Here is a 144,179-nt window from a genome sequence, read left to right on the forward strand (position 1 = left end):
TTCAGTTTGTCAACTCTTTCAAGAACTTGGTGGGTTAGTCTAGTTTCTGGAAGCCTCTTAACATGTCCATAAAATTTTAGCCTTTTTTCCTGAGGTCTGCCGCAATATTAGATAATTTTTCTGTGGATTTCCGGGTTTGGAGGCGGTACCCTTCTCCCGTGTGTCTTGGTCCTAAAATTTTCCTCATGATTTTTCGCTCTTCTTTTAGGATATTTTCCAGTTCGCCCTTTCTATGAAGCGTTAGAGTTTCCCCTGCATATAAAGCCTCCGGTTTGATTACAGTATTGTAATGTTTAATCTTAACGTGGAGAGACATAAATTTTTTGTTGTAGATTTCTCTTTTTCTCCCATAAGCTCTTCTGAGTTTTTGGACACGGTTGTTTTGGGCTATTTTCTCTTGTCCGGTTGGTTCGAGGATTTCGCCCAGGTATTTGAAGTGAAGGACTCTGTTGATTTGTCCGTATTTTGTATTGAGACTATGGATGTCTAGTTTTGCACAGAAAAATTCAGTTTTCTGGAAGGAGATATGAAGTCCGACCTTTCTGGCACATTCTTGGAGAATTTCAACTTGCTTTATTGCTGTGACTTCATCGCTGGACAAAAGGGCCAGGTCATCCGCGAAGGCTAAGCATGGAATTTCAAGCTTGTTTTTTTGTGTCCCGATGTTTACTGGGTTCCAGCTATTTTGTGCTTTCAGTTCGTTTTCCCAATCCCTCATCACCTTATCTAGTACGAGGTTGAAGAGGAGGGGTGATAGTCCATCTCCTTGCCGGACACCAGTTTTTATCAGGAATTCGTCTGAGATTTCTCCCATGAATTTCACTCTTGACTTCGTGTCAGTGAGGGTCTGTTTGGTCAAGTTTAGCGTTTTGGAGTCTAGTCCCTGTTCTTTCAGGATGCTGAACAGAGATTGACGATCAACTGAATCATAAGCCTTCTTGAAATCTACAAAGGTACAGATGATTGGAAGGTTTCTGAGGGCCCTGAATTTTAGAGCGGTTTCGAGGTTGAAGATCTGTTCAGTGCATGATCTGTGAGGGCGGAACCCAGCTTGATATTCACCAATGTTATGCTCTAGTTGTTCTTGTATTCTTTTCAACAGGCATGCATAGAAAATTTTGTAGCCGACTTCAAGGAGGGAGATTCCCCTATAGTTGTTATTATTATTATTATTATTATTATTATTATTATTATTATTACTTAATTTTTTTTGAACTCACGGGATATTCGAAATAATTGCATTCACCACTACTACGTTATCACCTTCCTAACTGTAATCATATTACGTACTATCCACTTCATTCCGTATTGATATTGTAATCAAAATAACAATTAAGTAAAAGGTTCCACCCGATCGATACTTTTTATTATTTAGCCTTCGGCTAAATGTTTATGTCATTAAAAACTTACAGTACATGTTTCGATTGCTTCGAAATCGTCATCAGCTGTTTTACTTAAAGCTTAAGTGAAAAAGCATAAAACATTTCATAATTAAAATTAAAATGTGTTCGTAAGGGATACTTAATTGGTGAGGGAGGGTGGGGTGGGGAGGTTGTGTTTGTTAGTTATGATTAAAATTATACAAATTAAAAACTGTCTAGAAAAAGAAAGAACACTATACAATCAAGACAAGTGTTCAAGAGCTTAAGCGGAAAACTGTCGAACTTAATAAAGAACCAGTGAAGTGACAAAGAATGAAATCAAAGACGTTTAGGTTTAGAAATAGTTTTTAATTTGTATAATTTTAATCATAACTAACAAACACAATCCCCCCACCCTCCCTCACCAATTAGGTGTCCCTTACTAACACATTTTAATTTTCATTTTAATTATGAAATGTTTTATGCTTTTTCACCTAAGCTTTAAGTAAAACAGCTGATGATGATTGCTAAGCAATCGAAACATGTACTGTAAGTTTTAATGACATAAAATTTTAGCCGGAGGCTAAATAATAAAAAGTATCGGTCAGCTGGAACCTTTTACTTAATTGTTATTTTTAACTGTAATCAGTTTAAACAATATCTCAAAGAATTTTAACACATTATTGAAACTTGGCATTTTATAGTTTATCAAAGTGATTTTTACTGCCCTGAAGAGTTCCACACGACGACCAGAAATATAACACTTTCGCCTGATCATTATTGAATACTAATTTGACACACGCACTGGAAAACTTTATTGGGACAAACAAATTCTATCTACAGCATTAATACAAATATATAGACAGACCTGTAAGTAGTCATCTTGGAGATTCCGGCTACATTTTAGCCAGCTGACCTCAGATTCAGCCCCTCATATTTGCAGAATACATCATCTTCTTATAGATTACTTAAAAATACACAGATTTTACACTCGCTATTGATTAACAACACAAATAACGCACTTCCTTCCATTTTTAGCATGCGACGAACTTCCCTCTCCCTGCTGTCGACTGCGACTGTCTCCCAGGACTCGGTTCTCGTTCGCCCTAATAAGCGGCCGGGTGTTTCAAAACATTCCAGCAAGATATAGCAGATATCCTGGATTCAGGAGGTCAATTGGACTGTACCGCGATTGACCTGTCTAAGGCATTTGATAGGGTAGATCATGGGAAACTACTGGCAAAAATGAGTGCAATTGGACTTGACAAAAGAGTGACTGAATGGGTGGCTCTGTTTCTAGAAAATAGAACTCAGAGAATTAGAGTAGGTGAAGCATTATCTCTCCCTGTAAAAATTAAGAGGGGAATTCCTCAAGGCAGTATTATTGGACCTTTATGTTTTCTTATATATATCAATGATATGTGTAAAGAAGTTGAATCAGAGATAAGGCTTTTCGCAGATATTCTGTACAGAGTAATAGATAAGTTACAAGATTGTGAGCAACTGTAAAATGACCTCGATAATGTTGTGAGATGGACAGTAGGCAATGGTATGATGATAAACGAGGATAAAAGTCAGGTTGTGAGTTTCACAAATAGGAAAAGTCCTCACAGTTTTAATTACTGCATTGATGGGGTGAAAGTTCCCTTTGGGGATCATTGTAAATACCTAGGTATTAATATAAGGAAAGATCTTCACTGGGGTAATCACATAAATGGAATTGTAAATAAAGGGTACAGATCTCTGTACATGGTTATGAGAGTATTTAGGGGTTGTAGTGAGGATGTAAAGGAGAGAGCATATTTGTCTCTGGTGAGACCCCAACTGGAGTATGGTTCCAGTGTATGGGACCCTCACTAGGATTACTTGGTTCAAGAACTAGAAAAAAACAAAGAAAAGTTGCTCGATTTGTTCTGGGCGATTTCCGACAAAAGAGTAGGGTTACAAAAATGTTGCAAAGTTTGGGCTGGGAAGACCTGGAAGAAAGGAGACGAGCTGCTCGACTAAGTGATATGTTCCGAGCTATCAGTGGAGAGATGGCGTGGGAGAACATCAGTAGACGAATAAGTTTGGATGGTGTCTTTAAAAGTAGGAAATATCACAATATGAAGATAAAGATGGAATTCAAGAGGACAAATTGGGGCAAATATTCGTTTATAGGAAGGGGAGTTAGGGATTGGAATAAATTACCAAGGGAGATGTTCAATAAATTTCCAATTTCTTTGCAATCGTTTGGGAGAAGGCTGGGGAGACGACAGATAGGGAGTCTGCCACCTGGTCGACTGCCCTAAATGCAGATCAGTAGTGATAGATTGATAACAAAATAAGTCCAGTCTCTGAGTAGCCTCCAAACCTCCCTTGAAAATTTCAAACACACAGTGTAATAAAATGAAATCAGCTACGTATTTTAAGCAGATAGCTATGCCTTCACGGTTTTCATCGGCGGAAGCTCAGAAAAATTTATATCACCTTCAATTAAATACTCTACTTGAACCATCGGCACGAATATATAACTTATTTTTAAGAAATAAACCCCGCACTTTCTTCCAGACGAGAGACGTGGGTTTCACCACCCAGACCTTCAGATAGAATGTGTAAATGTAGGTGGAGGGGATTCCTTTTATACCCTCTGAGGGGACGCTCCCTGATTATGAAGCTTGGTGGTGCAATCTCCTAATTCCACATCCGCTGGTCCAAACTTCTTGAAATTTATTCCACGAATTCAGACAGAACTATAATTCATTATGGTGTTACTTTTATATTTTTCCCATACTTGCAACGGGCATAATAAATTTATTTCTGACATGTAGCTTCGCGGGCTTTCTTCAGAGATGACCTTGGCAGGTGTCGCAAACCCGCGAGTATGGATGCCAAATTTTCCCCAGGCTTAATTGCATTTAAATTCACCCTGTGGATTCTTTCTTCGTTTAATGTATATTAATAATTTCGATCCTTTATTCCTAGATTAACCATGTCGCCAAAATCTCTCGTTGTAAAGGTTTTTCCAAAATTGCTAAATTAGTCAGTACTCGACATGAACCGAAGTGTGCCGGCATTTTACGAGAGGGTGGCTCGCTCGTCAGGGTGTGTTCTGTTCCCACGGAGGGAGCGAGACTCTTGAAATTAAACATGGCTACACTCAAAAATGTTATTTGTAGCTGAAATAAATATCTGCAATTATATTTCACCGTAGAATTATGGGTTCAATACAGTTCGTTCTAAAACGGAGGCAATATTGTTCAAATTTAGCCTTCTCTGTCATCAATGCCACAGGGACGAACTTTACATGAAGTCGGGATGACTCCATCCATTTCGGTGTTTAGCCATAGGCACATGCATCTACTGTGGCTCTCTCAAAAGTACGCAATCCATAGACGTCAAAGTGCACAACTACACTCAATATGGTTTTTAAATAAATGCTATTACACCAGGGCGGATTCTGTTCAAATACCTTGTACGTAACATAGGAAGTGTAACGTTTATTCGTAAGATACATTCATGTTCATTTAAAATTTCCAATTACTTCTTAAATAATAATTATGACTGTCGACCCGGTGTAAGTTTTATTCATAAGATGAAATAAAATGCCCATTTAAAACTTTCTTTCACTTCCCGCACAGAAATTTCGACTCTGGAATGAATGAATGAATTTATTGAACTGAACATAACAGGCTTTCGCCCAGTTACAACGTTCCAATAAAATAAACACTCACAGACTGTTTATAGCTAGACACTAACTACTTACTACTTAACTACTTCTAAATCTACTTTGTAGCATCATGCACATGGGCGGATCGCCAGCTCCACATGCAGCACACCACCTAACTAAACTAACTACTTTACTACATGAATATACTACTTAACTACTTCTAAATCTACTTTGTAGCATCTTGCACATGGGCGGATCGCCAGCTCCACATGCAACACACCACCTAACTAAACTAACTACTTTACTACATGAATATATACTAAATCTATCCTAAATCTGTCTGGCCGCGACATCACCCCTGGTGAGGAACTGCTACCACCCTTCCCTGGGATGTCACGACCAGACATGTCTCATGAGGCTCGGAAACCGATACCTCATAGACCCTTTAAGCTGTCAATGTTATTTCCTCACCACTCCTTCCTGTAACAACCCACATGTGTGCGGATTGCCTAGCTCTACATGTAGGCTGTCACACCTATATTTCACTGCCGAGACGGATTCCATAACTCGGCTCATGTTTCACTGTCTCATTGACAACTTACTTCCTCTAACCTAACACTATTCACTACTTTACTCTACTTTACATGTGCAGACGTACCGAATCAACACTTTAGCTTGAGATAGGTCAGGCCTATCCCCGCCTCTTCCAACTCCACTGTACGTCATCAGCCAAAAGCAAATAAACTAAAAAACCCAAACTAAAATAAAACCAAAATAAAATAAAATAAAACGGGCAGACAAACAACCAACAATCTCATTAGAAGGTAGCCAAAACAAACTAACTAACAAAACCAAAGAAAATAAAACAGGCAGACAAACAACAATACCTAAGGAACAAGGGAACAAAACTGAACAGATATGAAAAACGAAAATAATACTAAACTTATAATTATTGTCGCCCTTAGTTATTAGTGAGTTAAACTCTATAATGTTCCATATCTGTGAATCAAAGTTGTTTTATGTACATACATGATTACAAAACTTCGTTATTATTAACCCATACAGAGATGATACTTCAGAGATAACTACTCTCCGTATGTTTTCTTCTACTGACTATAATCAATTTTAAACTTCTTATTCAGTGTACGGGTAACTGGTCGATTTGGAGTCTCCCTCTTCCAACTTCGGTCGTCCGAAGTAGGAGAGCCGAGACTTGGTTCATCCTGAAATACTAGCATGCATTCCTGTATGCGTAGCTTAAGTGTCCCATAATATCCTTTTAACCATGTGTACTCGTGCTAATTACGCTGTTTCATCATTTTTTTTTCAGCAGCATGTGCCCCTTCCCTCATGCACTAATTTCATTTTTTTCTCCCACAAGCTTTTTATAATTGTGAATAATTTTAATAGTTTCCCTGGCCTTCTCCATTCCCTGTTTATTAATTTGACAAGAGTATAGTACTCAGATTCTCTTTCTATTTTATTTATCTCTTCCGCTTCCAAGTATTTAACCCGTAATGCTCTTGTACTTTCACACTGTCTCAAGAAATGTGCATTTCCTAACTCCTTTTCACACAATAAACATGTATTTGCGACTTCTGTAAATGCCTTATTTTTATAAACTCCCATCAACCACCATATCATTCCCCTGTATTCCCTTTTGGTTAATTTATCATGTATTATTTTCATACCTGGGTATATATTCATGAATTCCTCCAGAGTTCTTCTATTATTACCCTCAGCTCTTAGCCTTTGTATTTCTATATCTGCTACCCTCTGTGCCACTCTCCCACAGACTTTTCTTTCTTCTAAATCGTTGTCCCAATAGTTCCCCATCCCAATTCCTTCTAATATTTTCTTTAAGTTGCCCGCCCAGTACCCATCCTCATACCTCATTTGGTGTCGGTAAGCTATATCTAGAATTTCTCCCCCTCCTCCCCTTTTTAACCTAAACCAATATTTTATTAATCTCTTAATTATATCCACTTTTATATTAATGTCAGTACACATTAATCTTGCTCCACTATTCGCTGTACATATTGGTAAGCCTGTAATTATTTTAATAAATCTACTAGTGACTGAATCGAGCATTACTATTTCCTTTTCTGTGCCCCATACTTCTGAACCGTATATCATTTTAGATTTAATCACAGCGTTGTATACATTTCTTTGTACCCTAAAATCAATATTAGGCATCCTGTTATCTAATATTCTTATACTAGCTAGGGCTGCTGTACCAATCAATTTTGCTCTCTTGACGTGTTCAGACCAATTTCCATTTCCTGATATGATAATTCCTAAATATTCTAACTTATTAACTACTTCCAGATTTACTCCTTCAAGATACCATTTTTCCTTTTTTGCTAATTTGTTCCCGTTTTTGCACACCATTACTCTAGTTTTCTGTGCGTTAATTTTCATATTCCACTCTTTACAGTACTTCTCGATACCATCAATACTTTTTTGCATTGCAACTGGCGTTAGTGTGAACAGGAGTATGTCGTCAGCAAAGACAAGACCAGGAATATCCTGATTTTCTAAACATGGCAGTGCTAATCTCTCCTCAACTTCAAATTCTAGTAAATCGTTAATGAACAATAAAAATAAAATCGGTGACAATTTACATCCCTGTTTCAAACCCATTTTAGAAATAATATTTCCTACTACTACTCCTTCTTTGACTCTCACAGTACACTTTACTTCAGCATATATCTTTTCTATAGCCCTTATCATTTTACATGACACTCCTACTTGTCTCAATCTAGTAACGACTGCCCCCCTGTTCACAGTATCGAATGCTTTTTCTAAATCTATTGATGTAATATACAGCTTTCCACGTTTTTTCTTTACATATTTGTCAATAAGAGTTCTCACAATAAAAACATTATCTGGTGTTGTTCTCCCTCTTCTGAAGCCACTTTGAAATTTCGAGAGGATTGAATGTCTCTCTGCCCAGTTCCTTAGTCTATTTGCTAGTATACCCGTATATACTTTCCCCAATGTGTCTAATAAGGTAATTCCCCTATAGTTTCCTGGATTTAATCTATCCCCTTTATTTTTGTATATAGGGCATATCATCCCCTCTTTCCAAGCTTTTGGAAATATCCCTTTCTCGAATATTTTATTGAATATCTTTGTCAAAATTTCCAACATGCCGCTTCGTTCTCCCACCTCTTTCCAAAATTCATATGTGATACCTGAAATTGCTCCTGATTTTCCCTTTTTGGCTCGTTGTAACAGATTCCTTATTTCATGAGTCGAAATAGCCTCATCTAATTCAGGCAGAGTGACACTCAAACCCCTCAAAACAGTAATCCCCTCATGCTGAGCTCTCCATGTGTCTTCTTTATTCAATAATTTCTCGAAATACTGGACCCATGTACTGTAACTTATATTGGTCCCCCCAGAGCCCGACTTCTTCTTGGTTATTTGATTTATTTTATCCCATACTTTCCTACTGTCATTGTCCTTGCACTTTTTATTTATATCTGCAGCCAACTTTTGTTGCCATTCCAACTTCGTCTTTCTTAACAATTCTCTGTATTCTTTCCTTTTTTTTACAAAATTCGTTTCTAGCTACTTGACCACCATCCACCCTGTATATCCTAAGTGCCTTCATAACTTGTGACTTTTTCTTTACACATTCTGTATTATACCATCCACCTCTTATCAGCGTTTTACTTAGATTTTGCCTCATACCTTTTCCTGCCATTCCTATTAAATTTTCTATCCTGGTTAGGGCTTCCTCCACTCTATTCTCTTCTATCAATTTTACAATACCTATTTTCCAAATCTCAAAATTTTCTCCATTGAAGTACTCTCTGAATTCATTTCCTAATTCTTCTCTCCAACGATACCTAGCTATTTTCCTCTCCTGTACGCTATCGTAAACGATCTCTTGCGCTCCTATCTCTTGAATAATTAATTTTATAGATACTGGCATATGATTTGCCTCTGCCCAATCCTTAATGCTTATCTCTTTGATAATTTGCAAACTATCCCTACAGCATACAACTAGGTCAATTGTACTGCCCCCATTTTCTACTATATAGGTTAGTTTTCGACTCTCATCTCCAAACCACCACCCATTCAATATATAAAGCTCCTCTACCGCGCATAACTCTAGTAGTTTTTCTCCATTTCTGTTACATTCTTTATCCTGGCTATTTCTATTAACTAGTAATACCCCGTCCTCAAGTCGACTATAAACTGGTTTCTTGTCCCCTATCCTCGCGTTAAGATCGCCCATAATAATAATGCTTGCCTGATCATACGTACTTCTCATTCGTCTAATTTCTGTCGCTAAATTCTCAAAAAAATCATTCTGCGCAAATGGAGAGCTCAAAGGTGGATTATATATAAAAGCTATACATATTTCATTCCTCCAATTAACCCTATCTAATATTCTTATCCAGATTAATTCCTTAAACTCAGATTCTAACCGCTGTATTCTATCTTTTAAGTTGTTTTTGATAACCACTGAAATTCCGCCCGATATCCTTCCTCTATTGGATCTCCTTGATCCATATTGACTCCATACGATACACCCTTCTATCTTTAAGTCTTTCTTGTAATCAGCCCAAGTTTCTACAAGCCCAAGGATGTCCATTTCTTCCAGTAGCTCTTTAAAGTCTTCGTTACCTATTTTGCTCCATACTCCTTCAATGTTAACACATGATACCTTTAACTCTAGTTATTTTTTACCTCTATGTTCTAAACTCCCTGACTTACTTCTAGTTATTCTAGATCTTTCCACTTCCATTATACTTCCCTCCGGAGAGCAAATAACGTCCTTCTCAGACAGTTCTTCTGTGAGTTTTAATCTACTACCTGAACCCATCCCCTTCTTCTGAAAAAAGTCTTTTAGGCTCACTGACCTACGCCTGGAAGTATCCTCAGCTCCTCCACGCTGCGCCGCTGTTGACATCCGGCTCGCCTCGTCGTTCCTCCCACTGTTATTTAACTCCGCTGGAAGATCTTTCCCAGCCAGAGTCTTGGTTCTGTCATCAGGTGTGGCGCTACTTGCTGGATTCGTGTCGACTCGACAGTCAGCTGTTTGTCCATCCTCCTCCACTAGGTGTTCGTCCCTCTGCCGTCTTCTGTTCCTCTGTAGAGTATGCAGATCGCTGTTGTCATCAGATTGTACGTTATCAGCCACTGTGCAGGCAGCTGACTGACACATTCCTTCCTCTACAGGCCGTTGCACTTCCTGGTGTGATGAACTCAACTGTCTATCCATTTCTCGTAGCTGTGCAATTGACCAGATACGCGACCAGTTACTGTCACCTACTATAAGACGTTTGCCTCTTATGTATGCTTTTAGTCCATAGTTCCTAGCTTTTACTAGGTGAAATCGCAAGACTCTCTGTTCCATAATTGTCTCTTTATCCATATCTCTTCTTACCCAAATCCTTTCTCCTTTCAAGTTCTTCCCATTGAGGATAATTTTGTTCGCCTTCAAAGCAGAAATCAACTTAACCTTAATAGGTCTTTTCCCTTTGATTCTCCCCAGCCTATATATTTCATCAATATCTTCTTCTTTACAATTTATCTTGATATGGTTATTTATAATATCCAACACTTTATTCGTTAGATCATTCGAATCCTCCTTTTCCTTCTCTGGAATGCCGTATATGAAAATATTTTTCCTCTTTGCGTCCTGGATAGTCATTTTCAGTTGCCACTTTAATTTATCAGTTTCTCCTTCAATCTCCTTCATATTCGACTTCAATAATTATATTTCCCTAGAGTTTTCCACCACCTTTTCTGTCATAATTCTTCTCTCTTCTTTTATGCAGTCTTTCATTTCTGTCATGTCATTTCTCAGCTCGCGAATTAACTCCCTCGTTTGCTCAAACTGACAAGCATCTCTGACTATTTCCCTAATCTTATCTATGTCCTCCCAGCTCAATGAACCCGTTGGTCCAGGGTTCATTTCTATGCCTCCTATTATCAGAAGAATTGCCACCACTGCTGCTACCATCATAGTTCCCTCAAGCCCAGATTTTCTTAAATGCACCTTATCACTTGGCGTACACACACACTTCACTCGCCCGTGCCATCGACCTATGGCCGCGCGATATTGCTCTAAAGCAATATTCATACTTCTCACTCAGCACTCACTGCACAATACAACCTCTCGCTTCGCTAGCTCGATTACATCTGGACTCTGGAAGATAGGTTTACGAACTAGTATACTACAGTATAATTAGCTTCCTATAACAATAATTTAAAGCGTAGAAATTCCATTGTTCACCTCTGTGGTGTAGTGGTTAGTGTAATTAGCTGCCACCCCCAGAGGCCCGAGTTCTATTCCCGGCTCTGCCACGAAATTTGAAAAGTGGTACGAGGGCTCGAACGGGGTTCACTCAGCCTCGTGAGGTCAACTCAGTAGAGGTGGGTTCGATTCCCACCTCAGCCATCCTGGAAGTGGCTTTCCGTGATTTCCCACTACTCCTCCAGGCAAATGCCGGGATGGTACCTAACTTAAGGCTACGGCCGCTTCCTTCCCTCTTCCTGTCTATCCCTTCCAATCTTCCCATCCCCCCGCAAGGCCCCTGTTCAGCATAGCAGGTGAGGCCGCCTGGGTGAGGTACTGGTCATCCCCCACAGTTGTATCCCCCGACCCAGTGTCTGAAGTCCAGGACACTGCCCTTGAGGCGGTAGAGGTGTGATCCCTCGCTGAGTCCGAGGGAAAAACCAACCCTTGAGGGTAAGCAGATTAAGAAATAAATAAAGAAATTCCATTATTAATTGATATACAGCATTTCGTTGACTGGGACGTGATACTTGCTGTGGCTTCGCCGGTGGCTTTCCACACAGGTGGTCAAGGTTCGAACTTCTATTGATTTTAGGGTGAAATTTTCATCTAAAACATCGCCAAGTGTCAACAAAGCAACCGTCCCAAAACAGAAAACAATCCACGGTTAGCAGTTCTAATACCACGCAACAAAAACGAGTAGTATACCTCCGGAATTCTATGGAACTGGGGGCATGATAGATCGGACGTGGGTTCGAACCCCACTGTCGGCAGCCCTGAAGATGGTTTTCCGCGGTTTCCCATTTTCACACCAAGCAAATGCTGGGGCTGTACCTTAATTAAGGCCACGGCCACTTTCTTCCCATTCCTAGGCCTTTCCTATCCCATCGTCGCCATAAGACATATGTGTGTCGGTGCGACGTAAAGCAAATAGCAAAAAAAAAAAAAAAAGTTCGGACGTGGACAACGTCCAACTGTGAGATGAGGCAGGTGTTTACAGGACTGGAAGTACATGGTTTTCATCATATTATTGACCTGCTACATGGCTAAGTGGTTAGCGTGCTGGCCTTTGGTCATAAGGGCCCCGGGTTCGATTCCCGGCAGGGTCGAGAATTTTAAGCATCATTGGTTTATTTCGCTGGCACGGGGTCTGGGTGTATCTGTCGTCTTCAACATCATTTCATCCTCATCACGATTTGCAGGTCCCCTACGGGAGTCAAACCAAAAGTCCTGCACGTGGCGAGCCGAAAATGTTCTCGGGATACTCCCGGCACTAAAAGCCATACGCCATTTCATTTTTACCATATTCTTTGTACCGACATGTCTTACCATGAACCAACAGAGACGTGTAAATGTAAACTGTGTGGACATAAGTATGAAAGCTACAACTTAGAACTCTGCAGCAAAAAAAAAAAAAAAAGAAAAAAAAAATTATGCCTATGCATACAAGGCGCAGGTGCGCAATTTTAGTGTATTCTACCTCTCTTTGTATAGCTATTTGGCTACAATAAATGTATGATTAATGAAATAACCCACGGTGGTCCCAGACACCCCTTTAAGTAAGCGGAAGGAAGGTGTAATTTATTATGTTGGTACTTAGGAATTCATCGGATATTGAATTCAATATTTTCCCGTTTTAGCATGGTGTATGTAACATACTTTCCATCTCAACTTTCCTTAATACGTAACTCCATCAAAGGAATGATAATGTTCATAGAAGACGCAATTTGTTCATTACACTTGGCTTTGATGTTGATAATAAGTGATTATATCGAGTCAATTTTGTGAGCAGAAAGCGTTAACTACGAGATGCTTCATTTCATGCATACAACACCATGTTGTATTCGCTTGATAATGATACAGTTATGTTAAAATCATTTAAACATAAAATGAATTGTACCAACAGCGTGCCATATAATTTCAAAACCTTCCTATTGTTATAATCCTTATTCTCAAAGCAAATTAACACGTTTAGAAACCATATATTTGCTTTCGAATTCAAGTGATAAGATGGTTTTAGGAGAGTAGGTCTAATGAAAGTCCGCCTCTGTGGTGTAGTAGTTAGTGTGATTAGCTGCCACCCCCGGAGGCCCGGGTTCGATTCCCGGCTCTGCCACGAAATTTGAAAAGAGGTACGAGGGCTGGAACAGGGTCCACTCAGCCTCGGGAGGTCAATTGAGTAGAGGTGGGTTCGATTCCCACCTCAATCATCCTGGAAGCGGTTTTCCGTGGTTTACCACTTCTCCTCCAGGCAAATGCCGGGATGGTACCTAACTTAAGGCCACGGCCGCTTCCTTCCCCCTTCCTTCTCTCCCCCTTCCAATCATCCCATTCCCCACCAAGGCCCCTGTTCAGCATAGCAGGTGAGGCCGCCTGGGCGAGGTACTGGTCATCCTGGCCAGTTGTATCCCCCGACCTAGAGTCTGAATCTCCAGGACACTGCCCTTAGGCGGTAGAAGTGGGATCCCTCGCTCAGTCCGAGGGAAAAGCCAACCCTGGAGGGTAAGCAGATTAAGAAGAAGAAGAAGAAGAAGGTCTAATGAAAGTGAATCTAAAAGTCAGTTCTACAAAAAAACCTAATTGAAAAGAGTTCTGTACAAATGAAACTGGCAAAAATAAATGTCTAAGGAAATAATTCCGATTTACTGCAACTTCTAATGTTAAAGTCGAAGTCCGACTTATTGGCTTAATGGTCAGCGTACTGGCGTGCTCTTCACAGGGTCCTGGGTTCGACAAAAGAGTAGCGTTACAAAAATTTTGCAAAGTTTGGGCTGGGAAGACTTGAGAGAAAGGAGACGAGCTGCTCGACTAAGTGATATGTTCCAAGCTGTCAGTGGAGAGATGGCGTGGAATGGCATCGGTAGACGAATATGTTTGAGTTATTTCTTTAAAAGTAGGAAAGATCACAATATGAAGATAAAGGTGGAATTCAAGAGGACAAATTGGGGCAAATTTTCGCTTATAGGCAGGGGAGTTAGGGATTGGAATAACGTAAAAAGGGGGATGTTCAATAAATTCCCAATTTCTTTGCGATCATTTAAGAAAAGGCTAGGAAAACAACAAATAAGTAATCTGCCACCTGGGCAGATCAGTAGTGATTGATTCATTCCCAGACGGGTCGGATAATTTAATCAGTTCGGGAACTGGTTGGTTGTGTTCGTCTTAGTACACATGCTCACTTACATACAACACATTGCAGTACAGTTCGGCTCCATGGCTAAATGGTTAGCGTGCTGGCCTTTGCTCAGATGGATCCCGGGTTCTATTCCCGGCAGGGTCGAGAGTTTTAACCATCATTGGTTAATTTCTCTGGCACGGGAGCTGGGTGTATGTGTCGTTTTCATCATCATTTCATCCGCATCACGACGCGCTGGTCACCCACGGGAGTCAAATCGAAAGACCTGCATCTGTCGACCCGAACATGTCCTCGGACACTCCCGGCACTAAAATCCATGCGCCATTTCATTTCATTTCATTACACTACAAACCTTCATCACTGAAACACCCAACAGTAGATACATCCCTCCAGGGCTGGCCTCAGAAAAGGCATTCAACCGTAAAACTGGATTGAATGCATTCATTCAAAGTGCCAACACCAGGTCACTGGGAAAGGTATAGGAAGGAGAATTAAGAAGAAATCTAATGTTAAGGCGAGTCATGACTGAAATTTTGAACTTATACAATTTATCACTTATCAAAACTAAATTTAAAATACAAGCATATATTAATAAGATATAGTACCACACAAATTTGGAGTTTATAAGTTAACTGGCTGCAAAGTTATTGACAAATAATTTTTATTTTATGTGTTGAATGGAAAATGCTCTATGGTATAATTTGGCCGACTGTCAAAATTAACCATATATTTAAAAACAATGTCGGCTTTTGCAGTCAGCTATAATCTAACGGAGATTTCATTTTTTTTCAATTTTTCATTATTCATTTCAAAGCAAAGCATAGTCTTCTCCGCACAGGCCATTCAAGACCTTGGAGTGGTGGAAGGTAAAGGCTTCCACTATCCGCAACCTCGGCACTTGATGGAGTAGAGTGGTTAGCTCTACGCCCGGCCGCCTTTGCCCCCAGGAATTAACCTGGTACTCATTTTTGGTGTAGGCTGAGTGAACCTCAGGGCCATATGCACCTCCGAAATTGGAAATCTCATTTCTTATATTTTACGACTTCCTGACGGGGAATCGAACCCACGTCCTTCCGGGCGAACCAAGCACGCCTTTACCGCCTCGACCAGACAGTCCCTTTTTTTCTTCATTTAACTGGCAAAAATCTAGTTTCGTGCTATTTTAGGAATAAAAATATGAAGATGATATTCAACTGATAATAAATGCAGAACTATTTTTAATTTTTTCAAACATTCTCTGAAAATTTCAGGTAAATCTGGTAACAACTGTGAGGCAAGGAGTCTTTTATACATGACAAAGAACTGAAAAAGTTTTAAGGTAGAAAATTGTAATTTAAAGTTTTAGAAACATACTTGCTTTAAAACTGCCCTGGTCTGTAAATCACTCCCTCAGATGTCTTTCTCCTCTTACGCACAACGTAGGCCTACTACAAGGTAAATATATTCCAGGGACATTATTGAAATAATAATAATAATAATAATAATAATAATAATAATAATAATAATAATAATTTCGTGCTGCTATTTATAGCAGGGTGCAGCCCTTGTAAGGCAGACTCTCCGAAGAGGGTGGACAGAATCTACTATGTGTAGGTAACTGCGTGTTGTTGTGGTGGAAGATAGTGTTAGGTGTGGTGTGTGAGTTGCAGGGATTTTGGGGACCGCACAAATACCCTGTCCCCGAGCCACTGGAATTAACCAATGAAGGTTAGTTCCCAGACCCACCCAGAAATCGAATCCGGGACACTCTGAACCGAAGGCCAGTACGCTGACCATTCAGCCAACGAGTCGGACATTGAAATGGTAGTCCGAAAGAACTTAAATGATGTTATTTGCTTTACATCCCACTAACTACTTTTACGGTTTTCGGAGATGCCGAGGTGCCGGAGTTTTGTCTACCGACATTAGGCTGCGTATTTGAGCACCTCCAAACACCACCACACTGAGCCAGAATCGAACCTGCCAAATTGGGGTCAGAAGGCCAGCGCTTCAACCTTCTGAACCACTCAATCCGGCCGAAAAAACTTTAAAGCTGATGTTGACTGACAGCGTGGGAGAAGAGGGCGTGTCCTTGCTCTATATACGCCGTACCGCTACCCATTAAATCCGGTTTAAAAATAGCGTTAGGGAAACGTTGATAACGGGATTTGTAAGAGGTTTGTTTTTTGTTTTTTTGCTAGTGGTATTACGTCGCACCGACACAGATAAGTCTTATGGCCACAATGGTATAGGAAAGGCCTAGGAGTTGGAAGGAAGCGGCCGTGGTCTTAATTAAGGTACAGTCCCAGCATTTTCCTGGTGTGAAAATGAGAAACCACGGAAACCATCTTCAGGCCTGCCGAAAGTGGGATTCGAACCCACTATCTCCCGGATGGAAGCTCACAACCGCGTGCCTCTAACCGCTCGGCCAATTCGTCCGTTATTTGAGAGAGGAATAATTGGGGGATTTTAAAGATTAAAATAGAACACACTAATTTTTGGTCAGAAAACCAAACCAAACCCCATAGCACTACAGCCCTTGAAGGGCCTTGGCCTACCAAGCAACCGCTGCTCAGCCCGAAGGCCTGCAGATTACGAGGTGTCATGTGGTCAGCACGACGAATCCTCTCGGCCGTTATTCTTGGCTTTCTAGACTGGGGCCGCCATCTCACCGTCAGATAGCTCCTCAATTCTAATCACGTAGGCTGAGTGGACCTCGAACCAGCCCTCAGGTCCAGGTAAAAATCCCTGACCTGGCCAGGAATCGAACCCGGGGCCTCCGGGTAAGAGGCAGGTACGCTTTCCCTACACCACGGGGCCGGCTAATTTTTGGTCAAACGTGGTAATATTTCAGTCATGTTCAATTAAATGTATACCGACAAAATTTTCTGTACCAGTAACGTCTAATGTAAATGAAGTCAAGTCAAATGGCTAACGAATTCTTGCAATTATTATTTCTCGTCTGTTAGGTGATTCAGTTTCAATTAGTTAAAAGTTTAAATTCACAATAGTTTAGGCCTACTTTGAATGCCACTTGAGACGCTCAAACCAAGATAAAAATCTACTGGAGACGCGCCGCCCGTGATATATGTCATGCCGCTTGTATTACCACACTGGATTTGAATAACATTGACATCCATAAAGAGGGACTGCATACGCACCAGGATAGATTGGCCGAAGTTGAAGTAAGGAGGATCAACGCAAATATAGTGCAACACGCCCAGCTGCTCCTAATGCACTACCAAATGCAATCCTTCAAGAAGCTGTTATCAGAGGTGATGAGGAAGTGGTAGTTGTCATGCCTGAGAGACAAACGCTCTTACGAAATGTAAACGTACATGTAAGTTACCTTCATTATGGTTTTGGACTACAGTGGCAGTGCTTAGAGGGGCGAAGGGTGGGGGTGGGGGGGCAGTTGCCACCCACTTTGTGGAGAAAAAGTAAATTTATATGCCATTTTAGCCACCTAAAATAGGAATTATTAATAATATGTACAAAACCTGTTGTCTTAATTATTAACTTTCATTTCTTTAAATGTTAAGAACATTACATAGTGGAAATACGCACAAAATATAATTCGATATAGCTAACCGATTCGTACAGCGCCGCACGCCACAGCGAGTAGTGGTGACATAGAATGTGCTGTCACAAAGGGTGGCAAGAGTATATTTTTTCCAAGGTCTAGGACAGGGCCTCTCAAACGCCCAAAATCTCACGCGCGTAAACTGAGGCGCAGAGTTCCTGCGCTCAATGCATCGGTCCCACTCGGCTCGGCTCGGACCAACGCGTCGTCTCTGTGCTACACAGCTAAGCTCGGCTCAACTCGGCTCGTATTTGGAGCGCTACGGAGCAAGTGAGGAAGAGGGAGACAGGCGGAGCGAGCGAGACAGGTGTGGGGAAAGAGAGAAACGGCGCTATTGCTCCAAATCGAGGAGTGGGGGTCTGCACTCTGGTCAACCAAGCGAAGTCGTCTTTTGCACCGTGCACAGTGCAATGCATGTTGCATGCACCCTGAGAGACCCTGGTCTAGGACACTGATGTATGATTCGCCCACTTGCCGCGTGGAGACGTCAGTCTGGCAGACTCACCCAGTCAATGTATTTATGCTTGCTTGTTGTTTAAAGGGGCCTAACATCAAAGGTCATCTGCCCAATGTATTTATGTCGATCTATCTAGTGTCTGTTACTTTCACAGTGTGTACTAAATTGCTTTGCATTGTATAATCACGCCGTACTTCTAATTGTAATACATGTCTAATTGTTCCTTTGGTGAAAGTGTTTTGTACAGTATTGAAACAAAATCTCAAAAAATTATTATTACCACAGTTAAGTTGGTATACTGTCAACCTTTACTTCTCTTTATAAATTCGCTCAGAGAGCATCAGAAACTTACCATATTGTAGCTCTTCCTTCAATGTTGTTGTCTAACACCCCCCCCCCGCCTCTCCATGCAATATATCCCCCAGAACTTCAGTACTTTTTCTTGTCTATAACAAATTTTTTCCTCCCCCCAATTCTAATTCCCAATCACCGCCACAGATGACGTGCTTTGCCTTTCTGCGTTCAGTCTACAAGCCTCTGTGAATTTACTAAAGCCACCACAATCCTCTATTTGTAACTAGTTCTGTGGTGTCGTTTAATTCTATGCCACTTTTCTTTCAATCATTAGAAAGTGAATCTAACCATCGTCGTCCTGGTCTCCCTCCACTTCTCTTACCGCCCATCACCGAGTCAGCTATTCTGATAGATAACTTATCCTCCTCCATTCTCCTCACATGACCTTACCACCCAAGCCAGTTTATACGTACAGCTTCATCAATCGAGTTCGTTCCTAACTTAGCCTTTATCGCCTCATTCCTGTCTTTGTTTCCACCTGTTTGTACGAGCGATCATGCTCGCTAATTTCATGTCTGTTACTTCTAACTTATATCAGTAAGATATCCTGATTTCACCAAGCTTTCACTCCCGCAAAGTGAAGTTAGTCTGAAGACAGGCCGGTGTAAAGATAGTTTCTTGCGGGAACTGACTTCCTTCTTGCAGAATACTGTTTATCGCGAACTCACTGCATTGGCTTTGCTGCATCTTGATTCAATCTCACTTACTATACTACCATCCTAGGAGATTGCACAACCTAAATACTTGAAATTATCTTCCTGTTTTAACTTTTTATTCCCAATCTCACATTCAGTTCTTTTAGGTTATTTACTTACTGACATCACTTTAGTCTTGGTGAGGATATTTTTTATATCATACTTATTGCGCCTATTTTCAAGTGCCGGCTTTCAGCACAATGTGCCATTAAGACCAAGTGGTCAACATAGGCCAAACTGCTTACTACATTTCCACCTAGCTAAATTTTTCTCTGTCAATTTATAGCTTTCAGTAGATTATCCATGTAAATCATGAACAAGAAAGGTGAAAGATTACAGCGTTGCTTAATCCTTGTAAAGATCTTGAACCAATAACTCATTCTACCATCAATTCTCGCCGTAGGCAATTGTCGACATAAATACCTTTGATTGTTTTTAATAATATATCCTTAATCCCAACTTCGGCGAACATCTTTTCCCTCGGTACTCTCTGATGCCTTCTTTAGATGTACGAAACATAAACACAACTGCCTATTCCTCTCGTAGCATTTTTCGTTTACCTGGCGCATGCTGAAAATCGGATCCTGACAGCTCCTCTGTGGTCTGAAATCACATTGGTTTTCATCTAAGTTACTCGCAACCACTGATTGCACCCTCCCTTCCAGAATGCCAGTGAACACCTTGCCTGGTATACGTATCAATGAAATACCTCGATAACTGTTGCAATTCTTCCTGTTTCCTTGCTTATAGATAGATGCAGTTACTGCTTTAGTCCAATCGGAAGGTAACTTACTGACATTCAATGCTAATCTTATTACTCTATGAAGCCATTTCATCCCTTCCTTCCCACTATGTTTCAACATTTCATTACTATTTCCATCCATTCCTGCTGCCTTATGATAATGGAGTTTATTTACCATTCTTTCCACTTGCTCAAGCTTAAATTCACCAGCATTGTTCTCCTCTCCATGATCTCGGTTGTTCGCCACGTGATCAGAAAATAGGATCCTTTTACGTTGAGAAGATTTTCAAAGTATTCCTTCCACCTGTCCAGTGATTCCCTGGGATCTGTTACGAGTTCACCTGATTTACCTAAAATATTATCCATTCCCTTTTCCCCCTCCCTTTCCCTGCCGCTTGAGCTGACCTTTCCAGCATATTATTAAAATCTTGCCATTACTACTTCTTAGATTCAACAACTACTTGTTTAGCACTGTTTCTTTCAACTACGTACAATTCCCTGTCTGAATGAGTCCTTGTTTAGAACTGTTTCTGACACGTCTTCCTTTTACGTTTCCAAGCTGCCCTCACTTCGTTCTTTCACCAAGACTGTTCACTTTTGCCCATCTATCCACACAGTTTTTTCTAGGCACTCCCTTGCCGTTTCTATTACAGCATCCTTGTATGCCATCCTTTCTCTTTCTACATCCTGAATCTGCTTATTTTCCATTGTTGGGAACTTTTCACAAATAATTTCCATATGCTTCTATTTCATTTCCTCGGCCTGGAGATATTCTACCCTCATCCGTTCGCTGACAAATTTCATTTTCTCTATCCTAGGCTTACAGATAGTTCACTACAGATCAGACAGCGATTAGTATCATCGAAAAATCTCGGGAATAGCGGCACATTCCTAACAGAGTTCCTGAAGCCGAAGTCGGTTATGGATCTGGTGTCCCTACCCTCCCATGTGATGATGATGCTTGTTGTTTAAAGGGGCCGACAATCCAATGTCATCGGGCCACCCTTCCATGTGTTGCGGTAGATAGCCTTATACTTGAAGAATGTATTCGTAACTGCTAATCCCATACCAGCACAGAAGTCCAGTAAATGTTTCCCATTCCTATCATCTTCCAAATATTCCCCACATTTACCTATCGTCTTCTCATACTCTTCAGTTCTATTTCCCACTCTCGCATTGAAATCGCCCATTAACCCTATCCTATACTTGCTGTTGACCCTGACAATAATGCCACTCAGTGCCTCATAATCTTATCAACTTCTTGTTCGTCTGCACCCTCACATGGTGAATAGACTGAGACAATTGTCGTCTTAATACCTCCAACTGCCTAATCTACCCACGTTATTCACTCATTTACGCACCTAACAGAAACTATGTTTTGTGCAATAGTATTCCTGTTAAACAGTCAGGCCTATCCCACACTCTACCCTGCCCTTTTTTACGATGTTAGGCCACTCTAAACAACAAGAAACAACAAATAAGCAATCTTTGTAACAGCCGTCAAGAGAACTTTATATTCTCCTGCCTCTTCCTCGTTATCGCCCCTTACCCGAACGTCATTAACTCCTAAAACATTCAGACGTATCCTCTTTGCTCACTCATCCAGGCCGACATCCTGCCTTCTATGAACTCCATTGATATTGATACTGTACAGGATTTTGGGCTTATTCTGTGTCAAGAAAATAAGGTGAAATTCTTTACGTTTTGCAGAGAACTGTGCTCTGCGTCCTCAGAAGAAATCTTGACTATCCACGATAAAGGCTTCTTAAACAATGACTTTTTAGACGTTATCATGGAAGTGGAAATGGTACGTTCATTCACCACCAGATGGCTTCATTAATATTCAAAGCTCCCCATAGAATTCCATTTTGTTAGCCAATTTGCTTCGAAGGAGTCCCTCGTCTATCAAATTGAAGTGGGACTCCGTTACTCCGTTACTCCCATGACTCAGAATATGTCTGAAATGCCCACTCCCATTCCATAGCTACCGGTATCCCGAATCTCAGGACCACTTAATTAGACCACTCAGCCGTTGCCCATTGCTCACGAATTAGGACGTGACAAGAATAATCCACACCATGAAGTGTTAATAGGCAACGAAGCCGTATGAGACCAACTTTGCCGCAGAGTTTACAAGTAGTTGAAATCATACATCGTTATGACGTCACCCTTAGTGGAGCATAGTTTTTGTGCTACAAATCAGGTTAAGAAAATTCCGAAAGAACTTTACGCAGTATAATGATAGTAAGTTATTACAAATGTGTGTTTGCAAATTGAATTACTTCTCGTACCTCTTCTTGGCACGTGTTAAATGTATTTACAGGAACAATAAATAAGTAAATAAATAAAAATAAATAAATAAATCAATAAAAAATAAATAAATAAATAGATGCCATTATTAGTTATATAACTGTAAGATCAATAATAATAATAATAATAATAATAATAATAATAATAATAATAATAATAATAATGTGATTATACGTAGACTCGTGTCCTAGTCGCGAGGTAGTGCAGCATTCTTAAGGCTCACCCCCAATGGAGGTGAGCAGCATTTAACATTTTAATCAAATATCAGCCCTCTTGTCATTCTTAAACCTCTGGCATACCGGAAATCGAACCTAGAATTCCAAGGACAACAGCTGTTATTGCTAACACTTACACTACAGATGCGGATTTTGTGATTATAATATTATTGTAAAAATAAATAATCGCTAGTTGTTCGAGGTAGATTAAGAATCTTGATGATACATGGTACTTAGAGATGAATGAAATAAATAAGGTGATGATGCTTGTAGTTTAATGGGGCGTATCATCTAGGACATCGGCCCCTATGAAATAAATAGATAAATAAATAAATAAATAAATAAATAAATAAATAAATAAAATACATATATAAATAATTTAATATTATAACAAAAATAAAAGAGCGATATCGTATTAATAACAACAGCAAAAGGTACATAACATTATGGTAATCCACCATTGAGACACTACTACTAAAATATTTCCATTCCTACCCTGAAGGGGGAGACGGGCCTCCTAGACGGTGGAGATTTGTTACGGTGAAGGAGATGCCCGGAGAAGGAGAGGGGGTTGGCGGCCGTAGCCTATACTAGGAACTGTCCCGACATTTGCTTTAGTGCAGGGGAATGGAAAACCACTGGAAACCATTCTCAGGACAGCCATCGGTTGGGGCCAGTCGTCAGGTCCAGCCCTGTTCCATCTCCCGAATGCAGAGGCGCAGAGCCACGGTAGAGCCGTGGCCACCCCTCCACTGTTCGGTTGGCCGGTCAGAGTGCAGAGATGTTGGACCGCGGACCAGCCGTGGCCACTTACGGGCCGATACTTGCTCTACATCTACCGACACCCCGACAAGCCTACTATGTAGTGCAATCCATTATCAGTGTACTAGAGGAAGGACGTAACCCCACTTACGAAATGCCTGCCTTTGGATTTTATATACAGAAGTAAGTTACCAGAAAGAAACTATAATTTCATTTCATCGATTGATATAAGACAAATGCAGGCATTTATACAAGAGCAGGTGCAAACTTCCCCTAGTGCACCGTCACTACATTGTCCTACATAGAAGGCTTGTAGTGGTGACTCGGCGGCACACCAGCCCGCCAGCGTCTTGGGAAGGTGTGGCAATAAAGTAACGACCCCACTGCCACACTGGAGTGAATGCTTGGTTATTACACGATTGAAAAGGCCTAAAAACGATGCATGTTTTAACAATAGTAATAATGATAATAATAATAATAATAATAATAATAATAATAATAATAATAATAATAATAATAATAATAATAATAATAATAATAATAATAATAATAATAATAATAATAATAATAATAATAACAATTGCACTGGAGGTACACCTTCTCCGTGCATTTGAACTGAGCGCCTTTTAGAAGGCCATCTGTGATATTAACCCTGAACTGTGTATTGGAAGAAGTTTTGAACTTTAATCTTCAGATGTCTATACTGTCGACTTATGTGCCCCCTCTGGTGAGATGACGAACAATTTATTTTCAAGGGGATGTTGCATTTCGATGTTTGTTAGCCTGAAGTGTATGTAAATTGTTTTTTATGTGTTGAAATTGTCAGCACTACGTAGCCTCCTTCTTCCTGAAATTACTAGCCAGTCAGAAATTATGGTATTTATTTTGTTAGCCATTCAAATTTTGGGGTATGCCATCGGCTTAGAGAGTTCTGGAACTGTCCCCTCCGCTATAATAGCAGGGAGCTTTTGGGTCATGTTGTCTTCTTCATCGCTCCAGTCTAGAGTGCATACGTAGTAGAGGCAGGGAAAAGCCTTGCCCGCCGTCGGAAGGCCCACCAGCTCAAGGTAATGGCAGACATCTTTTAAATATGTGATCCCTCCAGACAGCTGACTTGAGGGGAAGGTTTCAAAGCTCTTCCTTAATGCAAATTTCTAAAGTTTAACATCATTGTGTACATGTAAAATTTCAAGCAAGTCTAAGGACTTTATTCTAATCCATGCTGGGAAAGATGTAACTTAGGAAATAAAGAGTGTTCACATCCTTAATTCTCATTAAACTTGGTATGGGGTTGAGTATGATTTTCTAAACCTTATTTTGGAACTTAATATTTTCATCATCTAGTCACCCTCTGTAGCATAGGCTTAGCCTCTGTAATTTCGGGCGAAAAGCCCAGATAGGATTTTCAGCGTTTCCTAGTGCATTTCAAAAGGACTGCAAGTGTTTCGCCTCCTATCATTTTGTTGATGGCCGATTTCTTAAACTTTTTCTTTTGACCACTAAGGCCATTTAGAATGGGCACTTATTGCCTCTCTCTAATTTCTACTTACTCATAGTCTATTGTGGATCAAACTGTCGAGCATGAAAGATACTGAATTCCTCTTTCTAGGTTTATTTAGTGTTTGGAAATTATGCCTTGGAGAGGCTAGATTGCAGTAAGTTTTAGAGCTCAGTCTCCTAGAGTGTAAGTTGAGTGGAGCAAAGGCGCTTTTTGAAAATAGTGTAACTTTGAGCTACAAGCTCATTTTGTAACTAAAATTCTGACTGCAAGTAAATAGTGTGATCAGAGGTGACTAGCTCACCATTTGTCTGTTCAACTGTTATTTGTGATTTATCAAGTTTAAAGTCAGGAAAAAAGAAAGAAAAGAAATAAAATTTCAAACCTTAGTGTTTTAAATTCTCCATAGCTCAGACGGAAGCGCGTCGGCCTCTCACCCCTGGATACCGTGGTTCAAATCCCGGTCACTCCATGTGAGATTTGTGCTGGACAAAGCGGAGGTAGGACAGGTTTTTCTCCGGGTACTCCGGTTTTCCCTGTCATCTTTCATTCCAGCAACACTCTTCATTCTCATTTCATAGCATCTATCAGTCATTAATAAATCACTTTGGGAGTGGCGACCCCATCGTACTAATAGCCTATATCTGCTTCATTCATTACATCCCTGACGCGGTCAATGACCGGAAAACAGGTGGTAGGTTTTCATTTTCAGTGTTTTAAATTATGCTCTCATCTTTCTCCGCCCACCCATTCAAGCCCGCACCTTCGTACACCTCTGCGTTCTACAGAAACTCCGTAAAAACAATAATAATAATAATAATAATAATAATAATAATAATAATAATAATAATAATAATAATTCTTTTTTACAGATTTTTGGCTATCTGGAGGTATCGCGGTTGCGATCTGAGCACTGTATGTGGATCAGGCCCAATTTTGCAATCGGATACCTTTCCTGTCTCCAACTCTATATGTAGGGATATATTCACTATTGGGCTTTTCTGTGGTGGTTGGCAGTATGGTGTGTTGTGTGTGGATGAAGTGTATTAAGACTAACACACAGACTCAATCCCCAAGCCAGATGAATGAACCAAGCGCGGCTAAAATCACCGACCCGGCTGGGAATCGAACCAGGAACCCTCTGAATTGAAGGCCTCGGGATTTTTGCGTTTACGAACTTTTAAAGATGTTGAAATGCTGTAACAGGAATCGACCCCACGACTTTCAGTACATGAGGCAAGTGTCGATCGATTGATGATGATGATGATGATGATGATGCTTGTTGTTTTAAGGGGCCTAACATCGAAGGTCATCGGCATTCTATCGATCGATTATGCCACTCAGTACCTCCCTAAGACATCAACGCTAATGTCACTGGAAAGACAAGAAAGCAATTATAGATTATATTTTATCTAGGATAGTCTTTTTCTCAACCGAGGCTCATTTAGCATTGAAAAGAGTGCACTGCTTAGAGACACATTGTCATTGCGCCTATAAAAACCACTATGTGATCATATTTCAGCTTATAACTATGATCAGAAACGTTCTGTCATCTAAGGATCAGTATTGTATGAAATGTAGGCTATCAACGAATTTCCGTTCTGTGGTTCATGTGCTGCGGGTCAGTATTCCTCCCCTCAACATTGTCATATAGAGGTATTGCGAGGCGGAACGACGGTATATAGTCTCATTCCTGCGGTGAATAACGGACTTTAAGCCATATATTAAATACTTGATAGTGAAGTTCTGTCGGCCATTTGAAATAATTGTATTAAACGCCCCTTAACGTAAGCGTCCCTCAATTATTCTGGATTATTTATGATTACTTCAATATTATTATTATTATTATATTTATTTATTTATTTATTTATTTATTTATTTATTTATTTATTTATTTATTTATTTATTTATTTATTTTATTATTTATTGATTGTTTTGCCCAGAAGAGGCAGGAGAAGAATTTTCATTTTGTAAACCTACATTTGTAATACTATCATTGAGCTAGGTAACAAGAATATTGAAAATAAACGGGGGTAACAGGGGTTAACTAAGGTGGATGCCATGCGGGTGTTTTCTTGAGGATTTCCCTTAGGGTTGCGAGCGATCTCTGCACCAAAACTCAAAAATTCTTACCCTTTATGTATGTACAAACATAGTTCAAAAGTTCTTCAAAATCGATCACTAAAATACTTTCCTATCCTCCGGCCCAAGTGCCACTAGTTCGGCCAGCGACCCGCCTACCTCACTTAGGGATAGGAATTATATAACATTTCCTTGCTTGATTTCTTGTCTCGACGGTGCACTAGCCACCAGCGATTCGACAATCCAACTGACGAGCACACGGCTTCACTGGGACGAAGCTATGGTAATTTTACTATTTTTAAATTAATTTCTTGTAGCTATTTCTTTTTTTTTCTAGTTGCTTTACGTCGCATCGACACAGATAGGTCTTATGGCGACGATGGGACAGGGAAGGGCTGGGAGTGGGAGGGAAGCGGCCGTGGCCTTAATTAAGGTACAGCCCCAGCATTTGCCTGGTGTGAAAATGGGAAACCACGGAAAACCATCTTCAGGGCTGCCGACAGTAGAATTCCTAGCTATTTCTAGCCTGGTGCAGCCCTTGTAAGGCAGACCCTCCAATGAGGGTGAGCGGCATCCGCCATGTGTAGGTAAATGCGTGTTATTGTGGTGGAGGATAGTGCTGTGTATGGTGTGAGAGTTGCAGGAATGTTGGGAATAGTAAAAACATCCATGTCTCCGAGCCAGGGGAAATTACCATTTAAGGTTAAAACCTCCAACCCGGCCGGTAATCGACCTTAGGGCCGTCTGAACCGAAGGCGACTACGCTGACCTTTCAGCCAAGCAGCCGGACATTTCACTATCGAAAAGGCCTAAAATACTAGAATTTTTTAACATTTATTATCGAAGAAATTAAATTACGGTTTCCTTCTGGGGAAATGTTTTATGTCCTTATTATTATTATTATTATTATTATTATTATTATTATTATTATTATTATTATTATTATTATTATTATTATTATTATTATTATTATTATTGTACCGGTTGGTACACCTATACGCCGCACATTTGAATTTTCCGCCTTAAAGTACTCCTCTACAGCTGAAAATCTGAACTTTAAAACTGAATTAATTCAACCGTTTATCAGAAAATGTCACTGTGTTAATTTCGAATTGTTATTGTTTACTAATTATCTAGAAGTGTGGACATTCTCTCACAGATGTCTCTACCAAAAACTATGATCATGCACCCTGGTGCGGAGTGAAGGAACTTTTCTTGAAGATATTTTGTATTCATAAGTTTGTTCTTTACTGAATGTGGTTCTTTCATTTGTGGGTTGGCAATATTAATCCTTCTTTCCGCCAGTTTTGAAATTAGCCAATCGTAAAATTCTGTCATTAATTATCACCCAATGGCGTCTTTCTTCCCCAATGTTGATGTGTAACTGTAAGCTACCCAATAAACGACTGTGGGTGTGTCTTAATCATTCATGAAAGGTCTCGAATCTTCCCCGAGAGTATAAAAACTGCTGATTTTCCTGGCTCTCCGCCACTCGTACAACATCTAGCTTAGTGTATGGAAGTATAGCAGGAGGCGGGAAGCGAATCTTTTATCCGCCAGCAGTTCTCCTACAAGGTAATGGCCTTTTAACATCTTTATTTCTTGCTAGCTCAGCAGTTTAGCCCTCGGGGAAGGTCCGAAACATTTTCAATGTAACCTACCTTTCGAAAAATGTAACTTAGTGCCGGCTTATGTAAAATTTTCTTATTACTTTAACTGTAAATCGGGGATAGAGAGTGCCTTACCCTCTCGAGCTCCCCTTCATTTTGATTTGACGTGACTACGTTTTCATAACCGATTTTCTACTCTTAATGTATTAAAATCTTCTTATACGAGTCACCTCCCTAGTGTGTGATTAGCCCCTGTTAAATCGGCCTAGTGCCCCTTAGGTTTTATAAGGTTTCATGTAGGAGTGCAAGCAACGCCTCCATTCATCTTGGTATTTTGGGTCATTTAATTAACCTATTATTTTTCTTTTAATGCCCTGTAGGCTGGGTACGAGATACCCCTGTTTAATTCTTGTAAGTTGTGCCTCGGTGGCAAGTTATTGTAAAGTCTGGTATTGCCTTTAATAGGCTTGAAAAGTTGAGAGCGGGTCAGCTCTTTCTTGTGTTTTAAAAGTGCCTTTGGGAGGCTTGAGGTTAAAAGTTGGGAGCAAGTGCTCCTTGAATGAAGGGGTTTTCTGCCCTTTGAATAAAGGAGTTTACCTTGGTAATGTTGGGCTATTAGCTCAAGGATTGTGTAACTGAGGCTCGAAGCCAAAACTTGTAAAGACCCCGAAACTTGTGCTTTCGTTTGTAAAGTTATCAGTGTACCTGTGTTTTTTTAAATTGTTATTTCACCTAGTGAAAATTTGTTAAATCTTGTTGTCTATTGAAAATATAACCTTTATTGAAATTTTAATTCATCTTTCGGACTTGTAGTTAGACCCATTCCAGCCCGCACCTTCTTTCACCTCTGTAATCCACGCGTAACCCCGTAACAATTATTATTATTATTATTATTATTATTATTATTATTATTATTATTATTATTATTATTATTTCCCGGCTCAAGTAGACGTTAGCAGTCACCAGTTAGCAGTTTCACAATGAACCGCCAATGGTTAATAATTCAGCCGATGTTATGTCAGTAATCACCAAGAAACGAAGTGCGGACAGCAAGACATTGCGCAGAGCTGGATTTTCCGACCTTCAAGGAACCTCACGTCGCATGAAGGGAACTACTCCGTTCATTCGAATTTTTATGCACACAGTTGTACTTTGCAACAAAATTATTACCATATATAAAATGTATCACCATTCTTCATACAAAGAATATAATGACTATCGTAAATGTGTATTATACTCTATTTGTTTTAATCACCTGAAATGAAATGGCTTATGGCTTTTAGTGCCGGGAGTGTCCGAGGAAAAGTTTGGCTCGCCAGGCGTAGGTCTTTTGATTTGACACCCTTAGGTGACCTGCGTGTCGTGATGAGGATGAAATGATGATGAAGACGACACACACACGCAGCGCCCGTGTCAGCGAAATGAACCAATGGTGGTTAAAATTCCCGAGCCTGCTTGGAGTCGAACCCGGGATCCCTGTGATCAAGGGCCAGCAAGTTAACCATTTAGCCATGGAGTTTATTCACCTAACTACAGTATACGACCAATGTCTAGCTTCAGTCATAGCGGTGCTCTCTACAAATCTCTGCACCACCCTGAGTTTGTGTAAACAGCGCAATTTGTATAATACTTGGCGTAGATAACTTATACAATCGGTCTCCGAACTTTCATCCTTAGTGCTAACAATCGTATATTTTTCAACCATGGATTGAATTGCATACTCTTCCGGGTCCATTTCTACCCTGGACTATCGTTTTAAGAATGGCGTGTATCCATTAGTATGATGCAGTTTAGATGACTTCTCAAGCTTCCACGATGAGATTATATTCCAGTAACGGATGTATGCACGGTCATCGGGAATGCCATCTTGAGCATCAAGGTCTTCGAGGACGCTTTTCTGCACTATCGAACAATACTTGCGTCGGCGACTCTTTGTAGTTCGCAAGGTGGTGTTAAAGCTGGTGTTACATTGCCAAGGAAATGTATTTTTTAAAGATATTTCGTAAAATATTTCATGAAAGTTAACATTTATATATTATATTATATTATATTATATTATATTATATTATATTATATTATATTATATTATATTATATTATATTATATTATATTATATTATATTATATTATATTATATTATATTATATTATATTACTACACTATGAAATGAAATGGCGTATGGCTTTTAGTGCCGGGAGTGTCCGAAGACATGTTCGGCTCGCCAGGTGCAGGTCTTTCGAGTTGACGGACGTAGGCGACCTGCGCGTCGTGATGAGGATGAAATGATGATGAAGACAACACATACACCCAGCCCCCGTGCCATTGGAATTAACCAATTAAGGTTAAAATCCCCGACCCGGCCGGGAATCGAACTCGGGACCCTCTGAACTGAAGGGCAGTACGGCGACCGTTCAGCCAACGAGTCGGACTTACTACACTATATAACATATTGTATCTACTTGTTTACAATTTGTTTTACGTCGCACCGACGCAGATAGGTCTTATGGTGACGATGGGATAGGAAAGGCCTAAAAGTGGGAAGGATGCATACGTGGCCTTAATTAAGGTACAGCCCCAGCATTTGCCTGGTATGAAAATGGGAAACCACGGAAAACCATCTTTACGGCTGCCGAAAATGGGATTCGAAGCCACTCTCTCTCGATTGCAAGCTCACAGCTATGCGAACCTAACCGCATGGCCAACTCGCTCGGTGAATATTTTATCATAGTTCTCTAAAAATATGAATTAAAAATAATTCTGTGCTAGTTTAGCTATTACTAGTCCAATAGATACAATATGTGTACAGATAAAAAGAGAGACAAGAAAAGAGAAGTAAACGTCTATGGGTTAAGCCATAAATTTCAACACGTGACAGGAAAACATCCATCAAAACGAAAGAACTGTAATACGAGGAGCTGAATAGTTAGACAAATTATTTGAGAATTGATAAATATACTTGTAAGTTCATTGCATTCAAAATATCAACATTTTTTACTACAATACTCACCTGAGAAATTATTTCAGAGTTGAAGATTTACCTTATGTTACATCATGGTTTTTAGGAATGGGAGAAAATTATTGAAGTCTGCAAATACAGTACCCGAATTTCTCAACGTACTCCCTCTAGCATTATTCCAGAGACAAGCGGGGCTATTTACCAGTCAATGAAGGATGAATTGATAGTATATTTATTGCATTTGTTTTATTTTTCTCATTCTTAAATAGACAACTACAAAACCACGAATAATAGTTTCAAACGTGTTAGCCCCCAACCAAGCCTGCCCCGTGGTGTAGGGGTAGCGTGCCTGCCTCTTACCCGGAGGCCCCGGGTTCGATTCCCGGCCAGGTCAGGGATTTTTACCTACACCTGAGTGCTGGCTCGAGGTCCACTAAGCCTACGTGATTAGAATTGAGGAGCTATCTGACGGTGAGATGGCGGCCCCGGTCTAGAAAGCCAAGAATAACGGCCGAGAGGATTCGTCGCGCTGACCACACGACACCTCGTAATCTGCAGGCCTTCGGGCTGAGCAGCGGTCGCTTGGTATGCCAAGGCCCTTCAAGGGCTGTAGTGTTATGGGGTTTGGTTTGGTTTTTTAGTCCCCAACCACTAGACCTGTGTTACGTAGAGCACAATCTAATATGTAATACTCAACGATGACCAAACGCACATTTTAATTAACCGATGGTCTTATACATTGTGCTCCACAACATTTCATTTAATACTCTGAAATGAGCAATTTGATTATAGCAATATTCCAGCTGAACTTACGGTCAACCATTTTTGATTCAGAATCATCAGATATTTTACATAAGATAACATACCACACACACCTTTTCCGAAGAAAGTTTATAAATTATTCTTCCATTTACAGCACAGATATAATATATATTTCACGAAAGGTATTTGGAAAATTGCTTTTGATAGTGCAATAACAGCCTAAAGGTATGCTTATATGGCTAAGTGGTCAGCGTCTTTGGTTTCTGTCGTAGAGGTCTCGGGTTTAATTCCCGAACTTTTCGAAGTATTTTAATCTCAAACAGTTAATTCCTTTGGCTCGAAGATTGGCTGTTACTGTTCTGCGCACCTTTCCTGCAACTCGTCACCTCAAATAACATCCTCCATCGCGAAAGTACAGCGTTTGCCATACAGGACAGACGACACTCAACCTCGTCAAAGGGTCTGCCTTACAAGGACTAGTAATTATTATTATTATTATTATTATTATTATTATTATTATTATTATTATCATTATCATCATCAATATTACCCGCCTAAAGCAATTCAGGAAAAATGGCTCATAAAGGACTAGTTTCACAATTATTCGACTTCCTCATCACGATGTCTGTGTACCCTAAAATGAAATTCAAAGGGTGACTACAGAGCCAATTTCTTGAGCACACTGGTAATTTACTCCGAATCGATCGTACTTAATTCACCTCGTTAACTGCGTTGTATCACTTAGAGAGTGTATAACCCCATTCCATTTGTTCTGCTGACGTTGCTACAAGCACGATGTGCTTTTGCTGGTATGGAGACCACCACGTGCCGTAGGCTACAGTGCAATATATTCCCTGCACGTCATGCAACATCTCGAACCTATGTCAGCCCACCTGCAGGTTACAGTGTTTCTGCCACATGACGCTATAACATGTGAGGAGCTCAGTAAACATAATGCTTCTTAAATATCACCTACAGAACCTGCGTGCAAGTCTTCAACAACAACCACATAAGTGAGTAATATTCAATTCAATTCAATCCTTAGAGATTTCTTTTGCAGAATAAATTGTCGTTCAACATATTCATTTGCCACACAACCCCAGACAGCTACCCCATAGCTCAAGTGGGTGTATATTATTCCGTAGTACACTTTTAGTGATACATCTTTATCTACAATTTTTGATAGCCTACGTAATAAAAATATTCCAGATGTTAACTTTTTACAGACATATTTAACAAGATTTTTCCAACTATTTCATTTGATGGCACTCTTTTAATTTCTATAATATATATTTTATTTTACTTTGTTCGTAAACTTGGGATCATGAAGGAAATGCTAGTGAAAAAAGTGGAGAGGCGCCCTTGACCATCCACTATATATCCCTACCCTGTCACCTTGTCACTTAATTTGCTTAACAACACACACATTTCTGAATGGAAAACTTACTGCGGATTTTTCAAACCGAGTGGAATCTCCAGCTCATCCTAGCATTTTTATTTAATTTACGTACAGATGTTCTTTATGTTATTTTCTGACAGTTCACCATTCTGTTCCATTCAGCATAGCAAGTCTCAAGGTACGTTTGTGTAGTTGGCCTTTGATTCCCATTGGAACTCCCTACTAAGGAGTAAAATTAATTTGAATGGTATGAACTTGAGGAGGAATATATGCCGGGATTAGAATGAGCACCGACCCCGTGGTGTAGGGGTAGTGTGCCTGCCTCTTACCCGGAGGCCCCGGGTTCGATTCCCGGCCAGGTCGGGGATTTTTACCTGGACTTGAGGGCTGTTTTGAGGTCCACTCAGCCTACGTGATTAGAATTGAGGAGCTATCTGACGGTGAGATAGCGGCCCCGGTCTAGAAAGCCAAGGATAACGGCCGAGAGGATTCGTCGTGCTAACCACACGACAGCTCGTAATTTGCAGGCCTTCCGGCTGAGCAGCGGTCGCTTGGTAGGCCAAGGCCCTTCAATTTCTGTAGTGCCATGGGATAACAATAAGCAGTATATAGAAACAGAAGGACGGGGCAAGGAGAAACATGAAAACACGAAAGGACAATGACGAAGAAGAAGAAGAAGAAGGCGGCAAGCTTACTTTCATGTGTCTGCTGCTATCGTGATTATAGGCATAGGACCTCTAATCACTATGTGGAATCTGACACACAAGGACTATTATAATCACCTCGTGAAAGATTAGGCTTTTACGGGTGCAGAAGAAATCATTTTCTGGACCGTGGTTCGAATGGGGTTTGTAACTGTAAACTCTACCCAGCGTTCTCAAGGGGTCTGCTACTAACCAAATTCGACCATGGCCCACAAGTTCAATTTTTTCTTTATATTCACAAACTCCATGTCTTCATATACTACCATCTTCACGAACTGTGGTTCTTCCTTATAAATTTCTTCTCAGTCACCGACAAGCTCGTCTTTTCTCCCCAGCTGCAACAGTAGGACGGGTGTCAACATTCTTTGAGGGATTTTAATAGATCTTCCGTCTTGATCTAGGAAACGTAGGACAAAAGGAATGCTACATAAACTTACAAAAGAAGAAACAAAAAGCCGAGAAACTGAATTCAAGTGGAAAAGACTAGGAACACATTATAAACACACAAGAAGTAAAGGAGATGTACAGGATGGCATAAGTAATGAAAAGGAGTAAACACGTGAAGAATGAAGTGGATAGGTAGAAAGATAGGAACATAATAGGTAAAAATGTCCTCTCTTTTCATTCTTTATGTGAAAAGCCAGTCCGCCTCTGTAGTGTAGTGGTTAGCGTGATTAGCTGCCACCCCCGGAGGTCCGGGTTCGATTCCCGGCTCTGCCACGAAATTTGAAAAGTGGTAGGAGGGCTGGAACGGGGTCCACTCAGCCTCGGGAGGTCAACTGAGTAGAGGTGGGTTCGATTCCCCCCTCAGCCATCCTCGAAGTGGTTTTTCGTGGTTTCCCACTTCACCTCCAGGCGAATTCCGGGATGGTACCTAACTTAAGGCCACGGCCGCTTCCTTCTCTCTTCCTTGTCTATCCCTTCCAATCTTCCCCTCCCCCTACAATGCCCCTGTTCACCATAGCAGGTGAGGCCGCCTGGGCGAGGTACTAGTCATACTACCCAGTTGTATCCCCCGACCAAGAGTCTGAAGCTCCAGGACACTGCCCTTGAGGCGGTAGAGGTGGGATCCCTCGCTGAGTCCGAGGGAAAAGCCGAACCTGGAGGGTAAACAGATGATGATGATGATGTGAAAAGCCTAGGACGGACACAAATATATCAGTATAAAAACAGGAAAAGGGAAGAGACAGAAAGAACTGTCAAAATATCCCCTCAGTGAAGTAACTATGTCCGGCCGCACGGTTAGCGTGCTGGTCTTTGATCCAATGAGTCCCGGGTTCGATTCACGTCCAGATATGATTCTTTTAACTTCGTTGGTTTACATACTTCAATGTCTTTAGCCTTTGTGCAAATTAGTTACATACTATTAGTTATTAACTATCTCAGCTGTTAGATAAATAAATAATAATGTTATTGGCTTTTGCATCATTATTTTTACGGTTTTTGGAGACGTTGAGGTACCGCAAGTTTATCCCTCAGGAGTTGTTCAAAGTGCCAGGAAATCTACCGACACGAGTCCCACGTTTTTGAGCACTTTAAAATACCACTGGACAAAGCCAAGATCGAACCCGCGAACTTAAACTCAGAAGGCCAGGGCTCTACCGCCGGAGCTACCCAGCCCGTCAGATACATAAATATAAAATATCTGTATATTTATGATAGTCTAGTTAGAGAGAAGACCATCTGCCCGAAATCTTTTATTTTCTTCTTTCTTTCTTCTTAATCTGTTTATCCTCCAGGGTTGGTTTTTCCCTCGGACTCAGCTAGGGATCCTACCTCTACCGCCTCAAGGGCAGTGTCCTGGAGCGTGAGATTTTGGGTCGGGGGATAACACTGGGAAGGAGGACCAGTATCTCGTCCAGGTGGCCTCACCTGCTACGCTGAACAGGGGAATTTCTGAGGGGACGGAAAGAGTGAAAGGGATAGAGAGGTAAAAGGGAAGGAAGTAGCTGTGGCCTTTAGTTAGGTACCATCCCGGCATTTGCCTGGGGGAGAAGAGGGAGAAAACGGGAAACCACATCGAGAATGGCTGAGATGGGAGTTGAACCACCCTCTACTCAGTTGACCTCTCGTTCCAGTCCTCGTACTACTTTTAAAATTTCGTGGTAGAGCCGGGAACCGAACCCGGACCTCCGTGGGTGGCAGCTAATTACACTAACCATTACACCACAGAGGTGTACTTGTCCTTAATCTTCCCAGAATAAATAAATAAATAAATAAATAAATAAATAAATAAATAAATAAATAAATAAATAAATGAAGAAATAATCACCTTCGTGTTTCTCTTATTTATCCAGCACTGTCTTTATTATAGGGGTCACAACTTATCATATTCTTCTTTCAGTTGATGTCAGCAGAGGTTGATAATCCTATTCTTTCGTCACTTAAAGTTATAATCACTACTATCACCACCAAACAGGTGGAAGTCAACCTTAATCATGCCTAACATATAAGGTATATTAGGAGAATCAATAACCTACTCTTTCCGAACTCAATCATTTGTGTTTATTCGTGAAGGTAAAAAATATTTACGCGCAATATCCTACTGTAAGTGACTAGACTGGTCATCATACCTAATCCTCTCAAATCCGACGAAGGTTTAGAACTTTTTAAAAACTTCCTTTTATTCTCAACTTTTATTAATTCAGAGCACATCATAAATGATTGTTTCTTTTTTGTTGACGTATAACTTTAATAAATCCTTTGCTCATTCCCTGTAAGGCATGAGGACTTATCGATACTAATATACTCAGGGACTGGAGTTCCTGTCGGCCTGCGAGACACATTAAATAGAAACGAACAAAGCAAGCCTTCTTACCAGTCATATTTCAGGAGTTATTGACCCATATTGCAATCAGAGCTAGAAGGAGATTACATTAGCATAAAGAATGTCGCAGGGTTCCAATATTAAAGAAAAGAAAGAAATTGAAAGAATCGTGGTATATGAAGCATAGCTAATCCATGTCTTCTAGTGTTCTGTATCTAGAAATTGACGACGAACGGAAGGAAGTATACAGCGCATTCAGAGAATGAAACTACGAAGTAAAGTTGAATAATTCAGAATATATACATTTTTCTTCTTTGGGAGCTTGCCTGGTGAATGATACACTTCCTGATTACAAACAATGTTATATGAAGAAATACGTCTACTGAATGTATCGTGCTTCGACCGAATTGCGAAGAAAAGGTAGGGCTGTGACAGGGTGAATGATCCTAGTTGAGGAATTTATTGTAAATAAATAAATATTTACAAATAAATAAATAAACTAAATAAAATTAAAAGAACAATTCGGATGGTGAATCTAATACTCCACGTAATAGAGACGAGCTGAGTGTTTCTCACTGTTGAGCACCGACTTTCTGAGCCCAAGTTGGCGAGTTCGATTACGACATATGGATTTTGTAGGTGCTCAAAAAAGGGACTTCAATACCGCTGTCCTTGTATCCCCAGATTTATCGACACCTAAAAGAACTTAATGCGGAACAAACTCCCGGCGCCTCAGTGTCTCTGATCACGCAGCGCTCTTATGATTCACCTTTCTGGTCTTCCATATGGCTTTCATTTTTTATCCGTGGGCTGTCTTCCTTTTCTTCAGTCCTCCTGGTTCCTGGTCTCCTTGTAACTTCATTCTCTGGCTGTAATACCCATCTGTTTACTTTTTTACGGAAAAGATATCTGTAAAACATTTTTGATATATCTGTCTGGACTTCCTCCAGGTCGTTTGACTTCTTGGATCCATGGTAGACTCTTCAATTTTCTGCTGTATGTCATTATCTTGCGTGTAAACCTTGTTGTTGGGAGTCTTTGAACGTGCCCATTATTATTATTATTATTATTATTATTATTATTATTATTATTATTATTATTATTATTATTATTATTATTATTTTGATTGTACCGGAGGTACACCCACCCCGCTCATTTAAATTAAGAGCCTTGGAGAATGCTATCTGTAATATAAAACTTGCAACAACTAGCGCGAGAAGTTTGAACATTTCTCAACAGATGTCGCTACTGTAAAGTTATATTGTGCCCTCTGGTGTGAAGATGAACTATTGAAATTATGAAAGAAATTTGTATGTAAATGTTTCCTTAACTGGAATCTTAAGCGTTTGTTTTTTGATTTTCAAAAGTTATCAACACTTCTATCTTTTCCCGCCAACTCAAGGCGTTGGCCAATGAAAAATTGTGGACATTTATTTATTCACCAATGAGAAAATTTTGGTATTTATTTGATTATCCAATGAGAATTACGGGTGTGTCAGGGCCTCAGCCAAATTTTTTCTGGAACTTCCCCTCGGCTATAAAAGCTGGCACATTTTTGGATCATGTTATCGTCTAGCTTCGAGAGGTCCACCAGCTCAAGGTAATGGCAGTTCCAGCCTAACTATGTGATAGTCTTTGAAAGCTAGCTCGAGGGGAAAGTTTCAAATCTTTAGTTATGTAACTTTATTTTATAAAATGTAAACTTCAAATCTCAAATGTAAATTTCAAACAAGCCGAAAGAACTTAATCGAAATCAGAGAATAGAGAGTGAGATACCCTCTCGTATTCCCTCTCAACTTGATTTTGAGGTGCCTATGATGTTGTAACCTTTCCTATCTTGTAAATTTCTGTAACTTGATTTTTTTCTCCATTTAGTCACCTCAGTAGTATAGGCTTAGCCTCTGTAACGTCAGGCCATGAGCCCAAATAGGGTTTTATGCGTTTAATGTAAACTTTAAGGAGTGCAAGTCTTCACCTCCTCACCATTTTGGTTTTTGGGCCAGTAATGAAACCTTTTTGTTTTTACCGAAGGCCTTGTAGAATGGGTACTCGTTACTACTGTGAAACTCTATATTTCATTCGTTTAATCTTTAAGATATCAGACTGTTGAGCTTATAAGGCAGTTAACACTGTTTAATTTTGTTAAATGTAGGTTGTGCCTTTGATAGGCCTGGAAAGTGTAAATTTTAGATAATAGATTCCTAAGTGTAAATTTATAGAACAAAGACGCTCTTCCTATTAAGGTAGAGGTATTAATGTAAAGGTTGAATGGTGCCTTTATAAGGCTGGAAAGGTATAAGGTTTGGAGAGTAGTCTCCTAGATAATTTCCTGCAGCAAAGGTGCTCTTAGTCATTTATTATATTACTTTTATATCTCATTGTTGTGCCTAAAATCTTGTTATTCGCTTAGCGAATTGGTTTTTTAATTTAACATATTAAAAGAAGCACCCCTCCACCCCCCCCCCGAAAAGGAGAAAGAAATATAGCTCTAAAGTTTTAAATTAATATTCTGATTGTGTTATATCCACCCATTCATGCCCGCAACTTCTTTAACCTCTGCGCTCCACAGAATCCCCGGAACAGTTCTTATTATTATTATTATTATTATTATTATTATTATTATTATTATTATTATTATTATTATCAGCACAGTATTATTATTAACAGAATAGAATACGTTTCTTTGAAGGAACTACTTGGTCAAAAGTGGGACACAGACATAGCGCAATGTCATAGTTACCATTAAGCATTGTAAAGTATACCTTCAGGGTTTGAGAAATAAACCAATTTGTATATTACATGTTTCGTTAAACAGTTTGTAATTTTTTAAATATTAGGAAAAATAATAAGTGTATATTAGAGTAAAATATTAAATAATAATAATAATAATAATAATAATAATAATAATAATAATAATAATAATAATAATAATAATAATAATAATAATAATAATAATAATAAAACACATTTAAAGTAATTAAGCAATTTTAACCAAACAATAATGTTCCACAAGAACTCAGTGAGTAAAGTGGAATATTTTATGATATCTGAAGCCATTTATTTTCAGTTTCGACTCGGTTATTTTATGACTGTTAGGTTCTTCATTCTTCCGAAACTAAGAATAGAATAGAATACTCCCAACCCCTAGTTCCGGATCGCCTAGAACAGAGGAGAGAGTAATCATTTATTGCAATTCATATTGTATTTGATACATGCATGCGTTTTATTACTTTTAAATTTATCTACTATTGCCTTAAAATTACGCTTACACCTAATCTATAAATTGTACATTTTTTAAAAAAATATTAATTTTTGTTCTAGACAATAACAGTATTTTATAGTTTAGGACAACATGTACCTTACCCTTATTATTAATTAGTGCGAGTATTTGTTTTGTTACGCGTCCGTACAGATTTCTCCTTAGCTTACAATAGACATTGTGAATTAACTGAATGACGAATGGATGGATGAGCTGCTCATGCATACATTGATGAATAAACACTCCTCTCTCCCAGTCATGGATAGCCACCAACTGAGAAGGGAGCATTTATACTTAAATGAGTGACCGGATGATAGAATGAATTACATGCTCTCAGCCTACATCTACGGGGACCCAGCAGGTAAGGTCAGAAAACTCCAGTGCAGATGGATGAATGATGAATGAGTCCATGAATGAATACACGAGTGAGCTGAATTTAAAAGCCTATCCCCCAGTCACGGATAACCGCCAACTGGGGAAGGCTGTCAAAACTAATTTTTGAATGAATGAATTTATAATATACGTAAAACTTCAAACATATGGTAACAAAATTATATCTAAAAAAATAAGAAACAGCTTAATTAATTTTTATTAAGTTTTCCTTGTGTCTGACTTTAATTGTTTCTTGTTTATTTTCCAGCTATAATTCTGTTACCATATGTTTTCTTTTTCAGGTAGTTTATAAATATTATTTATTCAAAACTTAGTTTCTACAGACTGAAGAACCTAACAGTTATAAATTAAAGTGGATTAATAAAATATTAAAAATTAAATTTTTCACTAACATGGTTGTGCCATTTGTTATAAAAAGATGTATTCCACGATTGACATTTTACATGAACCCTGTTTATTTTTAATTTTTGACCGAGAGGTGTGAGCATCACACTGCTACTAGTTCGCTCAAAAGTTATCAACACCGCAATCAACATGGACCTCGGCATAAAGACATCTCATGGCACTGTTGCTGTTGAGGAATATAAATTTTCAGGATAAAGCAAAATTCTTCTCGATTGTGATGTGAACGACATGACAAGAGCTACGAAGTTTCCTCTTTCAAAATCAATCGATGTGCGCTACTCAGATCGAATCAACAAGGATGACTACCAGTTACTCACTTGTTATAATGTCCGACTCAATGGCTAAATGGTTAGCGTGCTGGCGTTTGGCCACAGGGGTCCCGGATTCGATTCCTGGCAGGGTCGTGAATTTTAACCCTCATTGGTTAATTTAGCTAGCTCGCGGGCTGGGTGTATGTGTCATCTTCATCATAATTTCATCCTCATCACGACGCGCAAGTCGCCTAAGGGATTCAAATCAAAAGACCTGCACCTGGCTAGCCGAACATGTCCTCAGACACTCCAGGCACTAAAAGCCATACGCCATTTCATTTTTTACTTATTATAATTACATTACAGTCAGGTGCTAAACTCGTGCATAACAGAGGCGTAATCCCTTACCCCTTTTGATAAGTTAGAAGACTTGAAGATAGGGTATTAGTTCCTATCTTATTTCTGCGTTTTTTGACGCCGTCTTTTACGCCCTGGACTTTGAAGACGGTATATTGTATTGAACCTGTATAATTATACTAGCTTAAGTACCGGGCTCCACTCGGGTACTTTTTTGAATGTCTACTTTTAGGACTTGTGTTACCTGTTTGAAGTGAACTTTTGCAGCTTTGTTTAATGTAACTTTGATTGATATTTTACGAACTCCTTTGTTGATTTAGAATTATTGTTATATATTTCATTTTTTACTTGTAGATGATTTAGTTTCGCGTTAAATTTTGTCCTTGTGGCTGCCCAGATTGTCTGGAAAGCAGTTGATCCCTTCAAATGCATAATAAATAGGCCTATGTATTTACGCGTCACGTTACCGATGTAAGGTACACGATTCCAACTGCCACTGCGATTGCCACAATTCAGCTTAGTGACCCCAAAAACTATGAATTCCGCACTAATATTGTTCATTTTCAATTATTTTTACATTTCATTCCCTCCCCTAGGGTGCTAAGGGTGTGTAACCCGCAATACTTTTCCTAGGTAATAAGTCATGTGTACCAAGCTTCGTTGAAAGCTTTGCTGGAACGTAGACTCATACATCCATAATGTAGGTTATTTTGGGCATTTTTTACTCTTTCTAATCCTCATCCCAACTGGGGATGAACTTCCACTTAAGCCACATCCAGAGTGTCACTACTCATCTCGAGACTATTTTAATTTTAGTTTGATATGTTCTCCCCTCCACACTCTCACCTCTAGGGATGCTAGGAGTATCTTGATCCCCACAGTATTTTTCGCCAGAAAGTAAATCATATGCGTACCAAGTTTGGTTGAAGTTTCTACAGTGGTTTAGAAGGAGATGTGGAACACACACACACACACACATTGTGTCTATATTGCACCCAGATTGACTTAGGTGATATGATGGAACATTTAATTCATTAATTTCTGAGTAGAAACGAAGCAGCATTCGACAATTCTAGCAAGGATTTCAGAACTTGCCACATCCCACCGACGTAGAAAATTTAATCCTCAATAGCAGAGTGAGAGCACGCTTGGTTGGGAGTTGTTAAGTAACAAGTCATAAATGCGAGTCGTCTGTGAGACAGTGAGCCGAGCGGATGTGCTGAGTGGAGCGCGGAGCAATGGGTATCACGTTGACACAATATAGGATAGCGATCGGCAGATGGAACTGTAAAAAGGGAAGTAGTATGGAAACAAGGATGGAGTTAAAGGGTGAAAAAAGGAGGATGGTGGCTACGTTACTGGTGGCGGCGGTGGTGATGGTGTTGCTGATAATAGGAGGAGTAGAGATTAACCCCGGCCCAGGTCCAGTAGGTTCCATTGGATGGGAAGAGTACGAGGCGATTAGAGAGATGATAAGAGAGGCTTGTCAGGCGGAGCAAATAAAAGAAATGTTCCGAGAGTTATCCACGGAATTTATGGACCTAACATTGAGTGTTAAGGAAGATGTAGAGAAGATATTGATGATGCTTGTTGTTTAAAGGGGCCTAACATCGAGGTCATCGGCCCCTAATGGTGCGAAATGAAACGACAAAGTAAAAGTTCAAAATTATCCACTGACCAAAATAAAAAATGCCATGAAGAATGAATGAACGAATGAATGAATTAATGAACATGAATTTAAAACAATCAGTGGGTCCGACTCAAAAAACTATCATAGTTAATAGTATTACTGACCAAGGGACCACTTCCAAAGCAAATCGAGGATGCATGGTGTCTAAACGGGTCCAAAATACAAGTCAAAGGCCCCTCAAAATGATACTTATCGCTAGTAATGTAGAACCATGGTATCTGTCCTGTTGCGGTACTAATCAATGGTAGCAAAGACTTGCGGTATTCCACACATTATTGTACTACTCAAAGCTTATGAAATTCGACATTAATACAGACCTATGTTTTTCTCACTCTGCGGCGCCATTCACAGGCAACGCAAACCTATGATGTTCATCACATAAGAGTACTAACCACAGGGACCTCTCCCTATCCCGTGGTGTTCCTCATATAGTGGGTACTAATCACAGGTAAGGCAGGTCCATGGTAGCTATTATCCCATGGTCCCGCTCATATGGTGGTACTAATCACAGGTACTGCAAAAGCCGACCGCGCGGTGCTCCTGTGTGCTACTAATCACAAACCTATTTCGTACCTAATATAGTGGTACTACGCACAAGTAAAAGCGACCCTTGGTGTTCTCCGCGTGGTGGTACTAATCACATGTAGTTGCATGGTTCGAATACAACCATCCCTTGGTCGCCCCTTTTAGTCGGCTCTCACGACAGGCAGGGGATACCGTGGGTGTATTATTCGTCTGCCTCCCCCACCCACAGAGGGTGTGTGTTTGGTCCGCGAGAGGTATTTTATTTCCCTCAAGTCCGCCGGCAAGCCGGTGAGGACCCCCCTATCCGCCACCTGGGACGCGCCACGTGGGAGTATCACCTCTCCCCCTGCTACGCCTGCGTAGCAGGTTCGTGGAGAAGATATTGAAAGAGGAAGGGTGTAATAAAGATGAATTAGACCTATTGAAGCAGAAGGTAAGAAGTCTGGAGTGGGACCTAAGAGAAACGAAGAGAGTAGTCGAGAAGAGTGTACAAGAAAGCGTAAGAAAAACATATCCTCATATGTGGTGTCCAAGAAGAGGAAAGAGAGTCTAAAGTTGAACTAGTGTACAAAGTGGTAGAAGTGATCCAGAACAGGATGAAGATGAACTTCAGTGAAGTTGATATTGACGATGTGCAGCGTGTGGGGAGAGTGAAAGGAAAGAGACCAATTAGAGTGAAATTATTATCGACACTGATGGCGGACATTGTAATAAGAAATTCGAGTAATCTAAAAGGAGAGAAGGTGTGGATAAAACGGGAGATGGACAGGGAAGCGAGAGAGAAGAACAAAATTCTGAATATACATTTAAGAGAGGCAAGAAAACAAGGTCTTAAGGCATATATTAGAGGGCAACAGCTGGTGGTTGGAAACGGAAGGTGGAATCGAGTATGGGGGTTGGGAAGGCTGAAAAAACTTGATGAAGAACACCAACAGCAGCAGAACGTGTCCTTGGCAACAGTGGAAGTAGCAAGGAAGGTCAGTGACGTAGAAAGGAGTGATATTACGGAAGTGAGCGAAGTCCACATCACATCAGGTGCGGGAAGTAGGGATGTGCTGAACAGCAGTGCCAGCAACCAGGTGGGCGGAAATGGAGAGTCCTTGAAGAGTCAGCACAACACAGAGAAGGAGGAAGCAAGTAATGTGCCACAACTGGTGAGGAGTGCAGTGAAAATCGCGAATGAAGGTAACAGTAGACAGGGTAAGAATGCATCCTCTCCGAGTAAAAGGAACACAGAAAATAAAATGGAAAAAAGACAGGCGCTAAATAAGGAAATATCATTAAGTATGAAAGATTTATGGGGAAAGAAAAAAGGCGTAGGTATGGAGAAGGGGAAGGAAGACGGGAGAAAAGAGGATGAGGAGGGATATGGAGAGGACGCACAGGGAAGAGTGACAAGGAGTAGAGGTGGAAGTGGAGAAGCACAGATGCAGAGACTGGGAGGGAATAAATAACTAGATGTGGCGATTGGGTTGTGGAATATTGAGGGGTTGATGGGGAAGATAGGTAATAAAGAATTGGAGAAAATAATAAAGGAGTATGAGATTATTGCTCTAGTAGAGACGTGGTTAGGGAAAGGGATAGAAATTGAATGGAATGGGTATAGAGTAGTCAACGTGATAAAGGAAAAAAGGGGGAAAATGGGAAGAAACCCGGGCGGGATAACAGTTTTAATAAAAAATGAGATAGTAGAGAGAGTAGAGAGAATACAGAATGAGGTAGAAGGGGTGGTGTGGCTGAGAATTAAAATGGGAAATGATGCGAAGGAGGCAATTTGCCTGGCTCTATTATACAACCATCCTAAAGACTCAACTTATGCGAATAAAACATTTTTTGAAGAAATGATTGAAGAAATAAACAAAATTAAAGGATTGTATGTGGAAGATGGAGTGATATTGCTAGGGGATTGGAATGCAAGAGTGAGTAATAGGGTACCTGAGTAAGGGAGAGAGGATAATGAAGTGAGAGAGTACAGAAGAAATAGTAAAGACAAAGATATAAATAGATATGGTGTAAGGCTATTAGAGTTATGTGCTATAGAAAAATTATATATTTTAAATGGATGGATGAAGGGAGATAGTAATGGGGAACTGACATTCATCACATCGAAGGGTGCGAGTGTAGTAGATATAGGAGTAAGCACGGAAATAGCTCTACAGAAAATAATAAGTTTTGAGGTGACAGAATGTGTGATAACAGAACATATGCCCATCAAGATAAAATTAAGAGGGGAGTATGATGGAGTGAAGAGAAGGGTAGGAAAAAGAGACAGATATAAGGAGGGTTGGAAGTACATTTGGAATGATACTACGATTGAGAGATTGAGAACAGAGTTAAAAGGGAGTGAAGAAACTATAAGGGTTGAAAGTGAAGGATGTTGGAAGTAGGGGATGTGAATGAAGTTTTAAAACTAATGGAACGCCCAGTATGGAAGGTGGGTAAGAAAGTGAGGATAAGGGAAGAGAAAGACAGAAACATAGGCACGGGGTGGTTTGATGAAGAGTGTAAGAGGAAACGAGAGGTTGTAATGTCAGCTCTAGCGGATTTTAAGAAAGGAGGGGAACAAGAGAAAAGAGAGGAATATTGTAAATTAAGAAGAGATTACAAGAAGTTACTAAATGAGAAAAAAATGTTGGAAAGAGGTGGAAGCTGAGAGAGTGAATAGATATTGTAAAGAGAAAAGATTTGATAGGGTTTGGGAAACAATAAATAAGATAAAGAGAACTAGATCGACAGGGGGAGGAACAATGATAGCAGAAAATGAGTGGATAGGATATTTTGCAGAGCTTTTGGGTGGGAGGGGAGAAGGACAGGGGGGTATGGAAAAGGCGTATATTGTAAAAGAAGTACAAATAGGTGTACAGTTACTAGATGAGGAGATAACAAGTCAGGAAATAGCCAGGGTGTTAAGTAAAATAAAAACCAAAACAGCGGGTGGGGCAAATGGTATTACCAACAGGATATGGAAGGAAGTAGAAGCAAATGAAGTAATGCTGAAAGTGATGGTGAAATTTTTTAACAAGATATGGGAAACGAATAAATTCCCTAGCGAGTGGAGAAAAGGAGTACTTTGTCCTATATACAAGAATAAAGGAAGTCGAAGTGATCCAAACAACTATAGAGGAATAACACTCCTGAACTCGCTGTCGAAGGTATATACAGGAATTCTAGCTAATAGGATTATAAATTGGGCAGAGAATTATGGAAGGATTTCGGACTATCAAAATGGGTTTCGAAAAGAGAAAAATACTGTGGATAATGTATGGATTCTGGATACTTTAATTACAAAGTATGTGAAAATAGCAGGGAAGAGATTATATATAGCAGCAATAGATTTAGAGAAAGCCTTCGATGCAGTGAATAGGGAGGCGTTATTTACTAGATTAAGAGAGGTTGGGTTATCGAAGAAAATGAGACTGGCAATAGAAGGAATATATGAGAAAGTATTGGTGATGATTAAACTACAAGGGGGTGGGTTGAGTAAGTGTATGGAATCGAAGAGGGGTGTGAGGCAGGGTTGTAAGCTGTCACCGATATTATTTCTATTGTTTATAAATAATATATTAGATAGACATGGAGGTGTGAGATGGCAATGCCCTTGAATTGGGAAGAGGGAGATACCGGGGCTGCTATTTGCAGACGATTTATTGATCTTGGCATTAACAGCAAAGGGATTGCAAGAAGGGCTAAATGAGGTAATGGAATATACTAGAAGATGGGCGCTCAAAATAAATGTACGGAAGACGCAGATAATGATATGTAGGAAGAGGAAAGCCAAAAAAGAAAAGAAATTCTGGACAGTCGAGCAGCAAGAAATCAGACCAGAAAAATGGAGTATTTAGGAGTTATAATTAGTAGTAACGGTTCGTGGGAAAATCAGTGCAGAATAGCCAAATATAAGGGGAGGGGAGCACTGGCATGAGTGGGGATATTAGAAAATAAATTCCCGGATATAAAGTACAAAATACAGAGATTGGTGTTCCAATCAATGGTTAAAGGAAAAATGTTATATGGGGTAGAAATATGGGGATTCGAGGAAAGTAGAAAAGAACTAAATCAGGTGGTGTCAAAATTTAGTAAGATTATTATGGGGGTCCCAAACTGTACTGCAAATATGGGGGCTAGATTAGTATGTAAAGAATCGATAGACATTACTATAGCCAACAGGGTGATGAAGTATTGGATGAGATTGGAAGAAGGGAAAGGAGGGAATTTAATTCAAGAGACGTATAGGTTCCAGAAAAATATGGAGAACGAGTGGTATTGGGTGAATAAGTGCAAAAATAAATTACGAAAACTAGGGTTAGGAGATATAGGATATGAGAGATGGAGTGAGAAGAAAGAATGGGTATGGAGAAGGGTTATAAGGAGAGTTTCCGATATAGAGAGACAGAGTTTAATAATGGAATGTGGGGAAAGAGCCTCACTATCAGTATTAAACAAATTGTTAGAAACCATGAACCCGAAAATCGAAGTTGAGGACAGGAAGGGCAAAAGAGGTCTATACTGGTGGATTTTTGGAATTCCAAGAAATAGAGGGTGAATAGGTAGAGAAAATGCGGGTAGATGTATTCTGTGTGGAGAAAGATGGTCGGACCTACATATATTTATCGAATGTAGGGAGTTAGAGGAGTTGAAAAAGGAAGTGTTGAGTAAAAAAGAGATAGAAAAAGTAGAAAAATTGAAAGGATGACGGTATGGCTAGCCAGAGAATGGGGAAGAGGAACAAATATTTCCAAATATTTAAATATGGTTAGAATTAGATTTATAAACAAATTAAGAGAATAAGGGGTAGAAGAGGGTTACAGAGGAAGGAGAGGAAAGAGGTAGACGAAACTGCTAGGTTATAAAAAACTTTTATTACATTAAGAGGAGTTTGGAATATAACTGAGGAGATTGTGTGATGAAAAGAAGATTTGTATATACTGGGAGAGGAGGCATACGTGAGAGAACGTAGGAGGCAGCTAATGTAGTTAGAAAAAAAAGGACGATAATAGTATAAAGTATCGAGTGGTAATAGCAGGAAAGGGTCGGGATGAGTTGATAACACAATAGAAGAAAAACTTTAAACATTAATTAAGATTCTAATAAGTAATGAGTGGCTGTGAGTAAGAGGAACTGTTGGACTGTTTAAAAACGGAAATAAGCTGAAGAAATGGGAGGAATAAGGAAAAGACAGGTTTGATTGTTGGCAATTCGATGGATTAATATGTAAGTTCAACTTTAAAAAAATGTAATTAGAGAGTAGTTTCTAGTTTTAGTCTAAATAAGGAGCTAGAGAATTGTCAACAAGCACATTTGTAAACAGTGTTTGAATATTAACTATAGGGTTAGTGGACAAGAAAAGGAGTTTGGAATATAAACAGATAAGATTGTATGATGAAAAGAAAATTTGTATATATTGGGAGAGGATTGCATATGTGAGAGAACGTTGGTGGCAGCTAAGGTAGTGATCAAAAGAAGAAAGGGAAGAAAATAGTATTAAGTTCCGAACTGGTAACAGCGCGAAAGAGTCGGGAAGAGTTGATAACATAATAGAGAAAACTTTAAACATTAACATTAAAATTTTAATAAGTAATGAGTGGCCGTGAGGAAGAGGAACTGTTGGACTGTTTAGAGATGTAAATGAGTGATAAGTGATGTGAGGAATAAGGAAAAGACAGATCTGATTTGTGGCAATTCGGTGATTAATATGTAAGTTCAACTAAAAAAAAGCTTTAGTCTAAGAGGCGGAAGAATAAGAAAGAAATGTGATGAATAAGGAACTGGTAAATTGTAAACAAGTACGTTTGTAAATAGTGTTTAAATATTGACTATAGGGTTTAGTAGATGATCATGTGTAAAAATTAGCGAATAAGTATTATAAGAGAGATAAACCGAGGTAAGGAAGAAGTGGGGAAGATTGGGGATGGAAGGGGGGAGGGGGGAGGAATATAAGAGCCAGACGGGTGGGATGGTACAGTCCCATCCCAAGGTGAAAGATGAAGCATGTCCGCTCACAGAATAACAAGTGAATCAAGATGGTGGCAGGAATGAAGTAAGACGACCTGGTTATAGGCGGAGCAGTAGATAAATGCGTGACGGATCGTATTGTACCCGATGCATTTACTGGACGTATTCAAAATGGCGCCTACGGAAGGTAGAGGCCAGCCAAGGCAAAGAAATGTACAATAAGAAATCGATATTGATGTATGCTAGGAGGCCATGACTAACTTAAACCTACCACTATGAAGGCGGTGTACAATGGTGTAGAATCGATAGAATTGTTTTTTAAAAAAATAAGAAGGATAAAATATATTATTACAAAAACTGACTTGAAAAATTGACGTGGTGAGAACAAGACGTTCCGAACTTCGCACTCTAAAATAAGCAATATTGGCAACATTTAGCGAGAAGTATTACGCTGAGAAGAAGGAAGTACTGAGCGAATTGAATAAATAAGCGTTAAAATATTGGAAGGAGCAAGTAAAATCCTGAAGCTTTGAATAATACGTCCACATACTCAGACGCAAAGCCGTTTGAAAATAGGAACTTGATTGAGACGAGAGAGATCGAGATTAAGCCACTGTTAGTGAAAATAATCACTAGGAAAACCAAATAAGGAAGCAATCACCATAAAAATATATATTCTACGCAGAACTATGATGAGCTTATATTTTTCAGAATCATCGCATTTTGTCTACTGTCTTGCTGAGCTTGCTAAATCGGCATAGACCAACCTGGAGGGAGATGTCGTCCTGGCCGTTAAAACCACCCGACCCGTGTGGAGGAGGTCATTCTACCTGACATACCACTGGTGGAAATCTTACCCAGTTCCCGATCCAAGGACTACAACCACACCGAGAAGCAACTGAGGCCCGAGATATTGAATGGCGAGCTAAGTAATAGTATTAAGTAATATAATTTCTTATGTGGAGTATTACCAGTATATACAGTAGATCTGAATAGCCTAAGCATGAGGTAATTAAGTGTGCTTGTAAATATAAGAAAGTGCAGTGTGAAATATTTAAGACGATATCTCGTTACGGAGTGATAACGTGTTACTACATTACTTTATCCAAGGATGAAGGAATACGATTTAAAAATACGACATAGTGCAACAGCTGTTTTCAAAGAATCCCGGTTAGTTAGGAAGGTCCATGTGTGATGTAGTAATAGTCAAACCCGGTTACGTCACAGAGGGACGCACATTGAATTGGTTAAGACTAGTTACCATACTCTTTGCTGTATGATTTTATTGAAAGGAAAGATACTGAGTTTGGGGTTATATACGGAATTGCAAAATTAAAAATGCGTTCTGAGGAACGAATTCTGCGCTATTGAAGGGATACATATCGTTGTATAATTAAATATTGGAGGTTAAACGCGCTAGTTGTGAATGCTCAATGAGTTAAATATGAATTGAATTGGAGGTTAATGATGAGATAATGGAAGTGTGTATAGTATTTGAAATGATATATTGCGCAGAGTAATAGGAAGTAAAGCGTATTTGATATGTTTAATATGTGATGTTGGAGCACATGCAGTGCCATTACAGAATATAAGTATGCCCCAGCGAGGAACTACAGCAAGGTACGAACAATAATATTACGTATATTTTAATGATGTGTGAAAGTGGTTTGACAGGAATAACAACCGGTGATGAATAAATGAATACATGATTATGTCATATACTGAATGAATGGATATTGCATGGAAGAATAAGCTTGTATGCAAGTAGTAACGTAATGTAGTGTCGAAATATCTTTGTGTTGGCATTAGCACACCTATATATGATAAATGCTTGCTGGCTGTATGTATATCGAGCTGGAATACGATACATAAGAAATTATTTAGCTAGAATAGGGAAATTATTTGACATTTACGTAGGATATCATCGATGTTTTGTTAATATGGAATATTATTAGAGTGAATACTTAGTTAGGAGCCGTAATTTAAATGGCAATAGGACCGAGGAACTTAGTGCGTCATTCAATATTTCATTTTCTTCACGCTAACCTGCACCAACGAACTCAGATACTTTTCATCATAACTTAGGTCACTGATATTTGTACTCAGGACATATTATTCAAATTCAATTCATTTTCGCAGAAACGTGAACAACGTGATGGTTGTATTTTCAATGAGGTATATAATTATACCATGACTGATGGAATAATTTGTTGATATAACGAATTTCGACCGTGGCCAAAAGACTGTGATGTAATATATTTAAGTAACCAAATGTAATTTTTAAAGGGAAGATAATTCATTTCAGGAATACGTTACTCAATGTATTAAGATGAAAGTTTAGTTTAGGAAATAGGCAGCGCTGACCTAACATATTTGATTCATTGATTAAAATATTAATTTATTAAGTTGATAATTGAAGATTATAAGTCATACCTGATATTAACCATTTCTTTTGCGAAACTTGACAATTTAATAAATATGTTTCTTGATTAGTTTCTTATATAATGAAGTGAGTTTTCATTCATATTGGTAGTTAATAGTTTTACTTAGTGTGTAAGATTCTCGTTGTGCGCATATATATATTTTTTCTAAAAGGATGACTGAAGTTTGCGTTCACGAAACAACTACTGAGCGTATGGTATCGTTACTTTCTCTGAACCGCGTATGGCATCGTTACTTTCTCTGAACTGCATATGGCACCGTTATTTCTCTTCGGACACACGTAAAACCAAACATAGAGAAACTAACCATTTCTCTGGAGGCATGGATACCCTGAGATATATTTAACTGACTAGTTGGGAATTACTGTGGTTACCCTGACCCGTAGGGTGCAGTATGATGGACTGGTAACCGCCTCTACGATTCGCCACGTAAAAGAGGAGAGAAGTACGAGTTGTAGGTGGGGGTAATATCTAACCCGGGAGGAGTGGCTGATAGCGGTGCTGGGTGGGAAGGTTCTCTCCTTACTAGGGTACCGCGTGCAGCCAATGTTTCTTTCTCTTTTTGTTTAGTTAGCTGTAGATAGTAGAATAGGTGTTAGTACATTAGAATTAAGGTTGGGGATGCCCTATCATGCGGTTGGTGTTCCTCGCATATCAGAGGCATCTCAAGAGTTTTAGACAAGGCTGGATTCCGCCGACACGGGCACCACTAATTAAAGTAGATAGTAAATAGTTTTAGTGTAGATAGTAAGAGTTGTACATGATATAATAGTATGTTAGTTTATATTGTTTTGTTTGGTTTTTGGTTTATGTGTATTTCATAGTCTTCATTGCCTGTAACCGATGGTGTAAACTAGGGTGGGCAATAAAAAGTTATCTATCTAAAAAAGTCATAAATGCTCTTAGCAAGAAGTTGCACTAGCTGCCACCTTCTGGGAAACGCAACTTTCTAAACTTTCCACGCATCTTTATTAGACAGGGAAACCTGAGATGAGCGACAAGGAAAGTGGGTAGCCGAAAACCTTTGAATTAGATGGCTAGACCCCGTAGAAAAATGCCTCAGCCAATCAAATTACTCCAATTTAAGCGCCGAAATTTCCCGCTGAGAATATTTAGTCTATGTCGGGAGCTCGTGAAATGTTGCAGGTCAACTGGGCTTCTGATGACTGTATCTGAGTGTATGTAATTTTGCTGCACTCATTTAAATTAATTACCACTTAACTGAAATACAATTAGCGTGTGCGACTGATCGCGTATTGATGGCGTGAATAGAAACGGAAGTCAGAAAGTGCCACCCATCAAACAAAACGCCTACTTTTTAATTTAATTGTACCCACGTCAAGTTAATTACACAAAACGGTACGATCGTATACCTACTTTCAGCTCCGTACCGTGATACCAGAAAAATGAGGAACAACGGACACCTGCTAATGATTGTCGAAGCCCTTGGATTAATTTGTGACGCTCCGTAATACACCGGAAGATTGGGTTTGAATCACGTAGTCGGACCGAAGGTTTATAACGGACAGGTGAACCGAACCGTCAGTCAGTGTACCTCAGTACGATAAACCGTGTGCGTGTTAAGTATTCCTTTATGTCCAACCGAGACCGACTATTCGTAACTTACATCAATATAATTTGGAAATGTAAGTGAATATTCATAAACTATATTCACTTTCAGTGGGGAGGATAGACTCTAAGCAGATGACTTTCTTAGCTTAATAACGCGCCATAGCCTAGGACAACGTACGATCTCATAAAACAAAGTGCAAAATACATAACCGAGATAAAAGTAGCCAGTTTTCTAAAGACAGATGAGTTGTAAAGGTAAAATATAGCAGAGAAGAGAGGAGCATTCATAACAAGTAGTAGATGGAACATTTTGGTAAATGACAACTTCTTATGTATTCACCAGCCTCCAAGTTCGCTAGCCTGTCCTTGATCTCATTAAGAACATTTCGTAAACCCGACAGGCAGAGGACAATGAACGAGAGGAGAAGATCGTAAACAATTGCTAGTAAGTCTTCTAGAACAGGTATCCCTATGACCGAGATTTTAAAGAAGAGTGTTACGCGTGTGCTAAAATGAGACGTGTGTTATCAGTGTATAAATAATGTGCCAATTTGGATACACACCTATCTTCACCACAAAAACATTCATATTTATCATGGCTTAAAATCCCACTGAAGTTGCCGATGGGACAGCATGGGATAGCCTGATGGCGCAGCTTGGATGATGTGAGTACCAGATCATAGAAATGTTGTTTTAGTTAATCTGTAAATAATTAACTTTATCTGTGACCACGCTGTCATCGGATAGATATAATTATGCCAATTGTTAATCTTAGGACAGCTAAAGTCATCTTAAATATTCAAAAATGTCACGTACCATAAGTTACGGGCATGTCGTGAATTAATGTGAGGGCTCGGTATTAAGCCATTATCTGCTTAACGTACACGATCTCATTATTTTCTGGTTTTGGGATATCTACTTGTCATTTAATAATCTAAAACTATATCTACCGTGCCCCTAATTTCTAAGTCATATGAAAATAACAATAATATGTTTCGTTGCTAATGAAAATTGGGTAGTGATGGATCATGACGATAATAAAAACTGCCAAATATTTCATGACATGATTAAAAATAATTATTTTTGAAATTTTGTGACGTCAGTTAATAATAATAATAAGGATAAGAATAAGAATAAGAATAAGAATAAGAATAATCTTGCGATTTGCATGCGTTATTTAGCCAACTCTAAGTTATGGGATTAACAGAGTTTCAACATAACGTCAGAATATGAGGATATTAATGTCCATTGAAGGATCTGTTGGGATTAATTGGGAACTTCTAAGGAGTCAATGATAAAGGTATAGGTTTTGTGTTGTTTACGTAAACAATGAGTTAATTGATACAGTGCCGACAAATGAAAAATATCGAGCAATAAGCAAATTTTGTCCCACAATGAGAAAGTTTGAGGAAAATGTTACGTTGAAGTGCCTGTGGAAAAATCCTGGATTAATAAGTAACATGTTAGGATCCATTAGGAGAGAAAATATCTACGGTAAGGATGGAAAGAATATAAATAAAGCTCCGATGAAGTAACAAGAGATAAATAGAAATTAGAATCAACGTTGAAATAAAGAAATGAAATAAATAGGGACAAGATGCTTTGTGATAAAGAAAGGGAGATGCCTGCTTATAATTGATCGGACCCAGGATATATAGATCGTCATAATCACAACACCCAGACGCACCGGGAATATTTAGTTGATTTCAGATTGTGTCCTCTGATATGAAGCAGAGTTAAACTGATACTCAATTATTTTATATTTCAACATATGACACCTGTGATATTAATAATAATACTAATCATAATATTAATAATCAAATTATAAATATCTGACACGGTCACATTTCGCTACGAAGGTTAAATAATAATACTTATGTCTGTGATTTTGCTTGACCTTTCGTTTGTAATTTTATCTAGAAAATAATTATAGGATATTTTACGAGGATCTTACAGCCGGATCTAATTTCGTGAAGTAACTTACATACCTATTTATTTCGATCTGACTCTTTTGATGATAAAGTTAACCGACATCCCAAACTAGTTTAAATTGTTATGGTGACCATGAAACGAGATAATTGGACTTGGCCACACACCGTCCATGGTGAGACATTACCATAGCCGCTGTGACGAGTGAAATGATCAGAACATTTAGTAATATTCAGTCATTTGAATGACGAGTGCGGTCAGCATCTTAGAAGTAAATAACAGTCATATTGGTACGTGACTGTATTGCTCTGCGTAAATAGTATAGGTTAGATATGATAGGGTGTCTTCTCTTTCAGGAGTGTATTTAGATGGTAAAATTAGGATAACAGAGGCTTAGCTGATTCTTTCTCGTGTCATTTAGTTTGTTTTATGGTCAGCGTGCGAGGTTTCACCCACACTGTAATGTAAATATGAGGTCAGTAACCTTAGGTAAGGAAGGCAGCTTGGTTACTCTTTTTAAAACATTTCGCTTACAGTATCCAAGAAAATTGCAACTATATAATTAAATCACTGAAAAGACCTTTGCAAAGTGTAAATAAATAAGACTGCAAATGTAAAACTTTAAACTTTAAGACATTTCCTTTGCAACTGGAGTAAAATATCTGCGAATCATGCCGACCCGATCGGGTTAAACATTTCAGTAGGCAAATGCTAATATGTAAATGCTTGGCAGGTCTGTTCGTCTGATATAAAGGAATAATTAAATATAAATTGACCCACAGAATCCACGCATAAAACACAGTGACCATAAGTGCACATAAGTGTTTAAAAAGGGCTCATATACAAATCATACAGGCTATTAATCGCTCGTATTCAGATAACATCCAACTCAGGTCGGTTATGTAATGTAATAAGTTGATGTGATTTTTTTTTGTATCCATCCGATACCAGGTCATGAAAGGCCAGTTGAGGCCATATGTATTTTCATGCTAGTTTAGATAACGGTGATACCGGGCGCCAGGGAATGTTCTCCGCAGTGCCTACGTGCTGCTGTGTGAGGTAGCATCGGCAGTTTAGTTGGCTGCACGGAGTCATAATTGTCAGGCTCACTCGCCGACAGGCCAAGGTCGACAGGATAGCAGCACTTGGAAGGCCACACGTGTGAGCTGTGGACTGTCGAAATCGCGTCAGTGTGTGTTGCAGTAAGCGAACGTTCAGATAGATTATTGGCATAGTGCAACAGGATACAGGTGGTAATATTTACTACTAAAGAGTTTTCTTCGTGGAATGCGTTTTTCGTGAAGGCGATTTGTTTACAGAACATGTACATCTAAAATTTTAGGCACGGTTTCCCAATTCAAAGTGCCCAAACTGCGATACCGTTCGGGATTTGATAAGTACATTTTGTGTGACTGGCTCAGTTCAGGATGTACCGGGAACAGGCAGGCCTACGTTTATAGCAGACGACAAACTTTATGAAATCTCCGATATAATGCTGCGAAGTCCAAGTAAATCAACACGTAAATTAACTCAAGGAACAGGAATCTCTAAATAGACAGCGCATAAATCTGTAAGAGACAGGCTTCGGTTGTTGCTTTACAAAGTTGCTGTGGTTCATTAATTACAAAAAACTGATTACGAAAAAGGAGTACTGTACTGTGAATGGTTCCAAAGATTCATAAATCGACATGTATTTGACGTTTTAAATAAAACGTCTTTTTCATATGAAGCATGATTTCACTTATCCGGCTATATACATTCCTAAAACTCACGAATTTGTTCTTCACACAATCCCAAAGCAGTAAGACAAACACTAATGCATTCGCAGAAATTAGCGTATGGGTTACCATATCACGAGCAAGCGTAATAGAGCCAATCATCTTTGACAGTTCAGTGAATTCAGATGTCTACTACTCAAAGATAATTTACAAGTTTATTATTACTCAGTTGAATGAAGACAAAATTAAATGTTCTTTCTTTCAAGAGGAAAATTGCTACAGCATATACGTCCCACCAATCGCTTCACCTTTTAAATCATTTTTATGGGGATAGGGTAATAACTAAAGTGAATGCCACCAAATGACAGAGAAAGCGGGAGTGAGAGAAGGCGAGAAATTTTAAAGAAAGATCATTCGCAAAATAATGGGTCCAAAGTTTGTGGATGGGCAGTATAGGTTGCGAGGAAGGGAATAACTTTACCGCGACAATGAAAGGCTAATTGAGTCCATGAGAAAACGGAGACTTAAATTCTGTGGGCATTTATTTAGAATGGATCAGAAGAGACTAACGAAAAGGATTTTCACAATACTAGACAGCTGATCTAAAGTGTCGGACAAATGGCTCAGGGAGGTGAGAAAGGATCTCAAACAGGTGGGACTAAATTCAGAAGACATCTCAAACCGAACAAAGTTTAGGTCAGTGATCGACAAATTCGAGGGATTCCATGACGAACCAAAACTTAACCGTGGTTAAACGGAAGAAAGACAGGCTGCCAGAGAAATAATGCTGAAGTTTTGGGCTGTGAAGAAGGCTTCCAGAAATATATAACTATTACCTAACGTGCTCTCTAATGGCCGAAAATGAAAATATATATAATAACTAAAGGTCTCCGTCCACCACGGTCTCCCGATTTAACCCCACTAGATTATTTCCTTTGGGGTGCGGAAAAATCTGAAGTGAACAAAACTAATCCAAAAACGATCAATGAACTTAAAATGAATATCATTAATTATAAGCAGTCCATTCCGTAAGAAACTTGAGTGACCGAGCTCAATAGCTGGAGTCGCTTAAGTGCGGCCAGTATCCGGTATTCGGGAGATAGTAGGTTCGAACCCCACTGTCGGTAGCCCTGAAGATGGTTTTCCGTGGTTTTCCATTTTCACATCAGGCAAATGATGTCGGTGCGACGTAAAGCAAATAGTAAGAAATAGAAACTTGAGTGAAAGTATTCGACAATATGTGCAGACGTGTTGAAGTTTGTCTTCGAATACAAGGACACCACTTCGAGCATCTTTTATGAATTGCTGTGGTGAGTACTAAGTTTACTGTTTACTGTTTGTTGTTTGTTTGTTTTGTTTTGATACAAGTGGCGGCAGCCGTGCTGCCATCTTAACTGTTGATGCTACCTTGCACAGCAGCACGTAGCCGCTGCGGAGAAAATTACCTGGCGACTTGTATAACAGCGAGCAGTAAACTCCTAAACTCCATAATTTATTGGAGCAGTTTTACTTCATATAATTTCAGTGTAACATAAATTTTGTTATTTTAATTTTGATCAAATGAATTAAAGGTAACTGCCGAGAGTTACCGTTACTGTATTTGGCATTTTAGAATGAAATATAACTAAGGTTACGTCAATCAGCTAATCTATATTGCACACCTTTGCTGTCATCAATTAATTTCAAAATAGTTAATCATTTCAACTGATGGTGATCTGGTAAGAGTATTTAGTTAAGTGATTTATGAAAAAATGTTGCTTATGGCGTAACTTAACTATTGGTTGTTGTTCTACAATTTAAGTAATTTTAATTATTTTGTTGTCCATTCAAACTTTTTGGAATTTGATTTCACGATTATAATAAATTAATTAGTTAAAATTTTGTCTGGCCCATTCTCATTTAGTAGCGATAGTACCCATAGTATTTAATTGCCTTATGTACGAAATTATGAAGGAGGATCCCCCGAACTGATCGCGTCCCAAGCAGATGAGACTCCGAGCGGTAAGTAATTTTATTACAGAGCGCTGTGGCAGAACCCAACAGCAGATTACCGCCGCTTCAAAGTTTCCAAGGGTACATAAAGATTGAGTGTTTTGTGGCGCGCCAACGTGGTGCACAATTTCTTCGTTGTTTATTTAAATGAACTAAATGTAGTAAGTATTTATAGTATGCCAGTGTGGACCGCCACATATGACAGGTAAATAGATTGTATGGTAAGCCGTCATAGTAGTAGTCAGGAGTGGACCAGACTAAAACCTGAGAACACACGTATTTTCCTTTTTAATATGAGCACTGTGTTAATTCATGTCTGAGCATGTACAATTTATTTATTTGTCATGGTAGAGTTATCTCAGTGGATGGATAACAAAGGGAGAATTGCAATTGCTGTAAATGTCAGATATATTTCTCATGTAGTCCCTAGATACCTATATTGTCTTTGTATTAAGTTATTATGGAAGTCACCGCTGAAATGTGGAATCAGGTGGTCAGTAGTATTAGTACCCTAACAACAGGTCAGAGTGCGTTAGCTACTGAACTAACGAATAAACCTGAAAGCAGTTATATAGAACCAACGGAAAACATTTGAAAACGGTCAGGAAAAATGCGAAAAGAGACAGGCTATATTCGCGACGAAACTTACGAAGGTCAAGGATCTACGGGCATTATTTAGGGCTGACCTAGCAGATCAAATGAGGAAATGCGAGGAAAGTATAGAGCGCAAATTCGCGTCCAGCCAGAAACAACTAAGACAAGAATTGTAGGACAGTCATCACGTACTCTTAGAACGCTGTAACAATAATAGAGTCTATGTGACAGGAATTGAATAAGATCGCTAAGGAACTCAACACACAGTTAGCCTCCTCGACACACTCCTTAAATAACAGCATGAAAGAGGCTACTAAAGCAATTGACGCACAAGGTGCTTAATTATCCGAGAAACAGGGTGAACACAGTGGAGAGAGGTCAACAAATGTCGCAATACTGTAACCACAAAGATAGGTGAAGACCTGAAGGCTATAGAAGACAGTCGCATCACGGATAAAAATATGATTAGTCAGGAGATTTACGAAATTAAGGCTGACACTAACGCCGTGAATGAATATATATCAGTCTTACGGCAGGAACTTTCCATGAGTTAGAAGCCGCCGAGAGAGAGAAAGCAATCGCAGTGAGGAAGGAATATGTGGACAGATTCAGGAAACCCTAGATAACGAATTAAGGAAATTTCTGACGCAGGGTGAAAATCTCTCAGTGTTAGTCAAATTCATAGCCGATGAGCAAAGGTCTATTAGGCAAGCCAATGCAAGCGTAGGAGACCGTGACCACTGCTCCACGGGAGTCGCATGAAAATGTTGAAAGTAACGTGCATCCGGGAAACACGGAAACAATTCAAATTGCCGGGGTTTCTCAAAATGTTATTAAGATTCTTAGAGTCCCAAATGAACAACCAAAGGCGTTTAACGATTCGAAATCCACGACGCCTAAGATGTTCCACCGTAATCTTAAAGCTCATTGTAAAGTGATGAGGATTCCGGGAGAGAAAAAATGTTGATAATGGTTGATAAATACCCCGAATCCAGTCAAAGGCTTTGGTTTAGGACTTTTCGCTATTTATTCGAGTTGTTTGAGGACTTTGAAAAGGCCTTTTGGAGAATTTTAGGAGCGTTGATTGTCAGCAAAATTCACTCCTAGAATTGTATTCGAGGAAGTACACACATACAATGCCCACGAAGTACAGTGAGTACTTCATTTCCCAGGATGTTAAATTTTGCGAATTGGATTGTCCCCCGTCACAAGTGGAACTTGTTTAGGCGTTCCAGTAACAATTCCCGCCTTATGTACAAAGAATGTTGATTACAGCAAAAGTTGAGACCCCGGAAGAAGCGGAAAATATCCATAAACAACTGGATAATACTGCGAACATCAATCCATCCAGATACAACAACAGGTAAAATAATGAGCAGCGAGCATACGTAGTGAATCCGCTATAGATAAACCTAACAATAAGAAGAAGAACAAACCAAAAGAAAGTACAGGCGCTATTCCACGTAATACTCAAGGAGGACGAAGGGATGACAACTGGTTACAAAAACGCAACCAGGAAGCCTGTAGATATGAAGAATCCAGGCCATATCCTAGGAGGAAGCTATATCAGGATAGGAGCAGGTACGAGGATAGAAGCCGAAATAGACTGTACTATCGTCACGGCCCAAGGAGACGTTGGAGTGACAGAGGAGGAAGTACCCATCCGTATCGCCAGGAGAAAGACGACCGGTGCCATAAGGGACGGCAGTATATAGACGACCTTCATAGGGAAAGGAATGAGCAGGATAAATGAAAAGAATCAATAGAAAGACAAGAGATGAACCCAAATATCCGGGGTGCAGAGAATCTTGAATACCAGCGCCCCAGATGACGAGAAACAGCACAAAACTCCGATTTCCAATTGATCCCTCCATCCGACAAAATGCCACCTATAAGAGGAGACGATAATTGTGAATGGATTATTGCCTAAGTCAGCTCACGGGTAGTGCAACCAGGCGATTTATTAGAAGACCCCGTGAAGAGAGTAACGCTCCAGATACGGAAGCAATGAGCAGTAAATTTTACAGTTCAAAGATCGGTTATAAGCTCCCTTATTGATATAGTTGCCAGCATCAGCATTATATCCCGCACCATACTTTATGATTTGAAAGTGGGGGTCAAGTTACCTGATATACCGGTTTCTACTATAAAAATAAGGGGAATTATACCCGACAAGATAACAACTTGTAAGTCACAGACTCTTCTGGACGTGCAGATACGCAACACGACCTACAAACACCCATTTATAATATTATGACCAGGGTAAACTATAACATCATTCAGGGATCAGATTTCTTACGAGAAACGAATGCTCTTGTCGATCCCGATAGAAACTTTGTCAAATTTAGAAAGAAATTAATCTTGTGGCCATTTATAGAAATGATGAACACGCACAAAAGAAAATATGAGGTGCTGGAGTTAGAGTTACCATACTCAAATATTATCGAAACATCTCAGTGAAACTACGACCAAACGACAAAATATCGCATGAGAAGGATGTTTTATTTCGAATGATCTTGCATTCCACAACGCGAGCAGAAGGCAGTAAACAAGTGCAAGAAACCAACAGAAGACCTGGGCATGGTATCTGTGGCCCGCGAGGTAAGACGCTGAACTCACTGCTCACTTCTCTCAGGCTGATGAGAGGTGGCTCGAGGCTAAAAATGTTATTTCAAAGCTCCTACTAATTGAGGTAAAACTAAGTTTGGGGAAATTCTGGAAGACTCTACTTTAACATTCTCAAGTTTAATGAAAAACGGATTACCAGTTTTGTGTTTCTGCCATTTAAAGAGAAAGGTAGACAGACATAATGACAGACAGACTGACAAACTATTCCAAAAAAATGTTATCGTCTCTGTATCTTGTATACAGTCAACCCACTCATAATAGTGGCAACAAAAATTACGAACGGACACAAAAGTACATCGTTTTACATTGGTAAAATCATGAATGAAATATATGACGACGTATGATAATGCAGTGGTGTTAAAACAAGCTTCACACCCTCAGAGCACCATGATGAATTTAAAAATAAGGAGAAGAAGAAGATCCAAACTATTTGACTGTTCCCGGTGTTACAATACACTTCATAAATATAGACAGAAATACGGATCAGATTCGCAAAATAAATATTTATTTATTTTATTTATTTATTACCGGGCGAGTTGGCCGTACGATTAGGGGCGCGCAGCTGTGAGCTTGCATTCTGAAGATAGTGGGTTCGAACGGCCGCTTCCTTCCCACTTCTAGGCCTCTCCTATCCCATCGTCGCCATAAGAACTGCTTCGTCGGTGTGACGTAAACCAAACTGAAAGAAATGCATGTATTTATTTAACTTATTTATTTTAACTATTAAACTTTTACTAATGTATTAATAGCATTTGAACAACGTTCTTATGAATTTACATTTTATATTAATTATCTTGTGTAAAATACTTAGTGTGTATAACGAGAACATTATTATGATTTAGTAGCAGGATTCACCGCATGTGAGATTATTATTATTATTATTATTATTATTATTATTATTATTATTATTATTATTATTATTATTATTATTATTATTATTATTAGACCTTATTCTCTGACAAGCGAGAAGAATGCTAGAATATTCTTGACACCACTCATGGTCCGTTTTGTCCATCAAAAGTGTGCCTTTGAACGCTCAACGCCAGAGAGATTTCCTGTGGGGATGAGCGGGCACCTATGAATATTTCATGAAAACCGCGGCAAAGAGGACACGGACGTAAAAGTGTAGTCGTTCAGAAAACATTCTACTGTCTGCTGAGAGAAAACTTAACAAACACTGTAGAGCGCATCTCGCTACTTGGCAAGCGCCGCACAGCGTTGAACACGATCGGGTAGCATACATGTAGGATGTGTAATGGTCGTTTATTTGTGAAGTCTTTGGACATGACCGGCTGTTTGCTGCTGCTCTGTAAGCGGTCGTTCGGTGCGAAAAGTCGAATCCTGGCATTGTCAGTCGACATTTTTAAATACTTAAGTGCATTTACTAAAACGATAAAGATGGCAGCAGAATAGTCTGCTTTCTGAATGGACATCTATCTTGTCGTTGTTGTTGTTATTGTTGATAATAATAATAATAATAATAATAATAATAATAATAATAATCCGGGTGAATTTGACGTGCGGTTAGGGGCGCACAGCTGTGAACTCGCATCCGGGAGATAGTGGGTTCGAAACCTACCGTCGGCAGCCCTGGAGATGGTTTTCCGTGGTTTCCCATTTTTACACCAGGCTATACATTAGTTATGGCCACGACCGCTTCCTTCCCACTCCTAGTCCTTTCCTATCCCGTCATTGCCATAACACCTATCTGTGTCAGTGCGACGTAAACCAAATTGCAAATATTATTATTATTAATAATAATAATAATAATAATAATAATAATAATAATAATAATCTCACCTCTTGGGCAAAATGTAAGCGTAGTAGCCTTCGGTTTGGGTCATGAATTCCATTTCCAGCTCGGAGACTGAATATTTGGATTCGTTTTAATACACACCCTCATTTACAAGCAACATATCACACTATCAAGTACCACAAAAACAGGCAATAGTGAATACATCTGCCCACTTGGGGTTGGCTTATTCTACCACATTTCCCACATCTGTGAAGTCGCGGGTGCAAACTGTGGCGCACATGTGTATTTGGCCCTGTTTTGCGGTCGGATGCCCTTGCTGTCGCCAAACCTATATGGAAGGATTTAGTCACTATTGCGTGTTTCTGTGGTGGTTGGTAGTGTAGTGCGTTGTCTGAATATGAAGAGGAAAGTGTAGTGACAAACACAAACACCTAGTCTCCAAGCCAGAAGAATATACGCGATTAAAATCCCCGACCCGGCCGGGAAACGAACCCTGGACCCTCTGAACCGAAGGCCTCAACGCTGATCATTCAGCCAATGAGTCGGATAATAATAATAATAATAATAATAATAATAATAATAATAATAATAATAATAATAATAATAATAAACTCTTATTTATTTAACGTCAGTTCGATTGTTACAAATGTTAAGATTCTCTGGAGGTGTTTTTGTATTGCGTCCCTCAGCAGTTCAACAATATGCTTGAAGCTACCGATTCGGAGTCGTTATTAAATACCATCACATTCCGCCGATATCAGCAAGGACGAAATCTGAAATCTTGTAAACAGAAAAATGACGACTAACCGAAACCGCCATTAACGATAACAAACTCATGTTCATAAATCAGAACACCTTGAAAGACTAGAGATAGGAAGTTCATATTCACAGGACATGTGCAATAGTATGTTTTGAAGAAATGATTAGCATTTGAAACATGTCGGCTCTCAGGTTCAAGGTCCACATCGATATTTAAGTGCAACACCACCGACTGAAAAAATGTGCCTACGGCTTTCGTTGTCGCTATAAACCGAAGATATAGGATCAGTGTGACTTGAGCGAGCAGGATGCCTCGCAGACGTATGCGAGAACCGTACCATCAAATGAGTTGTTGATGATGCTTGTTGTTTAAAGGGGCCTAACATCTAAAATGGTTCACAGAAGGCCGTAGAACACAAGATGGGCCTGGACGCACCACCCAGAACAACCCCCCCCCCCTCCCCCGAGAAGATCGACCTCATCCTATTGGCATTGCAGGACAGATCTGCGTCCTCCTTGGCTCTGGCGCAACAGTGGAATAGTGTAACACATCGCACACTATCACGAGTGACAGTCCGTCGCCGTTTATTACGGTCTGGGTTACCGGCGCGTCGTCCACTTCAACGCCTACCTTTCAGTAATGTGCATGAAATGAAATGGCGTATGGCTTTTAGTAACGGGAGTGTCCGAAGACATGTTCGGCTCGTCAGGTGCAGGTATTTTGATTTGACGTCCGTAGGAGACCTGCGCGTCGTAATGAGGATGAAATGAAGATGAAGACGACACATACACCCAGCCCCCGTGCCAGAGAAATTAACCAATGAAGGTTAATCCCTGTCGGGAATCGAACCCGGGACCCCTGTGACCAAAGACCAGCACGCTAACCATTCAGCAATGGAGCCGGACAGTAATGTGCATAAATGTGCTAGACTGCAATGGTGTATGGAACGACGTCACTGGTGACAGGAATGGCAGCATATAGTGTTTTCAGACGAATTCATCTTATGTTTGTTTGAAAATTATGGGCGTATTTTGGTTCGCCCCAGGCAGGATGAGAGGCATCAAATTGACTGCATTCGCACAAGACATACAGCGCAAACACAAGGCCTTATGATGTGGGGGTACTATTGGATACAACCACAAATCACAGCTGGTGCGTGTCCAGGGCACTGTGACTAGTTTGACCTACGTGAATGACACCCTGCGACCCTTTCTGCACGACATCCCAGACGCCATATTCCAGCAGAACAATGCGCCACATGTTGCTGCACGAACACGTGCCTTCTTGTTGTCACAGGATGTCAGACTGTTAACCTGGTCCGCCCGATCACCGGACTAATCGCCAATCGAAAATGTTTGGAATATGGTGAAACAATTTGTGCGGCGCTGTGACCCAATGCCAACCACCGAGGATGAACTGTGAAACCAGGTGAGTGCAGCATGAATGGCTGTACCCCAAAACTCCATTCGCATCTTATACACGTCGATGCCATCACGCATGGAACAAGTTAGCAATGTCTATGGAGAACCCAGTGCCTACTAAGCAACAAGACACATGCTGAACCTCCTATCTCTAGTCTTTCAAGGTGTTCTGTTTTTTTTTATGAACATGGGTGTATTTAATTTTGTTACGTTCGAAGTCAGAAGTAATAGTTTGCTGTACTCAAGCCACGTCCAAATGCAAGGTGGAACTGGTCACTATGTTATTCATTGCCTACTTTCATACATGTTCAATATAACAGGGTCAAAGTGACAGACTAATCGTTTTAAGAAGAATGACGAGTCTCTCAGAGGGCTACCGGCTGAAAAAATGGAATACCATCACACCGTGAAAATAAAAACAGCCCAGAATTCTAATTTTTGGGGGACGTAAGACAGTAAAGGCGAAGGGAGAGACGAATGAGAAGACGAAATAATGTCACACTCAGCTACGGCCATACCAATAACATACGTGTCTAAAAAAAAGATGAAAACCAAAGAGAAAGTGACACAGATCTTGAGAAAGTAGCAAAGAAAGCAGTTGCATGTTAATATAACCATTTCGTTATAATTAGGGTTCTTATGTTGAGGAAGAATCCCTTTTTTTCTCGAATGTCCGAAGACGAGGCCCAACATAATATATATTCAGTCTGGGACATTGTAGGCCAGAATATGGTGGGTTTTATTTGTCCTTTTTTGTCTTTTGTCCGCTTTTTATGGCTTAATGGTCCTTTTAAGCCTTTTTTAGGTCTTTACGGCTTTGTTGTTGCTACCTCACCTTCTTTCGACTACATTTTTACTGTCCATTCTCAATTCCAGTCATCATTAGTTCGTTCGTTATCTCTTAAGTTTCTTTCCTCTACATCTGACAAGAGAAAAAATGAAATGAATATTTAAAAAAAATGAATATTAAAATGATATGAAATGATAAATGAAGCTAGTGTTTGAAAAAATTAAGGGTATCAAATTATGTCCATGATAAGTGAAATATTGAAAGGAGAAAATATTGTAAAGAAAGTAAGTATGAACTCTTAACATCCATTGATGTGGACAGACGTTTCGCAACGTACTGTACGAAAACCGACGATTTTATACACCTAAGAACCTGGAGATGACACTTGTGATATACTGCAAAGCCAACTAAGGTAAGGTTTTCGAATTCCAATTTCTGTAACCCTAGTGTGGTTAAGCGAAATATGATTCCAGTTATACTAATTTCAATTTCTTTCTCCAGGATGTCCATTGCGGGTTCACTAAATTCATTCTAGGTAGAGAAAATATTTAATTCTAAATTCTGCAAGTACTTTTTTTAACAACAACTGAATTTCTTTTCCTAATTACCATATTTTTGCACTGTATGTTGCAAAACACCAGAAGCCTCCGTGGCTCAGGCGGCAGCGCACCGACCTCTCACCACTGGATACCGTGGTTCAAAACCGGTCACTCCATGTAAGATTTGTGCTGGACAAGGTGGAGGCGGAACAGGTTTTTCTACGGGTACTGGGGTTTTCCCTGTCATCTTTCATTCCAGCAATACTCTACAATATCATTTCATTTCGTCTGTCAGTCCTAAATTATTGCCCCCAGAAGAGTGCGACATGCCTTGGCAGCCGGCACAATTCCTATCCTCGCTATAATTTGGGGGGTGGTCATCATTCATCCCATCCCTAACCCGGTCATTGACTGGAAAACAGGTTGTAGGTTTTCATCAGGTTGTAAAACAGTAGAATTTTGCATTTTAATTATATTCCTTCACAAAATATGTCATTAAAAGTTATGAATGAATTTGGATGGCATTATTCCGTCCTTTTTTCTTATGTGTTTTTATAGGTCCTTTTCAGGCAAAGTAGAAGTGATCCATTCGATACTCTGAAATCGCTAGATACCTGAAGACAAATACAGAAGAGATAATCGAGGACAGTCTGTGAAATACCGAGGGACTGCGCTTTGAGCTCTATCTAGCGGTATCATTTGGGGTTACCTGTCATAAGACTTCCAATCACTAGTTATATTACACAGATTAAGCATTTAAAACTATCAAAACACATATGGTACTTTCTTATAAAGATAATTCTACAGAAACATTGAGGGATTATTGGAATAATTTAATATATCACCTGGCCGAACTATTCCCCCTACCTTTTTCTTAGTTTCATCGCATTTCCGGATGCTCTCCTTGTCACCAACGCTATGTAGAGAGATCTATTCACCATTGCGCGTTTCTATGCTGCTTGATAGTGTGATGTGTTGTAAAGAAAGATCTATGTAATAAAAATAACATGAACAATCAGCTCACGATCCCCAGGAATTAACCCAGAGCCTTCCGAACCGAAGCCCGGTACCCTGACCATGAAGTATTAGTATTAATTATTTTCTTTCAATCAAGCGTATCTAACTTCTCCCTTGCCCATTTATATTGAAGTTTTGAGGTCCACTTTCCTAACTAAACACACCATTGCTGCTCGCTAAGGGCCATTCAGATCATTTGTCATTTTCATTTTTACTGCAGTGCGGCAGTTTCATGGGGTAAAGCAGACATTTCCGTTCTCGATATAAAAGAAAGCGATGCCGAGATTAGTAGCACGTGTTCGTTGCAAAGTGTTGCACGAAGAATTAGAGGTGATAAACTTTCTTATGTCGAGGTTTACATCAGGGACTAAGAATTCACATCATTACTGCTCGTAACAATTTCAATTTATAGTTAGGGAAACAAATAATTGAAAATTTGTAACTGATTTTATTACATTTCTATTAATCTTCTTCCTGGTCTTCTTTTCAGTTTATTGAGATCGGCAGTTAATGTGGGCTTGACGTAATTTTACGGTCGGATGTTCTTCCTGACGCCACCTAATGTAGAGGGATGTACAGTGTTCACTATTGAGTGATGGTTGGCAGATGAAGAGAAGTATATTAAGACGAACACAAAACACGAGTCCCCAACTGAAAGAAATTGATCACGTATCTCTCCGCAGCATGAACGGGAAGTTGGTGTTACGAAAAATCAGTCTGTCTATCAGGCTGTTTCTGGCAAAGTAGAAGTGATACATTCGATACTCTGAAATCGCTAGATACCTGAAAACAAATACAGACGAGATAATCGAGGACAGTCTGTGAAATACCGAGGGACTGCGATTTGAGCTCTATCTAGCGGTACAATTTGGGGTTACCTGTCATAAGAGCGCGTGCTTTATTTGGTGAAATGTTTGGTGTTATTTATGCAGTTGGAGTAAATTAAAATCAGTAATTGCGTGCGTCAACTACTTGGATCTCCTCTCAAGATAAGTGGAAAGATATATGCTGTGTTTGGCTGGAATAATTATGAAGTACAGAAGAATTCGTGGTCTTTCTTCCGTTTCCCTCGTGACTGGAAAATGCAAGTAGATATTGTATTTAAATATATTCTTACAGAGGTGAAGAGTTTTTTTATAGTGCTTCCTAAACTTCTGAGCTGACCAACCCATAGTTTAACTGGATTGATATATAAGAACCTTATTTATTTTATAGTAGTCGAACTACTATTAGAAAGAAAGTTTAGCCTCAAAACATTAGAAATTTCGTTATAAGCAATACTTACCTTTACAATAGGATAAAGAAAATTGGCATCATTACACTTTTTTTAACAAAATATGTCAATTTCTAAAGTTACTCATATGTTCTTCCGTGCTTGACAACACATTACGGCATTCCAAATAGGGTAAATTACTACACAACCAGCCACACACACATTATGGATATTCATTTTCCTGAATTAAAGTTAAAAGGAAAATTAACCAGCTTATAAATGTTAGTTTAGTGAATTATCCATGCATGGATAAAACAATAAACAATCTGTTTATTGACAGGTAACTTTTTAAATGTGGTAAAAATAAAATCTAACCGTAAACGTTCAGGCAGGAATTCAAAACAAAAGAACTAATGCTAGAATGAGAGATCAATCCCTTTCACAGCAGTGCATTTTATATCTTGAATATATATCTAATTTCAGTCTTTAAATAAAAAACTTGTTAAATAATTTTTCTTTGATTTATCCGGAATTTCTTAAGCAACTTGCAGTTAATACCTTAATAACATTTTATTTCTAGACCTAATTTATTTATCCATTTCCGTATATGAATTTCCATTGATATTTCAATTTGGCGTGAGTTGCCAGGTCACGCCACTACGAGTGCCACTTACGAATTGTCTCACCTTCTAACAAGGTTAAATCGGGAAGTGCCCTGTATTGCCTACACTGTATTTGCTGAAGGACTCAGCTAAATGGCACAATGATTAACGTAAAGCGATGATGCAACCTCTTCACGCAGGGTCTCCTATTTTCATTGCTCGACTAGGCATACATACATTTTGGAGATCTGTAGCGAGTGAATGCATCGCTTTATTAAAAAATATACAGACTAGCCGATACAAGTGACATTACATCCAATACAAGTATGGATTGTGAAGAAGTGGCTGTGAACAATGAAAATATGCACCAAAGTTTTGAAATGTTGGTGATTTGCTCGTCTAAATATCAGTTCATTTGCGGTATCGTCAGACATTTATATCCAAGCCCAAGATAACGGTAGCTTAACGATTGCCCTACGACCCTTAAGGACAAAGCTACGCGGGGTTGAAAATGTGTAAATTCCTTAATTTGCTGTATATTGCCTTCTTAACGAAAATCCTACCCATGATGTAACACTGAATACCGGATCTCATGTCTAACATAATGGTAGGATTGCGAGGAGCTTAGGATAATTAGGGCAGAAGTTACATAGCGTACGAAATGTTATAAGTTACAAAATGTATTGAACATGATATGCTCGGTCTATATAGGAAATTAGCCCCTTGAATATACACTGAACAGCCAGAACAATATGACCACCTACGTAAAAGACGGTACGTCCACCTTTGGCACGGATAACAGCGGCGACGCGTCTTGACATGGAAGCAATGTGGGCTTGGTAGGTCGGCGGAGGGAGTTGGTACCACATCTGCACACACAAGTCACTTTATTTCCGTAAATTCCGTGAGTTCTGACGCGACGTTCAATCACATCCCAGATGTGTTCCATCGGGTTAATATCTGGCGAGTTCGGGGGCCAGCACATCAATTTCAACTCGCCAACGTGTTCCTCGAACCACTGGCCTTGTGACATGGCGCATTATCTTGTTGAAAACTGTCACTGCCTTTGGGAAACATGATCGTCATGAAGGGGTGTACGTGGCCTGTAACCAGTGTGTGATACTTCTCAGCCGTCATGGTGCCTTGCGCGAGCTCCCACTTGACCCATGGATGCCCACGTGAATGTTTCCCAGAGCATAATTGAGCCGACGCCAGCTTGTCTCCGCCCCGCAGTACAGGTGTCAAAGGAGCTGTTCCCCTGGAAGACGACGTATTCGCACTCTCTCATTGGCATGGTGAAGGAGGTATCAGGGTTCATCAGACCATGCAACGCTCTGCCACTGCGTCAACGTCCAGTGACGATGGTCACATGCCCATTTTAGTCGTAGTTGCCGATGTCGTGGTGTTAACATTGGCACAACATGCATGGGCCGTCGTCTCCAGAGGTTCATCCTTAGGAGTGTTCGGTGCACTGTGTGTTCAGGCATACTTGTACTCTGCCCAGCATTAAAGTCTGATGTTAGTTCCACCACCGTTCGCCGCCTGTCCTGTTTTACCAATCTGTCTAGCCTACGACGTCTGACGTCTGTAATGAGAGGTGGACGCCCAACCTCTCGACGTTTGGACGTCGCTTCACCTTGGTTTTGCCACTTAATGAAGGCACTCAGCACAACACTCCTCGAACACCCGACAAGTCGTGCAGTTTCCGAAATGCTCATGCGGAGCCTCCGGGCCATCAAAATCTGGTCTCGGTCAAACTCAGATAGACCGCGTGCCTTCCCCATTCTACAAACGGACAGCACGCTCAGCGATACTACATCCACCGTGCATGTGTCTGACTAGCAGTCATTCCTCGTTAAGGTGACGCTGCTTTCGCCTGGACGTATTTATATCGATAGTAGGTAGGTGGTCATAATGTTCTGGCTGATCAGTGTATAATAAAGGTATTTTATTTACAGTTAAAATGAAGCTTACTATTAGAAATAAAATGAAGGCTCAAAATATTAGAAATTTCCTTATAAACGATACTTACTGTTACATTAGAATAAAGAAAATTGGTACCATTTTACTGTTTTAACAAAATTAGTATCCCATGCCTGCGTAAGAAGTTACTGAAAGCGGGACCAGGACTCTTAACTTGGGAGCGTGGGTTGGCGACCATGGTTCCTCTAACCGAGTCTAGTGTTCCTTCCGCATACTTTTGCCAGTCTCTCCATTTTCCTATCTGACCTCCCTTGATCAACACTTGTTCCCTTCCGACCCCGACGGTATTAGATTTTCGAGGCCAAGGGAATATTTTATTTTCACACCCTTAGTGGCTCTTCCCTTCCCCAGTTTTCGTTCTTCGAATTATCGGGCGTCTTTCCTTTTGATTAGTGTTAATAGACGATGGTTGCCCAGTTGTACTTCCTCTTAAAACAATAAACACCACCACCACCTCTAATTAATTAGCCACCCGTGTTGCTAGGCGACCAGCCAGATAATCTGCTGTAGTTCGCAATAAATGACATCAATGGTGAGTGAAATGCATTTATTTTTGCTTCCCCCATTTGGAGGCTGCCAAATACAAAATAAGTTTATCGCATTTATTTATTTATTTATGTTTTTACTGACATGCCAATTGCTCACTACAATTGCATTCGTCTCTCTCTCTCTCTCTCTCTCTCTCTCTCTCTCTCTCTGTAGTTATCCTCAACACTTGTAAAATAAGATTACCATATTTTTCGGACGATAAGACCCATTTTTTGTTACAAAAATTACTGCCTAACATATGGCCCCCGTCTTATGGTCCAAAGGTCTGTCACGTTTGGACACTGAGTTATTTGCTACACTATTGCTGAAAATATCCTTTACAATACTCTCAGCAGTTGACCTCTTGTACAGTAGAATAGCCAGGATTGGCCGTTAGGGATGGGGGGGGGGGTTCTTGAAAAAGATTGTAGAACACAATGAAGCTACATGAATGACTAGTCATTATAAGGAAACGGAAGCAAGTAAATTGCAGATCTGTTGGTTCTACAATTACGTCTTTGAATTTCTATTTCGTTGATTTTTTATTGTCAGTTTCTGTATTATTTTATTTTTGTAAAAATTCGATGGGGCCTTCTAACCCCCAGTAACACCCCCACCCCCACCCCACCTCCCGCTTGACTAAGGCCCTGCTCTTGTATTACTGGAGTTAAGAAACAGCGGCTATGGTACATCTGCATTCGTCTGACTGGAATGGGAGTTCCGAGGAAATTCCGAACAAGAGAGCCCGCAACCTCTTCCCCGCCCGTCTCCTTATCGTACCAGGTAAACACACACCTTCACTACCGTTATACTTAGGCAACCTTCAAGGAAGGGTAAAAAGAAAATACTTTCACTTTTTAATCAGTAGCAAGTTCCAGTAGTAGCAAGTTCTGGTAATAACAATTTACCGTACTCAATATCAGCTGTACAGAATAGGCTTTCATTACAATATATGACATTTAAATAAAACATGTGGAATACGCTGAATTACACGGTAATAGGGCAGCAGAAAGACAATTCGGATCTCCACCAAATGCGGTACAAGTAATGCTCCTGATGGCAATGAAGACAAATTTTCTGTGGTCATCGAATGCCTTCTGTCTGTTGGAATGTTCTTATGTATAGAAAGAGACCTTTCAACTTCACATGAAAGTAACTGGCGCGTGTTTCAAATTTCCCGGCAAAGAAGTATTTAACTGTGGACTTGCTCAAGTGAGGAAGCTCCGTATTAAGAGAGAAGAAAATTGATCTCATCAAGCACAAATATGGTTATTAAAAAAATGTTCCTGAAGACTTTTGTGTGGAGTGTAGCCCTTTATGGAAGTGAATGGAACAGCCGAATAAGAAAGAAAGAAAGAAAGAAAGAAAGAAAAAAGAAAGAAAGAAAGGTAAAAGACGCTTTTGATATATGGCATTAACCCGAGGACTGGCGAAGGGATCACAAATTAAGAGTCACTAAATCTGAGAGGAGAATAATGTGCAACATTCCAACAGACAGAAGTTTGTGCAATAGAAGATAGATTACACAGATCGAGACACCCAAGACTTCGACCGTCAACATAGCTAAGGGATGCGATTCTTTGACAGAATTATTAAATTATTAAATTATTTATTATTATTATTATTATTATTATTATTATTATTATTATTATTATTATTACCAAGCACTGACACACTGACCAACTGAGCAGTCATGCATTTAGCCGGCTCCTGCACCCTACGATAGAGTCGGATGACAGAGCACCGAACGTAAACAAAACATAGTTCCTGGCATGGCCGATTTTGAACTCGTAGTACGAAACAATTCTCGTTCTTGATGATGTTTGTGCTGCGGGACAGTATATCTCCGATAACATCGCCACATAGAGGCTTTTATTTTTTTAGGTGCAACGACTATATAGACAACTGAGTTTACTGAGGTCCTACTTTCCTACTTGGAAAGCAATATCTTATGGCATCAGAAAAGTTAATCTCCCAGACTGAGACATTTCTGATCAGTTGACTGGTTTTACATTCATGATTTTGATAGTTTCTTGTTTTACTGAGTTCGTCTTCACTGCTACTTCATTATAAAGCCCAGTGACTGTACAGTGTATTTTGTATTAGTTTTGGTGATAGCATTGTCGTCAGAAAAACTCTCGCACGTAATATAATGTATATGACTTACTGAAGTTGAGATACACATTGTCACACGGAACAGAACTCTTGTGTTCAGTGATTAGGTGATTATAGCAGGTTCACGCACTATTATCTGGATGAGACAGGTGATATGGCTGTGCTGCCGATATCAGATACTGACCGACATATGAAGTGAAGCATGATCTGTTGTATCATATCAGGAGTAGAGCTGATGGAACAATGTCGTTATCTCAGAAGTGCCTACTCTTACACATGACAAATTCCACTGTACAGGAACCAATTCTGAATAGTTCCCTAATGCTCTTCACAGACCAGTTTAGAAATTATACTGAGCATTCATTACGTGATTGTGGAAGGGGAGGGGCTTGTTTAGTACAATGACATAACTGCTGGCCTTCCACTCACATAACCGAGGTCTCAATCCCGGTAGATCTTGGGTGAAATTTCCCCCTGAATTTCTACCTTGTTTTACTTTCAAGATCTGGAACGGGTTTGGCTTAACGTTGTGAGACCAACTGAGCAGCTGGCTGATATGAGAGGCAACAGACCCGGTGGCAGGAGCCATTCAGTGTGACTGAGGATGTCGTCGCACTGACCACGCGACTCTCAGATACCTACAGGTCATCTGGCTTGGCAGTAGTCTTCTTGACAGACCAATGGCGTAACGTTAGGGCTTGCAATGAAGGCGGGCCCGGGACTTAAGGGGCCCGCGCAGAATTCCCCCGGAAAAATAAATGAACAACATTTGTACCTGAATGTAATTCTGTAATAGAAAGGTGATATCATGATGTTTTTGTAGAGGAATTGTCGTGTTGTTTGCTTTTAGCTGCATTTATTCATTTATTTATTTATTTATTTATTTATTTATTTATTTATTTATTTATTTATTTATTTATTTATTTATTTATTTATTTATTTATTTATTGTAATGCTTTTACCACAGACATCTCTCACAACACGAAATGTAAAGAAAGTCACCTGTAGCTGATTACAAATCAATTAGTAGTAAAAACCCAACCACTATCTCAAGTTTTATCTGTTTATGACTCTTCCTGTTACTGTTTCTTCCAGGGAACTAACATTTCAGAAAAGATAACGTGTAAAGAACTATCTACGAAATTATATGACTTAATACAGACTCGGTGAACTCAGCTTTCTCAACATCGAATATGATTTCAGTGAAATCATGAATAACCTATGCATCTCTGATAGCACGTCACAATGTTTAATTTCATTAGAATCTGATGTCACTACAGTGAAGTTTTAAAAATATAAAAACCAAAAATAGAAGCGTATAATTATTTATGCTGTATTTCATTCCTATAAAATATTTCATTTTTAAAACAGAATCCACTAATTAGAATTTTGATTTCTACAATATTTTTCTCTACATATATTAAAGGGATATAGAATGAATTAAAGTTTTGCTTTTATCTGCTGCAGTAAAACTGATATGCGTTATTTCCTGGTTTTACACATTTTCCTTCAGGAGGCCCAAGTTTGTTTCCTGTAGGCGGGTCCGTGTAATATTTGTTACGCCTCTGTGACAAACCAATGTCCTTAATGAGTTATATGTCTCAATTTCTTTTCTTGCCATAAACTAGGTCAATAAAAATGCAAAATACTTCCTTCTAAATAATAGCACACAGTTTACAACCTGCCAAATAGTTGATTTCATAGTTACCTTTCCTATCGTCCGGCTACATGTATAAATGGTTAGCATGCTGGCCTTTGGCCACAGTGGTCCCGGTTTCCATTCCATCATTTAATTACCATTGATTAATTCCGCTGACAAGGGGTCTCGGTGTATGTGTCGTCTTCATCATCATTTCATGCTCATCACGACGCGCAGGTTGCCTCCGGGCGTGAATTCAGAAGACCTGCACCTGGCGAGCCGAACATGTCCTCGGAAACACCCGACACTGAAAGCCATAAACCATTTCATTTCATTTTTACTTTCTCTATCAACGGGAAAGAATTCACGTAGGATTCTGTTAAGCAATAGGCACTAAAATTTGGCTTCATTAACTTCAGAAGTTCATATGAAATGGTGTATGTCATCGTCATGCTTATGAAATATTCCACTGTTGATGTAGGCACGAGCGGTTAATAAAGCTGGAACTGGCTGATCGCTCTGCTAAGACAGACCAGTGGATGCAGAACACGGAAGGGGAGATTAATTTCGTACTTGTGGAATCTCATTTTGCATTGCGTAGCAGACCTCAGTTCTTGTGCGTTACGGAGTAAAATTAATATTCCAACCGGACACTGGAGATAAGGGACTGTGGACCACAATACAACTGTAACACATCAGATAAAGCTGAAGAGCTCCGCTATCTGGTACGTGAACACTGTGCGCCTCGCAAGTGCTTTATGGATACAGTGCCTTCCAATCATAAGAAGGAGAAAGATTAATTTCCATTTTTACTCACTTCAAACGACATTGGATCCTGACAGTTCGAGATTGTGTTTACCTCACTCCACGTACAAAATTAAAAAGTTTAGTTTTAATGTGAAGTCTTGACTTTTTCGGATGTCGCTTTACTGATTAGTGAGATAGAGAATGTTCTAGTAAATTCTACCTTGCAAATCGAATGACACAATTTAAAGGCATCACTCTAATAAATTTCTGAATTCCTTGATTCATCACCGTTTAATACACTTTATGGACACGTCAAATTGAGCTCATGGCCAACTCTGCCCAGGACATCAAGGATCGTAAAATAGGAAAACAGAAAGATTTTTTCCGTACTCGGTGTGAAGTGCCAAGCTAGATTATCCTTTTACGTGATTACAGGATTACGCAGTGTATGTAACATAAGGATGTGATTTCATATTTCATGAACTCCCGCATACATTCACTTGAACACGAACCACGGCTCACTTGCCAAACAGTCCGTGAATACAACCCTGATATCACTTCCTCTACACTTAGCAGAATAGAGAATTAATTGTATTCTCGGTTTCCTTTACCGAAGGAATTAGCCGTATTCACACTTATGTTATAGGCTGAGTTAGCCCAACGACCATCTGTTCCTCAGTTTCCTGGTGTGGAAATTGAACTCACATCCTTCCAGGTGACGTCCAGCATGTGACTATTTACAATTACGGACAGAGGATCAGTCTCTTATCTAGGCTATCTACAGCTGGATCTCTTTGTGAGATACCGATGAGGGTAGACTAGGCAAAGAGCTAAGAAGGATGAAATAGCAACCTTTCAGGGAGGTGCTGAATCAGCATCGCCTAGAGTTGTAGTAGGAAATTATGGAAAAATCATTTCAAAGATTGTCGACGCCAGAAATCGAATACGAGTATCTTGCGGCAAGCTAGGCCCTATGACCACAGTGGTTTATTCATTTCGTATGGCATATAAAGGGTATAGAGAAACTATATGCACATATATGTACTATATGCACTTAAAGCAGATAGAACAACAATGGAAATATAACGTATAGTTCAATGTCCAGAGAATTTAGCCAGTTCCCTGCCTCTTCACCTGCTGCATGAAGTTCGTGGTATCCTCCCTGGAGGGAACCATTTTTACTTTACTAAAATTGTTACTCTGTTCAATTGGGCAGCATAGTATATCACTGAATATTGAATTTTCACGACCGCATCGTAATCTAAATCGACTTTCAACCTGTTATGTCGTGTTACTTATATACAATACTTGTTGAAGAGATGTAAATAGAACAAAAATAACCCACCAGACACCAGTGGAATCCGAGACCACAACCTCACGATTTCGCGTCGGTTGCTCTTTGTTCTGTTGGATAGGATCTAAGCTACAGGTCCAACACTACTGCCATCACACTGTAGAGTGAGTAGAAGTCGCCCGCTGTGGGTACGTAACACAACCTAATACGCTAGGTTGAAAGTCAATTTCGAGTACTATATCTTCCTACGGTAACATTGCCCTCTATGTGTTTCACGTTCATTATATAACAGGGTAACAATTTGTCGCTCTCTGTACATACAACCGAATGAATCATGGTGATGCATTCTGGAACGAAGTTTCCGCTATCTAGTAATGCCAATTAAAGTTTTGACTTTACTATCTTCCTTCAGAACGGATTTAGCTCGATTCGTTCTTTGCTCGCCACTTTTCCACACTCTGGTCAGGTCTAGAATGTGACTTGTCCCTCTCATGTGGATTTGGCCTTGTTTCATGGCTGGATCCCCATTCTGATACCAACACCAATGCCAACCCCGTGTGGAAGGAAGTGTTCAACTATTACATGATTATGTAGTACTCATACTTAACAATGGGATGTGTTTGGTGTAATTTCAGAGGTGTGTATTTAGACAATTACAAACCCCCAGTGTACGAGTCAAGGAAATCAATCAATGCGGATAAGATTCGTAGATAAAATTCCAGAATCATTTGAACCTAAGACCTATACGATAACCATTCATTAAAGAAGCCACACCTCAATAACGAAATTATCAGAATAGCGTAGTCGGTTTGAGGATTTCTCTGAAGAAAGGGTAAAGGTCTGTAGACGTGTAGAGGTGACTCCATCAGTCTCATTATTAATTTCATAAACTTAAGAATTACACCAAATGGTTCTACATTGAACACTGGAATGAATACGTAGCATTCAAGGAAATTTTACTCCATGGCTAAATAGTTAGCGTGCTGGCTTTTGGTCACAGGGGTACCGGGTCCGATTCCCAGTAGGATCGGGAATTTTAAACCTTAATTGGTTAATTCCGCTGGCACGGGGACCAGGTGTATGTGTCGTCTTCATCATCATCATCTCATCCTCATCACGACGCGTGGGGTGCCTACAGGCGTCAAATCAAAAACACTGCATCTGGCGAGGCGAACATGTCCTGGGACACTCCTGGCACTAAAGGCCATACGCTATTTCTTTTCTTGTGGTCATTTTCTTAGTGACGAAGGAATTAATTGTACATACCCAAAATTTTCGATACATCTAATGAGTAAATTGTTGTTTTAGAAATGTTGTAAAATCATTTAAGTAGGTACATTTCGGCAACAGGCATTGGATGGTTAAGAAAGAAAATTAGGACAAATCATTTTAGATCGTTTATTTTCAAGGGTGTTTTTGTTTGTTAAAACAATGGATAAAAATCGGTCAAAACTGGAAGACTACTATTTCTAGGTTTGGCATGTAACTAAGAAAGTCAAGGAAGAGACTGAATAACTACTTGCTGCCGACTTCCAAGGAATGATACTGCCATCTCCCCTACAGCAGGTGTTGACGACCATTCACCCTCCCGCCCTGCCTCATTTACATGATTTTTATATAAGCTGTAGCCACTCCATCTCCCTTTCACTGACTGACAACAAACTAAAGACCTGCCTCGCGGGCTATCTACTACCCACAGTGACAACATCTGAGTGAAAGATCTCACTTGCTTATGTGGAACTCAGTAATAGGTAAATCTTCCATTATTTATAGCAAGTCCATACTAAGGACTTTAATGCAATAGGGGAAGGGGAAAAAGCAATTTCTAATGGTATATAAGTTGAAGAAGGGAAGAATATTTTGACATTGAACGTACGTTGCGTGGTGCTCGGATGATTTTTCCGTACTTAAAGAATGGTACTATTTATTGAAACAGATATTTACGAGTTTTAATATAACAATTAGTTAAACGTCTTCAAAATGTTAGGCCTAACCAATGTTGAGACACATATCACCTTATCCAACATGTGGAAAAAATATATACAAAACTTTATTTAAACCATAATAATACTGTTGTTTTTACGTCCTACTAATTACTTCTGTGGTTTTCGGAGACACCGAGGTGCTGGAAGTTTGTCCCGCATGAGTTCCTTTTTCGTGCCAGTAAATCTTTTGATTCGGGGCTGACGTATTTGAGCTCCTTCAAAGACCACCGGCCTGAAGCAGGATCGAACCTGCCAACCTGGGCTCAGAAAGCCAGCGCCTTAGCCGCCTGAGTCATTCAGCCCGAACATATTTATGCAGGTGTTGTGGTTTCAGTTAGGTGACAGAAACATCATCACTATATCACATACTTTGCAATCCATTTTTATTTATTTGTACTTCCTACAATGATAAGCTGTGTAAACATAAAAAAGTATACCAACATAAGGTATGTCAAAAACGGTGAAAGGCTTCATGGAGTTCCTTTTTTTTCATAAAATTTCCCACAATATTACTGAGGAATGTAAAGGTGAATTCTGATCATTTGTATGGATCCTCTGATGGCCAAAATGTCTAGATCAGAATGTATATTATTGGGAATGTACTTCCAGAGTCTTACTATCAATGGTACGTCCTTTGAGATAGTAGGGCATGACTGTTTACGACAGTGTAGAGTCTCCTGTCATATGTGCATCTTGAAGTCCCACTCTAAGTTAGCTAGTTTCGAATCCAGGACACTAGAGCTAATGTTCGAGAAGTGACATCACAGAACCAGCGCGTTCTCGAAGCAAGCATACCAGCCTCGTTTGAAACAATGTTGGCACGTGCTGAAATTCAGCAGTGTGCTAAAATTATCAAGTAAGAAACCCAACAGACAATAAACTCACAAAAATATATCATTAGTGTGTGGTACCCACTCACTGACGAAATAATAAGTTCATCCGTCGCTATGATCACCGCTACCGTCATCATGACAGATATTTTCACCCTGTTAAAGTACTTCAAGTTTGATTTTAAAACCCTCCGTAACGTTGATAAAAGTGAAAACATATCGATTTTACGAGTTATTTAAGGTAAACATCCAGAATATGAGTTTATAAGTTTATGGACAAAACGTCTTCACAACCCTCTATTTTCAACTAGCACTGTGGCTGTTACCTCCCTCAATGGAAACACCACTGACAGCACGCCATATTCCAAATACCTAGAATGCTGGCTAAAACAACAATGGTATCCAGATTTAGAAATTAAAATCAGATTCCGCATTGCGAGAAGTGTGTTCTGAGATATCTCCTGTGCCACTGACATCCAATTCGAAACTTGCAGGCATGTAGAGAAGTGTTAGGTGTTTTAGGTGTTATTTTATGGTGTCGAAGGCTGGACACTAAAGGCTTCATCAATGAATCAACTGCAGGCTTTTGAGGTGTGAACGTATAGCAGAATCCGCTATATTCCATCTCCATTCGTAGATGATACCGCACAATATCAATCTGTTGAGTTTCTTAGAGGAGACAAATCGGAAAACCGCTGCGCATTTGAAACGGGGAGTGTCATATCCGACTGTGTTCTTTAAACGTGAAGTTATATTTATTTATTTATTTATTTATTTATTTATTTATTTATTTATTTATTTATTTATTTATTTATTTATTTATTTATTTATTTATTTATTTATTTATTTATTTTGAGCACGAAGAAGAGGAAAAATGTTTTGTGTGTTTGAATGTAATGTGTGAAAGTTTAATAGCCTATTAGGAAACATCATTCTATTTATGATGCAAAGGATTATGGTTATGATAATTCCAATAGAAGAGCTGAGGCTGAAAACTTGATAAGTAAATCATCGGTTGTACGTCCCACTAACTAATCTGAGATTCTTCGAAGACGCCGCAGCGCCGGAAATTTTTCCTATAGAATTTTTTACGTGCCGGTATATTTATCGATATGAGGCCCACGCATTTCACCGGACTGAGCTGGGTTCGTACCCGCCAACATGGGCTCAGAAAGCCAGCGCTCTATCGACTGAGCCACTCAGACGTTTTCTTCATTAGGTGGCGTCACGAATAAATGAATGAATACCCTCTACGACAACAAGTAACAACTGTTTATAAGATGTTGAATCTGCCCTGAAACTCTTATTGTATAGTTCAATTGAGAATGATTCTGATATTGCGAGGTATCGTTTCTACGCATTCGTACCCACGCTGAAAATACGAAGAGGTGCATGTGGCCAGTGTGTGCATCAACAGTGGCTTTAGAATTGCTCTTCTTGTTGAGGAGCGAGCAACTGGCGGCCACCCGCAGCTGTTTATACGACTTGACCATTTCCTGAGGGACCCATTTACACAACTTGTTTAATCTTCAACATCTTCACAGGTTGTTAAAGATTGAGCAGGGTCAACAGTACACAGTTGACTAAAACCATTAAGTCTTCAGACTTGTTTGTTACCTTGGCGCCGAGCTCGATAGCTGCAGTCGCTTCAGTGCGGCCAGTATCCAGTATTCGGGAGATAGTGTGTTCGAACCGCACTGTTGGTAGCCCTGAAGATGGTTTTCCGTGGTTTCCTATTTTCACACCAGGCAAATGCTGGGCCACGGCCGATTCTTTCCCACTCCTAGCCCTTTGCTATCCCATCGTCGCCATAAGACCTATCTTTGTTCAAGGCTGAGCAGCAGCGCTTGTGCATGCCCGCAGTGGAAACTCATCCACTACTGTCTTGCTGAAGGAAAGCCTACTTCTCTACGTTTCATTTTCCATCATAGACGTAAATGTACCATTGAGAAAAAAATTGTTCTTTAAATTTCAGGTGCCGGTCCCGCGGTGTAGGGGTAGCGTGCCTGCCTCTTTTCGGAGGACCCAGGATCGATTCCCGGCCACGTTTAGGATTTTTTACCTGAATCTGAGGGCTGGTTCGAGGTCCACTCAGCCTGTATGATTACAATTGAGGAGCTATCTGACGGTGATATGGCAGCCCCGGTCTAGAAAGCCAAGAATAACGGCCGAGAGGATTCGTCCTGCTGACCACGCGTTACCTCATAATCTGTAGGCCGTCGGACTGAGCAGTGGTCGCTTGGTAGGCCATGGTCCTTCGGGGCTGTTGCGCCATAGGGATTGGTTTGGTTTAGCACAAGAATAATATGGCCAAAACATGCTTTTGGGATTGATTTTCGAAATATCACGCCACAGAGAAGACCATTGCTTTTATGTTCACAATTTAAACCAAAAACAGCTATTTAATTCCAAACTACTTTAATAAGAATAAAGTATTCTCATTCCTGTCCCAAGATGGAGGATAATTTCTTATCCAAGATTTGCATTAATTGTGTCTATTAAAATTAGCTTACTGATTCAGCAGTTAGCTGCCTGGCAAGACGACACTGTCATCTCCTATTCATACCCCTCCCCAGCCCCTACTGCATACTCGCCCCATGAAGGACAGGGCTGTGAAGGCAACTCCAGCCACACTATGCGGAGGTTTGTTCCCAACCTATTGTAACAAGTTCAGAAGTTCATTGTGGCAGCGCACTTAAATATACGGAAGCGAAACTAACTTCAGGAGTGTAAGGCATTCAAAGCTTGTTACTGTAGTACGCTCTGGTGCCTGTCATTGAAAATAGTGCTGACAACAGAACCATTCCAGAAACACTCCGAGTCGCCGTTTCATAATAATTATTATTTTTTCAAGTGCAAATTATGGCTGGTGATGGAGATAATTACTTTATGTGTTTCATGAGATGGCCAGAGAGAAGGTTTAATTTTCCAAATTATCTCCGGGAAGGCCACGAACGAATTTCGCTGTTTCTTGCTCTCTGGAAATGCGCCCTCTTCTGGCCTTACTTTCTTTGTTGAATATGCATGCGGTGCTTTTCTTGGATATGATAAAATCACGCCCCTTTCATCGCTTGATCATCTTCGAAATAAGAGTATTTTGTATTGGAAACAGCACTAATGTACTCTTCCTACAACAGTTCCGTTGTCAGCACTATTTTACATGTCAGATATGAAAGCACACTTCCGTACACTAGCTATGAGTGAATCACAGTCCAACCAAGCGCGCAGGTGTGAGCTTGCGTTGGTGAGATAGTGGATTCGAACCCCGCTGTCGGCAGCCCTGAAGATCGTTTTCCGTGGTTTTCCATGTTCACACCAGGCAAATCCCGGGGCTGTTCCTTAATAAAGGTCACGGCCGCTTCCTTCCCACTCCTAGCCCTTTCCTATCCCATCGTCGCCATAAAACCCATCTGGGTCGGTGCGACGTAAAAGCAAATAGCGAACCCCACTCTCGGCAGCCCTGAAGATTATTTTCGGTGGTTTCTCATTTTCACACCAGGCCACCTTAAGGCCACGGTCGCTTCCTTCCCACTCCTAGCCATTTCCCATCCCATCGTCGCCATAAAAACCCATCTGGGTCAGTGCGACGAAAAGTAACTTTCACACTCCTTCCATCTATCTATATATATATATAACGCTATATGAACCCATGACCTTTGTGCCCTAAGAACATTATGCATAATATGACAAATTAAACTTAAAGTTGGATTCTTGATAGCATGGAGTTGACACGTGACGAGGGGGTGATTACCTTCGGTCCCACGCTCTGGGGTACGTGACGTCAACCACACGTGTCGACGGCGGAAGAATCTCAATTCATTTTTATGAACTATTTCAAAGCGCGTGTACACGGCGTGACCACGCCAAGTCAAAAAAATATAGTGCCTATCAAAGGAGGTCAATCATCTCACAAATCGAACCCGTAAAATGTTTAAATGTCCATGAACACTACCATCAGAAATGTAGCAAGCATGTAGTCACTTTCAAAACTCTTGAAATTACAGTTTAGGTAAGTCAGAAAATTTATAAAATTTTTCTTGGCGGCAAAGGGAGAGACCTGAAGAGGGGGTAACTGCTATAAATATGAAGGGGCGCCATGACGAAGCTTCCTTCTCCGGCATTTGTGATACAAAGCGGACGAAATTGTTGAGCTGCTCTGCGAAATCAAATCAACGAAAGTAGACTGAGTTCGACTGCAGATTTTAGCCATTGCGGCTAAGTCTTGACTCCATGGGGAGATAGTTTTCTTGAGAGAAATAAGTGTATCAGATAGGACGGTCAAAGTACTGAAATATTCTAATGTGATTAAGTAATTCGTGTGCGGGAATAATTATAGTCCATCGTGTGCGTACAAGCAAACAAGTGAAGGGTATTTTCTTTTTTTTATGCTTTATTCCAGGAAACCTGAAGAAATAATTATAAATTGTAAAGCCATGAATGTAAAAATGGCTAAATAAAATGCCAGGGTCGCAGGTGAGCCCTAAGACGAATACTGGCATGAAGACATGAGGTAGGTGACTTCCCATCTTACTGCCTCTTATATCTCATCTCGTGATTTCTAAAAGTGTATTTTGCATGGGGATATACGACGCAGTGGTCACCCCTACTAAGTTTTGTAAGTGTGAGAGTACGACTAAAAGAGTCATTTGTTTTATTTTCCACTTGGATAAAATTTTGAAGTCTTGCGAGTGCCATATAATGTTGTAAAAAGTTATTGAATAGGGTTCCGAAGTGATATCACGTCCAATGTAGATCGTCATCCGTGTGAGTGTACTGCCTGTATTTTGTGATGTCAATGTAAGATGTTCATTCGACGTAAAATTCTTCTGTCTGCAATTTGACGTTAATAATAATCCATGGTTACTCATTTTCAATCGAGTGGAAGCGCGCTGTCGGGTGAGAACCTAGGGGATGAATTTGGTCACGGAGAGAAACGTTCTTTTTTTTTAATGCCCATTTTAAACTGTGTCTGACTGACAATAAAAGATCTAGTAGAATGTTTCAGTCATTTCTCGTAAAAATCAAGTTATTAAATACGATATCATTTATGCGAAGTTATTCATGATTAATGCATTGTGCGATATTAGATGTCGGAATTTCTAGTGAGGATTTTATTCCAGTTCTTTGTCGATGATAATTGTGGAGCTGGGAAACAGAGGTTAGTTTGTGAATCAGGTTGGACCTGTCATTGAAGCCGGGACACTGAAGCCCGAGGAATGTTTGGTATGAGTTGAGATGAGATGTGCGAATCAGGTTAGAGTCCTGTCATTGAAGCCGGGATATGATAACCCGAGGAATATTTTATAATGTTGAGAATGGAAAGAAATTCATAGAAATCCATAGCGGTATAATTGGCGACGCGTATAATTAGTGTGGGCATCTGGAAGCATATCTGTGCATTTTGTTGGGTAGAATATCGTATTTGTTGAATCATGTCGGCAGAGTTTAAAGGGAGCATTTTGAGAAGTCAGTCATCTGTGAATAAACCAGGTGGTTCCTGTAACTGCCAAGCGAGCATGGGGTGAGAGACCTAAGCGGACAGCGGGGATAATAACGGGAATAGGAGTGGAGTCGAGATTGTACTTTAATTCTCGGCCAGGAAAACGTTAAAATGCTGGATTTAGTTGAAAATTCATAGCCGGTAATGATCTAAATTTGTGAAATACTGTAATTGGGGACGTAATGAACATTGGAAACCATGAACTTTGAGTATAAGGAACAGAGTAACCCAATTTCAAGGTTGTCCAAAATATAGAGCGATGGTCGTGATGATCGATTTGTCTGCGAGGGGTGTGCAAAATTCATAATGGTAATGACGAGATATGACATCGTAATTATATGGCGAGTTGTTTGGTTTGTACGTAGATTATTAGGATATCCAAGTGTTAAACGGTTAGGATTAGATTAGATTTTTAAGCATGATATCACGAGATGAGATATATAGCTGGACATGAATGATGTAACAAATTCTTTTCCAGCCAGATAAACATCGCAATATTGAATTCACATCACAGCTGCGTAGAAATTTGTGAGGAAACCAGAGTCCGCGGAGATAAAATTTGTTGTTGGTTAATATTTCGTTAAATCATTTAAATTTATTAAATTATTAAATTCAGTGAAACCGCATTTGAAATAACTTTAATCAAGCGAATAACTTGGAGATGCATTCTGGAAATTTTAGTTTGTTGTCTGGGGAATATTAAAAATAAAAGTAAAGATTAAAGGGACATATCCGAAGGAAATGGATTTTACTGCCACAAAGTTTGTGAGCATTGCTATTGTTGTAATTATTGAACTTTGATTGATTGAGCAGTGAATGTGCTGGGGATAGTAAAGTGGAACTTTGGTCATCAACCGATGTAACTTAATTGTGTTTAGCCTTCAGCCTAGAAACTTGGATGGTCAGGGGGTCATCAACCTCAGTGACTTAGATTAGGGCCATATGCCATTGTAGCATCATTTCCTTGCGGTCATCATCCACAATGACTTTAAAGTAACTTAAAAGATTAGAGGTCGGTCCATGACATAGACGCAGGTCACATCGATTCAATTAAGGGTCCATGCCGTAGAACCACTGTGTGGCACACACCGATTGGACGGCCTTAATTATACTCAGAGTCCAGAGTTCGTGTTACGAGGGCTGGACCATAACGAATCACTATGATGGTACATGTGATCTCACATGGAAGCCGAATTTAAGGATTTCCAGACTTTCCTTTCTTAAATGATTAATAATTGAGACAATGGTTTCTAGTAAGAATGCCCATCAGGCAGTTATGTTAAAGTCTCACACCAGTGTTCTGACATTTATGTTAAAATGATTGTGGTGTCCAGTGGACACATTTGACTATGACACCGTTGACATAGTAAACTACTTCAGAATTTTCCTGAATAAATAGGAATCCTTTAAATAGACCTTTCATTCCAGTAGATAGATTAGAATTAATGAACCCTACCTTTACCTCAGCAAGTGACGAAGAACCCGAAACGACCCAAGAGACAGATCTCATGAACTTTGCTGATAGGTAAGGAAGGTAGGTATCCCTCAATATGGACCTAAAGGGTTCAATATATATATAACGCTAAAGTGTGCGTTTCACAAAACTCAAGCTCTTAAAGCAGAGGGAGATAAAAGGTGCGGTTTATACCAAAATCTTCCAAATCGTCTCAATAGTACAGGATAAATCTTGTATTTCTTTAAAAGTCAACGGAAATGTATTTATAATTAACTAGCTGTTACCCACGGCTTCGCAGGCGAGGATTTCGTAAGTTGATAAACATTAATTGTTCCTCGGTACTGCACTAAGACATTATCTGAAAATCCCTCAAGTATAAAAACTCGCCGAAAAGTTGCATTTCATTTACCCCAGCACCTCTTTGTAAACCACATCTGTACTGCCCTTTGCGGCTAAGATGACCAGGCTACTGGCAGAGCTAAATCTGGAACATGCGACATGGAACTCTACATGTGAGAAACAGTCCACTTCTAAGTCGAAGAAAAAGAAAGGGTTTCTTTATTTCTAAAGGAGATTCCAAATACCAATTTTCACGTCTGTAACATGTTAAGTTTAAGAGATATACTGTAGATATACTAATTTTAAAAACTGCCCCACTCTTTGGCTGAGTGGTCACCGTTGAGGCCTCCGGTTCACAGGGTTCCGGGTTCGACTCCGGGCTGAGTCAGGAAATTAAATTGCATGTGATTAACTCTTCTGGCTCGGGGGCAGGTTGTTTGTGGTTTGTGTTTGTCCCAACTCTCTCCTCTTCATCACTCAACATACCACTTTACAAACTACAACAGGAACACGGAATAGTAATTACATCGCTACACATAAGGTTGCCGTAAAACAGGGTCAAATCCACATGTGCGACACAGCTCGCACCGGCGACCCGACAGGTGTGGGAAAAGCGGTAGAAGAAGAAGATACTCATTTTAAAAATTCACCCCCTTTTTTATTATTTCACCCCTTTAAGTGGATTTTCCAAAAACGTGTGTTCATTTATTTCTAAAGGAGATTCCAAGTACCAATTTTAACTCCTGTAACATCTTCAGTTTCGGTATATGTACCCTCATATAAAGTATTCAAATCCTTCCTCACTTCTTTCACCCCGCCCCCCAAATCCCTTAAGTGGATTTTCTGAAAACAAAAATTTGCGTTATTTTTTTAAAGGAGACTCTAAATACCAGTTTTCATCTCTGTAACATGTTAGGTTTTTGTGATATATTGTAGATAATCTCGCTGTTGTAGAATCTTGGATCTGACGTTACGGCAGTTCATTTCTTTATCCGATTTCTAGAACAGGGGTAGTGTGGTGCCAATATCTCAATAACGGTTGGTTTTAGGGCCTTAAAACGTGATTTTCGGGCCCGTTGGGCTTACCGAGTTCTTTGCGTCAAGGGGCTTAAATTGAGCTTTGTCTCGTCCTTGTACGACAAATTCGATATTTCGCCTATATTAGCCTATTATTTTTATATCTCTCCCCGTGCCCCCCCCCCCAACCTAGAATTGTTCATCATCATCATCATCATCATCATCTGTTTACCCTCCAGGTTCGGTTTTTCCCTCGGACTTAGCGAGGGATCCCACCTCTACCGCCTCAAGGGCAGTGTCCTGGAGCTTCAGACTCTCGGTCGGGGGATACAACTCGGGAGTATGACCAGTACCTCGCCCAGGCGGCCTCACCTGCTATGCTGAACAGGGGCCTTGTGGAGGGATGGGAAGATTGGAAGGGATAGGCAAGGAAGAGGGAAGGAAGCGGCCGTGGCCTTAAGTTAGGTAATATCCCGGCATTCGCCTGGAGGAGAAGTGGGAAACCACGAAAAACCACTTCCAGGATGGCTGAGGTGGGAATCGAACCCATCTCTACTCAGTTGACCTCCCGAGGCTGAGTGGACCCCGTTCCAGCCCACGGACCACTTTTCAAATTTCGTGGCAGAGCCGGGAATCGAACCCGGGCCTCCGGGGGTGGCAGCTAATCACGCTAACCACTACACCACAGAGGTGGACCCTAGAATTGTTTTGAAAACAAAATACAGCCCATGTCCCTCAGGGATAATGAATATTTGCATTAATAAAATCATTTTTAGAATCGGTCCCGTAGTTCCTGAGATTAGCCATTACATATAAAAAAACTTTACCTCTCCATCGTAGAGTCATCAGGATTAAATGCATAGATTCACTGTCGCTAGTCAACGTACATAAGATAGGCAATATAAGTCAAGGAGCCATTTTAAGTCCATGGCGTAGGAAACCATTTTCGGTCCCCGACACGAAGAGCCATATTCAGTAGGTAATATCCGGAGCTGTTCGTCTGTGTGCACATGTGCGATGCCCAGCCAAATCTATGGCAAGCAGAGAATTGAAATTGTTAACAGAGACGTATCTTTTTACAGGTCAAGACATGACTTCATTAATTATTTTTATTACTTGCTATTGTTTCAATTATTTATTTTATGGGTAAATCACAATATTTAACCGATATTCATTTCATTCACACGCATGACTGTGTCAAAGAGCAATTCTTGCTCCGAGAAATGAAGCTATGAACAGCATAAACAAGCAACTTTTACTAGAATTATTTGGTGTTCTGCAAATCTACAAGTCCATCGACACCACTTGTAATACAGATGAGCTTTTTAACAACTTGGAGTCACCTGGCGTTCCCCCCCAACATCTTTGTAGCTGAAGATTGTGGCACAGATTATCCTCCTCAAGAATGTAAATCCCTCTTCCCTCTGCAACGGAAAACCACTCTCAGTCACGACAGTGATGTCGAATATTATAGAAGACACCATCATGACCGGACATGCCGCGGGCGATGTAGTATTCATTCCTGAGATTCAAATCATCACTTCGGATATACCGTTTCAGTTTGGATGTCTGAAATTCCCCGTTTCTTTGAGTTGCACTATATTCGTCAACAAGGCACAAGGAAAAATCGCTTAAAGTTGTAGGACTCAATCTTCGGAAACGGTGCTTCTCGAATGGTCAACTGTACGTGGGTTGTCCAAGAGTTGGAAAGGCAAACACACTACACATCGCAACTCCGAATGGAAGTACACCTGATATAGTTTATCCGGAAGCTCTATAAGGAAAAAAATAGTTTGTTTTTAAGTAATATGATATTTTATATTGTTTTAATATTATTTGTAGCATCTACCAACCCGGTATCTTAAGCACTGACATTAACAATATAAGTAAAAATAATGTAATTCATGCAATTTATGTAAAAACTATTATCGGCACACTTTATCTGGATACATTTGTGTACGGGGGTGAGGAGTAAGGAGGGAGCTGTCCTGGTTCCGGTAGTGCTGCCAACTGAATGAAAATGAAATCTGAATTGAATCGAGAATATGATCGATCGATATGAAGTTTCCAAACCGTTATTATCTTAAGCCAACAACTGTGTCACTTACACATTATAAAACATTATATAACATTTCTCGATGCGAATCTTGTTCCTAGCAGGAATTCTATAGTTTGGCTTTGCTACGTAAACAACAACAGTACTAGTACGTAAAGTGTACGCCAGATGTCGCAGAACGATGCTTAAGCGATTCATAGTTTGTGTTTCAAAGGTTGCCAGTACGAATCTCGAAGATTGCCGAGGTCGACAGATTCAGCAGTAGGGTGTAAATGCATCCAAATAAAGTGTGCTGATAATATGTGTTAATGCATATAGGACTAATGATTTTTTTGTTGCTTTACGTCGCACCGACACAGATAGGTCTTATGGCGACGATGGGATAGGAAAGGGTTAGGAATAGGAAGGAAGCGGCCGTGGCCTTAATTAAGATACAGCCCCAGCATTTGCCTGGTGTGAAAATGGGAAACCACGGAAAACCATTTTTAAGGCTGCCGACAGTGGGGTTCGAACCTAATGATGTTTTGCTTTTAAGTAAATGGTTTAAAACATCTAACGGTTGAATTACTAAACGCGGGCGATGGTGCAGGTACATGATAGTATCTTTAAATTCGTTGCAACTGTGAACTTCAAAACTTATTTCTATAGATCGGAAACAATCCTCCGCAGTGCGCTGAGTTGCTGGCCCATGGGTTAGTTTCTCTAACTCAGTACATACATTCGCTTATTAGCTCCATCAGGGGATCAGTGTTAGCGGGCCAGCCTCCAGACCCCAAGATCGCGGGTTTAAACACGGCAGAGGTAGCTGGAATTTTTAAAGGGCGGGAAAAGAATCCATTCGACACTCCACGTCGTAGTCCGACTCGTTGGCTGAACGGTCAGCTTACTGGCCTTCGGTTCAGTGGGTCCTGGGTTCGATTCCCGGCCGGGTCGGGGATTTTAACCTTAATTGGTTAATTCCAATGGCACGGGGGCTGGGTGTATGTGCTATCTTCATCATCATTTCATCCTCATCATAACGCGCAGGTCGCCTACGGGCGTCAAATAGAAAGACCTGCACCTGGCAAGCCGAACCCGTTCTGGGATATCCCGGCACTAAAAGCCATACGACATTTCATTTTCCTCGTCGTACGGCATATAAACCATCTGTGATAAGGATGGCACATTTGGCGTTCACCTGACAAAATTAAATAAAATCTCAGCCATAGATCGCTCAAAAGAGATTAGTTTCTCTGCCAGTCGGTAGAGTAAGACGAAAACTACGAAACTGACGCAAAGTGCGTAGATGACGTCAGATCAAAATGTCCGCATACAGTAAAGTTATTATTACCGGGTGAGTTGTGCGTGCGGTTCGGGGCGCGCAGCTGTGAGCTTGCATCCGGGAGATGGTGGGTTCAAATCCCACTGTCGGCAGCCCTGAAGATGGTTTTCTGCGGTTTCCCATTTTCACTCCAGGCTGTACCTTAATTAAGGCAACGGCCGCTACCTTCCCCCTCCTAGCCCTTTCGTATCCTATGGTCGCCATAAGACCTGTCTGTGTCGGTGCGACGTAAAGCCACTAGCAAAAAAGCTATTATTATTATTATTATTATTATTATTATTATTATTATTATTATTATTATTATTATTATTATTTCCGGCTTGGAGGCTAACTAATTTAAGTGCTGACCTTTGGTTCAAGGTGTCCCGGGTTGGATTCTCTACGGGTTCGGGGAATTTAATTTTCATTGGTTAATTCCACTTGCTCGGGAACTGGATGTTTGTGCCGTTTTCACCATGATATTTCATTCTAAGTAGGACCCATCTTCAGTGACGCTCAAGTCACCCATGGGAGCCAGTTCGAAACATCTGTGCCTGGTCTCTACAAAGGCCATAGCCTATTATTATTATTATTATTATTATTATTATTATTATTATTATTATTATTATTATTATTATTATTATTATTATTATTATTATTATTATTATTATTATAGACTAGAATGCGAAAGTATTGTTACTGTAATCCAGCCGGGCTGAGTAGTTCAGATGGTAGAGTGCTGGCCTTCTGCACTCAAATTGGTGGGTTCGATCTAGGATCAGTCGGGTGATATTTTAAGGTGCTCAAATAACCCAGCCTCGTTTCAGTAGATTTACTCCTGGGGTCAAAATACCGGCAACTCGGCGTCTCCGAAAATCGCAGAAGTAGTTTGTTGGACATGAAACCAGTAACATGATTATCAGTGGTAACATAACGAGTGTGTTTCATCTTGCCGATAATTCAACGAGCACCGGGCAAGTTGGCCGATCGGTTAGGGTCGCGCAGCTGTGAGCTTGCATCAGGGAGATAGTGGATTCGAACCCCACTGTCGGCAGCCCTGAAAATGGTTTTCCGTGGTTTTCCATTTTCACGCCAGGTAAATGCTGGGGCTGTACCTTAATTAAGGCCACGGCCACTTCCTTCCCAGTCCTAGCCCTTTCCTATCCTTTCGTCGCCATAAGTCCTATCTGTGTCGGTGCGACGTAAAGCAAATGGCAAAAAAAAAGAAAGTAGTATTGCTAATTTAGACTTTATCTCATCATTCCTTGTACCTTCCTGCCATTGTCCCCACCTGTTTGTACCAATATATATTTGATATCATAGTATTTAATTGAAGTTATTGCATACCAATGTGATAAAGTCACTTCTGCAAATTTCTTTCTAATTATTACCGTAGCCTATATTTTATTTTATTTTTCACTACCTTGTAAATACTATGCGTTAGGTTAAAAATCTGAAACAATTGCGAATCACCTTCGATAATTTCCAAACAAACGCCTATCAAATCTTATAATCTCGTTTTAAAAATACTTCAGTGATGATATTCGACCGTGATTGGTTGAAACTGGCGTGAACTGTAAATTGCATTGATCGATATTCAATGCGTGCCGGATGAGAAAAATCGTCAGTGTAATTTAAGTCGAATTGTGAAAGGCTCTGTCGGACTCTTGAGTCAAGATAGGCTATTTGGAATTCTCCACCATCTGCAGTCAACTACTATTGTGTTTGTAATGTACAGTATTTTAACTCCGTGCTGAGAAAGGAAGGAAGATATGAGAACTCCCTTGTTCTGTGGAGGACTGTACATTTTACCCTTTCTTGTGACCTTTAGCGGCATGCGCGCACGCTGGCCATTCTGGGGAATGAAAAGGTCATAAATCATGGCTGTCCCCCCAACCCCTGCCCTACCTGACGAAACAAAAGCTACCTGCACCCTCTGCGCTAACTCATCAAACTCATCCTCTTCTCTTTGCGGTTAAACCGAAAGCGCCTGCTTTGGTACATTTTTAAGCAGACCAACTGGTAATATGTTTCTGTTAAGGGACGAAAACAAGGAAGATGATTAAAATCAGTAATAAGATAATATCTGGTTATTTATGGCTATTAATCCATAGTGCCATGAATGAGGAGACTGCTGACGATATATAGGTGAAGTACTACGAGGATTGGAACAAAAGGAATAGACATATCGCTAGTGCGATACATACATCAACTATACAAATACCGTGTCGAACGTGACGCAATGTGTAAAAGAAGAAAATATAAAATATAACAGTCGTTGGTAAGACCCCAACCACAGTATGGTGGATGACCCTCGCCACGATTACTTGATTCAAGAACTGGAAAAGATCCGAAGGAAAAAAGCACGATTTGTTGTGGGTGATTTCCGACAAAAGAGCAGTGTTACGAAAATGTTGCAAACTTTGGGCTGGGAAGACTTGGGAGTAAGGAGACGAGCTGCTCGACTAAGTGGTATGTTTCGAGTTGTCAGCGGAGAGGTGGCATGAAATTACTTTAGTGGACGAATAAGTTTGAATGCTTTTCTTTAAAGCAGAAAATATAAAGATTAAGTTGGAATTCAAGGGGAAAATTGGGGAAAATATTCATTTATACGAAGAGAAATTAAGAATTGGAATTATTTTACGTGCCAGTAAATCCATCAACAAAAGGCTGGTGGGTTTCAGCAACTCCAATTACCACCGGACTGAACCGGGATCGAGCCCGCCAACTTGAGCTGAGAAGGCCAGCTCTCTACCGTGTGAGCTACCCAGCCCAGCCTGAAGTACATTGTATTCGATGCCTCGATTACCATTAGAATCAAGAGAGTAACTACTGTGACTTATTGTGATCTGTAGCTTATATTAAATTAATCTTCATGAACTATTTTTGAACAAATAGCAACAATAGCAACAATGATTATTGTGCGTGCAATTATGTAATTATATGTTTTGAGGTAGACTTTTTTATTACATACTAGCTGATGTACACGTGCTTCGCTGTGGGATTCTCAGGAAGACTGACTGTGGTTTTCCTAACTGAAGTCAACATTGGTCATTACAAAAACGTCAACAGGAATATAGCGATTAAAAGCAATGCTATCATATAAAATACTTGATCAAATTAAAAACCGCACATTTTCTCACTTTTAACGAACAGTACTACGGTGCCGATTTAACATTCCAAAGTTCCAGAGCTGGAATGACGAGGCCGCAGACTGTCGTGAAAACTCCTCTGCCATTATTCCGTTAAATTTGCACAATGCTCATTCCAATCAGTGCCTTAGAGTAGGGACTAAATAGCTCGAATTCTATGATGAACCAGTGTATTACTTACCAGTAGTATCAGAAAAAATATGAACCAGAGGAATGGCATGTTAAAGGGGAAATTTATCTAACTCCCGAACTACTTCCCGCCATTATTCAGGTAGGCTGTTACACTCGGTACGACCCGGCGAGTTGGCCGTGTGGTTACGGGCGCGCAGCTGTGAGCATGCATTCGGGAGATAGTAGATTTGAACCCCACTGTCGGCAGCCCTGAATATGGTATTCCGTGGTTTCCCCATGTTCACATAGGGCAAATGCTGGGGATGTACCTTAATTAAGGCCAAGACCGCTTCCTTCACCCCTTAAGACTTATCTGTGTCTGCGCGACGTAAAGCAAAATTTAAAATATGCTCGGTACGCAGCAGTAATCCTTTCTGTCGGAGATGAGTGGCAGCAGAAGACACAAAGCACATCACAACAAATAATGGTCCATGTAATGTTATTGTTGATCAATTTTATGAGCTTTCTATATTGTAGGCCTTCACATTTAGTTTTCTTTCGACTCTGTGATATTAGGGCGTCTTATACAACTATTTATAGCATAGAATTTAGTTCCTTATTCTCCGACTTTACATACAAATTTTCATTGAATTCTGCTTACCCATTTTCCCGTGACTCGGCGCTGATATGGACTTAGTAACAAAAATACAAATTCATTAATATCTCTGTGTTCATAGCCGGTACGGTAACAATGTATAAGACATAAATGATCGGAAATTGAATACTATATAACTATATATAACTTTAGTTACACAGTATTTATCCAAGTTGCTTTACATCGCACCGACACAGATAGGTCTTATGGCGACGATGGGATAGGAAAGGGCTAGGTATGGCAAGGAAGCGGCCGTGGCCTTAATTAAGGTACAACCCCAGCATTTGCCTGGTGTGAAAATGGGAAACCACGGAAAACCATCTTCAGGGCTGCCGACAGTGGGGTTCGAACCCACTATCTCCCGAATACTGGATACTGGCCGCACTTAAGCGACTGCAGCTATCGAGCTCGGTCAGTATTTATCGATACGACCACTAATAACATAAATATTTGAGAACTGAAATTTTAAACCTTCCCCTAAACTACCATTTCACTTAGCGTGAATAAAATTATGTACTTATGTCTATATTATAGCGACTTATTCCCCGACTTTGCATACCGATATTCATTAAGATACGACCCCTAATAACAGAAATAGTTGTCTTTTTTGTCTAGTAGATTTATGTCGCACCGACAGAGATAGGTCTTATGGCGACGATGGGATAGGAAAGACCTAAGGAGTTGGAAGAAAGCGGCCGTGGCTTTAATTAAGGTACAGCCCAAGCATGCGCCTGGTGTAAAATGGGAAACCACGGAAAACCATCTTCAGGGCTGCCAACAGTGGGATTCGAACCCACTATCTCCCGGATATAAGCTCACAGCAGCGCGCTCTTAACCGCACGACCAACTCGCGCGGTGAATTATATGTTAGGCATTCCCCTAAACTACCATTTCACCCTGCGTGAATACAATTATTTATGGCCTAGATTACATCGACTTACTACCCCTCTTTGCATACCGATTTTCATTAAGACACGACCACTAATAACATAAATATTTGAGAATTCAATTTTAGACCTTCCCCTAAATAACTGTACCATTTCACTCAGCGTGAATAAAAGTATTTATAGCCTAGATCTTAGCGACTTATTCCCTAACTTTGCCTACCGATTTTCATTCAGTTCTCCTCAGCGGTTTTCTAGTGGTGCGTGTATATACATACATACCCACCTACCTACAGACAGACAGACAGACAGACAGACATTACGGAAAATTGAAATGTGTATTTTCTTGTTACTGTGGACACAACTGACACATAAATACCATCCCTTTTAAATTCTGAGCAATGTATAGACAAAACTCTTATTTTATATAGAGAGATTTTGTAGGCACTGCATAGTATTGCATCATCATCATCATCATCATCTGTTTACCCTCCAGGGTCGGCTTTTCCCTCGGACACAGCGAGGGATCCCACCTCTACCGCCTCAAGGGCAGTGTCCTGGAGCTTCAGACTCTTGGTCGGGGATACAACTGGGGAGAATGACCAGTACCTCGCCCAGGCGGCCTCACCTGCTATGCTGAACAGGGGCCTTGTGGAGGGATGGGAAGATTGGAATGGATAGGCAAGGAAGAGGGAAGGAAGCGGCCGTGGCCTTATGTTAGGTACCATCCCGGCATTCGCCTGGAGGAGAAGTGGGAAACCACGGAAAACCACTTCCAGGATGGCTGAGGTGGGAATCGAACCCGCCTCTACTCAGTTGACCTCCCGAGGCTGAGTGGACCCCGTTCCAGCCCTCGTACCACTTTTCAAATTATCGTGGCAGAGCCGGGAATCGAACCCGGGCCTCCGGGGGTGGCAGCTAATCACGCTAACCACTACACCACAGAGGCGGACATAGTATTGCATTCGGACCCTAATTATTACTAAGAGGACAGTCGAGTTCAGTGGCTCAGATGGTAAAGCACTGACTGTTTCAACCGCTGTTGGATAGGTGGATCCAGGCTCTGTCGAATAGTATTGGAAGATGTTCAAATATGCCAGCCGCGTCTTAAGGTTTACCAGAACGTAAAGCAACTAAGTGGGAATAAACCTCACGCACCTCTGGTCTATGAAAACTATAAAATTAGTTAGGGACACGTAAAACCATTATTATTATTATTATTATTATTATTATTATTATTATTATTATTATTATTATTATTATATACAACTGGCATTACGTTGCACCCATACAGATAGGTTTTATGGCGACTATGAGTTGCATGGCAGCGGCCGTGGCCTTTTTTAATGTACAGCCCTGCTGTGAAAGTGAGGAACAACGGAACACCACCTTCAGGGCTGCTGACAGTGGGATTCGAACCCACTATCTCCCTAATGCAAACTCACAACTCTGCACGCCCTAATCACACGGCCAGCTCGCTCGGTATTATTATTATTATTATTATTATTATTATTATTATTATTATTATTATTATTATTATTATTATTATTATTATACTGGAGGTACACCCGCCCCGCCTTGGAGAATGCCATCTAAAATTTAATCCTTGCAACAACTGGTGCAAGATGTTTGAACATTTATCAACAGATATCGGTACTATAAACGTATGTTATGCCCTCAATAGGGAACCACGGAACACCATCTTCAGAGCTGCCAACAGTGGGGTTCGAACCCACTATTTCCCGAATGCAAACTCACAACTTTGCACCCCCTAATCGCACGGCCAACTCGCTCGGTATTATTATTATTATTATTATTATTATTATTATTATTATTATTATTATTATTATTATTATTATTATTATTATTATTATTATTATTATTGCCTTTCTGCCAGACCCGAGTTTCCCGTATTAGCTTGGCGCGACTTAGGATGGACTTTTAATAAGAGGGACATCCAACACTGAAGCAACCGATTAAGCCTTAGATTGGGCCTGGTTTACTCCGCCAGCGGCCTATAGATAGTGTATGGCGCTTAAGAACCCGCCCATCCTATCTTGCTTAAACTTTGACTCGGGACGCCTGTCCTATGATACGGACCTGAGGCACACTCGTTTTATTATTTTTATTATTTGCAATTTGCTTTACGTTGCACCGACACGGATAGGTCTTAGGGCGACAATGAGATAGGAAAGGGCTAGGAGTAGGAAGGAAGCGGCCGTGGCCTTAATTAAGGTACATCCCCAGCATTTGCCTGGTGTGAAAATCGGAAACCACGGAAAACCATTTTCAGGGCTGCCGACAGTGGGGTTCGAACCCACTATCTCCCGAATACTGGATACTGGCCGCACTTAAGCGACTGCAGCTATCGAGCTCGGTGAGGCACACTCTGTAAATGGAAATTCCACAGCCTGTTTCCAGTCATTCGACCGGGTCAAGAATGCAGTGAATGAAGCCCCAATCTAGCGGCGAGGATAGGAATTGTGCCGGCTGCCGAAGCCTGTCGCACTCCTCTGGGGCAATGATTAATGAATGACAGATGAAATGAAATGATATTGGAGAGCGTTTCTGGAATGAAATACGACAGGGAAAACCGGAGTACCCGGAGAAAATCCTGTCCCGGCTCCGCTTTGCCCAGCACAAATATCACATGGAGCGACCGGGATTTGAACCACGGAACCCAGCGGTGATAGGCCGGTGCGCTGCCGCCTAAGCCACGGAGGCTCTTCAAGCACACTCTCACGATCACATTTCTCTTTCGAGATGGATTGAATTTTGTCTAGAGCAATTCATCTGGACGTCAAAGTTAAATTGGTAATCGTATGTTTTACTGTGACACGAGAATCGGGCAAGAGTGGAATAGAAGTAATAGCAGAAACTTGCACAGTTGTAAGCTCTTAAAGTAATTCTGTAGTAGAGGTTAGGGCTCAGACATACACTCCTTTTTCTTCTGCTTTATATCTTCGCGTTTGATTTTATCGAAAAAAGTTTCGTATTCGTAAGTTCCTTTCTGTCAATGTCTCTTTGCTCTGGCTGACGTAGAGTCCGTGTACTGAACGTGTGTTGCCATCTGTGCAGGCAAACACGAACTAGGTGCGCGTGCCCGAGCTCGCCGCGGTGAGCTGTTCCGACGCACTACAGTAACTTGAGTCATCAGTAGCAGGCTGTAAGTCAGAACGATGAGCCGATAACCTCGATATAAGAGCTTCTAAAAAGTTGACCAACCAGTGTATTTTGAAGATTAATATATATATAGTCTATATATATATATATATATATATATATATATATATATATAGAGAGAGAGAGAGAGAGAGAGAGAGAGAGAATTTATTTATTTATTTATTTATGTATTTATTTATTTATTTATTTATTTATTTATTTATTTATTTATTTACCTTGTACTTTCTTTCTGTCCTTCTTATTCAGTTTACCCTCCAGGGTTGGTTTTTCCCTTGGACTCAGTGAGGGATCCCACCTCTACCGCCTATAGGGCAGTGTCCTGAAGCGTGAGATTTTGGGTCGGGGGATAAAACTAGGGAGAAGGACCAGTACTTCGCCCAGGTGGCCTCATCTGCTATCCTGAACAGGGTCCTTGTGGGGGTATGGGAAGTTTGGAAGGGATAGACAAGGAAGAGGGAAGGAAGCGGCCGTGGCGTTAAGTCAGGTACCATCCCAGCATTTGCCTGGACGAGAAGTGGGAAACGCGGAAAACCACTTTAAGGATTATTCAGGTGGGGGGGGGGATCGAACCCACCTCTACTCAGTTGACCTTCCGAGGCTGAATGGACCCCCTCGTACCAGCCCTCATACCACTTTTCAAATTTCGTGGTAGAGCCGGAAATCGAATCCGATCCACCGGGAGGAGGGTAGCAGCTAATCACACTAACGACTGCACTACATAGGCGGTTACCTTGTACTTTACGAGGTGTAAATAATTTCATAATTTTTACACCTTCACGTCGCACCGACACAGATAGGTCTTATGGGGATGACGGGATAGGGAAGGGCTAGGAGTGGGAAGGAAGTTACCGTGGCCTTTATTAAGATACATTTGCCTGATTTATAAATAGGAAACCACGGAACACTATCTTCAGGGTTGCCGACAGCAGAGTTCGAACCCACTGTTTTCCAAATGCAAGCTGATAGCTACGTGACCCAAACTGCACAGCTATTTGCTCAGTGAGGTGTAAAGGAGGGTGTGAAGGTACTATCAGAAACCAAGGACATTATACAATTTAAATACAATTGAGAGTTTTATGGATACTGAATATTTCCATTTGTGATACAAAGTCAGGGCAAAAAATATTATCAGAACCATCAGAAAATTTTCCTTTACTGCTGCTAGGCGTTGTCCCTAGCATGGGGCTAAAATGTCATCTCTATTACATTTTAGGGCACCATTTTAAGTTCCTTGTTGCCTTCTCTCAGTAACCATTGATGCGTCGTGTTTCCGTCTGCTGTTTTCTCCTGATGAAGAAAGGCAAGATAGGCCTACCTTTCGAAACGCGTGTTGACTGTGTTTATTGTTTTGTGAATGAGTAATCGTACATTTATCTGAATTACTACTACTACTATCGGTTTTACGTCCCAATAACTACCTTCTTTGAAGGTTTTCGGAGACGCCGAGGGGCCGGAATTTTGTCCCGCAGTAAAACCGACAGGAGGCTGACGTATTTGAGCACCTTCAAATAACACCGGCTTGAGCCAGGCTCGAATCTGCCAACTTGGGCTCAGAATGCCGGCGCCTTAACCAGATTTACTGGCATGCAAAATTACTTCCGCGGGACAAAACTCCGGTACCTCGGCGTTTTCGAAAACCGTAAAAGAAGTTAGTGGGACGTAAAATCAATAATAATAATAAGAAGAAGAAGATGAAGAAGAAGAAGAAGGAAGATATTTGGACCCAAGATTCAAGATTGTGTCTGGATGCGTGAAAGCTGAGAAGAACTGTATTCAGTGACAGCGATTCTAATCAGTTGTGCAAAAGAGGCGTATGGAATTTTACGGACACACAGCACGAATGGACGACTCCCGACTGACCAAAAAAAGATCTTCATTAACGGAACCCGACAAACCAAATTACGCTGGTTGGTAGACACTCAAATCAACCTTGCAAAAATTAATATTGAACCACTGGCAACTACACGGACCACATTCAGAAAGAAAATCAATTCACATCTAAGAACCCAACAGCCAGGAATTTGAAACTCAAAAATGCTTGGATGCGAGAGAAGACAACCCCATAGTGAAAGGTTTGCGAAGATAAGAAGAACAAAAAGACTGGTGCTAAATAACGGTTCTACGAGCTCCTTACAGGGCTAAACGCATAATGATCGTATCGTATCGTAATCTGTTTACCCTCCAGGGTCGGGTTTTCCCTCGGACTCAGCGATGGATCCCACCCCTACCGCCTCAAGGGCAGTCTTCTGGAGCTTCAGACTCCGGGTCGGGGGATACAACTAGGGAGGATGACCAGTACCTCGCCCAGGCGGCCTCACCTGCTATGCTGAACAGGGGCCTTGTTGGGGGATGAGAAGATTGGAAGGGATAAACAAGGAAGTGGGAAGGAAGCGGCCGTGGCCTCAAGTTAGGTACCATCCCGGCATTTGCCTGGAAGAGAAGTGGGAAACCACGTAAAACCATTTCCAGGATGGCTGAGGTGGGAATCGAACACACCTCTACTCTGTTGACCTCCCGAGGCTGAGTGGACCCCATCTCAGCTTTCGTACCACTTTTCAAATTTCGTGGCAGAGCCGGGAATCGAACCCGGGCCTCCGGGGGTGGCAGCTAATCACACTAACCGCTACACCACAGAGACGGACTAAACGCATAATGATAATAATAATTATTATCATCATCATTTAAGGGAGTATGATAAGTAGCATTGCACTGGCTTCTCACCAAGACGGCTGCTATCAAATCCCAGCCAAGGCATGAGGAATGATTACATTTAAAATACACAGTCCTGTGGCTCGTATTCCACGTTGAAGAGGAGAACTCGTGACTGTGTATGATCTCGATATCAAGCTTCATGTAAAAATACAAGCTTGCTTAATAATTTGAAAAGTAACAGGAGTGAAAACCGTAATTTACTAAACTGAAAGTAAATCATTCTTGAACTGGTTCTTGAATGGTGAGCTTTAAATCAGATTTCGTAACTCCTCTGGTGTTGAGTTCCAACCACATGCTGCACTTCTGCTGAAGGAGTGAGAGTACCATTTGGTGATGTGTGCAGGAATGATCAGGGTGTTCCTGTTATGAAAGCGAGGATTTAGTTGAAAGAATCACTATATCCGAGATTCCACTTGGCCACTTGAAAACTAGTAACAAGGCAAGATGTACAGTAAATCCGATCAACTTCCAACCAGCTTGGGTCAATAAATCGACTTACCTAGTCAGCCGTAGCCTCCGTGTCTTAGGCGGCAGCGAGCCGGCCTCTCACCGCTGGGTTCCGCGGTTCAAATCCCGGTCTCTCCACGTGAGACTTGTGCTGGACAAAGCGGAGGCGGGATAGGTATTTCTCCGGGTACTCCGGTTTTACCTGTCATCTTTCATTCCAGCAACACTCTCCAATATCATTTCATTTCATCTGTCAGTCATTAATCATTGTTCCAGAGGAGCGCGACAGGCTTAGGCAGCCGACACAATTCCTGTCCTCGCCGCTAGATGGGGGCTTCATTCATCCCATTCCTGACCCGGTTGAATGACTGGAAACAGGCTGCGAATTTTCGTTTTCACCAGTCAGCCAGTCCGTCAAACCAGTGGCTTCGATCACTCCAATTTCCTTGTCTACAGAGCTATTTTCTTAAAATGGGACGTGGGACTTGCACATCAGTCAGAGAAATAACTAAATAGCACTCAGCAAGCTGGCATCGTTACTATGTCCGGCTGTATGGCTAATAGGTTAGTGTACTGTCCTTTGGTCCAGGGGGTCTCGGGTTTGATTCCCGGTCTAGTCGAGGATTTTAACCTTGATTTGTTAATTCCAATGGCTCATGAGCTGGGTGTGCGTGCAGTCTTCCAAGAATTCATCTTATATACAGGAGTGCTCCATCTTCAGCCGCGCAGGTCGCCTATACGTCGTCAACTTGAAAGACCTGCTATTATTATTATTATTATTATTATTATTATTATTATTATTATTATTATTATTATTATTATTATTATTATTATTATTATCGTTATTATGGGAACAGTGATCATGTTGTTATGTAGTGGTGGTGGTGGAAATGGTGGTGAGGAAGTACTGCTAGGCAACCATCCTCGACTAGATTGCCAGTTTAGTAAAGCTACATCACCACGTGATGACATCTCCATGTTATGAGTATAACCCATGATTCGTTCTTTGTTAATTTCACTCTTTTTCTAGTAAAGACCGAGTATTTTCCGCACCGGCAAAACAGGTCTTATGGCGGCGATAGATAGGACAGGGTTAGGATTTGGAAGACAGAGACCATAGTCTTAAGGAATAGTACCAGTATTTGCCTGGTATGAAAATGCAGAAACACGGAAAACCGTCTACAGGGTTGCCAACAGAGGTGCTCACACCCACTATCTCCCGAATGCAAATTAATAGCTACACAACTCGAAGAGTTAAATTATACACTTTGGTAGCGTGGCAAGTCTCCATTGTCTGACACCTTGGTTAGATGGTTCGTAGGAATCTGAAAGAGACAGTCTGCCTGATGGTGGCAATAGTAATTAAGTTATGACTCAAGCCCTACTAAATCCAAACATCATATAAAATAAATATTGTTCATATGAATTGATTAGGAGGCCGATCTTTCGATTCCCTAATTGGGGCGGCTATCAGGTGAATTATCTCTCACTGCAGAACCGTCGTGCAGGTAAATGACACTTGCGCCTTGGTTAACTACGTCTGCACTCTAACTTATTGGTGCCTATAATTACCATCTCTAGTTAATCATTTAATTTTAATTTTGTATGGCTATTTCTAGCGGAGTGCAGCCCTTGTACGGCAGACCCGCTGATGAGGGTGGGCGTGTTATTGTGAGGAGTATAGTGTTATGTGTGGGTGTGAGTTACAGGGATGTTGGGGGACAGCACAAGCACCCAATCCCCGAGCCAAAGGAATTAGACATTTAAGGTTAAAATCTCCGACGCGGCCGGGAATCGCACCCGGGACCCTCTAGACCAAAGGCCAGCACGCTAACCATTTAGCCATGGAGCCGGACCCCATCTCTAATGATAACATGTGTCTCATTCTCGTTTAAATAGAAATTTCACTCGTATAACGCGTAATAGGCCTACTATGTTAAAACCAAAGGAAGTTATGCAGTTTGTGATACCACTCGACCGAGCTTGATAGCTCCAGTCGCCACTGTCTTAAGGTAGTTTTCCGTAGTTTTCCACTTTTTTTTTTTTTTTTTTGCTATTGGCTTTACGTCGCACCGACACAGACAGGTCTTATGGCGACGATGGGAGAGGAAAGGGCTAGGACTGCGAAGGAAGCAGCTGTGGCCTTAATTAAAATGGGAAACCGCGGAAAACCATCTTCAGGGCTGCCGACAGTGGAGTTCGAACCCACTATCTCCCGAATACTGGCTCCTGCCCGCACTTAAGCGACTACAGCTATCGAGCCTGGTTTTCGAACTTTCACACCAGGCAAATGCAGGGGCTGTACCGTAACTAAGGCCACGGCCGCTTCCTTCCCACTCCTAGCCCTTTCCTGTCTCGTCGCCATAAGACATATCTGTGTTGGTGCAAAAAAAAAAAAATGGTACCACTCAACACTGTGTTCATGACACTATTGAACAGTTCGTGAAATATGCATTTTGAATGTTGTTCGAGACTGTAAGCAGCTTTTATCAGGTGACTATGCGGTAGCCGCTTAGTTCCGAGCTTGACCATATGTCCCACATTTCGAAATTAGAAGTGTAGCCTCTTGTCCGTTGTACGGACGGTTCTAGTGTCGACTGACACATCACAAGCCAGTTTCAATCAACATGTTGTAGCGTAATGAGATGTTTCCTTTCGCAGCGTCCCGTGTTTTCGTGAAGTTTCATTGCACTTCTTATTCTTCTTATTCTGAAGAGAACTAAACATGATTTAGTCAAAAATAAATTTATGAGATCTCGAGTCGTTTCACGGACCTGCTTTGAATGAACTAAAATAATCAAACTAATTGCATAAATATTTAATTATTGGGTATTTTACGTTATGATGAATCAGTGGTTTTAAGCTGAAAGAAAGGGTTTAGCTCACAAGTAGTCTGTCGAACCTCAGGTAAAGAAACAGAATATTGGAAAACCATTTGCAATATGGCTGAAAGTGGGATTCTATCTACCTAGTAAGTTATAAATGCATTTTTCCCACTTTTTTCTTCTTCAATTTTAGCGAGTTGAGGAACGAATGTAGTGTAATGGTTTTAAATAATGTAATTTTATATCGGTGTACTGTATTTTTAAATAGAGGAATGTAACTCTATTTAGGCTACTGGAATATGGAGTGCCCTGTATTAAATGCGCATCAAATTTCTAGCCCGTTAAAGAGGGATTCTTTGATGTAGTACTCGCTCATGTTTTGGCCCTTTGAAATGTAAAGTTTTACAACATTTGTCCGTACTCACGTTTCAGTGAAGTGGGAGATGATTGAATAATGTATCTGGTGCTGATTTAAATAAACTAATATTCATCAAACTAACCGTATAAATTTTTAATTGGAGAGTTCACGTTACGATTAACGAGGCGTTTTCAGCTGAAGGGAAGAGTTTTCTTACAAGTGAAAGCATCACCTCAGGTAAAGGGAAATGGAAAGTTAGCTTCCTGCTTGATACTGTGGGGTCCTCCGGCTCCACATGGATTACAAATTAAGTGAATGTGATTTTCTACTTTAAAGTCCAACTCTATGACTAAATGGATAACGTGGTGGCCTTTGGTCACAGGGGCCCCAGGTTCGATTCCCGGCAGGGTCGGGAATTTTAACAATCATTAGTTAATTTCCCTGGCATGGGGGCTGGGTGTATGTGTTGTCTTCATCGTCATTTCATCATCACGACGCGCAGGTCGCCAAAGGGAGTCAAATCTAAAGACTTGCACCTGGCGAGCCGAACATGTCTTCGGACACTCCCCACACTAAAAGCCATACGCCATTTCATTTCCACTATCTTCGAAAGGAGAACTTTTTTTCAAGCTAGCTAACGTCGCACCGAGACAGATAGGTCTAACGGTGACGATGGGATAAGAAAGGGCTAGAAGTGGGAAGGATGCGGCCGTGGACATAATTAAGGTACAGCCCCGGCATTTGCCTGGTATGAAAATGGGAAACCATGGAAGACCATCTTCAGGGCTGCCGACAGTGGGGTTCGAATACACTATCTCCCGGATGCAAGCTCACAGCTGCGCGCACCTAACCGCACGGCCAACTCGCCCGGTAAATAAGATGTGTTTTACAGGTTGTTCATAAGAAGAAGAAGAAGAAGAATGGGAAAGCAGCAATTCAAGAACGTGCAAGAAAGATGGAAACTGTGTCTAGATTGTGTCAGAACATCTACAAATCTGAGTCACTCTCCTACCAGGCCAAATTCAAGCACTACAGCACGATAGTCAAATCTGAATGTTTATACGCAGCTGAGACAATAGCCACGAAGGGACTCTCAGATTTGGAAAAGAAAGAAAGGAGGTTCCTTAGAAAGATTCTTGGACCCATAAAATCATCAGACAAGTTTACGTTTCGCATGAGACCAAACCGAGAACTATACCAACAATTTGAAAACATCACCACCACAATGAAAAGGAGGAGATTGACGTTCTACGGACATATTAAAAGGACGGGATCAGAGAGACTCGCCAACAGCATCCTCACCTTCCAGGAGAACAGGAAGACACAAGTCCCATGGGTAAAAGAAGTCCACCGAGATTTAGAAAAATGTGGGATCACGGCAGAAGATATAACAAACCAAAAAATGTTCAGGCAGAGAGTTGCGGAGGTGAAGGACCTAGCTGATAAAACGAGGACGAATAGAGTATTCTCGACGGAAGAACGAGCACGAGCAAGCCAACGGATGAAGGAATACTGGCGAAGGAGGAAGGAGAAATAACTTGAGAAAGCAATGGAAGTTGCGTAATCGCAGCCCATAGATGGCTGAAACGAAAAGAAGAAGAAGAAGAAGAAGAAGAAGAAGAGGAAAATGTTGCAAACCTTCTCAAATGTTTCATTGGATTACAAGTTCCGATTGTGCTGCAGTGTAGTACTGTCTCACAGCTCCGTCGAATGTGGTCCTATGCCATATAGAGGTGGTACGTTTACTCCGCTATTTACAATGACTTGCCAAAAAAGTCATTGGATAGGGGTCTAATATCGTTTAGGCCCTCCTCTAGCTCAACAAAGAGCAGCAACTAGTAAGGCATCGATTCTACAAGTGGAAGAACACCTGTGGAGAGGTTCTGACCAGTACCGGTTCAATAACTCTTGCTATTTTTAGGTGCAGTGTCTTGGGTGTGAATGAACCTCACTACCATGTCTCATAAATGCTCGACAGTGTTCATATCAGGCGAACGAGATGACTAGAGCAGTCGTTGACACTCTCCCAAACGCTCCTCAAACACATTCTGGACAAGTTGGGGGCGCATTGTCCTGCTGGAATATCTCGTTGTTGTAGGGGTACGTGAAGTGCATGAAGGGCTGCAAGTGGTTGCCAAGCAGTTCAACGTAGCAGTCACTGGTCGAAGACATGTTCAGGTGGATCAGCGGATCCAGCCTATTGCACGTGAACACTCCCATACCATCATGGAGCTATCACCGGCGTGTATGGTGCCTTGTCAACAAACTAGGGTCCATGACTTCAACGCGTCGTATCCGAACTCTACCATCAGCTCGAAACAACCGAAACAGTGACGCGTTGGATCAAACTACATGTCGCCAGTCCAACGCGCCAAGGTGAGACGGTGTGCCCGGTGTCAGGACACTGCCTCCATATCCCACTGACGTTAAACGACGCTTCACTGACCTGCTGCGTATGCCTCTGATACCTCATGCATTGAATGTGAATATGATTTGAGCCAGTATGGCTTGTCTATTACCGCAGAGACGCTGCTATTCACGATCATTAAGCATCCAAGGTCGGCCACTGCGCTGTTCAATGTGTGCGGTAATATTTTCCATGAAGTATTCCCTATATAGAATCGAGGAATGTTAAATATCTGGTCGTCTTTGACAATGGAATGTTTCATTCATATGGCGCCGCGTTCGAAAGACAATAATTCACGTCGTACCACAATCAGCACAGAGGGGTCTATATAACTAAGTTACGTTCAATGGTCAAATTATTGCAAATAGGTCTTAAGAAATCCAGTGGTTGGTTGATAAGAACGTCATAGATGAATTTTTAACAGCAAGCAGGACCAAGATATGGTTTTATTTTGAGTTAATGCAAGAGATCAACGATATTTTATAAGAACATTTCAAAATGTTTTCTCCACAATAACACAAATACGACAACTATTAATGGTATTTAATAAACATTAGTAAGGAAACGTTTTAGTATGCTGTGTTATAATAATATCTTACGATTTTAATTTTATTATGTTTCTAACGTAGGCCTGTCCGACTCGTTGGCTGAATGGTCAGCGTACAGGCCTTCGGTTCAGAGGGTCCCGGGTTCGATTCCCGGCCGGGTCGGGGATTTTAACCTTCATTGGTTAATTTCAGTGGCCCGGGGGCTGGGTGTTTGTGCTGTCCCCAACATCCCTGCAACTCACACACCACACATAACACTATCCTCCACCACAATAACACGCAGTTGCCTACACATGGCAGATGCCTCCCACCCTCATCGGAGGGTCTGCCTTACAAGGGCTGCACTCGGCTAGTAATAGCCACACGAAATTATTACAACGTAGGCCTAAGTTAGTATTATTAGATCTTAGAATATGAGGAATTTTGTTTTGAGACGTCAAGTTCGCTGTTGAAGAGAGTGGGCCATCTCTCGAAACATGTACGTGTAATAATTATGAATTTTATAATAAATATTGACAGGGCGGACCCAACAACTAACCGTGGTATGTTTGATGAGCCTAGTCGATAAGAATCAATCCAAGACCTAAAAGGGTCAAATTTATTGGCAGACGATGTTAAAACTCGCCTCGACATGTCAGATCACACCTGGTACAGGTCTCGCCACTTCCAAGACGTCAAGGGATGGTGGCGCCACTGACTACTCTCTTTAAATACTGATATCCCGTCGGGCTGAGTGGCTCAGACGGTTGAGGCGCTGGCCCTCTAACCCCAACTTGGCAGGCTCAATCCTGGCTTAGTCCAGTGGTATTTGAAGGTGCTCAAATACGTCGGTCTCATATCGGTAGATTTTACTGGAACGTAAAAGAACTCCTGTGGAACTACATTCCGGCACCTCAGGGTCTCCGAAAAACATAAAAGTAGTTAGTGGGACGTAAAGCAAATAACATTATCATTATTGTCATTATTATTATTATTATTATTATTATTATTATTATTATTATTATTATTATTATTATTATTATATTTACTATTTGTTTTACGTCGCACGGACACAGATATATCTTACGGCAACGATGTGATGGGAAAGGCCTAGGAATGGGAAGGAAGCTTCCGTGGCCTTAGTTAAGTTACAGCCCCAGCATTTGCCTGGTATGAAAATGGGAAACCACGGAAAACCATCTTCAGGGCTGCCGACAGTGGAGTTCGAACCCACTATCTCCCGAATACTGGATACTGGCCGCACTTAAGCGACTGCAGCTATCGAGCTCGGTATTTTTGTTATTATTACTGCTATCCCGTAACCATTGGCATTATTGAACTTAAAATATTCCGATAATATTGAATCTTAAACAGTATTTTATAGTAAAAATACAAATACATGCTGCTTTACGTTGCACCGACACAGATAGGTCTTACGGCGACGATGGAATAGGAAAGGCCTAAGAGTGGGAAGGAAGTGGCCATGGCCTTAATTAAGGAACAGTCCCAGAATTTGCCTGGTATGAAAATGGGAGACCACGGAAAACCATCTTCAGGTCTGCCGACAGTGGGGTTCGAACCCACTATCTCCCGGATACACGCTCATAGCTACACGCCGCTAACCGCACGACCAACTCGCCCGGTAAAATACAAATCCTCATTGTACCTGCGAAAACTGCTATGTGAAATCACACTACTCAAGGAAGAAATTTGTCCACTATTTTTAAGTTCATACCTCCATGATACGCATACGTATTGAAATGTAAACAGACATCCACTGAAAACAGACCTCTTCTTTGCAACAGTTAAGTATTGAAATGAAGTGTTCTTTAGACTTCAGTACACGACGTCATTTAAGAACGTGCCATATGCAGGTGGCCGCTGGTCATACATCAAAATGGTTATGAGGTAATTAACCATCCTAATAAGGACTACTGCCATCCCTGGGATGGATAACAGCGAAAACCCCTTGCCATGATTCGGCCAAGGTGCCGCACTTTCAGCTGAGGCAGACTTTCCCATTGTTTCAAAGTGGTGAAGGTGATTATTCTTTTAAGAGGAAGTACAATTGGGCAACCATCCTCTGTTAACACTAATCATACAGAAAGAATGGAAGGAATCCGACATTTCGAAAACTGAAGGTATCGGCCGAAGGAAGACAAGGGTGTGAAAATGAAAGACTCCCTATGAATCGCAAGCCTAATACCGTCGAGGTCGGAAAAGATCAAGTGTTAACCAGGGGAGATCGGATAGGATAGACGTAAGTGAGGAGAGCCTGGCACAAGTAAGTGGAAGCAATGCCAGGTCTCAGCTAACGGTCCGCTGGTTAACAACCGACGCTCACAAGTTAAGAGCCCATGGTGCCCCTTTTAGTCGTCTCTTACGACAGGCAGAGGATACCGTGGGTACTATTCTACCGCACCTACCCTCAGGCGGTCATTGCTTCAAAAGAGCATCGTCTTGTGGTGTTTCCGGTGATGGATTTCTTGCTTGTGTGCGTTGTTCCAGTTGATCCCAGACTTGTTGATCGGATTCAAATCGGGACTTCTGGACGACCACACCATTCGTTGCACATAGTGCTCTTGCAGGAATCTCCGAAAATGTAGGCATCATGCGTTCTAGCATTATCATGCACGAATGCTACGCTCTACCAAGTTTCCTCACGTGAGGAGTAGCCGTTACATTAATTGATGTGAAAATTGGAAACCATGGAAAGCTATCTTCAAGGCTACTGATGGCAGGATTTCAATCCACGATTTCTCGAATAGTAGCTTTCAGCTTCATGATCCAGTCCGTGGAGTCAATTCGCTCACTACATTATTATTATTATTATCATTATCATTATTATTATTATTATTATTATTATTATTATTAAATACTCAGTAGAATAATCAAGAGGGTAAAATTAAGCAAAGGGAAATAAAGTTTACTTCATGGCTCAGTTACTTTATTATTAGCAAATAAATCAGGGCGTATCAAATATCTTGGAACGACGAAATATGTTTGGATTATAAAAAATTATGACTACCCTGTCACATATTAACGACAGGTTATCCAGTCGAAACTACTGAAATTGGAACAAAAATTGAAAATATCAATGTATGTATCTGGTCCAGTCTTGTTTACTCCCTACAGGGTGCTCCTCTTCACAAATTTCCCAACTCAACCTGGACAAACGCACTCAAAGAGTCAACGGTTCTGCCTGACGATACACTCAACGCCATGTTCTACGATGCTAAGAAAGCGTGGGTCTACGAATTGTTCGTGTGGAATGGGAAGCTAGGATTCAACATTACAACATCTGGTATATCTGGTTGTACCTAGTAAATATTACACCTTGTTAGAGATCTAGTAGAGGAAAAGGAGACAGACTTCAACCAGGTGACGATTTCTTCGAAGAGCTTCAAATCCAATACAAAGGCAATGATAGCTTCGTGAAATATTACGTAAAAGATAATTTGAATCATAGTGCTAGATCCCTCATAAAATGGGAAACAGTTCGCGTGGATGAGGAATGCCCTAAGGCGTGTGCGATGCGATCTATTCCTGGTAGGACATTAAACACAATACGTTACTGCAACGAGACACGTGTTGGAGTTGTGTTGGAAGGAAGAGCTATTGCGAGTTCGCAGACATCATCCAACCCGAACCGTTATCGCAGTAACTTTTCGGCAACGACAATGGGAGGTACACAAAGAGGTCCATGAAGAAAACTCTAATCGAAGAGCCTACATAATCACTATCACTATCACTATCAACCTACGGTAAACGACCACAAAATACGCTTTGAGAGTGAACCTTACCAAGTTCTCCAGGCTTATGAAGATAAGGAGATCTCAGCTATCTCTGCCATACTTAAGTTCGTGTTACGGAATTCTACTTCACAGCCGCATAGGGTCGTTCTTGCGTGCTAGGGGGTCTTTACACCATATTGCACTTCTAAGTTCTCAAGTCTTTCTGCATACTCTTTCATGAAATTGAACATATCCTTGTACAAATGTTAAAGGATTCCAAATTCTTTAGTACCACATTTACTTTAGTAAATGAGGAGAGTGCTTCCTAGTTAAAATTTATTAGCATTCTTTTCACTGACGGAGATGTTTTCCTTTGTTAAAATCGATGTGTTAAGAAATGAATTTCAGATGTACTGATTTTCGGATCTTGTGGTCAAGCAAAATTGGGACAGATGACTTTAAGTGAAACAATATTGCAGAGGGTAATACGAAACTCCTCAATAAAACTTCAGGAATGACCCCCTTGTGTAGAGAAGAGAGAAACGTTATAGCAATATCGATCCGTAAATGTGTAATTGCTGAGTTATCCGTTTCTATTATAGGTAAATGCACTGCAACGTGGCTTCACTGCTGGGATGAAATTCGAAATATTTATTACATATTGTCTGTGTTGCGATGTCGCAGATAAATTGATATTGCACTGGTATGTCTTTAACACCCATGAACAATTCCCACAATCCCAGTCATAAGTAGACGTATCTGATGGACAGAAGGTAGACATTTTGAATGCTTCACATTATCCGTCAACAGTGTGTTCTAGCGGTCGTTAAGACTTATTCACTACCTACATCACCATTCATAACACATATTAAAAACATAATTACTCTCTATATTAGGAATCCTTTATTGAAATTTTGCTCAGGGATTTTGTTACACCCTGAATTATTTGTGCATGGGAATTATGATATCGTTTCTCATCAATAAAATAATTTGCTGTTAACTTTACCCAGGGTAAGGGGTAAATTCAACACAATAGAATTTCTGACGCAGTTAGTATTCACCCTTTTCTAACGTAGGCTAATAAATAGTTGTCATATTTTCCAGTTCACGTCTCTTTTATTATTAGTGTTCAGCTCTTTGCAGAAATCATGGTATATTTCTTCTGCTTTGTTCTTGATTTACTGCTCGCATATCCCAATATTGGAAATACAAAAACCAACTTTCAGTTCACCATCTATAATTAAAAGCGAAGCCACGGTAAATTTACACAACTATAACTTATCTCTACCCAGTACGGCGTATATGCTTCTTACAACAGCCAACTTTATACATTAAATCATACTAGCAGGCAATTTCATATTAAAAGTCTACAAGGTTCTTAATTATAAAGACTTTGAAAGAAGCTGGAAGTTAGAATTGTGTCGCCGCCTGCTTGGAGTTAATGGCAAGAGCTAGTCAAATTGTAAGATGTAGATCTATAGAGGGGGGAAAATAAGGAGAACAAGTGTATTACTTTTGAGGAAATAAGAAATACACTCACCGCTTCTATGTAAGAACCAAATAAAATGCACATGGAAATCACTCTGGCCTATGAGTTTTCTACTCGTTTTACTCCATTTCTGCCCCCGGCTGTTTTTATGACATATTTAAAGCCTAATTGATTTTTATTTTGCAAGTGTTTTCTTTACGTCGCCCAACACCGATAGGATTTTGGTGAAAATCTTGGTAGGAAAGGGCTGGACTTGGAAGTAAGCCGCCGTAAGCCCACCCCCCCTCCCCAACTTTATTAATGATAACTTCACGTTGTTATTTCTAGCCTGGTGCAGCCCTTAAAGGCAAACCCTCCGATGAGGGTGGGCGGCATCTGCCGTGTATAGGAAACTGGGTATTGTTTGCGGTGTGTAAGTTGCAGGGATGCTGGGGACAGTGCAAACACCCAGTCCTGGAGCCAAGGGAATTAACAATTTAAGGTTAAAATCTTTGACCTGACCGGGAATTGAACCCGGTGCCCTCTGAACCGAAGAGCAATATGCTGATCCTTCAGACAACGAGCATTATTGTAACCATGAAAAACCATCTTCTGGACTACCGACTTCGCGAATGAAAGATAACAACCTCACATCCCGAACATCACAGCTAGCTCGCTCGGTTTGAAGCCTGGTACTATGAGAGCTATTCATAGCTTAGCCTTCGCTCTTTGCTATTTGTTTCACGTCAGACCGACAGACAGGTCTAGTGGGGACGATGGGATGGGATAGGATAAGGCTGGGACTGGGAAGGAATCGACAGTAGGGTAGGTAAAATAAGGTAAAGTAAGGTAGATCCTGATGTGAAAATGGGGAACTACGGAAAACCAACTCATAGCTCCTAGCTACAACATAGGCAGCTCTCTCTCTCTCTCCCTCTCTCTCTCTCTCTCTCTCCCGTGATATCTCTACAAACTTCCCAAAAATTAACACTACCAATGACAGGAAAACATAAACACAAAGTCCTTGTCTCAGAATCCCATACATCTCCTTCACCTTCTTCTTCCGTAGCTTACCCTGGATTATGCACGGCTGCTGTTTCTACTGTGCCTCTTTCATCGCTCACCGTCTGAGCTATTTGAATAATTATTAAATCATATTAATTAGGTTATTAAGAAATTTAACAGATCTCTTCACATGGTAGAGCCTCCGTGGCTCAGGCGGCAGCGTGTCGATCTCTCACCGCCCGGTCACTCCATGTGAGATTTGTGCTGGGCAAAGAGGAGGCGAGACAGGATTTTCTCCGGGTACTCCGGTTTTCCCGGTCATCTTTCATTCCAGCAACCCTCTCCAATATCATATCATTTCATCTCATCTGTCAGTCATTAATCATTGCCCGAGAGGAGTGCGACAGGCTTCGTCAGTCGGCACAATTCCTGTCCTCGCCGCTAGATGGGGGCTTCATTCATGCCGTTCCTGACTCGGTCGAATGACTGGAAACAGGCTGTAGATTTTCATTTTCATTTCTTCACATGGTTAAGATGATATTCAAGGGTTGTAGTAAGGATGTAAAGGAGAGGGCTTATAAGTCTCTGGTAAGACCCCAATTAGAGTATTGTTCCAGTATACGGCACCTGAGCCAGGCCTACTTGATATGAGAATTGGAAAAGATCCAAAGGAAAGCAGCATGATTTGATCTGGGTAATTTCCGACAAAGGGGTAGTGTTACGAAAACGTTCCAATCTTTGGGCTGGGAAGACTTGGAAGTAAGGAGACGATATGCTCCTAGCTGTCAGTGGAGAGGTGGCGTCGAATGACATTAATAGATGATTAAGCTTGAGCGCGGAGCTTTTAAAAGGAAAATCATAGTAGGAAGATATAGAATTCAAGAGGAGAGGTTAGGGTAAATATTAATTTATATGACGAGGAGTAAGGGGCTGGAATAATTTGTTAGATACATTTACATGTTCTTTGAGAACGTTTAAGAAAAGGCTGGGTAAACAATTGATAGGGAGTCTGCCACCTGGGCGTCGGATTTTGGAAAAAAAAACTGTTCTGTTCCTCATGAAATATATGAAAATAAATTAGTATATACACGAGTTCTGTAAGTATATGCCCAAAATTGATAAACGTACTTAAAAATATCTAAATTCATGTTAGAGCCTATTTTACGTATTTGGAACAAAAAAGAATTATATTCATAAAATTAAGTTAGCATTTTATTAACAAGATTAATTATCTAAATTCAACGGTTCTCAAAGTCTATTTTGCACTCCCCAAGCTACAGAAAAAGACTAGGGTGGCATTTATTGAAAATAGATAACACAAATTGTGTCAAATTTCCCTTTAGAAAATTAAAATCATAAATATGTATTTCAATAAATTAAACTAACATTGATAAATATTAATTTATTTGCATCTAACGAATAGTTTTTGGAGAGACATTTGTACGGAATCTGAAGTCGACAAGTTTGAATCAATGATTTAGTGCATCGAATGGTGGTGTTGGGGGGGGGGGGATGACTCAGACCCTATGAAACTGCCACTAATGAAACTATCAGTATGATGAGATGAGGCCTCTTTGATAAAAGAGCCTTCTATATGTCTCTCAGTCATGGCCATCCATAAGCGCTTCACATCACTGTTGCTAGGTAACATTGCGGCACACATTTACATCGCTAATTTCAGATGACCGTCAGCCATAAGATAATATGTCAACATCTACAAACTAGAAGAACAATAAAAGTACCCAACGTTGTCATTAAGATTTATACGTGTTCTGTTGCTAACCTCTCGCAGAGAAGTGGAATTCCTTGAGGGCTTGCAACAATTATAACAGAGACTTTCAGAGTGATTGTGTGTTTGTGAAAAATGTCAGTATGCCGAAAATATCGGCAGTCAAATCGACATTAATTTGGCAGTGGATGCGAGAATTTCCTAACTGTGTTCTGAATAACTATATAAAATAAAAAGAAAAAATGTGGACATGTTTGTCTAGCTATTATCCGCGGATTCGCTCGCGTGGATACCGTAATTTGATAAAAGTAATCATTCCTCGGTACTGCACTAAGACCGGGCGAGTTGGCCGTGCGCGTAGAGGCGCGTGGCTGTGAGCTTGCATCCGGGAGATAGTAGGTTCGAATCCCACTATCGGCAGCCCTGAAGATGGTTTTCCGTGCTTTCCCATTTTCACACCAGGCAAATGCTGGGGCTGTACCTTAATTAAGGCCACGGCCGATTCCTTCCAACTCCTAGGCCTTTCCTATCCCATCGTCGCCATAAGACCTATCTGTGTCGGTGCGACGTAAAGCCCCTAGCAAAAAAAAATACTGCACTAAGACATTTTCTGAAAATCCCTTAAGTATAAAACTCACCAAAATTTAGTTTCATTTACCCCAAAACCTCCTTGTAAATCACGTTTGTGTTATTGCCTTTTGGGGCTAAGATGACCAGGGTACTGGCAGAACTAACTCTCCAACATGCGACATAGAACTGTAAATGTGGGAAACAGTCCTCTCTCAAGTCGTTAACAAAAATGTTTAGAAGAGATTCCAAATACCTACATACACGTTTGTAATATGTTACGTTTTTGAGATAAGTATCCTCATAAAAACAATTCGACTTCCTTTTCACTTCTTTTCACCCCCTTTAAGTTGCTCTTCCGAAAACAAAAAAATGCATGTTCCTGTATTTTTAAAGGACATTCCAAATACCAGTTTTCACGTTTTTAAGTGTTAAGTTTTGAGATATACTGCAGAAGTAATCATTTTAAAAACTCACCAGTTTTTCAATTCTTTTCACCCGCTTAAATTGACTTTTCAAAAACAAAACAAAAATAGATTTTTCTTCATTTTCAAAGGATATTCCAAGTACCAATTTTCTAGTTTGTAACATCTTCAGTTTATGAGGGTACCCTCATAAACAAAATTCAACTCTTTCTTCACTTCCTTTCACTCCCACCACCCCAACAAGTGAATTTTCCGAAAAGAAAAACACGTGTTTCTTTACTTTTAAAGGAGATTCAAAATACGAATTTTCACGATTGTAACATATTCAGTTTGTGAGATATAAATATCCCTGTTAAAAGATTCAACCCCTTTTTCAGTTCTTTTACCCCACCGCCTTAAATGGATTGCCCTAAAACAAATAAGTGTTTCATTATTTTAAAGGAGATTTTAAATACCAATTTTTACGTCTGTAGCATGTTAAGTTTCAGAGAGATAATCATTTTTAAAATTCACCGCATTTTCCCTTTTTTGAATCCCCATTAAGTGGATTATCCGAAAACAAAAATAAATGCGTTTCCTTTTTAAAGGAGGTTCCAAATACCAATGTTCACGTCTTTAAACTGTTAATGTTTTGAGATATAGATATACTCTTTTTTAAAATTCACCCCCTTAGCGACGGAATATCAAAAAGTCCTCTCTTAGTGAGCACCTATATTGTAATATAAATGTATCCCCAAAAATTTCGTTTCTGTATGTCCAGTAGTTTTGGCTCGCCGATGATGAATCAGTCAGTCAGTCAGTCAGTCAGTCAGTCAGTCAGTCAGTCAGTCAGTCAGTCAGTCAGTCAGTCAGTCAGGATATGTTATTTTGTGTACATATATTTTACTACATTATACCAACATATATTACATATTTCATTACTGTATATTATTTTAATTTGAGGTAATTTATGAAAGATCAGCATTCTTTAAAATCCTTTTTCTGTCTTTGAAATCTGTTTTGCATTAGGATAGAACCTATTTTAGGAATCTAAAATAAGATTTTAAGCACCTAAAAATCCCGAGGTCTGTGATGACACCGCACATTCATCTAAGAATCCTGATCTTCCCTACCTCTCTAAACTGCCTATTGTTTTTCTTCAGAGGTACAGTTTCAATGGCGTACAGCACAGCTGGCCTCATGGCTGTCCTGTAATTTTGGCATAAAATACGTGCTTCGTTTCGTTCGTGCAATGTGCCCCGTGTAGAATTTCGAGTGGCTCACGGGAATATAGTCGGTTCGCCTTAATAACTCGGGAACTACGAAGGATCAAACATGGTTAAAAGGGCGAAGAATGCAACTAATCTTTAAAATTATTTTCAACGATTAGAGATAGCATTGCGAGTATTGGGAGCGTCCGCGAGTTTGTGTTGAAATCGAGATTGTCGCTACGCAGAAACTACTGTAAACACATTCAGGAGAACATAGGGAAATCTGCTGAAGCCCAAGAAGGCTTCAAAAGCGCGTACCAGAAAATACCGGGAGTGCAATAAATTGGAGGTGTTCATGCAGCGGGACGTACAGCCCAGCGATATCGAGCAAAGTGGCACGTATTCTTCATAGTGTATTTGTTAACACAGGTTCCCTCTTGCGCCAATCGTAGAAAATAATCTACTCTACTGTCCGACTCGTTGGCTGAATGGTCAGGGTACTGGCCTTCGGTTCAGAGGGTCCCGGGTTCGATTCCCGGCCGGGTCGGGGATTTTAACCTTCATTGGTTAATTCCAATGGCCCGGGGGCTGTGTGTTTGTGCTGTCCCCAACATCCCTGTAACTCACACACCACACATAACACTATCCTCCACCACAATAACACGCAGTTACTTACACATGGCAGATGCCGCCCATCCTCATCGGAGGGTCTGCCTTACAAGGGCTGCACTCGGCTAGAAACAGCCTCACGAAATTATTATCTACTCTGCTAGTTGACTTGCTACCTCTTCCATGGCATTGGCAAGAGCGTTTACTAGGTTCTCCATGAAAAATAAATTTCGATTTTCTTAATTTTTTTACCTACTACCCTTCCCATATCAACACCTCAACACTGATGTGCCTTCTCTTCTACAACCACTCACCTCCGCTAGATGACAGTACAGCTGTAATTGTACAATACTAACTTATCAACGACAGACCTACCAACCAGTATTTAATAAATTTAACTTTAATTTTAACTTAATGTGATTTATCTCACAAAGCACCAACGTAGTGTTAACTTGGAATTGAAAGTCACGTGACAGTACTTTCTCCAAGTTGATGATAACGCACAGTGTAAGTTAACATCGACTACGGCATCGTGGAGCTCCCCCATCTCACTCTCTGAAGAGCACTCCCCGTTAATGAGAGCCAGGCACAACAATGGACACCTCATTGTTCAGCTAAACGAATATAAATGAGCCAAGGAAATTGAATAAAACCTGGAGAAAATAGTATGAATAATGTAGAGAACTGGAACTTCAAGGAACACTTAACCAAATAAAAAGGCAGTGTTCGTATCTGCCAACGATAGGCAGGCTACAGTACAAAGGCATGGCGCAAGAAATAGGCTGCTTTCACTGTATAACAATACCAGCCATCAAATACTACCGGATTGTTTTCAAACCTTAATATTTCACCACCAGTTCGAAATCTACGTAAAGAGAATAGCTGATTACATCAACCTGTGGTCAAACTTGTGCATGAGTATTTCTAAAACTAATTCCAGAATTTCTAATAAACTACAATCCTAACCAAAATATTAAGACTATATATATTTGTCTGTAAAATAATACAAATAATTTTAATTTATTGGAATTGCAAGCACAGGAGATTTTTGCTAACACTTTGATTTTATTTTGCGTATAAGATAAAGAGGAGAAAGATCAAATCGAACGATTTATACTTTATTTGATAAGTCGGCCTTGGTGTTATACCTAAGTAGATTACGGCATCAACCTATACAAGTTGGAATGTAGTCTACGTGGTTTACTACACTCACACTAACCACTTGGCTACTCTTATCTGAATGAGAAAGCAAGGAGAAAAGACTACTACCATTTTCCCACATCCATCATATAGTGATAAACACTACCCCGTCAATAAATACACGTGTTTTTTTTTTTACAAGTTGCTTTACGTCGCACCGACACAGATAGGTCTTATGGCGATGATGGGATACGAAAGGTCTGGGAGTGGGAAGGAAACGTCCCTGGCCTTAATTAAGGTACAGCCCCAGAATTTCCTAGTATGAAAATAGGAAACCACGGAATGCCATCTTCAGGGCTATAACAACCTATCGCTCTGAAACGTTCACTTATCTCGTTTCTCTGGTACATAATTATAAGTTTCTATTGTTCCTCGTAGTGCCTTATTAATTCACGTCTACATTTTATTTGTTAACTAGCGTTATACATCGCTGTACTTCAACTTTTCTTTATTATTAGAGATTACCTCGGGTGGCGTGATAACCGAGTGATGAAGTCACCGGCTTTTCAACAAAGTGCCCGCCGTTTGCATCCCGGTCGATGTATAATGTTTGGAATTTTTTGGAATTTTGACATTAAAAATCTCGTCCTAGTGATTCGGATTCCACGTAAAACTAGATATACCGTAGCTTCGATTACAATATCGGCGGTCATGTAAAACAACGAGCATTTTATTTTATAGATTGCCTCATTAATATCTCGAAACAATTTCTCAACCCTTTATCGAGGTCTGATATTTAAGATGTCAGGAAACGTTGATGCCTGCAAAAGCTATAGGTCATCGCTTTGGAAATACAATTTCCCACAGGTTAAGGACCGATATTTTGCTTCTGAGCCCAAATTTTTAATACTCTCCAGGTTGGTCCCCTTGTGGAGTTCTGGGAAATTTCAATTTTATGGCTTATGTTAGGGCTGTAAGCTACTCTGATATAAAGTATATAATATAATTAAATCGTGTCTCTTTACATCTTGAGACATGTCTTTATACGTTGCACTTCGACTTACATTGTACATTTTCCTTTAATTATTAATATTTTTCTATAGCTCTACGTGTGTGTTGAGGAGATTTACGATCACCTAACCTCAGTAGGTGGTTTCGACGATTCAGTCTGCCTTCGAGTTGATACCTCAACAATTAGATCATATCTCAGTTTATACGAAATCAAACATTACGTTCCGTTAATTGAAGGGATCTCTCCACCAACAAGGTAAGTAATTGAAGCAAGTGTTCAGCTAAACGCACTTAACAATTCTTTCGCTTCTTGTATTAATGATATTACAGATGCAATTTCCTTTGACACAGTTGTTCATACAGACGTCTTTGCAGAAGGCAGAAGAGGACAGCAAGAAACGGGATGCTTTCTACGCCGGCATGAAAGCTGCCTCTGTACAATGGGGCATTTTCCTTCATGAAGTAAATATGCTTTCAATAAAGACATTACAGGGTTATAACGCAGAGTTCCTCAATTCATAATTACTTTTTAAACTCTTAAGATACTTAATAGTTATTTAAATATCACATACACCAATTCAAAAATACCACAAATAAAGGCTTCTCTGCGCATTGAAAGGTCCGATGATGATCTCCTGGTACGTATATTAAATGTAGAACAAATATATTTTAATTAAATTATTGACTATTCTTTTTCGCCTTCCAGACCTTTTTCTAGTGTATTGGACACGGCATTTGCTACTGATATGGCTCGGTTTTACGGCCGGATGCTCTTCATGACGCTAACGCTATATGAACAGAGATATATACTTCTGTGGTGGTTGGTAGTGTTTTGTAAGTAGACGAAGAGATGTATATTAAGACGAACATAAAGACTCAGTCCTCGTTCATTAACCAAACGTAGTTAAAATCTTCGAACCAGCTGGGATTCAACCCGGAGTCTTCTAAACCTAAGTCCAGTACGCTTACCATTCAGCTAAGGAACCGTTATTAAAATTTAATTTCATACAGTAAAAAGTATTTCAATAATAATTTTATTTGCATTATATCCCTCTAGTCCGCCTCTGTGGTGTAGTGGTTAGCGTGATTAGCTGCCACCCCCGGAGGTCCGGGTTCGATTCCCGGCTCTGCCACGAAATTTGAAAAGTGGTACGAGGGCTGGAACGGGGTCCACTCAGCCTCGGGAGGTCAACTGAGTAGAGGTGGGTTCGATTCCCACCTCAGCCATCCTGGAAGTGGTTTTCCGTGGTTTCCCACTTCTCCTCCAGGCGAATGCCGGGATGGTACCTAACTTAAGGCCACGGCCGCTTCCTTCCCTCTTCCTTGCCTATCCCTTCCAATCTTCCCATCCCTCCACTAGGCGCCTGTTCAGCATAGCAGGTGAGGCCGCCTGGGCGAAGTACTGGTCATACTCCCCAGTTGTATCCCCCGACCAAGAGTCTGAAGCTCCAGGACACTGCTCTTGAGGCGGTAGAGATGGGATCCCTCGCTAAGTCCGAGGGAAAAACCGAACCTGGAGGGTAAACAGATGATGATGATGATGATGATGATTATATCCCTCTAACTACTTTTACGGTTTTCTGGGACGTCGAGGTGCCGGACTTTAGTACCGCAGGAGTTCTTTTTTTTTTTGCTACGGGCTTTACGTCGCACCGACACAGATAGGTCTTATGGCGACGATGGGATAGGAAAGGCCTAGGAGTTGGAAGGAAGCGGCCGTGGCCTTAATTAAGGTACAGCCCCAGCATTTGCCTGGTGTGAAAATGGGAAACCACGGAAAACCATCTTCAGGGCTGCCGATAGTGGGATTCGAACCTACTATCTCCCGGATGCAAGCTCACAGCCGCGCGCCTCTACACGCACGGCCAACTCGCCCGGTGCAGGAGTTCTTTAACGTGCCAGTAAATCTACCGACACGAGGCTGACGTATTTGAGCACCTTCAAATACCACCGGGCTGAGCCAGGATCGAACCTGCCAAGTTCGGGTCAGAAGGCCAGCGCCTCAACCATTTGAGCCACTCAGCCCGGTGGAAAAACAAAATTCATTTGTTGTGAACATTGCAGTTTTTACAGACATTAGCACCATCGAGCGGAGATTTCTAGAAACTTCCGCGGAGATGCAAGAAATGGCTTCACATGATTGATCGTAGCACCTACCGTACGAACATTATTTTTTGTGCAACAACAAATGTTGACCATGATTTTATTGAGGTATGCAAATAAGGTAAGTAGACTGGCCTTGTTACTGCAAAATTCCCTTCAGTTGTCTTAGTAATTAAATAAATTACCTTCATGTTTGAGATGTGTTTGATTTTCTTGTCACTGGCAAGTAGTCTTTTCTTTCTCCCCAAGATTTGACAATGTACATAAATAACAATCATTTCCAACTTTCCTTGTTATCCTTTCCTCTAGAGAAAAATTTCTTCTCGTTTGTGGTTTGAGATCACGTTTTTGCGAATGAAAGTTTTTCTATCACATTTATCGCGTCAACTTTTTGCACTTCTTTCCTATGTTATTATTTAAAAGAAGTTTTGATAAGGTGACAGTTTGAGTGAAGCACCCTTCGGATTTACTCTCAGCTTTGCGTAATATTAAAGCTCACGTCTGCCTCCTCCTAATATTATGTGTCTATCAAGCAGCCCGCCACCCACACGTGCCATACTGTCTTTCTCTTTTCCCTGCTTCACATAATAATGCGTTTCCACTTTAAAACTTAGCAGATTTACTCTGCGCGGTGCTCCTTAGTTTTTGATATATTAGATCTAGAGTTGTAAATAATAATAATAATAATAATAATAATAATAATAATAATAATAATAATAATAATAATAATAATAATAATAATAATAATAATAATAATAAACCTATTCTTTCCCGAGACAAGCGAAAATGGGTTGTGATAAATATCACTCGTTTTCTGATTCCCCTAGATTTCTACAGTTACCAGAAGCCTACCGAAACCAAAGAGGTTTGATAATGATGATGATGTTTAAAGGGACCTAACATCTAGCTCATCGGTCCTAAGAGCAAAGCGTGTATTTGTCTCTCTATCAGACGGCGAATATTTAAACCTGGTGCAGGAATATCGACGAATTGTGCCAACAAGAACGATTACTTATAGAAAGCTTGTGCACATTACCTTGTTACCCATGCTATAGGTTCTGCGGAAATCTTATTTATGAAAGAAAGTCTTGTAGCACATGCTGCATCAATGATATCTGATCAGATGCCTACGAAAAGACTCAGTATTATTTGCGGGAAGTAATTCTTTACCAGATTTAGACCTTGAGTGAACTAATGTATGAATAGTTGAAACTTTGTACTTTGATAGCGAGTGTTAAGTAAAGTGGAAAAGGTAGCTACGAGCAGTAGCCAACTACAGAATACAGTAAGCTGTTTCACGGACGATTTCATCGAAAGTGATCGCAAGGTCATCCGCTATTCCTTGCGTTGCGTCAGTATTAAGGTTGATGGAAAACATATAAGACAGAATAGTTCATCTTCAATATGTAAGACACCAGAAAAACAAATAAATTCGTGCGAAAGCTTTGACACAGTTGACAAAAAAATCAGCACTGCATTGTGCTTATCATATGTATAGCTTGAAGTAGTGTCGCTCAGCATCAACTGAAACCAACGGTGAAAATTACGTTTTTATCCTGAACTCTAAATCAGTACACTTTATTCGATTTTTTCAGTTGATGCTGAGCGGTTATCTTCTGTTTATAGAGAGATTTTTCATTCAGAGAGGTAGAATCTGACTAGCAAACCTACTGAAATGTTGAATATGATCAAATGCAACAAGTTCCGTATACTGTGGTGATGACTTTCGTTTCAAGAGGAAGTACAACTAGGTAAATGTAAGATTGTGTATCCATGAATGTGCTGAAGTGTGTTTTAAATTGAAATAGCGCTCTTTTGGGGGAATAGCATAGTCCTTTATGAAGTCCTTTTGTTTACCGTGACTATCTCATTTTTATGTTTATTTTTAATGAAAAATTTTCCCTTTAAAATACGGTCTTTTACTAATATCTTCGACACATTCACAGGGCTAAGGCAAGAAGACACTCATATTTAACATTATGCTGGAGAAAATTGTGAGAGAAATTTGATGAAATTCGTGTCAGAGAGGAGAGCATTGCACACCTGGCCTATTTCGAAGACATAATTCTGCTGTCTAGATCCAGGGAGGAGCAGACGCGTATGCATGAGGTCATGAGACTGCAGCGAGCAAGATCTAACTCCTCCTAAACAAAGCGAAGACAGTCCCTTGTGAGAAGTCGGGACGAACCTCGTACAGGGCTATAATTCCAGACGAAGACAGTTTGGAATCGAACTTTCAAATGAGACCGCGAGTTCAAATACTTGGAAGCTGTCTAAACGGAGCAAGTTTCACGTAAAACGGAGACAAACGTGAGAATTCAAGTTGGATATTACTGCCCCTACAGTCTTAGTCAAATTCTCAAGTCACGAAGTCTGTCGAGACAGTTCAAATTCAAGCTAGACAGGTTGTAATCCTGTCCATTGTGGTGTACGAGAGTTAGACCTGGTAAGTCCGCAAACAAAGAAAATAAGACGCGGTGACTGGAGAATAGTATACACGGTGCAATCAAAATCTGGATAAAATCCTTAAAGGCCTAAACTTTATAAGCCTTCTGGTTTAGACAGGGCATGTTACAGGAACTGGTGAACATAAATGACCGGCGAGGCCGATGAATTTTGTCCCCTGCAGGAAGAAGCCACTGGGTAGACCGAGGAAAAGTTGTAACAACGGACTCCGTGAAGACCTCAGCCAAAAGGCATTGGAAACGACTGACGCGAAGGAGCAAGGAACAGGACGCATGCGATGCCCTGTAAGGGAGCGCGGTCTGCTGGGTCTGATCACGATATGATATTATAACATACAAAAGATTCAGGAGATCAAATGGATTGTATCGTTATTTATCAATATAAGAGTAATGAGAGCGTAGATTATGGGAGACTGCCGACTAAAATAAAGGCTACTGAACTACACAAAAAATGGGTGACTAAATTTGTATAAAACAGCACTCTGAGAATTAGACTTGGCGAAGCATTATCTGATCCTATAGTAAAGGGGGTCCAAACCAAACCAAATCACGCACCATGGCGCAACACCCCCGAAGGGCCATGGCCTTCCAAGTGACCGCTGCTCAGCCTGAAGACCTGCAGATTACGAGGTGACGTGTGATCGATACGTTGCATTATCCCTTGTCTTCCTAAACTGGGGCCGTTATCTCATCGCCAGATGACTCCTCAATTGTAGAGTAGAGGTAGACTGAGTGGAACTCGAACCAGCCCTCAGATCCACGTAAACATCCATGACCTGGCCGGGAATCGAACCCGGGACCACCGGGTAAGAGGCATGTACGCTACCCCTACACCACGGGGCTGGCGAAGAAGGGGTCCGCAGGACTTTATTATTGGATCTTTTATTTATTTTTGTATGTAAGTGATATGAATAAAGAACCGGGATCACAGATAAGGCGTTTCTCTTCGGTTGATGCTATACTAATATATAGACTTAAAATACGTCACTGGATTGTGAGTGACATTACAAATCCATCGAAAACGTTGTGAGATGAACAGCAGACAATGGTATTATGATAAACGGAGTGAAAAGTCAGGTTGTAAGTTTCGCCAAGATGAAAGGACCCCTCAGTTTCAATTCCTACGTCGATACAGTGAAAGTACCTTATGGGGATCATTGTAAGTAAGACTATGAGGGTATTTAAAAGTTGTAGTGAGGATGTAAAAGAGAGAGCGTATCTCTGGTAAAACCCCAATTAGAGTATGATTCCAGTGTGTGGGACCCTCACCAGGATTACTTGATTCGAGAACTGGAAGAGATCAAAAGGAAAGCAGCATGATTTGTTCTGAGTACTTTCCGAAAAATGAATGGTGTTGAAAAACGTTGCAAACTTTGGGCTGGAAAGACTTGGGAGTAAGGAGACGAGCTGCGCGACTAAGTGGTATGTTCCAAGCTGTCAGTGGAGAGATGGCATTGGAATTACATAGTAGACAAATATGCTTGAAGGGAGTTTTTAAAAGAATGAGATATCATAATTTTGCAATTGTGAGAAAAAAAGACCAAATTTTCGTTTAAAGGAAGAGGAATTACAGTAGAAATTAGAATAATTTACCAAGGGAGAATATTCGATAAACGTTCAACTTATTTGAAATAATTTAAGAAAATTGTAGGTAAACAATAGATAGGGAATCCGCCACCAGGCCGACAGACCTAAATGCAGATTGATTGATTGATTGATTGATTGATTGATTGATTGATTGATTGATTGATTGATTGATTGATTGATTGATTGATTGATTGATTGATTGATTGATTGATTGATTGATTGATTGATTGATTGATGAGAATTTATTCTGTGATAATACAATTTTGTCTCAAAATATTAAAGTGAAGCAATAATTATTATCGCTGTTTTAAAACTCGAATTTCTTCCCTGTAAAATCCAGGAAATTTCGTGACGTATGGACAATAAATGTCTTCAAAATTAACGCGACATATGTGCAATAAATGTCTTCAAAATTGTCGTAACATATGAGCAGTAAAATATCGTCAAAATTGTCGAGACATATGGTCGATAAGTGTCCTCAAAAGTGTCGTGATATATGGTCAGTAAGTGTCTTCAAAATTGTCGTGACATTGGTCAATAAGTGTCTTCAAAATTCTCGTGATATATGGTCAATGTCTTCAAAAGTGTCGTAATAAATGGTCAATAAGTGTCTTCAAAATAGTCGTGACATATGGTCATTAAGTGTCTTCAAAATTGTCGCGACATATGGTCAATAAGTGTCTTCAAAAGTAACGTGACGTATGGTCAATAAGTGTCTTCAAAATTGTCGTGACATATGGTCAATAAGTGTCTTCAAAAGTGCCGTGACATACGGTCAATAAATGTCTTCAAAATTGTCGTGAAATATGGTCAGTAAGTGTCTTCAAAATTGTCGCGACATATGAAAAAAAAAGTCTTCGAATTTGTGTTGACATATGGACAGAAAATATCTTCAAAATTATCGAAAACTCATGCCAGGGGGTAGAGCGGCTTATAGGAATACCAAAAAAAATCCATTATGACCAATGACGACTGTAAAACGACTTATCGAGAGCGTCTCAGTGTTGAGGTGCCGAACGCCCTGAGGTGAACTCCGTGCACTTGAGTCCTAGCTGAGCAAATCTACTTCCTCAGTGGTGGAAAATAACTGGCTACTTTATTTCTACAATACCAATACAACTAACCCATTAAAGCAAACCACATGTCAGAGCTTCGTAGCCTTATATGTGTGATGTCACTGATGGGTCGCCAATTGATACACATTCTCAGACAAAAGAACTGCGATGACATCACCATCCAATTACTCTTGAAGTCTGTTCCAGATATTTATCGCTTTAAAACTGCATTACTCTGTAATTACATACCAGCTGACCGAGTTTCTAAACACTTCTGTGTTTTAAAACCATGTTAATGGCATAGCTTTGAGTTATATATCCTTCAGCAGTAAATAGCAATGTAAATTTTATACGAAAAAGACTCCCAATCGAATTTTCAAACTTTTGCGACTACTTCTGGAATCACATCGTGGCACTTGTGAATAACTTGTGTAATCCTGAGAAGAGTCAACAATGGATACCACGTGGGGTTAATAGGTCGAAACAGTAATTCGACATAATTGTTTAGAGCAGAACGTCTCATTCTGACTTGATAGAATTTCGAAGGTGTTGTTCAGCTTGGATTGACCGAAAATAACAGTACAGGTGGCACCGAGTTGTATTCGTAGAAACGGGATTAAGTTTACCGAGTTTTAAGACAAGCATACCGAATTTTAATAAACAAAATCTCATTATGAGGCGAGACCAACAGCACTACAGTACATGCGGGCTGAGTACCTATGATGAACAGTGGGACATAAAATTATTATTATTATTATTATTATTATTATTATTATTATTATTATTATTATTATTATTATTATTATTATTATTGTACCGGTTGGTACACCTATACGCCGCACATTTGAATTTTCCGCCTTAAAGTACTCCTCTACAGCTGAAACTCTGAACTTTAAAACTGAATTAATTCAACCGTTTATCAGAAGATGTCACTGTGTTTACTAATTATCAAGAAGTGTGGACATTCTCTCACAGATGTCTCTACCAAAAACTATGATCACGCACCCTGGTGCGAAGTGAAGGAACTTTTCTTGAAGATATTTTGTATTTATAAGTTTGTTCTTTACTAAGTGTTGTTCTTTCATTTGTGGGTTGGCAGTATTAATTTTTCTTTCCGCCAGTTTTGAAATTAGCCAATCGTAAATTTCTGTCATTTATTTTCAGCCAATGGCGTCTTTCTTCCCCAATGTTGATGTGTAACTGTAAGCTACCCAATAAACGACTGTGGGTGTGTCTTAATCATTCATGAAAGGTCTCGAATCTTCCCCGAGAGTATAAAAACTGCTGATTTTCCTGGCTCTCCGCCACTCGTACAACATCTAGCTTAGTGTATGGAAGCATAGCAGAAGGCGGGAAGCGCCTCTTTCATCCGCCAGCAGCTCTTCTACAAGGTAATGGCCTTTTAACATCTTTATTTCTTGCTAGCTCAGCGGTTTAGCCCTCGGGGAATGTCCGAAACTTTTTCAATGTAACCTACCTTTCGAAAAATGTAACTTAGTGCCGGCTTATGTAAACGTTTCTTATTATTTAACTGTAAATCGGGGATAGAGAGTGCTTTACCCTCTCGAGCTCCCCTTCATTTTGAGTTGAAGTGACTACGTTTCCATAACCGATTTTCTACTCTTAATGTATTAAAATTTTCTTATACGAGTCACCTCCCTAGTTTGGGAATAGCCCCTGTATCATCGGCCTAGTGCCCCTTAGGTTTTATCAAGTTTCATGTAGGAGTGCAAGCAACGCCTCCATTCATCTTGGTATTTTGGGCCATTTAATTAACCTATTATTTTTCTTTTAAGGCCCTGTAGGCTGGGTACGAGATGCCCCTGTTTAATTCTTGTAAGTTGTGCCTCGATGGCAAGTTTTTGTAAAGTCTGGTATTGCCTTTAATAGGCTTGAAAAATTGAGAGCGGGTCAGCTCTTTCTTGTGTTTGAAAAGTGCCTCTGGGAAGCTTGAGGTTAAAAGTTGGGAGCAAGTGCTCCTTGAATGAAGGGGTTTCCGGCCCTTTGAATAAATGAGTGTACCTTGGTAATGTTGGGCTAGTAGCTCAAGGGTTGTGTAACTGAGGCTCGAAGCCAGAACTTGTAAAGACCCCGAAACTTGTGCTTTCGTTTGTAAAGTTATCAGTGTACCTGTGTTTTTTTATTGTTATTTCACCTAGTGAAAATTTGTTAAATCTTGTTGTCTATTGAAAATATAACCTTTATTGAAATTTTAAATCATCTTTCGGACTCGTAGTTAGACCCATTCCAGCCCGCACCTTCTTTCACCTCTGCATTCCACGGATAACTCCGTATCAATTATTATTATTATTATTATTATTATTATTATTATTATTATCATCATCATCACCGGACAAGTTGGCCGTGCGGTTAGGGGCGCGCAGCTGTGAGCTTGAATCCGGGAGGTAGTGGGTTCGAACCCCACTGTCGGCAGCCCTGAAGGTGGTTTTTCGTGGTTTCCCATTTTCACACCAGGCAAATGCTGGGGCTGCACCTTAATGAAGGCCGCAGCCGCTTCCTTCTCACTCTTAGCCCTTTCCTATCCCATCGTCGCCATAAGACCTATCTGTGTCGACGCTACGTAAAGCAAATTGAAAATTATTATTATTAAACGGGAGACAATAATTGTTTAGGCATGTGTAGTTCTCCGTGGAGTACTAACATCAAGGACATGACTGTTCGTTTTCATTTCATATTCATATCAAAAATCTGAAATCCATTGGCGCGGCTCGAATCGTGACCGCCTAAATGAGTATCCTGTGACTGTGGCAACCATACCCCTCAAGGAAATTAAATCCCTCCGATCTTGAATAGAATAATTTAGCAAAGTGCAGGTAACCTCACTGTTTTACCCTTATAAGCAACAGCCATGGGTGTTAAGACTTGATTTCTTAGACTTCGCATTTAAGGCGCACGACTCTAAAAATTTTGTGAAGTACCGGTAACGTACTGTGTTTCATTCTTATGTATTTCTCATTATCCTTGAAGTACAGTCTGTTTCACAATAATAATAATAATAATAATAATAATAATAATAATAATAATAATAATAATAATAATAGTTTTATGTCCCACAAACTACTTCTACGGTTTTCGGAAACGCCAAATTTTATCCCACATGAGTTCCTTATTTGGAATATTTGAGAACCTTCAAATACCACCGGACTGAGCCGGGATCAAATTCACTAACGTGAGATCAGAAAGCCAGCACCTGTGTTACTCGGCTCCGAGATTATAATAAAAATCGGCTTAGTCTGACGTTTTGATTTCCAAGTTGCTTTACGTCGCACTCACACCGATAGGTCTTATGGCGACAATAGGGCAGAAAATGGCTAGGATTGGGAGGGAAGCGGCCGTGACCTTAATTACGATACAGGCCCCAGCATTTGCCTGGTTTGGAAACCATGGAAAACCATCTTCAGGGCTGCCAATAATAGGGCTCGAATCCACTATCTCCCCAACACTGGATACTGGCCGCACTTAAGCGACTGCAGCTATCGAGCTCCTAGTCTGACATTTAGTACAGTAGAAAGGAATATCGAAGCTGACTCGCAGGCAGTTTAAATGTCATCTAATCAAAATGCTTGCTTGTGGTAACTGAGACCATACTTTTAATTACCGTATTTATGATTATCATCGTCGTCATCGTCGTCATCGTCGTCATACAGTTGCTGCAGATTTTGTAGAGACGGAGGCTCTATCAGCCATGAAACATAAACGTTTGTTCGGTAACAGTCCACCACATAGAACTCAAAACGGTTACAGTGAACAATCCACATGTTCCTACCTCCATTCCAGAAGGCTGTGCCACCCTTCAACCTGTATCTCCATTAATATCTTTCTCAAATTTCATTTTTTTTTCTTTCTTGTGTGTCTACCCTCCCAGTGACAGTTCAAAATGAGGGGCCGGGGCGGGCTGGGCCGCCATATGTCGCACGGTGTCGTTAGTACAGTTATCAGTCACTCCGCTCGCTGCTGTTGGTCCTGACACTGACACGTGCCGATATATTGTCCTCTGTTTAACGAAAAACACCATATTTTGAGCTTCTGTTCCCACTTCCAGGTGCATACTCGTGTACAGAAGTGTTTTCTCGCATATACCAAAAATGCACTGATTATAATTATGAAAATAAAGCAAAGCCAGCTCAATACGGGCCATAAAGATCCTTAGATGAGATGAAAATTAAAGCTTTCACTACCCGTAACCACGGCACTAATGATATAGAGTGGTTAGCTCTACACTCGGCCTCCTTTGACCCAGAAACTAACATGGTATCCATGTTTGGCGTAAGGTGGGTGAACCTGAGAACCGTGCGCTGCTCCAGAAGAAAAAAATCTTGCTTTTTAAATTTATTACCTTCCTGATGGGGAATCGAACCAACACCCTTATGGGTGAAAGAATGCTGTGTGAAATATAGAATTATAAAACACTCTGTAACTTCTTAGCTAGCCATAGATTTCAAATAATTTTTGTTGTACATACGTATTCCTCGCTATTTATTTTGAATGGTTGATCTTCTCAAGGCTTACTGTCCGGCTCCATGGCTAAATGGTTAGCGTGCTGGCCTTTGTTCACAGGGGTAGCGGGTTCGATTCCAGGCAGGGTCGGGAATTTTAACCAGCATTGGTTAATTTCGCTGGCTTGGGGCCTGGGTCTATGTGTCGTCTTCATTATCAGTTCCTCCTCATCACGACGCGCAGGCCGCCTTCGGACGTCAAATCAAAAGACCTACATCTGGCGAGCCGAACTTGTCCTCGGACACTTCCGGCACTAAAATCCATACGCCATTTCATTTCAAGGCTTACTGTCAGATTCCAACTCAAAGGAAACACTATTTATTCACAGAGACATCAAAACCTCAAGGCATGTGTTCATCAGGATCGACAGTGTAAAAGTGGGACTGGAAAGTCCGTATGAAGGTCCTTATGAAGTTATCCACCGAAACCCCAAGATTTTTGCAATAAAGATAAAAAATAAAGTAGTGAACATATCAATAGACAAACTAAACCCAGCCTAAGGTTGGTTGAAAATGTTGACAACATGGAACAAAGTTCAGCACTTCAATGAAATAAATCCAGAATTACAAAATCAGGTCGTGTAATACGATTCCCAGCGTGGTTATTGGGTGTTTGATGTGATTGTGAGACTGAAAAGGGAGTGATGTGGGAAATACAGAATTATAAACACTATGTAAAATCTTAGTTAGCCTTATTGTAGCTTTGAAATCATTTCTGTTGAACATAAGTATTCTTTGCTAGGGTATATATATTCTTTGAAGTGGTCTGTTGTTAAGAGAGAGTTGTAGACATATCTTGCTTCGTAGACTAATCATATAAAATAAACCCAGTAAAAACCGGTGATTGTGGACATAATATACTAGCAATGCCTTTACAGCCTCGGGTGGCGTGATTAGTTCAGTGCCTTAGCTGCTGGCTTCCCATCTGGAAAGCTGTGGTTCGGATCCTGTGCCGAGATTTTCACCTCACAAATCACGTGGTGTCAGGAAGGGCATCCGGTCTTAAACCCCCGGCCAAACCTAGGTGGCCCCAGTGACCCCAGAAATAACTGGGATAAACTGAAGAAAGAAAGAAATGCCTTTACGGCCTCGGCAAGGAGTAAAGAGTCAAGAAGATGGTTGATAAGAAATCGCATGTTAATTTCAAACATTCACCTCCAAATCGCTGGCCTGAGTGATTGAAATCACTGAATACTCTATTAGAGGCGGTAATGATTCTCCCACCCCTCGCTATTTCGCTGACGTCACGAGTCAGAGTACGTCGTGCTGTAGGATAAACAACAGATAAAATTAATTAACAAGGAGTGATATTTGTTTTTCGTTCAGTAAATGACTATTCGCTTAACAGGTGTACTCTGAACACATTCATGTCAAAACTATGAAAGATATTGTAAATTATAATAAAAACTGCTTCTAAGCATGGGTTATTTATTTATTTATTTATTTATTTATTTATTTATTTATTTATTTATTCTTCTTTCTTCGTTATGCCCGTTTACAGAGCGCGTTGGAACTCGTTAGCTTGATTATGGTTTTCCTTTCTTCTTCTCCTCCCAAAATCTCTTGATGAACTCGCTATGCTGTATCCTGAGTTCTTCCGTCCATTGCTTCCCTGTGGTTCTTTTATCCTTTTCCGAAAAACGTGTGCTTTGCAACCAGATTCCCAAAAGCCTTGCGATCCCTGATGATATCTTCTGTGATATTCATTTCTTCTAAGTCCTGCTTTATTTCCTCTAACCAGCGTATTTTGACCTTCTTTGATTTAATTATACCAAGCAGGGTTTTTTTTGCATATCTAGTGTCGTCCATTCTACAGATGTGGCCATAGAATTTTAATCGTCTCCTGCGTACGGTACGGTGAAATTGTCGATTGCTTTGCACAAATCTACAGTTTTCCTTTTGATCCATATACCATTTACATGAACGGGGCAATATATTTTCCTAAGAATTTTTCGTTCTTGTTTTTCAATTTCATCGATTTTAGAGTGGCCTCCTAGGGATGTGGTTTCTGAAGCATACAAGGCTTCCAGAAGAACAACAGTCTTGTAATGCCGAAGTTTTGCATATTGTGACATCACTCTTTTATTGTAGTGGTTCCATGTTATTCGGTATGCTTTCAGGAGTTTGGTGGTTAAATTAGCTTTCCTGTCCAATCCGGATGGTACAATGATTTCTCCTAGATATTTGAAGGAAGGGGATTTGTTACAGTGAAGGAGATGTGCGAAGAAGGCGAGAGGGTTGGCGGCCGTGGCCTATACTAAGAAATGTCCCGGCATTGGCCTTAGTGCAGGAGAAGGGAAAACCACGGAAAACGATTATCAGGACAGCCGACGGTTGGGACCAGCCCCTCCCCGTCTCTCGAATGCAGAGCCGTCGGATCAGCCGAAGCCCACTCTGCAACCTTTCATTGGCTAACTTCAGCAACTGATAAAATAACAACGGTGCAAGATAAGGATTTTTTCGAATTATTTATCAGTGTGACAAATCGTCTATCGCTCATATACCCGGTTCACGTTGTTTCCGACCACCCTGTACAAAGAGATTGACTGCAACATATTTGAATCATCAATTTTAAAATTATTTTACACAGGAAATTCAAATATTTGCAGTTTCGCCTGAGGCGCAAACCATTCACATGTTTCATGAGTATAGTTGATTAATTTGTGAATTTTGGATAATTGCCTGGTATTTTTTAAGTCATGAATTTTAAAAACTTGTTTTGAGGACTCTCGATGAGCCATGTTCTTCATGGTCATTGGGTTCCAAAATTCCTACAAAAGAAGATATCATACAGAGCAAAGATCAGACACTGTACCACGGTTATCAAGCCAGAGCGCCTTTACAGTTCAGAATGTCTCATACTGAATAAGAAAGGGGAAACAGCTGAGCTAGAAAAGAAAGAAAAATCTTGAGAAAGACCTTAGGATCCAATAAAAGAAAGGATGGTACATGGAGGAAGAGGAGAAATAAAGAGCTATACATACAGACAGAGAAGATCACAGACACCATATGTAAGAGGAGACTGACCACACAAGAATGGACGAGAGTCCACTAACAAAGAAAATCTGCAAGTACATCATCAAATTAATAGCAACTACTAATTGGGTAGAAGAAACAAGAAAGGACATGGAGGAAGTTGGCTTCAATACAAAATAAATATTTAATAGTGATATGTTTCGAGATAAAATTGATCAATTCAAGGGGTTTCAGGAGAAGCAAAATGAATAGTCCAAGAACATATGGTCAGTGGAGAGGAATAGTAACCACACCGACATGATGAAGAAGTTCCGGGACAAGTAAAAAGGACTATCAGCAATTCAATTGTTTACTGTGGTTGAAAGTAAGCCAAAATCGAATAAATAATAATAATAATAATAATAATAATAATAATAATAATAATAATAACAATGATAATCTACGCCCGACTCACTGGCTGAATTGTCCTCATTGGGACCTTTGGTTCAGAGGGTCCTGGGTTCGATTCCCGGCCGGGTCGCGGATTTTAATTGCGTGTGATTAATTCTTCTGGTTCGGGGACTGGGTGTTTATGTTTGTCCCAACAATTTCGTCTTCATTTAAAGACAGTGCACTACACTACCAACCACCACAGAAACACGCAATAGTGATTACATCCCTCCATATAGAGTTGGCGTCAGGAAGAGCATCCGGTCGTAAAACATGGTCAAATCCACATCTTCGACACAGTTCGCACCCGCTATCCCACAGGTGTGTGAAAAGCGGTAGAAGAAGAAGAAGAAGAAGAAGAAGAAGAAGAAGAAGAATTATAACAATCCGTCCGTTCTACTGAACCGGTTTGTTTCATTTTTGTTTTTTTCTCTCCGGAATTACCTGCCAGTGAATCATGAGGTCTCTCAGTTCAGTCAACTTTGAGTAATCCTAAAATCAAGTCCTTAAATGATCACTCCAATAATTGCAGGCGAAGGCTTATCCCAACCCGCAATACATTCTGTACTTAGCACGTTGCTAAACTACTAACACTTTATTCTGATATTTATGTGATTTTCATCCTAAGTAATGTCATTGCATGCAGCCATGTTTGACTACTACCTGTCAAGCCAGATAGTAATACACTTCCTCTGATCACGGAAGAATTATATTCCCTTCTAGGTACTCTTTGATTCTCTAACCTTTCCCAGCTTCCAAATATATTCAACGGATGGCATAGCGTCCCTCATAACTTACATGCCGCTAAGAGGAAAACGTCTACGTACAGACAGACCCCATCACGACATACGCCTTAGACATTACCTGCGAACACCTATCGGAAGATAACCTAGCTACACGAGAAAGAGTGAAGTCCATATATCTTATTGGGTCGATGCATAAGTTTATGCGGTTCTCATATTTTATATTATATATTTTAAGCCTCCGTGGCTCAGACGGCAGCGCGTCGGCCTCTCACCGCTGGATACCGTGGTTCAAATCCCGGTCACTCCATGTGAGATTTGTGCTGGACAAAGCGAAGGCGGGACAGGTTTTTCTCCAGGTACTCCGGTTTTCCCTGTCATCTTCCAATCCAGCAACATTCTCCATTATCATTTCATAGCATTTATCACTCATTAATAAATCACCTTGGGAGTGGCGACCCCATTGTAATAACAGCCTATATATGTTTCATTCATTACATCCCTGACCCGGTCAATGACTGGAAAACAGCTTGTAGGTTTTCATTTTCATTATATATTTTATATTTTATTATATTTTACTGTCACTGTCACGCACTGTAAGTCACAACCACAACCACTCAGTGATGTATTCACCTCCGCACTCTATGACCTTCTGCCAACGTTCAGGTAGCAGTTGAATACCTCGCCTGTAGAACTGTTTTGCCGGGCGAGTTGGCCGTGCGGTTAGGAGCGCGCAGCTGTGAGCTTGTATCCGGGAGATAGTGGGTTCGAACCCCCACTGTCGGCAGCCCATTCCTAGGCCTTTCCCATCCCATCGTCGCCATAATACCTATCTGTGTCGGTGCGACGTAAAGCAAATAGCAAAGAAAAAATGAACTGTTTTGGTTTTGACTGGAGGAAATCGGTCAGGCTTTGGTCAAAAGAAGCTTCGTCAGGAAACACTTGCCCTGAATGTGGTTAGCAAGAGAGCGGAAAAGATGGAAATCTGAAGGCGTAAGTTCAGGGCTATACGGAGGATGAGGCAGAGGTTCCCAGCCAAGTTCAGCAACCACACCTTTGGTCAATTGCGCTATATGCGGACGAGCGTTATCCTGGAGCAATAAGACTGGTTGTTGTCTTTGTCCTTTGTTGTCAATGGCAACGGTAAGCCGTCTTAGCTGGTCACTATACACACCAGAGGTAATCGTTACGTTTTTCGGAAGAAGTTCATGGTGAAGAATGCCATCATAGTTCCACCAGACACACGACATGATTTCTGTGTATGGGCACTATCCTTGGCACGGGGAGTTGCCTTTTTTGATGGGCTGAGTCACTCTTTCCTCTTCTGTATGTTGACATACAGGCACCATTTCTCGTCACCGGTGACAATGTTCGAAAGAAATGCTTTGTGTCTATCACAAGCCAACTGGTGCCGGGCAAGCAGTGACGAACCGATGTTTACTCGTTGATTTTTGTTACTGTCACTTAGCACATGTGGTACCCATATACCCGATTTCTGTACCTTACCTATCGAACGCAAATGGCGTACAATAGTTGACTGATCACATTCAAAAACTTGCGCCATTTCCCGCGTTGTTTGACGAGGATTCTCATGAAGCAACTCATTCAAGCGATTTTCCTCAAAATCTGAAGGTCTTCCAGAACGTGGATCATCAGACAAGTCAAACCGTCCTGCTCGAAAGCGGGAAAACCATTTCTGTGCTGTTCGTTCAGCGATTGCTTCATTCCCGTACATTTCAAAACTTGTTCTCGCAGCTCCTGCTGCACTGGATCCTCGGTTAAACTCAAAGAACAAAATGGTTCGGAAATGCTCACTTTTCTCAATTTGATATTCCATATTCGTTTGTCTGAAATATACACAGATAATACTCAACCCTCTACCCTTCCTGCCTTTGAAATGTGGCGCCGGCTCGAGACATCCCAGGGTCGCTGACTGGGTACTACCCTCAGAGATATCTTCAGATATTATAAACTAACCTTAAATTAATCAAGCGGGAAGGATAAAAGAGAAGAAATAAAATAATTAAATAAAAATCCGAATGAGAACATTTACGAATGCAAAATTTATTGAAAAAGGCTAAACTTTGGCAAAGCAAATATACTTCTATACAAACAATAAACTCTTCGGACCAAATATTGTTCACAACCTCTATCACCCTCGACTATAAAATATCAACCTCATGACTCATAGATTTCAAATCCTTCTAAACACATTACTTCATCTTATTACAATTCCCTTTCATCTTATTCATCAACTCTACTTCAGTAGTTCAAAAATTTTAATCCAATTCCATTCCACACATATCTTGGTACCACCATATTTCAAAATTTTCAATAATAAAATATTATAATAATCTATCATCATGACCTTTGTTAATTTGTCAAAGTACCTTTTAAAATGTTAATACATCCAAAACTTCTTCCGTTCATTCTTTGAATAACAAATTCGTATTTGCTCTCCATACCTTTAAATTATTTCCTCACCATATTATAAACCTTGTAGTTACCATTTACTAAATACCAAATTATTTATTTAAATACACTCTTCAAAATGAAATGTATGAGGCTGTGTAAATTCATTAAGCAACATCCGCCGTGTAATTCACAACTCATCTTTTAATTAATTAAATCCATTAAATTCATTATGATTTACAAATTCGCAGTTATCAATGTCGGTATAATTGTTACCTTGAAAATCATAAGTTTATCCAATTAAGTTTGTTAGATTTGGTAATTCAATCCAAAATTTTATATATCATAAAATTATTCATCACAAATTTTATATAAAAAAATAGTCCCTATTATGATTTGAGTCCGACACTATTTAACTTATTCTTTCTCAATACCATCCTCCCTCATATAATGCTGATAATATGGAACGCACGCACGAAATCGAAAAGTAACCCTGACATAAATAAATTAAATTAATTTACCGATTCATTAAAATGATAAATATCTCACATATGCTTAATTAGCTGTTTTATCATATACAAAACATATGCCTACCCTGTAGCAAGAAACCCTATACTATAATATTAAATACATCTTAACCTACACTGATTCTACAGACAATGGGATGAACCTCATTGCCGCAAGTATAAACAACCACATGACCTGAATTCAACATCAAAAAAAAAAAATATTGCAACTGCAAAATCAAAATTTGCATTGCCCACATATTGAAGAACATATAACATAAACAAACACAACATAATTTCAATCATATAGTCACAGGGGAAATCATTATACACTGGCTCGGCCGGGCATCGAACTCCGACCCTCAACATGGCATCATTACAGTGACCTATCATTATGCTTGCCGCAATGATCTGTCACGAAGTCTAGCTATCATTATTTAATCTAATTGTGCTGTCCTGAGTTCCACAAACAGAATTTTCCTCACGGATGAATGCGATATTTTGTTACTTATAAGACCTTACTACAGCTGCCATAGCCTCTCTAATACACAACGCGCCGTCCTGGTCTGTAGCCTTATCGCACGCCCGACTCATTTCATTGACACGGCATTCTAACATGTTCGCACCCACTTAAATTCTCTCTCTCTCTACTCTAAATGAAGCCATATGTTCCTCCACAATATCATGCGCCTGTGCGAACAGTTACTAATTATATAATACTCTCAATATATTTTATTCATTTCATATTTCACGTATATTCTACATTTCTCACTCCATTATCAGGAACACGTATATCATTATGCCGGTATTTACATATATATATGGCGCTACACAATCATTGGTTCGACTCTTGCGGTCGGCATTTTGTGTCTTAGAGGTCCCTATTTCAACACTAGCTAACTACTTCTCGGACATTTTTAGGATGACAATTATTCCCTTCAGCACAAAATTTCTCATTGATTAACGGTGCACGTTACTTACTGATGACATATATTTTCCAAAATCCCACTGTAATGTGCCAGACAGTCCGGGTTCGAAACTTGGGTCAGTGAAAATTTTCTTGACGAACTTTTCATGCGACATGCCAGGTTAATCTATCTATTCCCTCTAACTAATCCTTACTGATGCCTCCTACGTCATTAAATATTCACACACGCACACGCTAATATTTGCTAGAAGATCACGCACTGAGAAAAAAAAAAAAAAACCATGTTTCACACCCGTAATGGAAAATCATTATTTACACACATTATTTCCACACTCGCGAAGACCATATTTTAACACACGCTAATATCACAATATGTACACCCCCCTAGGCATCAGCATAAAATAAAACCTAAAAAAAAACCTAACTATCCTTGCTACAGTACTTAAA

Source organism: Anabrus simplex, chromosome 1 (genome assembly GCF_040414725.1).
Source record: "Anabrus simplex isolate iqAnaSimp1 chromosome 1, ASM4041472v1, whole genome shotgun sequence".
In the NCBI taxonomy this organism is placed as follows: domain Eukaryota; kingdom Metazoa; phylum Arthropoda; class Insecta; order Orthoptera; family Tettigoniidae; genus Anabrus; species Anabrus simplex.